The sequence below is a fragment of the Aristolochia californica genome, unplaced genomic scaffold, assembly GCF_029961685.1.
Source record: "Aristolochia californica isolate CCGP_79_NKW_82.1479 unplaced genomic scaffold, dmAriCali1.0.hap1 SCAF_10, whole genome shotgun sequence".
In the NCBI taxonomy this organism is placed as follows: Eukaryota; Viridiplantae; Streptophyta; class Magnoliopsida; order Piperales; family Aristolochiaceae; genus Aristolochia; species Aristolochia californica.
In genome coordinates, this window is record NW_027181771.1 from 16,986,033 (window position 1) to 17,130,211 (window position 144,179).

Below are 144,179 nucleotides of genomic sequence, written 5' to 3' on the forward strand. Positions count from 1 at the left end.
AACAAGTTTCTTTCATGCATATCCACCACATTTAAAACATGTTAGGATCATTTAGAAGTTTCTTTCCTATAAATTCTATTGGGGTTTTACAAGTGGAATTTCCTAAACGTGGATAACAAAACTTTGGAGTTCATTTTTAGAGCGTGAAATGATTTTCTTCAGGTACATTTATTATAGTTTTCAAAATTTTGGGCATACATGAACTCTAAAATTTTCATTTTGTTGTGATCTTATATCTTTTTTGTTTGCGAGAAAAATGGGTGAATGAAAACTCAAGTTTGCATCTGAAAAAAAAAATTTGAACATTCAAAATAGAAATCCACAAATGCTGAGAGAGATAATTCCAAAAAGTATATGTGATTTTTGAGGATAGGCAAGAAGTAGGTTGTTTGGCTCCACTAAATATCCAGTCGCATGAAGTGGGTTGTTTGGCTCAAGTAAATATCCAGTCACACGTTAACTTGAGAATTTAATTTTTTCTACTCCTTGAAATTTTTGGATCATTAGGCCACTTGCATCCTGACCACGTTTCTTGCATACATATCCACCACATTTAAAACATGTTAGAATCATTTAGAAGTCTTTTTCCTGAAAATTCTATTAGGGTTTTACAAGTGGAATTTCCCAAACGTGGATAACAAAATTTTGGAGTTCATTTCTAGTGCTTGAAATAATTGTCTTTACTTACATTTATTACAGTTTTCAAAGTTTTTTGCATACATCAACTCCAAAATTTTCGTTATGTTGTGATCTTATATCTTCTTTCTTTACGAGAAAAATGGGAGAGGGAAAACTCAAGTTTGGATCTGAAAAAAAAATTTCAACATCCAAAATGGAAATGCACAAATGCTAAGAGAGATAATTCCAAAAAGTATTTATGATTTTTAAGGATAGGGAAAAAGTGGGTTTTTTGGCTCCGTTAAATATCCAACCACACATTAACTCGAGAATTTAATTTTTTCTACTCCTTGAAAATTTTGGATCATTAGGCCACTTGCATCTTCAACAAGTTTTTGGCACGCACATTTACCACATTTAAAACATGTTAGGATCAGCTAGAAGTCTCTTTTCTATAAAATCTATTAGGCGTTGTACTAGTGGAATTTCCCAAACATGGATAACAAAACTTTGGAGTTCATTTTTAGTGCGTGAAATAATTTTCTTCACATACATTTATTATAGTTTTCAATTTTTTTTCAAAAATAAACTCTAAAATTTTTATTTTGTTGTGATCTTATATCTTTTTTGCTTACGAGAAAAATGGGAGAGTGAAAACTGAAGTTTGGATCTGAAAACAAATTTGAACATCCAAAGTGGAAATGCAAATGCTGAGAGAGATAATTCCAAAAAGTATCTGTGATTTTTAAGGATTGGAAAAAAGTGGGTTGTTTGGTTCCAGTAAATATCCATCCACACGTTAACTTGAGAATTTAATTTTTTCTACACCTTGAAATTTTTGGATTATTACGCCAGTTACATCCTCAACATGTTTCTTGCATGCATATCCACCACATTTAAAACATGTTAGGATCAGTTAGAAGTCTCTTTACTATAAAATCTATTAGGGGGTGTACTAGTGGAATTTCCTAAACGTGGATAACAAAACTTTGCAGTTCATTTTTAGAGCGTGAAATAATTTTCTTCACGTACATTTATTACAGTTTTCAAAATTTTTACATACATCAAATCTAAAATTTTCATTTTGTTGTGATCTTATATCTTTTTTGTTTGCGAGAAAAATGGGTAAGTAAAAACTCAAGTTTGGATCTAAAAAAAAAAATTTGAACATTCAAAATGGAAATCCACAAATGCTAAGAGAGATAATTCCAAAAAGTATATGTGATTTTTAAGGATAGGCAAGAAGTGGGTTGTTTGGCTCCGGTAAATATCCAGTCACACGTTAACTTGAGAATTTAATTTTTTCTACTCCTTGAAATTTTTGGATCATTAGGCCACTCGCATCCTCAGCATGTTTCTTGCATACATATCCACCACATTTAAAACATGTTAGGATCATTTAGAAGTCTCTTTCCTATAAATTCTATTAGGGTTTTACAAGTGGAATTTCCCAAACATGGATAACAAAACTTTGGAGCTCATTTTTAGTGCTTGAAATAATTTTCTTCACTTACATTTATTACAGTTTTCAAATTTTTTTGCATACATCAACTTCAAAATTTTCATTATGTTGTGATCTTATATCTTTTTTCTCTACGAGAAAAATGGGAGAGAGAAAACTCAAGTTTGGATCTGAAAAAAAAATTTCAACATCCAAAGTGGAAATGCACAAATGCTGAGAGAGATAATTCAAAAAAGTATCTGTGATTTTTAAGGATTGGAAAAAAGTGGGTTGTTTGGTTCCGATAAATATCCATCCACACGTTAACTTGAGAATTTAATTTTTTCTACACCTTGAAATTTTTGGATTATTAGGCCTCTTGCATCCTCAACATGTTTCTTGCATGCATATCCACCAAATTAAAAACATGTTAGGATTAGTTAGAAGTCTCTTTACTATTAAATCTATTAGGGGGTGTACTAATGGAATTTCCTAAACGTAGATAACAAAACTTTGGAGTTCATTTTTAGAGCGTGAAATAATGTTCTGACGTACATTTATTACAGTTTTCAAAATTCTTTGCATACATCAGCTTTAAAATTTCATTTTGTTGTGATCTTTTATCTTTTTTGTTTGGGAGAAAAATGGGTGAGTAAAAACTCAAGTTTGGATCTGAAAAAAAAAATTTGAACATTCAAAATGGAAATGCACAAATGCTGAGAGAGATAATTCCAAAAAGTATATGTGATTTTTAAGGATAGGCAAAAAGTGGGTTATTTGGCTCCGGTAAATACCCAGCCACACGTTAACCTGAGAATTTAATTTTTTCTACTTCTTGAAATTTTTGGATCATTAGGCCACTTGAATCCTCAACATGTTTGTTGCATGCATATCGATCACATTTAAAACATGTTAGGATCAGTTAGAAGTCTCTATCCTATAAAATCTATTAGGGGTTGTACATGAGGAATTTCCCAAACATGGATAACAAAACTGTGGAAGTCATTTTTAGTGTTTGAAGTAATTGTCTTCACTTACATTTATTACAGTTTTCAAATTTTTTTGCATATATCAACTCCAAAATTTTCATTTGTTGTGATCTTATATCTTTTTTCTTTACGAGAAAAATGAGAGAGAGAAAACTCAAGTTTGGATCTGAAAAAAAATTTTGAACATCCAAAATGGAAATGCACCAATGCTGAGAGAGATAATTCCAAAAAGTATCTATGATTTTTAAGGATAGGCAAAAAGTGGGTTGTTTGGCTCAGTTAAATATCCAACCACACGTTAACTTGAGAAATTAATTTTTTCTACTCCTTGAAAATTTTGGATCATTAGGCCACTTGCATTTTCAACAAGTTTCTGGCACGCATATCCTCCACATTTAAAACATGATAGGATAAGTTAGAAGTCTCTTTCCTATAACATCTATTAAGGGTTGTACTTTTGGAATTTCCCAAACATGGATAACAAAACTTTGGAGTTCATTTTTAGTGTGCGAAACAATTTCCTTCAATTACATTTTTTATAGTTTTCAATTTTTTTGCATACATAAACTCTGAAATTTTCATTTTGTTGTGATCTTATATCTTTTTTGTTTAAGAGAAAAATGGGAGAGTGAAAACTCATGTTTGGATCTGAAAAAAAAATTTGAGCATCCAAAATGAAAATGCAAAAATGCTAGGAGAGATAATTCCAAAAAGTATTAGTGATTTTTGAGAATAGGAAAAAACTTGGTTGTTTGGCTCCGGTGCATATCCAACCACACGCTAACTTGAGAAGTTAATTTTATCTATTCCTTGAAATTTTTGGATCATGAGGCCACTTGCATCCTCAACATGTTTCTGACATGCATATGCACCACATTTAAAACATGTTAAGATCATTTAGAAGTCTTTTTCTTGTAAAATCTATTAGGGGTGTTACAAGTGGAATTTCCCAAACGTAGATAACAAAACTTTGGAGTTCATTTTTGGTGTGTCAAATAATTTTCTTCACGTACATTTATTACAGTTTTCAAAATTTTTTGCATACATCAACTCTAAAATTTTCATTTTGTTGTGATCTTATATCTTTTTTGTTTGTGAGAAAAATGGTTGAGTGAAAACTCAAGTTTGGATCTGAAAAAAAAATTTGAACATTCAAAATGGAAATGCACAAATGCTGAGAGAGATAATTCCAGAAAGTATATGTGATTTTTAAGGATAGGTGGGTTGTTTGGCTCCGGTAAATATCCAGCCACACGTTAACTTGAGAATTTAATTTTTTCTACTCCTTGAAATTTTTTGATCATTAGGCCACTTGCATCCTCAACATGTTTCTTGCATACTTATCCACCGCATTTAAAACATGTTAGGTTCATTTAGAAGTCTCTTTCCTATAAAATCTATTAGGGTTTTACAAGTGGAATTTCCCAAACCTGGATAACAAAACTTGGGAGTTCATTTTTAGTGCTTGAAATTATTTTTTCACTTACTTTTATTACAGTTTTCAAATTTTTTTGCATACATCAACTCCAAAATTTTCATTATGTTGTGATCTTATATCTTTTTTCTTTACGAGAAAAATGGGAGAGTGAAAACTCAAGTTTGGATCTGAAAAAAAATTTCAACATCCAAAATGGAAATGCACAAATGCTGAGAGAGATAATTCCAAAAAGTATCTATGATTTTTATGGATAGGGAAAAATTGGGTTGTTTGGCTCCGTTAAATATCCAACCACACGTTAACTTCAGAATTTAATTTTTTCTACTCCTTGAAAATTTTGGATCATTAGGCCAGTTGCATCTTCAACAAGTTTCTTGCACGCATATCCACCACATTTAAAACATGTTAGGATCAGTTACAAGTCTCTTTTATATAAAATTTATTAGGGGTTGTACTAGTGGAATTTCCCAAACATGGACAACAAAACTTTGGAGTTCATTTTTAGTGCGTGAAATAATTTTCTTCTCTTACATTTATTATAGTTTTCAAATTTTTTTTCAAACAGAAACTCTTAAATTTTCATTTTGTTGTGATCTTATATCTTTTTTGTTTATGAGAAAAATGGGAGAGTGAAAACTCAAGTTTGGATCTTAAAAAATTTTTTGAACATCCAAAGTGGCAATGCACAAATGTTGAGAGAGATAATTCCAAAAAGTATCTGTGATTTTTAAGGATTGGAAAAAAGTGGGTTGTTTGGTTCCGGTACATATCCATCTACACGTTAACTTGAGAATTTAATTTTTTCTCCACCTTGACTTTTTTGGATTATTAGGCCACTTGCATCCTCAACATGTTTCTTGCATGCATATCCACCACATTTGAAACATGTTAGGATCAATTAGAAGTCTCTTTACTATAAAATCTATTAGGGGTTGTACTAGTGGAATTTCCTAAATGTGGATAACAAAACTTCGGAGTTCATTTTTAGAGCGTGAAATAATTTTCTTCACGTACATTTATTACAATTTTCTAAATTTTTTGCATACATAAACTCTAAAATTTTCATTTTGTTGTGATCTTATATCTTTTTTGTTTGCGAGAAAAATGGGTGAGTGAAAACTCAAGTTTGGATCTGAAAAAAAATTTTGAACATTCAAAATGGAAATCCACAAATGCTGAGTGAGATAATTCCAGAAAGTATTTGTGATTTTTAAGGATAGGCAAAAAGTGGGTTGTTTGGCTCCGGTAAATATCCAGCCACACATTAACTTGAGAATTTAATTTTTTCTATTCCTTGAAATTTTTGAATCAATAGGCCACTTGCATCCTCAACATGTTTCTTGCATACATATCCACCATATTTAAAACATGTTAGGATCACTTAGAAGTCTCTTTCCTATAAATTCTATTAGGGGTTGTACTTGTGGAATTTCCCAAAAGTTGATAACAAAACTTGGGAGTTCATTTTTAGTGCTTTAAATAATTTTCTTCACTTACTTTTATTACAGTTTTCTAATTTTTTTGCATACATCAACTCCAAAATTTTTATTATGTTGTGATCTTATATCTTTTTTCTTTACGAGAAAAATGGGAGAGAGAAAACTCAAGTTTGGATCTGAAAAAAAAATTTCAACATCCAAAATGGAAATACACAAATGCTGAGAGAGATAATTCCAAAAAGTATCTATGATTATTAAGGTTAGGCAAAAAGTGGGTTGTTTGGCTCCGTTAAATATCCAACCACACGTTGACTAGAGAATTTAATTTTTTCTACTCCTTGAAAATTTTGGATCATTAGGCCACTTGCATCTTCAACAATTTTCAGGCACGCATATCCTCCACATTGAAAACATGTTAGGATAAGTTAGAAGTCTCTTTCCTATAACATCTATTAAGGGTTGTACTTTTGGAAATTCCCAAACATGGATAACAAAACTCTGGAGTTCATTTTTCGTGTGCGAAATAATTTTCTTCATTTTCATTTATTATAGTTTTCTTATTTTTTTGCACACATGAACTCTAAAATTCTCAATTTGTTGTGATCTTATATCTTTTTTGTTTACGCAAAAAATGGGAGAGTGAAAACTCAAGTTTGGATCTGAAAAAAAAATTTGAACATTCAAAATGGAAATCCACAAATGCTGAGTGAGATAATTCCAGAAAGTATTTGTGATTTTTAAGGAGAGGCAAAAAGTGGGTTGTTTGGCTCCAGTAAATATCCAACCACACGTTAACTTGAGAATTTAATTTTTTCTACTCCTTTAAATTTTTGGATCATTAGGCCACTTGCATCCTCACAATGTTTGTTGCATGCATATCAACCACTTTTAAAATATGTTAGGATCAGTTAGAAGTCTCTTTCCTCTAAAATCTATTAGGGGTTGTCCTAGTGGAATTTCCCAAACGTGGATAACTGAACTTTGGAGTTCATTTTTAGTGAGCGAAGTAATTTTCTTCACTTACATTTATTACAATTTTCAAAATTTTTTGCAAACATCAACTGCAAAATTTTCATTTTGTTGTGATCTTATATCTTTTTTGTTTACAAAAAAAATGGGTGAGTGAAAACTCAAGTTTGGATATGAAAAAAAAAATTTGAACATCCAAAATGGAAATGCACAAATGCTTAGAGAGATAATTCCAAAAAGTATCTGTGATTTTTAAGGATAGGCAAAAACTGGGTTGTTTGGCTCCGGTAAATATCCAACCACACGTTAACTTGAGAATTTAATTTTTTCTACTCCTTGAAATTTTTGGATCATTAGGCCACTTGCATCCTCTACAAGTTTCTGGCATGCATATCCTCCACATTTAAAACATGTTAGGATCACTTAGAAGTCTCTTTCCTATAAAATCTATTAGGGGTTGTACTTGAGAAAATTCCCAAACATGGATAACAAAACTTTGGAGTTCATTTTTAGTGCACGAAATAATTTTGTTCACTTACATTTATTATTGGTTTCAATTTTTTTTGCATACATAAACTCTAAATTTTTATTAATTTGTGATCTTATATCTTTTTTGTCCACGAGAAAAATGAGAGAGAGAAAACTCAAGTTTGGATCTGAAAAAAAAAATTGACCAAGCAAAATGCAAATGCACAAATGCTGAGAGAGATAATTCCAAAAATTATCTGTGACTTTTTAGGATTGGAAAAAAGTGGGTTGTTTGGTTCCGGTAATATCCAACCACACGTTAACTTGAGAATTTAATTTTTTTCTACTCCTTGAAATTTTTGGATCATTAGGCCACTTGCAACCTCAACATGTTTCTTGCATGCATATCCACCACATTTAAAACATGTTAGGATCAGTTAGAAGTCTCTTTCCTATAAAATTTATAAGGGGTTGTACCAGTGGAATTTCCCAAACGTTGATAACAAAACTTTGGAGTTCATTTTTAGTGAGTGAAACAATTTTCTTCACTTATATTTATTACAGTTTTCAAATTTTTTTTGCTTACATCAACTCTAAAATTTTCATTTTGCTGTGATCTTATATCTTTTTTGTTTACGAGAAAAATGAAAGAGTGAAAACTCAAGTTTGGATCTGAAAAAAAAATTTGAACATCCAAAATGGAAATGCACAAATGCTGAGAGAGATAATTCCAAAAAGTATCTGTGATTTTTAATGATAGGCAAAAAGAGTGTTGTTTGGGTTCTATAAATATCCAACCACACGTTAACTTCAGAATTTAAGTTTTTCTACTCCTTGAAATTTTTGGATCATTAGGCCACTTGCATCCTCAACATGTTTCTGGTATGCATATCCTTCACATTTAAAACATGTTAGGATCATTTAGAAGTCTTTTTCCAATAAAATCTATTAGGGGTGTTACAAGTGGATTTTCCCAAACGTAGATAACAAAACTTTGGAGTTCATTTTCGGTGCGTCAAATAATTTTCTTCATTAACATTTATTAAAATTATCAATTTTTTTCGCATACGTCAACTCTTAAATTTTCATTTTGTTGTGATCTTATATCTTTTTTGTTTACGAGAAAAATGGGAGAGTGAAAACTCAAGTTTGGATTTGAAAAAAATATTTGAACAACCAAAATGGATATCCAAAAATGCAGAGAGAGATAATTCCAAAAAGTATCTGTGATTTTAATGGGTAGGAAAAAAGTGGGTTGTTTGGCTCCGGTAAATATCCAACCACACGTTAACTTGAGAGTTTAATTTTTTCTAGTCCTTCAAATTTTTGGATCATTAGGCCACTTGCATCCTCAACATGTTTCTGGGATGTATATCCTCCACATTTACAACATGTTAGGATCAGTTATAAGTCTCTTTCCTATAAAATGTATTAGGGGTTGTACTAGTGGAATTTCCCAGACATGGATAACAAAATTTTGCAGAGCATTTTTAGTGCGTGAAACAATTTCCTTGACTTACATTTATTATAGTTTTCACTTACATAAACTCTGAAATTTTCATTTTGTTGTCATCTTATATCTTTTTTGTTTACGAGAAAAATGGGAGAGTGAAAACTCAAGTTTGGATCTGAAAAAAAAAATTGAGCATCCAAAATGAAAATGCAAAAATACTAGGAGAGATAATTCCAAAAAGTATCAGTGATTTTTGAATATAGGAAAAAAGTTGGTTGTTTGGCTCCGGTGCATATCCAACCACACGCTAACTTGAGAAGTTAATTTTATCTACTCCTTGAAATTTTTTGATCATTTGGCAACTTGCATCCTCAACATGTTTCTAGCATGCAAACCCACCACATTTAAAACATTTTAGGATCAATTAGAAGTCTCTTTTCTATAAAATCTATTAGGGGTTGTACTATCGGAATTTGCTAAACGTGGATAACAAAACTTTGGACATTTTTAGAGCGTGAAATAATTTTCTTCATGTACATTTATTGCAGTTTTCAAAATTTTTTGCATACATCAACTCTAAAATTTTCATTTTGTTGTGATCTTATATCTTTTATGTTTGCGAGAAAAATGGGTGAGTGAAAACTCAAGTTTGGATCTGAAAAAAAAAATTTGAACATTCAAAATAGAAATGCACCAATGCTGAGAGAGATAATTCCAAAAAGTATATGTGATTTGTAAGGATAGGCAAAAAGTGGGTTGTTTCGCTCCAGTAAATATCCAACCACGTTAACTTGAGAATTTAATTTTTTCTACTCCTTGAAATTTTTGGATCATTAGGCCACTTGCATCCTCAACATGTTTCTAGCATACATATCTACCACATTTAAAACATGTTAGGATCATTTAGAAGTCTCTTTCCTTTAAAATCTGTTAGGGTTTTACAAGTGGAAATTCCCAAACGTGGATAACAAAACTTTGGAGTTCATTTTTAGTGCTTGAAATAATTTTCTTCACTTACATTTATTACAGTTTTCAAATATTTTTGCATTCATCAAATCCAAAATTTTCATTATGTTGTGATCTTATATCTTTTTTGTTTACGAGAAAAATGGGAGCGAGAAAACTCAAATATGGATCTGAAAAAAAAATTTGAACATCCAAAATGGAAATGCACAAATGCTGAGAGAGATAATTCCAACAAGTATCTCTGATTTTTATGGATAGGGAAAAAGTGGGTTGTTTGGCTCCGTTAAATATCCAACCACACGTTAACTAGAGAATTTAATTTTTTCTACTCCTTGAAAATTTTAGATCATTAGGCCACTTGCATCTTCAACAAGTTTTTGGCACGCATATCCACCACATTTAAAACATGTTAGGATCAGTTAGAAGTCTCTTTTATATAAAATCTTTTAGGGGTTGTACTAGTGGAATTTCCCAAACAGGGATAACAAAACTTTGGAGTTCATTTTTAGTGCGTGAAATAATTTTCTTCACTTACATTTATTATAGTTTTCAAAAAAGTTTTCAAACATAAACTCTAAAATTTTCATATTCTTGTGATCTTTTATCTTTTTTGTTTACGAGAAAAATGGGAGAGTGAAAACTCAAGTTTGGATCTGAAGAAAAATTTGAACATCCAAAGTGGAAATGCACAAATTCTGAGAGAGATAATTCCAAAAAGTATCTGTGATTTTTAAGGATTGGAAAAAAGTGGGTTGTTTGGTTCCGGTAAATATCCATCCACACGTTAACTTGAGAATTTAATTTTTTCTACACCTTGAAATTTTTGGATTATTAGGCCACTTGCATCCTCAACATGTTTCTTGCATGCATCTCCACCACATTTAAAACATGTTAGGATCATTTAGAAGTCTCTTTACTATAAAATCGATTAGGGGTTGTACTTGTGGAATTTCCTCAACGTGGATAACAAAACTTTGGAGTTCATTTTTAGAGCGTGAAATAATTTTCTTCACGTAAATTTATTACAGTTTTCAAAATTTTTTGCATACATCAACTCTAAAATTTTCATTTTGTTGTAATCTTATATCTTTTTTGTTTGCGAGAAAAATGGGTGAGCGAAAACTCAAGTTTGGATCTGAAAAAAAAATTTGAACATTCAAAATGGAAATGCACAAATGCTGAGAGACATAATTCCAAAAAGTATATGTGATTTTTAAGGATAGGCAAAAAGTGGGTTGTTTGGCTCCGGTAAATATCCAGCCACACGTGAACTTGAGAATTTAATTTTTTCTACTCCTTGAAATTTTTGGATCATTAGGCCACTTGCATCCACAACATGTTTCTTGCCTACATATCCACTACATTTAAAACATCTTTGGATCATTTAGAAGTCTCTTTCCTATAAATTCTATTAGGGTTTTACAAGTGGAATTTCCCAAACGTGGATAACAAAACTTTGGAGTTCATTTTTAGTGTTTGAAATAATTTTCTTCAGTTACATTTATTACAGTTTTCAAATTTTTTTGCATACATTAACTCCAAAATTTTTATTATGTTGTGATCTTATAACTTTTTTGTTTACGAGAAAAATGGGACAGAGAAAACACAATTTTGGATCTGGAAAAAAAAATTGAACATCCAAAAATGAAATGCACAAATGCCGAGAGAGATAATTCCAAAAAGTATCTATGATTTTTAAGGATAGGCAAAAAGTCGGTTGTTTGGCTTCGGTAAATATCCAACCACACGTTAACTTGAAAATTTAATATTTTCTACTCCTTGAAATTTTTGGACCATTAGGCCACTTGCATCCTCAACATGTTTGTTGCATGCATATCTACCACATTTAAAACATGTTAGGATCAGTTAGAAGTCTCTTTCCTATAAAATCTAATAGGGGTTGTACTAATGGAATTACCCAAACGTGGATAACAAAACTTTGGTGTTCATTTTTAGTGTGCGAAATCATTTTCTTCACTTACATTTATTACAGTTTTCAAATTTTTTGAGAACATCAACTGTAAAATTTTCATTTTGTTGTGATCTTATATCTTTTTTGTTTACGAGAAAAATGAGTGATTGAAAACTCAAGTTTGGATCTGAAAAAAAAATTGAACATCCAAAATGGAAATGCACAAATGCTGAGAGAGATAATTCCAAAAAGTATCTGTGATTTTTAAGGATAGGCAAACAGTGGGTTGTTTGGCTCCGGTAAATATCCAACCACACATTAACTTGAGAATTTAATTTTTTCTACTCCTTGAAATTTTTGGATCATTAGGCCACTTGCATCCTCAACATGTTTCTGGCATGCATATCCTCCACATTTAAAATATTTAGGATCATTTAGAAGTGTCTTTCCTATAAAATCTATAAGGTGTTGTACAAGTAAAATTTCATAAACGTGGATAAGAAAACGTTGGAGTTCATTTTTAGTGCGTCAAATAATTTTCTTCTGTTACATTTATTACTGTTTTCAAATTTTTTTGCATTCAGCAACTCAAAATTTTTATTTTGTTGTGATCTTATAACTTTTTTATTTACTAGAAAAATGGGAGAGTGAAAACTTAGGTTTGGGTCTGAAAAAAAAATTTGAACATCCAAAATGGAAATGTACAATTGCTGAGATATATAATTCCAAAAAGTATCTGTGATTTTTAAGGATAGGCAAAGAGTGGGTTGTTTGGCTTCGGTAAATATCCAACCACACGTTAACTTGAGAATTTAATTTTTTCTACTCCTTGAAATTTTTGGATCATTAGGCCACTTGCATCCTCTACAAGTTTCTGGCATGCATATCCTCCACATTTAAAACATATTAGGATCACTTAGAAGTCTCTTTCCTATAAAATCTATTAGGGGTTGTACTTGTGGAATTTCGCAAACATGGATAACAAAACTTTGGAGTTCATTTTTAGTACATGAAATAATTTTTTCACTTATATTTATTATAGTTTTCAATTTTTTTTGCATACATAAACTGTAAAATTTTTATTTTGTTGTGATCTTATATCTTTTTTTTACGAGAAAAATTGGAGAGAGAAAACTCAAGTTTGGATCTGAAAAAAAAAATTGAACATGCAAAATGCAAATGCACAAATGCTGAGAGAGATAATTCCAAAAATTATCTGTGACTTTTCAGGATTGGAAAAAAGTGGGTTGTTTGGTTCCGGTAAATATCCAACCACACGTTAACTTGAGAATTTAATTTTTTACTACTCCTTGAAATTTTTGGATCATTAGGCCACTTGCCTCCTCAACATGTTTCTTGCATGCATATCCACCACATTTAAAACATGTTAGGAACAGTTAGAAGTCTCTTTCCTATAAAATTTATAAGGGGTTGTACTAGTGGAATTTCCCAAACGTGGATAACAAAACATTGGTGTTCATTTTTTGTGCGTGAAATAACTTTCTTCACTTATATTTATTACAGTTTTCAAATTTTTTTGCATACATCAATTCTAAAATTTTTATTTTGTTGTGATCTTATATCTTTTTTTTACGAGCAAAATGAGAGAGTGAAAACACAAGTTTGGATCTGAAAAAAAAATTTGAACATCCAAAATGGAAATGCACAAATGCTGAGAGAGATAATTCCAAAAAGTATTTGTGATATTTAAGGATAGGTAAAAAGAGTGTTGTTTGGCTTCTATAAATATCCAACCACACGTTAACTTGAGAATTTAATTTTTTCTACTCGAAATTTTTGGATCATTAGGCCACTTGCATCCTCTACAAGTTTCTGGCATGCATATCCTCCACATTTAAAACATGTTAGGATCATTTAGAAGTCTCTTTCCTATAAAATCTATTAGGGGTTGTCCTCGTGGAATTTCCCAAACATGGATAGCAAAACTTTGGAGTTCATTTTTGGTGTGTCAAATAATTTTCTTCACTAAAATTTATTACAGTTTTCAAATGTTTTTGCGTACGTCAACTCAAAAATTTTCATTTTGTCATGATCTTATATCTTTTTTGTTTATGAGAAAAATGGGTGGGTCAAAACTCAAGTTTGGATCTGAAAAAAAAATTTGAACATCCCAAATGGAAATGCACAAATGCTGAGAGAGATAATTCCAAAAAGTATCTGTGATTTTTAAGGATAGGCAAAAAGTGGGATCATTTAGAAGTCTCTATCCTATAAAATCTATTAGGGGTTTTACAAGTGGAATTTCCCAAACGTGGATAACAAAACTTTGGAGTTCATTTTTAGTACTTGAAATAATTTTCTTCACTTACATTTATTACAGTTTTCAAATTTTTTTGCATACATGAACTCCAAAATTTTCATTATGTTGTGATCATATATCTTTTTTGTTAACGAGAAAAATGGGAGAGAGAAAACTCAAGTTTGGATCTGAAAAAAAATTTGAACATCCAAAATGGAAATGCACAAATGCTGAAAGAGATAATTCTGAAAAGTATCAATGATTTTTAAGGATAGGCAAAAAGTGGGTTGTTTGGCTCCGTTAAATATCTAACCACACGTTAACTTGAGAATTTAATTTTTTCTACTCCTTGAAAATTTTGGATCATTAGGCCACTTGCATTTTCAACAAGTTTCTGGCACACTTTTCCTCCACAATTAAAACATGTTAGGATAAATTAGAAGTCTCTTTCCAATAACATCTATTAGGGGTTGTACTTTTGGAATTTCCCAAACATGGATCACAAAACTTTGGAGTTCATTTTTAGTGTGTGAAACAATTTCCTTCACTTACATTTATTATAGTTTTCAAATTTTTTTGCATACATCAACTCTAAAATTTTCATTTCGTTGTGATCTTATATGTTTTTAGTTTACGAGAAAAATGAGAGATTGAAAACTCAAGTTTGGATCTGAAAAAAAAATTTGAACATCAAAAATGGAAATGCACAAATGCTGAGAGAGATAATTCCAAAAAGTATCTGTGATTTTTAAAGATTGGAAAAAAGTGAGTTGTTTGTTTCCGGTAAATATCCAACCACACGTTAACTTGAGAATTTAATTTTTTCTACTCCTTGAAATTTTTGGATCATTAGGCCACTTGCATCCTCAACATGTTTGTTGCATGCATATCCACCACATTTAAAACAAGTTAGGATCAGTTAGAAGTCTCTTTCCTATAAAATTTATTAGGGGTTGTACTAGTGGAATTTCCCAAATGTGGATAACAGAACTTTGGAGTTCATTTTTAGTGTGCGAAATAATTTTCTTCACTTACATTTATTACAGTTTTCAAATTTTTTTGCAAACATCAACTCTAAAATTTTCATTTTGCTGTGATCTTATATCTTTTTTGTTTACGAGAAAAATTGGTGAGTGAAAACTCAAGTTTGGATCTGTAAAAAAAATTTGAACATCCAAAATGGAAATGCACAAATACCGAGAGAGATAATTCCAAAAAGTATCTGTGATTTTTATGGATAGGCAAAAACTGGGTTGTTTGGCTCTGGTAAATATCCGACCACACGTTAACTTGAGAATTAAAATTTTTCTACTCCTTGAAATTTTTGGATCATTAGGCCACTTGCATCTTCAACAAGTTTCTGGCATGCACATCCATCACATTTAAAACGTGTTAGGATCATTTAGAGGTCTCTTTCCTATAAAATCTACAAGGGGTTGTTCAAGTAAAATTTCCCAAACGTGGATAAGAAAACCTTGGAGTTCATTTTTAGTGCGTGAAATAATTTTCTTCACTTACATTTATTACAGTTTTCAAATCTTTTTGCATTCATCAACTCAAAATTTTCATTTTATTGTGATCTTATAACTTTTTTATTTACTAGAAAACTGGGAGAGTGAAAACTGAAGTTTGGATCTGAAAAAAAAATTTGAATATCCAAAATGGAAATGCTCAAATGCTGATAGAGATAATTCCAAAAAGTATCTGTGATTTTTAAGGATAGGCAAAAAGTGGGTTGTTTGGCTTCGGTAAATATCCAACCACATGTTAACTTGAGAATTTAATTTTTTCTACTCCTTGAATTTTTTGGATCATTAGGCCACTTGCATCCTCTACAAGTTTCTGGCATGCATATCCTCCACATTTAAAACATGTTAGGATCACTTAGAAGTCTCTTTCCTATAAAATCTATTAGGGGTTGTCCTTGTGGAATGTCCCAAACATGGATAGCAAAACTTTGGAGTTCATTTTTAGTGCACGAAAATTTTTGGTTCACTTACATTTATTATAGTTTTCAAATTTTTTTGCGTACATAAACTCTGAAATTTTCATTTTGATCTGATCTAATATCTCTTTTGTTTACAAGAAAAATGGGAGAGTGAAAACTCAAGTTTGGATCTGAAAAAGATATTAGGACTCGCAAAATGGAAATGCACAAATGCTCAGAGAGATAATTCCAAAAAGTATCAATGATTTTTAAGGATAGGAAAAAAGTGGGTTGTTTGGCTCCCGTAAATATCCAACCTCACGTTAACTTGAGAATTTAATTCTTTCTACTTCTTGAAATTTTTGGATCGTTAGGCCACTTGCATACTCAACATGTTTCTGGCATGCATAACCACCACATTTAAAACATGTTAGGATAATTTAGAAGTCTCTTTCCTATAAAATCTATTAGGGGTTGTACAAGTGGAATTTCACAAACGTGGATTACAAAACTTTGGAGTTCATTTTAATGTGTGAAATAATTTTCTTCACTTATATTGTTTTCAAATTTTTTCGCATACATCAACTCTAAAGTTTTCATTTTGTTGTGATCTTATATATTTTTTGTATACGAGAAAAATGGGAGAGTGAAAACTAAAGTTTGCATATGAAAAAAAATATTAACATCCAAAAAGGAAATGCACAAATGCTGAGAGAGATAATTCCAAAAAGTATATGTTATTTTTCAGGATCGGAAAAAAGTGGGTTGTTTGGCACCAGTAAATATCCACCAACACGTTAACTTGATAATTTAATTTTTCCACTCCTTGAAAATTTTGGGTCATTAGGCCACTTGCATCCTCAACATGTTTCTGGCATGCATATCCACCACATTTAAAACATGTTAGGACCAGTTAGAAGTCTCTTTCCTATAAAATCCATTAGGGGTTGTACTAGTGGAATTTCCCAAATGTGGATAACAAAACTTTGGAGATCATTTTTAGTGCGTAAAATAATTTTCTTCACTTATATTTCTTATAGTTTTCTTATTTTTCTTTACATACATCTACTCTAAAATTTTCATTTTGTTGTGATCTTATATCTTTTTTGTTTACGTGAAAAATGAGATAGTGAAAACTCAAGTTTGGATCTTAAAAACAAATTTTCGCATCCAAAATGAAAATGCACAAATGTGAGAGAGATAATTCCAAAAAGTATCCGTGATTTTTAAGAATAGGAAAAATTGTTTGGCTCCGGTACATATCCAACCACACGCTAACTTGAGAACTTAATTTTTTCTACTCCTTGAAATTTTTGGATCATTAGGCCAGTTGCATCCTCAACATGTTTCTAGCATGCATATCCACCAAATTTAAAACATGTTAAGATCAGTTAGAACTCTCTTTCCTATAAAATCCATTAGGGGTTGTACTAGTGGAATTTCCCAAACATGGATAACAAAACTTTGGAGTTCATTTTTTGTGCGTAAAATAATTTACTTCACTTATATATATTATAGTTTTATTATTTTTTTGCATACATCAACTCTAAAATTTTCATTTTGTTTTGATCTTATATCTTTTTTGTTTACGAGAAAAATGGGTGAGCGAAAACTGAAGTCTGGATCTTAAAAAAAAATTTGAACATTCAAAATGGAAATGCACAAATCCTGAGAGAGATTACTCCAAAAAGTATCTATGATTTTTAAGGATAGGAAAAACGTGGGTTGTTTGGCACCGGTACATATCCCACCACACGCTAACTTGAGAACTTAATTTTTTCTACTCGTTGAAATTTTTGGATTGTTAGGCCACTTGCATCATCAACTTGTTTCTGGCATGCATATCCACCACATTTAAAACTTGTTAGGATAAGTTAGAAGTCTATTTCTTATAAAATCCATTAGGGGTTGTACTAGTGGAATTTCCCAAAAGAGGATAACAAAACTTTGGAGTTCATTTTTAGTGCGTGAAATAATTTTCTTCACTTACATTTATTACACTTTTCAAATTTTATTGCATACATAAACTCTAAAATTTTCATTTAGATGTGTTCTTATATCTTTTGTGTTTACGAGAAAAATGGGAGAGTGAAAACTCAAGTTTGGATCAGAAAAAAAAATTGAACATGCAAAATGGAAATGTAGAAATGCAGAGAGAGATAATTCCAAAATGTATCTGTGACTTTTAAGGACAGGAAAAAAGTGCGTTGTTTGGTTCTGGAAAATATCCAACCACACGTTAACTAGAGAATTTAAATTTTTCTTCTCGTTGAAATTTTTGGATCATTAGGCCACTTGCATCCTCATCATGTTTCTTGCATGCATATCCACCACATGAAATCATGTTAGGATCAGTTAGAAGTCTCTTTCCTATAAAATCTATTAGGGGTTGTACTACTGGAATTTCCCAAACGTGAATAACAAAACTTTGGAGTTCATTTTTAGTGCGTGAAAAAATTTTCTTCACTTACATTTATTACAGTTTTCAAATTTTTTTGCATGCATCAACACTAAAATTTTCATTTTGTTGTGATCTTATATCTTTTTTGTTTACGTGAAAAATGAGATAGTGAAAACTCAAGTTTGGATCTTAAAAACAAATTTTCGCATCCAAAATGAAAATGCACAAATGCTGAGAGAGATAATTCCAAAAAGTATCTGTGATTTTTAAGAATAGGAAAAAAGTGGGTTGTTTGGCTCCGGTACATATCCAACCACACGCTAACTTGAGAACTTAATTTTTTCTACTCCTTGAAATTTTTGGATCATTAGGCCAGTTGCATCCTCAACATGTTTCTAGCATGCATATCCACCACATTTAAAACATGTTAGGATCAGTTAGAAGTCTCTTTCCTATAAAATCCATTAGGGGTTGTACTAGCGGAATTCCCCAAACAAGGATAAAAGAACTTTGGAGTTCATTTTTAGTGCGTGAAATAATTTTCTTCACTTACATTTATTATAGTTTTCAAATTTTTTTGCCAACATAAAATCTAAAATTTTCATTTTTTTGTGATCTGATATCTTTCTTGTTTACTAGAAAAATGGGAGAGTGAAAACTCAAGTTTGGATCTGAAAAAAAAATTTGAACATGCAAAATAGAAATGCACAAATGCTGAGAAAGATAATTCCAAAAAGTATCTATGACTTTTAAGGATAGGAAAAAAGTGGGTTGTTTGGTTCTGGTAAATATCGAACCACACGTTAACTTGAAAATTTAATTTTTTCTACTCCTTGAAATTTTTGGATCATTAGGCCACTTGCATCCTCAACATGTTTCTGGCATGCATATCCACCACATTTAAAACATGTTAGGATCAGTTAGAAGTCTGTTTCCTATAAAACCCATTAGGGGTTGTACTAGTGGAATTTCCCAAACAAGGATAAAAAAACTTTGGAATTCATTTTTAGTGCGTGAAATAATTTTCTTCACTTACTTTTATTATAGAATTCAAATTTTTTGCATACATAAACTCTAAAAATTTTGTTTTGTTGTGATGTTATATCTTTTTTGTTGACGAGAAAAATGGGAGAGTGAAAACACAAGTTTGGATTTGAAAAAAAAATTGGAACATGCAAAATGGAAATTCACATATGCTGAGAGAGATAATTCCAAAAAGTATCTGTGACTTTTAAGGATAGGAAAAAAGTGGGTGGTTTGGTTCCGGTAAATATCCAACCACACGCTAAATTGAGAATTTAATTTTTTAACCACCTTGAAATTTTTGGATCATTAGGCCACTTGCATCCTCAACATGTTTTGTTGCATGCATATCCGCCACATTTAAATCATGTTAGGATTAGTTAGAAGTCTCTTTCCTATAGAATCCATTAGGGGTTGCACTAGTGGAATTTTCCAAACAGGGATAACAAAGCTTTGGAGTTCATTTTTAGTGCGTAAAATAATTTACTTCACTTATATTTATTATATTTTTATTATTTTTTTGCATACATCGTCTCTAAAATTTTCATTTTGTTGTGATCTTATATCTTTTTTGTTCACGAGAAAAATGGGTGAGCGAAAACTGAAGTTTGGATCTGAAAAACCAATTTGAACATTCAAAATGGAAATGCACAAATCCTGCGAGAGATTATTCCAAAAAGTATCTGTGATTTTTAAGGATAGGAAAAACGTGGGCTGTTTGGCACCGGTACATATCCAACCACACGCTAACTTGAGAACTTAATTTTTTCTACTCGAAATTTTTGAATCGTTAGGCCACTTGCATCCTCAACTTGTTTCTGGCATGCATATCCACCACATTTAAAACATGTTAGGATAAGTTAGAAGTCGCTTTCTTATAAAATCCATTAGGGATTGTACTAGTGGAATTTCCCAAAAGAGGATAACAAAACTTTGGAGTTCATTTTTAGTGCGTGAAATAATTTCTTCACTTACAATTATTATAGTTTTCAAATTTTATTGCATACATCAACTCTAAAATTTTCATTTAGATGTGTTCTTATATCTTTTGTGTTTACGAGAAAAATGGGAGAGTGAAAACTCAAGTTTGGATATGAAAAAAAAAATTAAACATGCAAAATGGAAATGTAGAAATGCAGAGAGAGATAATTCCAAAATGTATCTGTGACTTTTAAGGACAGGAAAAAAGTGGGTGGTTTGGTTCCAAAAAATATCCAACCACACGTTAACTTGAGAATTAAAATTTTTCTTCTCGTTGAAATTTTTGGATCATTAGGCCACTTGCATCCTCATCATGTTTCTTGCATGCATATCCACCACATTTAAATCATGTTAGGATTAGTTAGAAGTCTCTTTCCTATAAAATTTATTAGGGGTTGTACTACTGGAATTTCCCAAACGTGAATAACAAAACTTTGGAGTTCATTTTTAGTGCGTGAAAAAATTTTCTTCACTTACATTTATTACAGTTCTCAAATTTTTTTGCATACATCAACTCTAAAATTTTCATTTTGTTGTGATCTTATATCTTTTTTTTTACGAGAAAAATGGGTGAGTGAAAACTGAAGTTTGGATCTGAAAAAAAAATTTGAACATCCAAAATGGAAATGCACAATTGCTAAGAGAGATAATTCCAAAAAGAATCTATGATTTTTAAGGATAGAAAAAGTGGGTTGTTTGGCTTCAGTAAATATCCAACCACACGTTAACTTCAAAATTTAATTTGTTGTACTCCTTGAAATTTTTGGATCATTATGCCACATGCATCCTCAACATGTTTCTAACATGGATATCCACCACATTTAAAACATGTTACGATCAGTTAGAAGTCTCTTTCCTGTAAAATCTATTAGGGGTTGTACTAGTGAAATTTCCCAAACGTGGATAACAAAAATTTAGAGTTTATTTTTAGTGCGTGACAAAATTATCTTCACTTACATTTATTATAGTTTTCAAATTTTTTTGCATACATAAACTCTAAAATTTTCCTTTTGGTGTGATATTATATCTTTTTTGTTTATGAAAAAAATGGGAGAGAGAAAACTCAAGTTTGGATTTGAAAAAAAAATTTGAGAATCCGAAATAGAAATACACAAATGCTGAGAGAGATAATTCCAAAAAGTATCTGTGATTTTTAAGTATAGCCAAAAAGTGGGTTTTTTGGCTCCGGTTCATGTCCAACCAAAAGCTTACTTGAGAACTTAATTTTTCTACTCGAAATTTTTGGATCATTAGGCCACTTGGATCCTCAACAAGTTTCTGGCATGCATATCCACCACATTGAAAACATATTAGGATCAGTTAGAAGTCTCTTTCCAATAGAATCTATTAGGGGTGGTACTAGTGGAAATTCCCAATTGTGGATAACAAAACTTTGGAGTTCATTTCTAGTGCACGAAATAATTTTCTGCACTTACATTTATTATAGTTTTCAAATTTTTTTGCATTGATCAACTCTAAAATTTTTATTTTGTTGTGATCTTATATCTTTTTTGTTTATGAAAAAAATGGGAGAGTGAAAACTGAAGTTTGGATCTGAAAAAAAAATTTGAACATCCAAATTGGATAAGCACAAATGCTGAGAGAGATAATTCCAAAAAGTAAATGTGATTTAAAGGATAGGTAAAAAGTGTGTTGTTTGGCTCCGGTAAATATCCAACCACACGTTAACTTGAGAATTTAAGTTTTTCTACTCCTTTAAATTTTTGGATCATTAGGTCACTTGCATCCTCAACATGTTTCTGGCATGCATATCCTCCACATTTACAACATTTAAGGATCAGTTAGAAGTCTCTTTCCTATAAAATCTATTAGGGGTTGTACTAGTGGAATTTCCCAAACGTGGATAAAAACACTTTGGAGTGCATTTTTAGCATAAAACAATTTCCTTCACTTACATTTATTATAGTTTTCAAATTTTTTTCCATACATAAACTCTAAAATTTTCGTTTTGTTGTGATCTTATATCTTTTTTGTTAACGAGAAAAATGGGAGAGTGAAAACTCAAGTTTGGATCTGAAAAAAAAATTTGAACATCCAAAATGGAAATGCACAAATGCTGAGAGGGATAATTCCAAAAAGTATCTATGATTATGAAGGATTGGCAAAAAGTGGGTTGTTTGGGTCCGGTAAATATCCAACCACACTCTCACTTGAGAATTTAATTTTTTCTACTCGAAATTTTTGGATCATTAGGCCACTTGCATCCTCAAGATGTTTCTGGCATGCATCTCCACCGAATTTAAAACATGTTAGGATCATTTAGAAGTCTCTTTCCTATAAAATCTTTTAGGGGTTATACAAGTGAAATTTCCCAAACGTAGATAACAAAACTTTGGAGTTCTTTTTTAGTGCGTGAAATAATTTTCTTCACTTACATTTATTACGGTTTTCAAATTTTTTTGCATACATAAACTCTAAAAATTTCATTTTGTTGTCATCTCATATCTTTTTTTTTTACGAGAAAAATGGGAGAGTGAAAACAGAAGTTTGGATTTGAAAAAAAAAATTTGAACATCCAAAATGGAAATGCACAAATGCTGAGAAAGATAATTCACAAAAGTATCTGTGATTTTTAAGGATAGGAAAAAATTGGGTTGTTTGCCTCCGGTACATATCCAACCACACACTAACTTGAGAACTTAATTTTTTCTACTCCTTGAAATTTTTGGATCATTAGACCACATGCATCCTCAACATGTTTCTGGCATGCATATCCACCACATTTAAAACATGTTAGGATCAGTTAGAAGTCTCTTTCCTATAAAATCCATTAGGGGTTGTACGAATAGAATTTCCCAAAAAAGGATAACAAAACTTCTGATTTCATTTTTTGTACGTGAAATAATTTTCTTCACTTACATTTATTAAATGTTTCAAATTTTTTGCATACATCAACTCTAAAATTTTCATTTTGTTGTGTTCTTATAACTTTTTTTTTTTACTAGAAAAATGGGAGAGTGAAAACTCAAGTTTGGATTTGAAAAAAATATTTCGACATGCAAAATGGAAATGCACAAATGCTAAGAGAGATAATTCCAAAAAGTATCTGTGATATTTAGGGAAAGCAAAAGAGAAGGTTGTTTGGCGCCAGTAAATATCCAACCACACGTTAACTTGAGATTTAATTTTTTCTACTCAAAATTTTTGGATCATTAGGCCACTTGCATTCTCAACATGTTTCGGGCATGCATATCCACCACATTTGAAACATGTTAGCATAATATAGAAGTCTCTTTGCTATAAAATCTATTATGGGTTGTACAAGTGGAATTTCCCAAACATGGTTAACAAAACTTTGGAGTGCATTTTCAGTGCATTAAACTTTTTCATTCACTTACATTTGAGTTTTCAAATTTTTTTACATACATAAACTCTAAAATTTTCATTTTGTTGTGATCATATATCTTTTTCGTTTACGAGAAAAATGGGAGAGTGAAAACTCAAGTTTGGATCTGAAAAAAAAATTTGAGCATCTAAAATGGAAATGCACAAATGCTGAGAGCGATAATTACAAAAAGTATATGTAATTTTTAAGGATAGGAAAAAAGTGGGTTGTTTGGCTCCGGTACATATCCAACCACCCGGTAACTGGAGAACTTAATTTTTTCTACTCCTTGAAATTTTTTGATCATTAGGCCACTTGCATCCTCAACATGTTTCTGGCATGCATATCCACCACATTCAAAACATGTTAGGATCATTTAGATGTCCCTTTTATATAAAATCCATTAGGGGTTGTACTAGTGGAATTTCAAAAACAAGGATAAAAAACTTTGGAGTTCATTTTAAGTGCGTGGAATAAACTTCTTCATTTACATTTATTATAGTATTCAAATTTTTTTGAATACATAAACTCTAAAATTTTCATTTTGTTGTGATCTTACATCTTTTTTGTTTACGAGAAAAATGGGAGAGTCAAAACTCAAGTTTGGATCTGAAAAAAGAATTTGAACATCCAAAAAGGAAATGCACAAATGCAGAGAGTGATAATTCGAAAAAGTATCTATGATTTTTAAGGATAGGAAAAAAGTGGGTTGTTTGGTTCCGGTAAATATCCAACCACATGTTAACTTGAGAATTTAATTTTTTCTACGCCATCAAATTTTTGGATTATTAGGCGACTTGCATCCTTAACATGTTTCTTGCAAGAATAGCCACCACATTTAATACATGTTAGGATCAGTTAGAAGTCTCTTTACTATAAAATCTATTAGGGGTTGTACAAGTGGAATTTCCTAAACGTGGATAACAAAACTTTGGAGTTCATTTTTAGAGCGTGAAATAATTTTCTTCACTTACATTTATTACAGTTTTCAAATTTTTTTGCTTACATCAACTCTAAAATTTTCATTTTGTTGTTATCTTATATTTTTTTGTTTGCGAGAAAAAAGGGTGAGTGAAAACTGAAGTTTGGATCTGAAAAAAAAATTTGAACATCCAAAATGGAAATGCACAAATGCTGAGAGAGATAATTTCAAAAAGTATCTGTGATTTTTAAGGATAGGCAAAAAGTAGGTTGTTTGGCTTCGGTAAATATCCAACCACACGTTAACTTGAGAATTTAATTTTTTCTACTCCTAGAAATTTTTGGATGATTAGGCCACTTGCATCCTCAACAAGTTTCTGGCATGTATATCCACCACTTTTAAAACATGTTAGGATAATTTAGAAGTCTCTTTCCTATTAAATCTATTAGGTGTTGTACAAGTGGAATTTCCCAAACTTGGATGACAAAACTTTGGAGATCATTTTAACGTGTTAAATAATTTTCTTCACTTCAATTTATTATAGTTTTCAAATTTTCTTGCATACATAAACTCTAAAATTTTCTTTTTTTTGTGATCTTATATCTTTTTTGTGTACGAGAAAAATGGGTGAGTGAAAACTCAAGTTTGGATCTGAAAAAAAAAATTTGAATATCCAAAATGGAAATGCACAAATGCTGACAGAGATAATTCCAAAAAGTATCTGTGATTTTTAAGGATAGGCAAAAAGTGGGTTGTTTGGCTCCGGTAAATATCCAACCACACGTTAACTTCAGAATTTAATTTTTTCTACTCCTTGAAATTTTTGGATCATTAGGCCACTTGCATCCTCAACATGTTTCGGGCATGCATATCCACCACTTTTAAAACATGTTAGGATAATTTAGAAGTCTATTTCCTATTAAATCTATTAGGAAATGTACAAGTGGAATTTCCCAAACTTGATAACAAAACTTTGGAGTTCATTTTAATGTGTGAAATAATTTTCTTCACTTATATTTATTTTAGTTTTGAAACTTTTTTCCATACATTAACTCTAAAATTTTCGTTTTGTTGTGATCATATATCTTTTTTGTTTACGAGAAAAATGGGAGAGTGAAAACTCAAATTTGGATTTGAAAAAAAAAATTGAGCATCCAAAACAGAAATGCACAAATGCTAAGAGGGATACTTCCAAAAAGTATCAGTCATTTTTATGGATGGGAAAAAAGTGGGTGGTTTGGCTCCGGTACATATCCAACCACACGCTAACTTGAGAACTTAATTTTTTCTTCTTCTATAAATTTGTGGATCATTAGGCCACTTGCATCCTCAACATGTTTCTGGCATGCATATCCACCACATTTAAAACATGTTAGGATCAGTTAGAAGTCTCTTTCCTATAAAATCTATGAGGGGTTGTAGTAGTGGAATTTCCCAAACATGGATAACAAAACTTTGGAGTTCATTTTGAGTGCGTGAAATAATTTTCTTTACTTACATTTAATATAGTTTTAAAAGTTTTCTGCATACATCAACTCTAAAATTTTCATTTTTTTGTGATCTTATATCTTTTTTTTTATGAGAAGTATGGGAGAGTGAAAACTCAAGTTTGGATCTGAAAAAAAAAATTTGAACATCCAAAATGGATATGCACAAATGCTGAGAGAGATAATTCCAAAAAGTATCTGTGATTTTAAAGGTGAGGAAAAAAGTGTGTTGTTTGGCTCCAGTAAATATCCTACCACACGTTAACTTGAGAATTTAATTTTTTCTACACCTTGAATTTTTTGGATCATTAGGCCACTTGCATCCTCAACATGTTTTTGGCATGCATATCCACCACTTTTAAAACATGTTAGTATAATTTAGAAGTCTCTTTCCTATTAAATCTATTAGGGGTTGGACAAGTGGAATTTCCCAAACTTTCATAACAAAACTTTGGAGTTCATTTTAATGCGTTAAATAATTTTCTTCACTTCTATTTATTATAGTTTTCAAATTTTCTTGCATACATAAACTCTAAAATTTTCGTTTTGTTGTGATCTTATATCTTTTTTGTTTACGAGAAAAATGGGAGAGTTAAAACTCATGTTTGGATCTGAAAAAAAAATTTGAGCATCCAAAACGGAAATGCACAAATGCTGAGAGGGATAATTCCAAAAAATTTTAGTGATTTTTATGGAAAGGAAAAAAGTGGGTGGTTTGGCTCTGGTACATATCCAACCACACGCTAATTGAGAACTTAATTTTTTTTACTTCTTGAAATTTTTGGATCGATAGGCCACTTGCATCGTCAACATGTTTCTGGCATGCATATCCACAACATTTAAAACATGTCAGGATCAGTTAGAAGTTTATTTCCAATAAAATCTATTAGGGGTTGTACTAGTGGAATTTCCCAAACATGGACAACAAAACTTTGGAGTTCATTTTTAGTGCGTTAAATAATTTTCTTCACGCACATTTGTTATAGTTTTCAAATTTTTTTGCATACAAAAACTCTAAAATTTTCATTTTGTTGTGATCTTATATCTTTTTTGTTTACGAGAAAAAAGGGACAGTGAAAACTCAAGTTTAGATCTGAAAAAAAAATTTGAACATCCAAAATGGAAATGCACAAATGCTGACTGAGATAATTCCAAAAAGTATCTGTGATTTTTAACGATAGGAAAAAAGTGGGTTGTTTGGTTCCGGTAAATATCCAACCACACGTTAACTTGAGAATTTAATTTTTTCTACACCTTGAAATTTTTGGATTATTAGGCCACTTGTATCCTCAACATTTTTCTTGCATCCATATCCGCCACATTTAAAACTTGTTAGGATCAGTTAAAAGTCTTTATCCTATAAAATCTATTAGGGGTTGTACTAGTGGAATTTCCTAAACGTGGATAACAAAACTTTGGAGTTCATTTTTGGAGCGTGAAATAATTTTCTTCCCTTACATTTATTATAGTTTTCAAAAATTTTTGCATACATCAACTCTAAAATATTCATTTTGTTGTGATCTTATATCTTTTTTTTTTTTTGCGAGAAAAATGGGTGAGTGAAAACTCAAGTTTCGATCTGAAAAAAAATTTTGAACATCCAAAATGGAAATGCACAAATGTTGAGAGAGATAATTCCAAAAAGTATCTGTGATTTTAAAGGATAGGAAAAAAGTGGGTTGTTTGGTTCCGGTAAATATCGAACCACATGTTAACTTGAGAATTTAATTTTTTCTACACCTTGAAAATTTTAGATTATTAGGCCAATTGCATCCTCAACATGTTTCTTGGATGCATATACACCACATTTAAAACATGTTAGGATCAGTTCGAAGTCTCTTTACTATAAAATCTATTAGGGGTTGTACTAGTAGAATTTCCTAAACGTGGATAACAAAACATTGGAATTCATTTTTAGAGGATGAAATAATTTTCATCACATACATTTATTACAGTTTTCAAAAAAATTTACATACATCAACTCTAAAAGTTTCATTTTGAGGTGATCTTCTATCTTTTTTGTTTGCGAGAAAAATGGATGAGTGAAAACTCAAGTTTGACTCTGAAAAAAAAAAATTTCAACATCCAAAATGGAAATGCACAAATGCTGAGAGAGATAATTCCAAAAAGTATCTGTGATTTTTAAGGATAGGAAAAAAGTAGATTGTTTGGCTCCGGTAAATATCCAACCACACGTTCACTTGAGAATTTAATTTTTTCTTCTCCTTGAAATTTTTGGATCATTAGGCCACTTGCATCCTCAACATGTTTCTGGCATGCATATCCACCACTTGGATAACAAAACTTTGGAGTTCATTTTAATGCATGAAATAATTTTCTTCACTTATATTTATTATAGTTTTCAAATTTTCTTGCATACATAAACTCTTAAATTTTCGTTTTGTTCTGATCATATATCTTTTTTGTTTATGAGAAAAATAGGAGACTGAAAACTCAAGTTTGGATCTGCAAAAAAATTTTAACATGCAAAATGGAAATGTACAAATGCTGAGAGAGATAATTCCAAAAAGTATCTGTGACTTTTAAGGATAGGAAAAAAGTGGGTTGTTTGGTTCCGGTAAATATCCTATCACACGTTAACTTTTGAATTTAATTTTTTCTACTCGAAATTTTAGGATCATTAGACCACTTGCATCCTTGTTGTGGACTCAATAGCACACCGAGCCACACAACGAAGAAGACAACAACAACTCACTCAATAGGATATAATTCTTATATTTCTTTGAGTAGGATTTATTTCTAATATTGTTTTAACTAGGATTTATTTCTTATATTGTTTTAAGTAGGAGTTATTTCTAATTACTTTTTATGTAAGGGCATTATGGGGAATTATTGTAACCCTAACCCTAAAACTCCCTATTTAAGGGATAGGTATGAATGAAATAGGTAAGCTTTGAGATTTTAGAATAACCTAGTCTAAATAGGTTGGGATCACCTCTTGCTCCCGAGTTTAGGGTTTACTCCAAAAATCCAACCTATCATTCACCCTCCATTGCCATCCATCTTCACCCAAATTCATCCACCATCATCCCTATTAAGAAAAGGAGCTCCCTGCCCCTTTTCCGAGCCCAAAGAGGAGGTCTATCCTACTTCTTGGCAGCAGCAACAAGAGAGGCCCAATTCCTCCCTTACCAAGCAGCAAAGTGAGGATTTTTATCCTCAAATCTTGAGCAATTCCTGGTGCAACGTGGGAGCTGATCATAGCATCAAAGAAGAGGTATTAATCTATCCCAAACTCGTGTTTCAAGTTATTTAAGAAAGAAGGATTGCATTCTTAGCTAGAGCAGCAACAAAGAGGGCCAAACCCCTCTTTGCCGTGATCAAGAAAAGAGAGCACCTTGCTCTAGCAAGGTCAGCATTGTTGTGGGGTCTTCTACCTAGCACAACAACTCGGTAGGACCCTCAAAAGAGGATCTTTCCTCCTGGCCAAGCATTGGTTAAGGAGAAATACTCATACACAGACCCTTGACGTGAAGTGAGTAAATTTTGAGTGCTGGATTCACAAATCCCACGCCGTGTTACTCGATCCATGACTCGGGACCGTGGATGAGCTTCTGGATGAGTTACTCGATCCATGACTCGGGACCGTGGATGAGCTTCTGGATGAGTTACATGGGTCGTGGTTATTTACTAAACTCAACCTCCGTTCGGGATACCATCAGGTCCGGATGCACCCCTCTGATATCGAGAAGACGGCGTTCCGCACGCACCATGGCCACTTTGAGTTCGTCGTCATGCCATTCGGGTTATCCAATGCACCCTCCACTTTTCAAGCTTTGATGAACGAGGTATTTAGCCCCTATCTTCGAAAATTTGTTCTTGTATTTTTTGATGATATTTTGATATATAGCAAGTCGGTTGAGGAGCACTTGGCACACTTGAGGATTGTTTTCGACTTGTTAAGAGCACATCAGCTCTATTTGAAACACTCCAAGTGTTCTTTTGCGGCTTCACACGTGGGATATCTGGGACACATTATCTCACATGAGGGGGTTACGGTGGATCCCGAGAAGATCCGAGCTATTCATGAGTGGCCGCAACCACAGTCGTGTTCTGCATTACGGGGTTTTCTGGGTCCTGCGGGCTACTACCGTAAATTTATTCAGAACTATGGGCCAGTGGCAGCACCATTGACGAGTTTACTCAAGAAAAATTCCTTTATTTGGAATGAGGGGGCCACCACGTCATTTGTGGCACTCAAAGCTGCCCTCGCATCCGCGCCAGTATTACAACTTCCCAACTTCGACGAATTGTTCGTGGTAGAGTGCGACGCTTCGGGCGTGGGCATGGGGGCCGTTTTACAGTAGCTGGGCCATCCTATTGCTTATTTTAGCAGACAGTTGGCAGTCCGCCATCACAAACTGGCAGCCTATGAGCGCGAATTGATTGGGTTGGCCAAAGCGGTCCAACATTGGAGGCCTTATCTCTGGGGCCGGGCTTTTCTCATACGCACGGATCACTACAGCCTTAAATTCTTACTAGAACAGCGTTTGACGATGTCGCCACAACAGCACTGGATCAGTAAGTTGTTGGGGTTTGACTTCTTGGTGGAGTATCGTGCGGGGAGATTAAATAAGGCTGCAGATGCCTTGTCACGATGTTTTGAATATCAGCAGTCGGTCTATTCTATCAGCCAGGCGAGATTTCTCATTATGGACTTGGTGCGAGAAGCACATGCTACTAACCCTGCACTGCAGGAACTGCATCAGCAGATCTCAGAAGGGACAATGAATGTGAAGTGGTCCATCCAGGATTCACTTATTTATTATAAGCATCGGATTTTCCTTCCACCTGAGTCCGAGTTGATTCCAGCTATTCTCTCGGCCTACCACGACAGTACACACGAGGGGATCCAGAAGACCTTGCACAGAATTCGAGCTAATTTTTACTGGCAAGCCATGAAAGCCTCTATTGCGACTTATGTTGGCGACTGTCAGGTATGCCAGCACAACAAAGCCGAGCACTTGAGTCCAGCCGGTCTTCTCCAGCCTCTGGCCCTTCCAACGCAGGTTTGGGCCGACATTTCAATGGATTTTGTGGAAGGCCTACCCCTGTCAGCCGGCAAATCCGTACTTTTCGTAGTGGTTGATCGATTCTCCAAGTACGGGAATTTTATACCGATGGCTCATCCGTATACAGCAACACGGGTTGCTCAGACTTTCCTGGAGCAGATAGTACGCTTACATGGCATTCCAGAATCCATTGTGAGTGACAGAGATGCAGTTTTCACGAGCACCTTTTGGCGGGAACTGTTTCGCTTGAGTGGGACGAAATTGAAGTTCTCCTCCGCCTATCATCCACAGACAGACGGGCAGACTGAGGTGGTTAACCGCACCATCGAGATGTATCTACGGTGCTTGGTGGGGGATCGTCCGCGACAATGGGTTCAATGGCTTCCGTGGGCCGAATATTGTTACAACACTTCGTTCCACTCTGCATTACAATCCACTCCTTTTCGGGTTATATATGGTCGGGATCCACCTCGCCCCCTCTCGTACAACCCAGGGTCCACCCGCATGGACACGATTGATCAGGCACTCATAGACAGGGATCTACTGCTACAGAATATCACAGAACGGCTACGACGTGCCCAAGCTCGGATGAAGGATGTATACGACAGAGGCCACCGTGAGGTCTCTTTTGAGGTTGGAAAGTATGTGTGGCTACGGCTCCAGCCCTACCGTCAGCAGTCTCTAGCGGGACCTCCACGTCATAAGCTCTCACCCCGATTTTTTGGGCCGTTTCCCATTCTTCGACGCGTGGGACCAGTCGCCTATCAACTCAAATTACCGGACACCGCCAAAATTCACGATGTGTTTCATGTCTCTCTTTTGAAGCCGCATTCCGGAGCACAGCCTTCATCCACTCCATTCCTACCACCAGTTGATCATGGCGAGGTTATTCTTAACCCAGCTGCGATGTTACGTGCACGGTTGACCAATGATCATTGGGAGATTCTCGTTCAGTGGACGGACACTGACCCCGACGCTGCAACATGGGAACGTGTGGACATCTTCAAACAAGTCTACCCAGCTTTTGAGCTTGAGGACAAGCTCTTTCTCCATGGGGAGGCAGATGTTGTGGACTCAATAGCACACCGAGTCACACAACGGAGAAGACAACAACAACTCACTCAATAGGATTCAATTCTTATATTTCTTTGAGTAGGTTTTATTTCTAATATTATTTTAAGTAGGATTTATTTCTTATATTGTTGTAAGTAGGAGTTATTTCTAATTACTTTTTATGTAAGGGCATTATGGGGAATTATTGTAACCCTAACCCTAAAACTCCCTATTTAAGGGATAGGTTTGAATGAAATAGGTAAGCTTTGAGATTTTAGAATAACCTAGTCTAAATAGGTTGGGATCACCTCTTGATCCTGAGTTTAGGGTTTACTCCAAAAATCCAACCTATCATTCACCCTCCATTGCCATCCATCTTCACCCAAATTCATCCACCATCATCCCTATTAAGAAAAGGAGCTCCCTGCCCCTTTTCCGAGCCCAAAGAGGAGGTCTATCCTCCTTCTTGGCAGCAGCAACAAGAGAGGCCCAATTCCTCCCTTACCAAGTAGCAAAGTGAGGATTTTTATCCTCAAATCTTGAGCAATTCCTGGTGCAATGTGGGAGCTGATCATAGCATCAAAGAAGAGGTATTAATCTATCCCAAACTCGTGTTTCAAGTTATTTAAGAAAGAAGGATTGCATTCTTAGCTAGAGCAGCAACAAAGAGGGCCAAACCCTCTTTGCCGTGATCAAGAAAAGAGAGCACCTTGCTCTAGCAAGGTCAGCATTGTTGTGGGGTCTTCTACCTAGCACAACAACTCGGTAGGACCCTCAAAAGAGGATCTTTCCTCCTGGCCAAGCATTGGTTAAGGAGAAATACTCATACACAGACCCTTGACGTGAAGTGAGTAAATTTTGAGTGCTGGATTCACAAATCCCACGCCGTGTTACTCGATCCATGACTCGGGACCGTAACAATCCTCAACATGTTTCTTGCATGCATATCCACCACATTTAAATCATGTTAGGCTCAGTTAAAAGTCTCTTTCATATAAAATCTATAAGGGGTTGTACTAGTGGAATTTCCCAAACGTGCTTACATGTAATATAGTTTTCAAATTTTTATGCATACATAAACTCTAAAATTTTTATTTTGTTGTGATCTTATATCTTTTTTTTTTACTAGAAAAATGGGAGAGTGAAAACTTAAGTTTGGATCTGAAAAAAATATTTCGACATGCAAAATGAAAATGCACAAATGCTGAAAGAGATAATTCTAAAAAGTATCTGTGATTTTTAAGGATAGGAAAAAAGTGGGTTGTTTGGCTCCGGTAAATATCCAACCACACGTTAACTTGAGAATTTAATTTTTTCTACTCCTTGAAATTTTTGGATCATTAGGCCACTTCTATCCTCAACATGTTTGTGGCATCCATATCCTCTACATTTACAACATGTTAGGATCAATTAGATGTCACTTTCCTGTAAAATCTATTAGGGGTTGTACAAGTGGAATTTCCCAAACATGGATAACAAAACTATGGAGTGCATTTTTAGTGCGTGAGACAATTTCCTTCACTTAAATTTCTTATAGTTTTCAAAATTTTTTGCATACATAAACTCTAAAATTTCCGTTTTGTTGTGATCTTATATCTCTTTTTATTACGAGAAAAATGAGAGAGTGAAAACTCAAGTTTGGATTTGAAAAACAAATTTGAGCATCCAAAATAAAAATGCACCAATGCTGAGAGGGATAATTCCAAAAAGTATCAGTGATTTTTAAGGATAGGAAAAAAGTGTGGTTTTTGGCTCCAGTAATTATCCAACCACACGCTAACTTGAGAACTTAATTTTTTCTACTCCTTGAAATGTTTGGATCATTAGGCCACTTGCATCCTCAACCTGTTTCTGGCATGAATATCCACCACTTTTCAAACAAGTTAGGATCAGCTAGAAGTCTCTTTCCTATAAAATCCATTAGGGGTTGTACTAGTGGAATTTCCCAAACAAGGATAACAAAACTATGGAGTTCATTTTTAGTGCGAGAAATAATTTTCTTCACTTACATTTGTTATATTTTTCAAATTTTTTTGCAAACATAAACTCTAAAATTTTTATTTTGTTTTGATCTTCTATCGTTTTTGTTTACAAGAAAAATGGGTGAGTGAAAACTCAAGTTTGGATCTGAAAAAAAAAATGAACATGTAAAATGGAAATGCACAAATGCATAGAGAGATAATTCCAAAAATTATCTGTGACTTTGCAGGATTGGAAATAAGTGGGTTGTTTGGTTCCGGTAAATATCCAACCACACGTTAACTTGAGAATTTAATTTTTTCTACTCCTTGAAATTTTGGATCATTAGGCCACTTGCATCCTCAACATGTTTCTTGCATGCATATCCACCACATTTAAAACATGTTAGGATCAGTTAGAAGTCTGTTTCCTATAAAATTTATTAGGGGTTGTACTTGTGGAATTTCCCAAACGTGGATAACAAAACATTGGAGTTCATTTTTAGTGCGTGAAATAATTTTCTTCACTTATATTTATTACAGTTTTCAAATTTTTTTGCATACATTAACTCTAAAATTTTCATTTTGGTGTGATCTTATATCTTTTTTGTTTACGAGAAAAATGAGAGAGTGAAAACTCAACTTTGGATCTGAAAAAAAAATTTGAACATCCAAAATGGAAATGCACAAATGCTGAGAGAGATAATTCCAAAAAGTATCTATGATTTTTAAGGATAGGCAGAAAGAGTGTTGTTTGGCTTCTGTAAATATCCAACCACACGTTAACTGGAAAATTTAATTTTTTCTACTCCTTGAAATTGTTGGATCATTAGGCCACTTGTATCCTCAACATGTTTCTTGCATGCATATCCACCACATTTAAAACATGTTAGGATCAGTTAGAAGTCTCTTTCCTAAAAAATTTATTAGGGGTTGTACTTGTGGAATTTCCCAAACGTGGATAACAAAACCTTGGAGTTCATTTTTAGTGTCTAAAATAATTTTCTAAACATATATTTATTACAGTTTTCAAATTTTTTTGCAAACATCAACTCTAAAATTTTCATTTTGTTGTGATCTTATATCTTTTTTGTTAACGAGAAAAATGGGTGAGTGAAAACTCAAGTTTGGATCTGAAAAAAAAATTTGAACATCCAAAATGGAAATGCACAAATGCAGACAGAGATAATTCCAAAAAGTATCTGTGATTTTTAAGGATAGGCAAAAAGTGGGTAGTTTGGCTCCGGTAAATATCCAACCACACACGTAAACTTGAGAATTTAAATTTTTTTACTCCTTGAAATTTTTGGATCATTAGGCCACTTGCATCCTCAACATGTTTCTGGCATGCATATCCACCACTTTTAAAACTTGTTACGATAATTTAGAAGTCTCTTTCCTATTAAATCTATTAGGGGTTGTACAAGTGGAATTTCCCAAACTTGGATAACAAAACTTTGGAGTTCATTTGAATACGTGAAATAATTTTCTTCACTTATATTTATTATAGTTTTCAAAATTTCTTGCTTACATAAACTCTAAAATTTTTTTTTGTTGTGATCTTATATCTGTTTTGTTTACGAGAAAAATCGGAGAGTGAAAACTCAAGTTTGGATCTGAAAAAAAATTTTGAGCATCCAAAACGGAAATGCACAAATACTGAGAGGGATAATTCCAAAACGTATCAGTGATTTTTATGGATAGGAAAAATGTGGGTGGTTTGGCTCCGGTACATATCCAACCACACGCTAACTTGACAACTTAATTTTTTTTACTTCTTGAAATGTTTGGATCATTATGCCACTTGCATCCTCAACATGTTTCTGGCATGCATATCCACCACATTTAAAACATGTTAGGATCAGTTAGAAGTCTCTTTCCTATAAAATCTTTTAGGGGTTGTACTAGTGGAATTTTCCAAACATGGATAACAAAACTTTGGAGTTCATTTTTAGTGCGTGAAATAATTTTCTTCACTTACATTTATTAGAGTTTTCAAATTTTTTTGCATACATAAACTCTAAAATTTTCATTTTGTTGTGATCTTATCTCTTTTTTGTTTACGAGAAAAATGGGAGAGTGAAAACTCAAGTTTGGATCTGAAAAAAAAATTTGAGGATCCAAAATGGAAATGCACAAATGCAAACAGAGATAATTCCAAAAAGTATCAGTGATTTTAAAGGATAGGAAAAAAGCGGGTTGTTTGGCTCCGGTACATATCCAACCACACACTAACTTGAGAACCTAATTTTTTCTACTACTTGAAATTTTTGGATCATTAGGCCACTTGCATCCTCAACATGTTTCTGGCATGCATATCCACCACATTTAAAACATGTTAGGATCAGTTAGAAGTCTCTTTCCAATAAAATCTATTAGGGGTTGTACAAGTGGAATTTCCCAAACATGGATAACAAAACTTTGGAGTTCATTTTTAGTGCGTGAAATAATTTTTTCACTGACATTTATTATAGTTTTCAAATTTTTTTACATACACAAACTCTAAAATTTTCATTTTTTTGTGATCTTATTTCGTTTTTGTTTACGAGAAAAGTGGGAGAGTGAAAACTCAAGTTTGGATCTGAAACAAAAATTTGAACATCGAAAATAGAAATGCACAAATGCTGAGAGAGATAATACATAAAAGTATCTGTGATTTTTAAGGATAGGAAAAAAGTGGGTTATTTGGTTCCGGTAAATATCCAACCACACACGTAAACTTGAGAATTTAATTTTTCTTACACCTTGAAATTTTTGGATTATTAGGCCACTTGTATCCTCAACATGTTTCTTGCATGCATATCCACCACATTTAAAACATGTCAGGATCAGTTAGAAGTCTCTTTCCTATAAAATCTATTAGGGTTGTACTAGTGGAATTTCCTAAATGTGGATAACAAAACTTTGGAGTTCATTTTTGGAGCGTGAAATAATTTTCTTCACTTACATTTATTACAGTTTTCAAAAATTTTTACATACATCAACTCTAAAATATTCATTTTTTTGTGATCTTATTCTTTTTTGTTTGCAAGAAAAATGGGTAAGTGAAAACTCAAGTTTGGATCTGAAACAAAAATTTTGAACATCCAAAATGGAAATGCACAAATGTTGAGAGAGATAATTCCAAAAAGTATCTGTGATTTTTAAGGATTGGAAAAAAGTGGGTTGTTTGGTTCCGGTAAATATCCAACCAAATGATAACTTGAGAATTTAATTTTTTCTGCACCTTGAAAATTTTGGATTATTAGGCCACTTGCATCCTCAACATGTTTCTTGCATTCATATCCCCCACATTTAAAACTTGTTAGTATCAGTTAGAAGTCTCTTTACTATAAAATCTATTAGGGGTTGTACTAGTGGAATTTCCTAAACGTGGATAACAAAACTTTGGAGTTCATTTTTAGTGTGTGAAATAATTTTCTTCACTTACATTTATTACCGTTTTCAAAATTTTTTGCATCCATCAACTCTAAAATTTTCATTTTGATGTGATTATATATCTTTTTTGTTTGCGAGAAAAATGGGTGAGTGAAAACTCAAGTTTGAATTTGAAAAAAAAAAAATTGAACATCCTAAATGGAAAGGCACAAATGCTGAGAGAGATAATTCCAAAAAGTATCTGTGATTTTTAAGGATAGGCAAAAAGTGGGTTGTTTGGGTCCGGTAAATATCCAACAACACGTTCACCTGAGAATTTAACTTTTTCTACTCCTTGAAAATATTGGATCATTAGGCCACTTGCATCCTCAACATGTTTCTAGCATGCATATCCACCACTTGGATAACAAAACTTTGGAGTTCATTTTAATGCATGAAATAATTTTCTTCACTTATATTTATTATAGTTTTCAAATTTTCTTGCATATATAAACTCTTAAATATTCATTTTGTTCTGAGCTTATATCTTTTTTGTTTACGAGAAAAATGGGAGACTGAAAACTCAAGTTTGGATCTGCAAAAAAATTTTAACATGCAAAATGGAAATGCACAAATGCTAAGAGAGATAATTCCAAAAAGTATCTGTGACTTTTAAGGATAGGAAAAAAGTGGGTTGTTTGGTTCTGGTAAATATCCAACCACAAGTTAACTTGAGAATTTAATTTTTTCTACTCGAAATTTTACGATCATTAGACCACTTGCATCCTCAACATGTTTCTTGCATGCATATCCACCACATTTAAATCATGTTAGGATCAGTTAAAAATCTCTTTCATATAAAATCTATAAGGTGTTATACTAGTGGAATTTCCCAAAAGTGGATAACAAAACTATGGAGTTCATTTTTAGTGCGTGAAATAATTTTCTTCGCTTAAATTTATTATAGTTTTCAAATTTTCTTGCATACATCAACTCTTCAATTTTCGTTTTGTTCTGAGCTTATATCTTTTTTGTTTACGAGAAAAATGGGAGATTGAAAACTCAAGTTTGGATCTGTAAAAATATTTTAACAAGCAAAATGGAATTGCACAAATGCTGAGAGAGATAATTCCAAAAATTATCTGTGACTTTTAAGGATAGGACAAAAGTGGTTGTTTGGTTCCGGTAAATATCCAACCACATGTTAACTTGAGAATTTAATTTTTTCTACTCGAAATTTTAGGATCATTAGACCACTTGCATCCTCAACATGTTTCTTGCATGCATATCCACCACATTTAAATCATGTTTGGATCAGTTAAAAGTCTCTTTCATATAAAATCTATAAGGGGTTGTACTAGTAGAATTTCCCAAACGTGGATAACAAAACATTGGAGTTCATTTTTAGTGCGTGAAATAATTTTTTTTGCTTAAATTTATTATAGTTTTCAAAATTTTTTGCATACATCAACTCTAAAATTTTCATTTTTTTGTGATCTTTTATCTTTTTTGTTTACGAGGAAAATGGGTGTGAGAAAATTGAAGTTTGGATCTGAAAAAAAAATTTAAACATCCAAAATGGAAATGCACAAATGCTGAGAGAGATAATTCCAAAAAGTATCTGTGATTTTTAAGGATAGGAAAAAATTGGGTTGTTTGGCTCTGGTACATATCCAACCACACACTAACTTGAGAACTTAATTTTTTCTACTCCTTGGAATTTTTGGATCATTAGGCCACTTGCATCCTCAACATGTTTCTGGCATCCATATCCACCACATTTAACACACGTTAGGATCATTTAGAGGTCTCTCTCCTATAAAATCTATTAGGGGTTGTACAAGTGGAATGTCCCAAACATGGATAACAAAACTTTGGAGTTCATTTTTAGTGCGTGAAATAATTTTCTTCACTTACATTTATTACAGTTTTCAAAATTTTTTGCATACATCAACTGTAAATTTTTATTTTGTTGTGATCTTAAATGTTTTTTGTTTACGAGAAAAATGGGAGAGTGAAAACTCAAGTTTGCATCTGAAAAAAAAAATTGAACATCCAAAAGGGAAATGCACAAATACTGAGAGAGATAATTCCAAAGAGTATCTATGATTTTTAAGGATAGGCAAAATGTGGGTTGTTTGGCTTCGGTAAAAATCCAACCACATGTTAACTTGAGAATTTAATTTTTTCGACTCCTTGAAATTTTTGGACCATTAGGCCACTTGCATCCTCAACAAGTTTCTGGCATGCATATCCTCCACATTTAAAACATGATAGGATCAGTTAGAAGTCTCTTTCCTATAAAATCTATTAAGAGTTGTACTAGAGGAATTTCCAAAACATGGATAACAAAACTTCTGATTTTATTTTTAGTGCACGAAATAATTTTTTTCACAGACATTTATTATAGTTTTCAATTTTTTTTGCATAATTAAACTCTAAAATTTTCATTTTGTTGTGATCTTATATCTTTTTTGTTTACTAGAAAAATGGGAGAGTGAAAACTTAAGTTTGGATCTGAAAAAAATATTTAGACATGCAAAATGGAAATGCACAAATGCTGAGAGAGATAATTCCAGAAAGTATCTGTGATTTTTAAGGATAAGCAAAAAGTGGGTTGTATGGCTACGGTAAATATCCAACCACAGGCTAACTTGAGAATTTAATTTCTTCTACTCCTTGAAACTTTTGGATCATTAGGCCACTTGCATCCTCAACATGTTTCTGGCATGCATATCCACCACATTTAACACATGTTAGGATCATTTAGAAGTATTTTTCCTATAAAATCTCTTAGGGGTTGTACAAGTGAATTTCCCAAATGGGGATAACAAAACTTTGGAGTTCATTTTTAGTGCGTGAAATAATTTTTTCTTCACTTACATTTTTAACAGTTTTCAAATTTTTTTGCATACATGAACTCTAATTTTTCATTTTGTTGTGATCTTAAATGTTTTTTGTTTACGAGAAAAATGGGAGAGTGAAACTGAAGTTTGGATTTTGAAAAAAAAATTTGAACATCCGAAATGGAAATGCACAAATGCTGAGAGAGATAATTCCAAAGAGTATCTATGATTTTTAAGGATAGGCAAAAAGTGAGTTGTTTGGCTTCGGTAAATATCCAACCACATGTTAACTTGAGAATTTAATTTTTTCTACTCCTTGAAATTTTTGGACCATTAGGCCACTTGCATCCTCAACAAGTTTCTGGCATGCATATCCTCCACATTTAAAACATGTTAGGATCAGTAAGAAGTCTCTATCGTATAAAATCTATTAGGGGTTGTACTAGTGGAATTTCCAAAACACGGATAACAAAACTTCTGAGTTTATTTTTAGTGCATGAAATAATTTTCGTCACTTACATTTATTATAGCTTTCAATTTTTTTTGCATACATAAACTCTAAAATTTTCATTTTGTTGTGATCTTATATCTTTGTTGTTTACTCGAAAAATGGGAGAGTGAAAACTAAAGTTTGGATCTGAAAAAAATAGTTAGACATGCAAAATGGAAATGCACAAATGCTGAAAGAGATAATTCTAAAAAGTATCTGTGATTTTTAAGGATTGGAAAAAAATTGGTTGTTTGGCTCCGGTAAATATCCAACCACACGTTAACTTGAGTATTTAATTTTTTCTACTCGAAATTTTTGGATCCTTAGGCCACTTGCATCCTCTACATGTTTCTGTCATGAATATCCACCACATTTAAAACATTTTAGGTTCAATTAGAAGTCACTTTCCTATAAAATCCATTAGGGGTTGTACTAGTGGAATTTCCCAAACAAGGATAACAAAACTTTGGAATTCATTTTTAGTGCGTTAAATAATTTTCTTCACTTACATTTGTTATAGTTTTCAATTTTTTTTGCTAACATAAACTCTAAAAATTTTATTTTTTTGTGATCTTATATCTATTTTGTTCAGGAGAAAAATGAGAGAGTGAAAAATCAAAGTTGGATCTGAAAAAAAAATTTGAACATCGAAAATGGTAATGCACAAATGCTGAGAGAGATAATTCCAAAAAGTATCTATGATTTTTAAGGATAGGCAGAAAGAGTGTTGTTTGGCTTCTGTAAATATCCAACCACACGTTAACTTGAAAATTTAATTTTTTTTACTCTTTGAAATTTTTGGATCATTAGGCCAATTGCATCCTCAACATGTTTCTGACATGCATATCCACCACATTTAAAACATGTTAGGATCATTTAGAAGTCTTTTTCCTATAAAATCTATTAGGGGTGTTACAAGTGGAATTTCCCAAACGTGGATAACAAAACTTTGGAGTTCAATTTTGGTGCGTGAAATAATTTTCCTCACTTACATTTATTACAGTTTTCAAAAATTTTTGCATACATCAACTCTAAAATTTTCATTTTGTTGTGATCTTTTATCTTTTTTTATTACGAGAAAAATGGGAGAGTGAAAACTCATGTTTGGAACTGAAAAAAAAATTTGAACATCCAAAATGGATATGCACAAATGCTGAGAGAGATAATTCCAAAAAGTATCTGTGATTTTAAAGGGTAGGAAAAAAGTGTGTTGTTTGGCTCCGGTAAATATACAACCACATGTTAACTTGAGAATTTAATATTTTCTAGTCCTTGAAATTTTTGGATCATTAGGCCACTTGCATCCTCAACATGTTTCTGGCATGCATATCCTCCACATTTTCAACATGTTAGGATCAGTTATAAGTCTCTTTCCTATAAAATGTATTAGGGGTTGTACTAGTGGAATTTCCCAAAGATGGATAACAAAACTTTGGATTGCATTTTTAGTGCGTGAAACAATTTCCTTCACTTACATTTATTTTAGTTTTCAAAAGTTTTTGCATATGTAAACTCTAAAATTTTCATTTTGTTGTGATCTAATATCTTTTTTGTTTACGAGAAAAATGGGAGAGTGAAAACTCAAGTTTGGATCAGAAAAAAAAATTGGAGCATCCAAAATGGAAATACACAAATGCTGAGAGAGAAAATTCCAAAAAGTATCAGTGATTTTTGAGGATAGGAAAAAAGTGGGTTGTTTGGCTCCGGTACGTATCCAACCACACGCTAACTTGAGAACTTAATTATTTCTACTCCTTGAAATTTTTGGATCATTAGGCCACTTGCATCCTCAACATGTTTCTGGCATGCATATCCACCACATTTAAAACATGTTAGGATCAGTTAGAAGTCTCTTTCCTATAAAATCTATTAGGGGTTGTACTAATGGAATTTCCCAAACATGGATAACAAAACTTTGGAGTTCATTTTTAGTGCGGGAAATAATTTTCTTCACTTACATTTATTATAGTTTTCAATTTTTTTTGCTTACATAAACTCTAAAATTTTCATTTTGTTGTGATCTTATATCTTTTTAGTTTACGAGAAAAATGGGAGAGTGAAAACTTAAGTTTGGATCTGAAAAAAAATTTGAACATCCAAAATGGAAATGCACAAATGCTGAGAGCGAGAATTCCAAAAAGTATCTATGATTTTTAAGCATGGGAAAAAAGTGGGTTGTTTGGTTCCTGTATTTATCCATCGACACGTTAACTTGAGAATTTAATTTTTTCTACACCTTGAAAATTTTGGATTATTAGGCCACTTGCATCCTCAACATATTTATTCCATGCATATCCAGCACATTTAAAACATGTTAGGATTAGTTAGAAGTCTCTTTACTATAAAATCTATTAGGGGTTGTACTTGTGGAATTTCCCAAACATGGATAACAAAACCTTGGAGTCATTTTTAGTGCACAAAATAATTTTGTTCACTTTCATTTATTATAGTTATCAAAATTTTTTGCATACATAAACTTTAAAATTTCCATTTTGTTGTGATCTTATATCTCTTCTGTTTACGAGAAAAATGAGAGAGGGAAACTCAAGTTTGGATCTAAAAAAAAAAATTTGAGCATCAAAATTGAAAATGCACCAATGCTGAGAGAGATAATTCCAAGAAGTATCACTGATTTTTAAGGATAGGAAAAAAGTGTGTTGTTTGGCTCTAACGCAAACTTGAGAACTTAATTTTTTCTACTCCTTGAAATTTTTGGATCATTAGGCCACTTGCATCCTCTACATGTTGCTGGCATGAATATCCACCACATTTAAAACATTTTAGGATCAGTTAGAAGTCTCTTTCCTATAAAATCCATTTGGGGTTGTACTAGTGGAATTTCCCAAACAAGGATAACAAAACTTTGGAGTTCATTTTTAGTGCGTTAAATAATTTTCTTCACTTAAATTTGTTATAGTTTTCAATTTTTTTTGTATATATAAACTCTAAAATTTTCATTTTGTTGTGATCTTTTTATCGTTTTTGTTTACGAGAAAAATGGGACAGTGAAAACTCCAGTTTGGATCTGAAAAAAAAATGAACATGCAAAATGGAAATGCACAAATGCTGAGAGTGATAATTCCAAAAATTATCTGTGAGTTTTCAGGATTGGAAAAAAGTGAGTTGTTTGGTTCCGGTAAATATCCAACCACACGTTAACTTGAGAATTTAATTTTTTGTAGTCCTTGAATGTTTTGGATCATAGGGCCACTTGCATCCTCAACATGTTTCTTGCATGCATATCCACCACATTTAAAACATGTTAGGATCAGTTAGAAGTCTCTTTCCTATAAAATTTATTAGGGGTTGTACTAGTGGAATTTCCCAAACGTGGGTAACAAAACTTTGGAGTTCATTTTTAGTGCGTGAAATAATTTTCTTCACTTATATTTATTACTGTTTTCAAAAATTTTTGCATACATCAACTCTAAAATTTTCATTTTGGTGTGATCTTATATCTTTTTTGTTTGTGAGAAAAATGAGAGAGTGAAAAAACAAGTTTGGTTCTAAAAAAAAATTTGAACATCCAAAATGGAAATGCACAAATGCTGAGAGAGATAATTCCAAAAAGTATCTATGATTTTTAAGGACAGGGAGAAAGAGTGTTGTTTGGCTTCTGTAAATATCCAACCACACATTAACTTAAAAATTTAATTTTTTCTACTCCTTGAAATTTTTGGATCATTAGGCCACTTGCATCTTCAACATGTTTCTGACATGCATGTCCACCACATTTAACACATGTTAGGATCATTTAGAAGTCTCTTTCCTATAAAATCTATTAGGGGTTGTACATGTGGAATTTCCCAAACGTGGATAACAAAACTTTGGAGTTCATTTTTAGTGCATGAAATAATTTTCTTCACTTACATTTATGACAGTTTTCAAATTTTTTTGCATACATCAACTCTAAATTTTTATTTTGTTGTGATCTTAAATGTTTTTTGTTAACGAGAGAAATGGGAGAGTGAAAACTCAAGTTTGGATCTGAAAAAGAAATTTGAACATCCAAAATGGAAATGCACAAATGCTGAGAGATATAACTCCAAAAAGTATCTGTGATTTTTAAGGTTAGACGTGGGTTGTTTGCACCGGTAAATCTCCAACCACATGTTAACTTGAAAATTTAATTTTTTCTACTCCTTGAAATTTTTGGATCATTAGGCCACTTGCATCCTCAACATGTTTCTGGCATGCATATCCACCACATTTAACACATGTTAGGATCATTTAGAAGTCTCTTTCCTATAAAATCTATTAGGGGTTGTACATGTGGAATTTCCCAAACGTGGATAACAAAACTTTGGAGTTCATTTTTAGTGCGTGAAATAATTTTCTTCACTTACATTTATGACAGTTTTCAAATTTTTTTGCATACATCAACTCCAAATTTTTATTTTGTTGTGATCTTAAATGTTTTTTGTTAACGAGAGAAATGGGAGAGTGAAAACTCAAGTTTGGATCTGAAAAAGAAATTTGAACATCCAAAATGGAAATGCACAAATGCTTAGAGAGATAATTCCAAAGAGTATCTATGATTTTTAAGGATAGGCAAAAAGTGGGTTGTTTGGCTTCGGTGAATATCCAACCACATGTTAACTTGAGAATTTAATTTTTTCTTCTCCTTGAAATTTTTGGTCCATAGGCCACTTGCATCCTCAACAAATTTCTGGCATGCATATCCTCCACATTTAAAACATGATAGGATCAGTTAGAAGTCTCTTTCCTATAAAATCTATTAAGGGTTGTACTAGAGGAATTTGTAAAACATGGATAGCAAAAATTCTGAGATTATTTTTAGTGTGTGAAATAATTTTCTTCACAGACATTTATTATATTTTTCAAATTTTTTTGCATAATTAAACTCTAAAATTTTAATTTTGTTGTGAACTTATATCTTTTTTGTTTACTAGAAAAATAGGAGAGTGAAAACTTAAATTTGGATGTGAAAAAAATATTTAGACATGCAAAATGGAAATGCACAAATGCTGAGGGAGATAATTCCAAAAAGTATCGGTGATTTTTAAGGATAGGCAAATAGTGGGTTGTATGGTTATGGTAAATATTCAACCACAAGTTAACTTGAGAATTTAATTTTTTCTACTCCATGAAATTTTTGGATCATTAGGCCACTTGCATCCTCAACATGTTTCTGGCATGCATATCCACCACATTTAACACATGTTAGGATCATTTAGAAGTCTCTTTCCAATAAAATCTATTAGGTGTTGTACAAGTGGAATTTCCCAAACGTGGATCACAAAACTTTGGCGTTCATTTTTAGTGCATGAAATAAATTTTTTTTCACTTACATTTATTACAGTTTTCAAAATATTTTGCATACATCAACTCTAAATTTTCATTTTGTTGTGATCTTAAATATTTTTTGTTTACGAGAAAAATGGGAGAGTGAAACTCAAGTTTGGATCTGAAAAAAAAATTTGAACATCCAAAATGGAATTGCACAAATGCTGAGAGAGATAATTCCAAAGAGTATCTATGATTTTTAAGGATAGGCAAAAAGTGGGTTGTTTGGCTTCGGTAAATATCCAACCACATGTTAACTTGAGAATTTAATTTTTTCTACCCCTTGAAAATTTTGGACCATTAGGCCACTTGCATCCTCAACAAGTTTCTAGCATGCATATCCTCCACATTTAAAACATGTTCGGATCAGTTAGAAGTCTCTTTCCTATAAAATCTATTAGGGGTTGTACTAGTGGAATTTCCAAAACATGGATAACAAAAGTTCTGAGTTTATTTTTAGTGCACGAAATAATTTTCTTCACTTACATTTATTATAGTTTTCAAATTTTTTCGCATACATAAACTCTAAACTTTTCATTTTGTTGTGATCTTATATCTTTGTTGTTTACTAGAAAAATGGGAGAGTGAAAACTTAAGTTTGGATCTGAAAAAAAATATTTAGACATGCAAAATGGAAATGCACAAATGCTGAAAGAGATAATTCTAAAAAGTATCTGTGATTTTTAAGGATTGGAAAAAAATGGGTTGTTTGGCTCCGGTAAATATCCAACCACACGTTAACTTGAGAATTTAATTTTTTCTACTCTTTGAAAATTTTGGATCATTAGGCCACTTGCATCCTCTACATGTTTCTAGCATGAATATCCACCACATTTAAAATATTTTAGGATCTGTTAGAAGTCTCTTTCCTATAAAATCCATTAGGGGTTGTACTAGTGGAATTTCCCAAACAAGGATAACAAAACTTTGGAGTTCATTTTTAGTGTTTTAAATAATTTTCTTTACTTACATTTGTTATAGATTTAAAATATTTTTGCATACATAAACTCTAAAATTTTTATTTTATTGTGATCATATATCTTTTTTGTTTACGAGAAAAATGGGAGAGTGAAAACTCAAGTTTGGATCTGAAAAAAAAACGAACATGCAAAATGGAAATGCACAAATGCTGAGAGAGATAATTCCAAAAATTATCTGTGACTTTTCAGGATTGGAAAAAAGTGGGTTGTTTGGCTCCAGTAAATATCCAACCACACGTTAACTTGAAAATTTAATTTTTTCTACTTCTTGAAATTTTTGGATCATTAGGCCACTTGCATCCTCAACATGTTTCTGACATGCATATCCACCACATTTAAAACTTGTTTGGATCATTTAGAAGTCTTTTTCCTATAAAATCTATTAGGGGTGTTACAAGTGGAATTTCCCAATCGTGGATAACAAAACTTTGGAGTTCAATTTTGGTGCGTGAAATAATTTTCTTCACTAATATTTATTACAGTTTTCAAATTTTTTTGCATACATCAACTCTAAAATTTTCATTTTGTTGTGATCTTATATCTTTTTTTATTACGAGAAAAATGGGAGACTCAAAATTAATGTTTGGATCTAACAAAAAAATTGAACATCCAAAATGGATATGCACAAAAAGCTGAGAGAGATAATTCCAAAAAGTATCTGTGATTTTAAAGGGTAGGAAAAAAGTGTGTTGTTTGGCTCCGATAAATATCCAACCACACGTTAACTTGAGAATTTAATTTTTTCTAGTCCTTGAAATTTTTGGATCATTAGGCCACTTGCATCCTCAACATGTTTCTGGCATGCATATCCTCCACATTTGCAACATGTTAGGATCAGTTATAAGTCTCTTTCCGATAAAATTTATTAGGGGTTGTACAAGTGGAATTTCCCAAACATGGACAACAAAACTTTGGAAATCATTTTCAGTGTGCGAAATAATTTTCTTCACTTTCATTTATTATAGTTTTCTTATTTTTTTGCATACATGAATTCTAAAATTTCAATTTTGTTGAGATCTTATATCTTTTTTGTTTTAGAGAAAAATGGAAGAGTGAAAACTCAAGTTTGGATCTGAAAAAAAAAATTGAGCATCCAAAATTGAAATACACAAATGCTGAGAGAGATAATTCCAAAAAGTATCAGTGATTTTTGAGGATAGGAAAAAACTGGGTTGTTTGGCTCCAGTACATATCCAACCACACGCTAACTTGAGAACTTAATTATTTCTACTCGAAATTTTTGGATCATTAGGCCACTTGCATCCTCTACATGTTTCTGGCATGAATATCCACCACATTTAAAATATTTTAGGATCAGTTAGAAGTCTCTTTCCTATAAAATCCATTAGGGGTTGTACTAGTGGAATTTCCCAAACAAGGATAACAAAACTTTGGAGTTCATTTTTAGTGCGTGAAATAATTTTCTTCACTTACATTTGTTATATTTTTCAAATTTTTTTGCATAAATAAAATCTAAAATTTTTATTTTGTTGTGATCTTATATTTTTTTTGTTTACGAGAAACATGGGAGAGTGAAAACTCAAGTTTGGATCTGAAAAAAAAATGAACATGCATAATGGAAATGCACAAATGCTGAGAGAGATAATTCCAAGAATTATCTGTGACATTTCAGGATTGGAAAAAAGTGGGTTGTTTGGTTCCAGTAAATATCCAACCACACGTTAACTTGAGAATTTAATTTTTTCAACTCCTTGAAACTTTTGGATCATTCGGCCGCTTGCATCCTCAACATGTTTCTTGCATGCATATCCACCACATTTAAAACATGTTAGGATCAGTTAGAAGTCTCTTTCCTATAAAATTTATTAGGGGTTGTACTAGTGGAATTTCCCAAACGTGGATAACAAAACTTTGGAGTTCATTTTTAGTGCGTGAAATAATTTTCTTCACTTATATTTATTACAGTTTTCAAATTTTTTTGCATACATCAACTCTAAAATTTTCATTTTGGTGTGATCTTATATCTTTTTTGTTTATGAGAAAAATGAGAGAGTGAAAAATCAAGTTTGGATCCGAGAAAAAAATTTGAACATCCAAAATGGAAATGCACAAATACTGAGAGAGATAATTCCAAAAAGTATCTATGATTTTTAAGGATAGGGAGAAAGAGTGTTGGTTGGCTTCTGTAAATATCCAACCACACATTAACTTAAAAATTTAATTTTTTCTACTCCTTGAAATTTTTGGATCATTAGGCCACTTGCATCTTCAACATGTTTCTGACATGCATATCCACCACATTTAAAACATGTTTGGATCATTTAGAAGTCTTTTTCCTATAAAATCTATTGGGGGTGTTACAAGTGGAATTTCCCAAATGTGGATTACAAAACTTCGGAGTTCAATTTTGGTGCGTGAAATAATTTTCTTCACTAACATTTATTACAGTTTTCAAATTTTTTTGCATACATCAACTCTGAAATTTTCATTTTGTTGTGATCTTATATCTTTTTTGATTACGAGAAAAATGGGAGAGTGAAAACTCATGTTTGGATCTGGAAAAAAAATTTCAACATCCAAAATGGATATGCACAAATGCTGAGAGAGATAATTCCAAAAAGTATCTGTGATTCTAAAGGGTAGGAAAAAAAGTGTGTTGTTTGGCTCCGGTAAATATCCAACCACACGTTAACTTGAGAATTTAATTTTTTCTAGTCCTTCAAATTTTTGGATCATTAGGCCACTTGCATCCTCAACATGTTTCTGGCATGCATATCCTCCACATTTGTAACATGTTAGGATAAGTTATAAGTCTCTTTCCTATAAAATGTATTAGGGGTTGTACTAGTGGAATTTCCCAAACATGGATAACAAAACTTTGGAGTTCATTTTTAGTGTGTGAAATAATTTTCTTCACTTACATTTATTATAGTTTTCAAATTTTTTTGCTTACGTAAACTCTAAAATTTTCATTTTGTTGTGATCTTATATCTTTTTAGTTTACGAGAAAAATGGGAGAGTGAAAACTTAAGTTTGGATCCCAAAAAAAAATTTGAACATCCAAAATGGAAATGCACAAATGCTTAGAGAGATAATTCCAAAAAGTATCTATGATTTTTAAGGATAGAAAAAAAGTGGGTTGTTTGGTTCCTGTAAATATCCATCCACACGTTAACTTGAGAATTTAATGTTTTCTACACCTTGAAATTTTTGGATTATTAGGCCACTTGCATCCTCAACATGTTTCTTGCATGCATATCCACCACATTTAAAACATGTAAGGATTAGTTAGAAGTCTCTTTGCTATAAAATCTATTAGGGGTTGTACTAGTGGAATTTCCTAAACATGGATAACAAAACTTTGGAGTTCATTTTTAGAGCGTGAAATAATTTTCTTCACTTACATTTATTATTGTTTTCAAAATTTTTTGCAAACATCAACTCTAAAATTTCCATTTTTTTGTCATCTTATATCTCTTTTGTTTGCGAGAAAAATGGGTGAGTGGAAACTGAAGTTTGGATATGAAAAAAAAAATTTGAACATTCAAAATGGAAATGTACAAATGCTGAGAGAGATAATTCCAACAATACTTGTGTTTTTAAGGATAGGCAAAAAGTGGGTTGTTTTGCTCTGGTAAATATCCAACCACACGTAAAATTGAGAATTTAATTTTTTTTACTCCTTGAAATTTTTGGATCATTAGGCCACTTGCATCCTCAACATGTTTCTTGCATACATATCCACCACATTTAAAATTTGTTAGGATTATTTAGAAGTCTCTTTCCTATAAAATCTATTAGGTGTTGTACTATTGGAATTTCCCAAACGTGGATAAAAAAACTTTGGAGTTGATTTTTAGTGCGTCAAATAATTTTATTCACTTATAGTTATTACTATTTTCAGAATTTTTTTGCATACATATACTCTCAAATTTTCATTTTGTTGTGATCTTATATCTTTTTTCTTTTCAAGAAAAATGGGAGAGTGAAAACTCAAGTTTGGATCTGAAAAAAAAATTTGAACATCGAAAATGGAAATGCACAAATGCTGAGAGAGATAATTCCAAAAAGTATATGTGATTTTTAAGGATAGGCAAAAAGTGGGTTGTTTGGCTCTGGTAAATATCCAACCACACGTTAACTTGAGAATTTATTTTTTTCTACTCCTTGAAATTTTTGGATCATTAGGCCACTTGCATCCTCAACATATTTTTGGCATGCATATCCACCATAGTTAAAACATGTTAGGATCATTAAGAAGTCTTTTTCCTATAAAATCTATTAGGGGTTGTACAAGTGGAATTTCCCAAACGTGGATAACAAAACTTTGGAGTTCATTTTTAGTGCGTGAAATAATTTTCTTCACTTACATTTATTAGAGTTTTCAAATTTTTTTGCATACATCAACTCCAAAATTTTCATTAAGTTGTGATCTTATATCTTTTTTGTTTACGAGAAAAATGGGAGAGAAAAAAAACAAGTTTGGATCTGAAAAAAAAATTGAACATCCAAAATGAAAATGCACAAATGCTGAGAGAGAAAATTCTGAAAAGTATCTTTGAATTTTAAGGATAGGCAAAAAGTGGGTTGTTTGGCTCCGTTAAATATCCAACCACACGTTAACTTGAGAATATAATTTTTTCTACTCTTTGAAAATTTTGGATCATTAGGCCACTTCCATCTTCAACAAGTTTCTTGCATGCATATCCACCACATTTAAAACATGTTAGGATAAGTTAGAAGACTCTTTCCTATAACATCTATTAGGGGTTGTACTTTTGGAATTTCCCAAACATGGATAACAAAACTTTGGAATTCATTTTTAGTGTGCGAAATAATTTTCTTCACTTTCATTTATTATAGTTTTCTTATTTTTTTGCATACATGAACTCTAAATTTTCCATTTTGTTGAGATCTTATATCTTTTTTGTTTACAAGAAAAATGGGAGAGTGAAAACTCAAGTTTGGATCTGAAAAAAAAATTTGGACATGCAAAATGGAAATGCACATATGCTGAGAGAGATAATTCCAAAAAGTATTAGTGAATTTTAAGGATAGGAAAAAATTGCGATGTTTGGTTCCGGTAAATATCCACCCACACTTTAACTTGAGAATTTAATTTTTTCTACTCGTTGAACTTTTTGGATCATTAGGCCACTTCATCCTCAACATGTTTGTTTCATGCTTATCCACCACATTTAAAACATGTTAGGATCAGTTGGAAGTCTCTTTCCTATACAATCTATTAGGGGTTGTACTAGTGGAATTTCCAAAACTTGGATAACAGAACTTTGGAGTTCATTTTTAGTGTGAGAAATAATTTTCTTCACTTACATTTGTTATAGTTTTCAAATTTTTTTTCATACATAAACTTTAAAATTTTTATTTGTTGTGATCTTATATCTTTTTTGTTTACGAGAAAAATGGGTGAGTGAAAACTCAAGTTTGGATCTCTAAAAAAAATTGAACATGCAAAATGGAAATGCGTAAATACTGAGAGAGATAATTCCAAAAATTATCTGTGACTTTTCAGGATTGGAAAAATGTGGGTTGTTTGGTTCCGGTAAATATCCAACAACACGTTAACTTGAGAATTTAATTTTTTCTACACCTTGAAATTTTTGGATCATTAGGCCACTTGCATCCTCAACATGTTTCTTGCATGCATATCCACCACATTTAAAACATGTTAGGATCAGTTAGAAGTCTCTTTCCTATAAAATTTATTAGGGGTTGTAGTAGTGGAATTTCCCAAACGTGGATCACAAAACCTTGGAGTTCATTTTTAGTGTGTGAAATAATTTTTTCACTTATATTTATTACACTTTTCAAATTTTTTTGCAAACATCAACTCTAAAATTTTCATTTTGTTGTGATCTTATATCTTTTTTGTTAACGAGAAAAATGGGTGAGATAAAACTCAAGTTTGGATCTGAAAAAAAAATTTGAACATCCAAAATGGAAATGCACAAATGCTGAGATAGATAATTCCAAAACGTATATGTGATTTTTAATGATAGGCAGAAAGTGGGTTGTTTGGCTCCGATAAATATCCGGCCACACGTTAACTTGAGAATTTAATTTTTTCTACTCCTTGAAATTTATGGATCATTAGGCAACTTGCATCCTCAACATGTTTATGGCATGCATATCCACCACATTTAAAACATGTTAGGGTCATTTAGAAGTCTCTTTCCTATAAATTCTATAAGGGGTTGTACAAGTAAAATTTCATAAACGTGGATAAGTTAACATTGAAGTTCATTTTTAGTGCATGAAATAATTTTGTTCTCTTACATTTATTACAATTTTCAAATTTTATTGCATACATCAACTCAAAATTTTCATTTTGTTGTGATCTTATAACTTTTTTAGTTACTAGAAAAATGGTAGAGTGAAAACTCGAGTCTGGATCTGAAAAAAAAAATTGAACATCCAAAATGGAAATGCACAAATGCTGACAGAGAAAATTCCAAAAACTATCTGTGATTTTTAAGGATAGGCAAAAAGTGGGTTGTTTGGTTATGGTAAATATCCAACCACGCGTTAACTTCAGAATTTAATTTTTTCTACTCCTTGAAATTTTTGGATGATTAGGCCACTTTCGTCCTCTACAAGTTTCTGGCATGCACATCCTCCACATTTAAAACATGTTAGGATCACTTACAAGTCTCCTTCCTATAAAATCTATTAGGGGTTGTACTTGTGGAATTTTCCAAACATGGATAGCAAAACTTTGGAGTCATTTTTAGGGCACGAAATAATTTTGTTCACTTACATTTATTATAGTTTTCAAATTTTTTTGCATACATAAATTCTAAAATTTTCATTTTGTTGTGATCTTATATCTTTTTTTTTTTATGAGAAAAATGGGAGAGTGAAAACTCAAGTTTGGATCTGAAAAAGATATTTGGACTTGCAAAATGGAAATACAGAAATGCTGAGAGAGATAATTCCAAAAAGTATCAGTGATTTTTAAGGATAGGAAAAAAGTGGGTTGTCTGGCTCCGGTACATATCCAACCACACGCTATCTTGAGAACTTAATTTTCTCTACTCCTTGAAATTTTTGGATCGTTAGGCCACTTGCATCCTCAACATGTTTCTGGCATGCATATCCACCACATTTAAAACATGTTAGGATCAGTTAGATGTCTCTTTGAGATAAAATCCATTAGGGGTTGTACTAGTGGAATTTCCCAAACAAGGATAAAAAACTTTGGAGATTATTTTTAGTGCGTGTAATAATTTTCTTCACTTACATTTGTTATAGTTTTGAAACTTTTTTCCATACATTAACTCTAAAATTTTCATTTTGTTGTGATCTTATATCTTTTTTGTTTACGAGAAAAATGGGAGAGTCAAAACTCAAGTTTGGATATGAAAAAAAATTTTGAACATCCAAAATGGAAATGCACAAATGCAGAGAGAGATAATTCCAAAAAAGTGGGTTGTTTGGTTCCGGTAAATATCCAACCACATATTAACTTGAGAATTTAATTTTTTCTATACCATGAAATTTTTGGATTATTAGGCCACTTGCATCCTCAACATGTTTCTTGCATGCATATCCACCACATTTAATACATGTTAGGATCAGTTAGAAGTCTCTTTACTATAAAATCTATTAGGGGTTGTACTAGTGGAATTTCCTAAACGTGGATAACAAAACTTTGGAGTTCATTTTTAGAGTGTGAAATAATTTTCTTCACTTACATTTATTACAGTTTTCAAAATTTTTTGCATACATCAACTCTAAAATTTGCATTTTGTTGTTATCTTATATCATTTTTGTTTGCAAGAAAAATGGGTGAGTGAAAACTAAAGTTTGGATCTGAAAAAAGAAATTTGAACATCCAAAATGGAAATGCACAAATGCTGATAGAGATAAGTCCAAAAAGTATCTGTGATTTTTAAGGATAGGCAAAAAGTGGGTTGTTTGGCTCCGGTAAATTTCCAACCACACGTTAACTTGAGAATTTAATTTTCTCTACACCTTGAAATTTTTGGATCAATAGGGCACTTGCATCCTCAACATGTTTCTGGCATGCATATCCACCACTTTTAAAACAAGTTAAGATAATTTAGAAGTCTCTTTCCTTTTAAATCTATTAAGGGTTGTGCAAGTGGAATTTCCCAAACTTTGATAACAAAACTTTGGAGTTCATTTTAATGCGTTAAATAATTTTCTTCACTTCTATTTATTATAGTTTTCAAATTTTATTGCATACATAAACTCTAAAATTTTCGTTTTTTTGTGATCTTATATCTTTTTTGTTTACGAGAAAAATGGGTGAGTGAAAACTCAAGTTTGGATCTGAAAAAAAAAAATTGAACATCCAAAATGGAAATGCACAAATGTTGACAGATATAATTCCGAAAAGTATCAGTGATTTTTAAGGATAGGCAAAAAGTGGGTGTTTTGTCTCCGGTAAATATCCAACAACACGTTAACTTAAGAATTTAATTTTTTCTACTCCTTCAAATATTTGGATCATTAGGCCACTTGCATCCTCACCATGTTTCTGGCATGCATATCCACCACTTTTAAAACATGTTCGGATAATTTAGAAGTTTCTTTCGTATTAAATCTATTAGGGGTTGTACAAGTGGAATTTCCCAAACTTGGATAACAAATCTTTGGAGTTCAATTTAATGCGTGAAATAATTTTCTTCACATATATTTATTATAGTTTTCAAAATTTCTTGCATACATAAACTGTAAAATTTTTGTTTTGTTGTAATCTTATATATTTTTTGTTTACGAGAAAAATGAGAGAGTGAAAACTCACTTTTGGATCTAAAAACAAAATCTGAGCATCCAAAACGGAAATGCACAAATGCTGAGAGGGATAATTCCAAAAAGTATCAGTGATTCTTATGGATAGGAAAAAAGTGGGTGGTTTTGCTCCGGTACATATCCAACCACACGTTCACTTGAGAATTTAATTTTTTCTACTCCTTGAAATTTTTGGATCATTAGGCCACTTGCATCCTCAACATGTTTCTGGCATGCATATCCACCACTTGGATCACAAAACTTTGGAGTTCATTTTAATGCATGAAATAATTTTCTTCACTTATATTTATTATAGTTTTCAAATTTTCTTGCATACATAAACTCTTAAATTTTCGTTTTGTTCTAAGCTTATATCTTTTTTGTTTATGAGAAAAATGGGAGACTGAAAACTCAAGTTTGGATCTGCAAAACAATTTTAACATGCAAAATGGAAATGCACAAATGCTGAGAGGGATAATTCTAAAAAGTCTCTGTGACTTTTAAGGATAGGAAAAATTTGGGTTGTTTCGTTCCGGTAAATATCCAATCACACGTTAACTTGAGAATTTATTTTTTTCTATTCAAAATTTTAGGATCGTTAGACCACTTGCATCCTCAACATGTTTTTTGCATGCATATCCACCACATTTAAATCATGTTAGGATCAGTTAAAAGTCTCTTTCATACAAAATTTATAAGGGGTTGTATTGGTGGAATTTCCCAAACGTGGATAACAAAACTTTGGAGTTTATTTTTTGTGCGTGAAATAATTTTCTTCGCTTACATTTATTATAGTTTTCAAATTTTTTTGCATACATCAACTCTAAAATTTTCATTTTGTTGTGATCTTTTATCTTTTTTGTTTACGAGAAAAATGGGTGAGAGAAAATTGAAGTTCGAATCTGAAACAAAAATTTAAACATCCAAAATGGAAATACACAAATGCTGAGAGAGATAATTCCAAAAAGTAACTGTGATTTTTAAGGATAGGAAAAAATTGGGTTGTTTGGCTCCGGTACATATCCAACCACACACAAACTTGAGAATTTAATTTTTTCTACTCCTTGAAATTTTTGGATCATTAGGCCACTTGCATCCTCACATAGTTTCTCGCATGCATATCCACCACATTTAACACATGTTAGGATCATTTAGAAGTCTCTTTCCTATAAAAATCTATTAGGGGTTGTACAACTGGAATTTCCCAAAAGTGGATAACAAAACTTTGGAGTTCATTTTTAGTGCGTGAAATAATTTTCTTCAGTTACATTTATGACAGTTTTCAAATTTTTTTGCATACATAAACTCTAAATTTTTATTTTGTTGTGATGTTAAATGTTTTTTGTTTACGAGAGAAATGGGAGAGTGAAAACTCAAGTTTGGATCTGGAAAAACAAATTTGAACATCCAAAATAGAAATGCGCAAATGTTGAGAGAGATAATTCCAAAGAGTATCTATGATTTTTAAGGATAGGCAAAAAGTGGGTTCTTTGGCTTCGGTAAATATCCAACTACATGTTAACTTGAGAATTTAATTTTTTCTTCTCCTTGAAATTTTTGGACCATTAGGCCACTTGCATCCTGAACAAGTTTCTGGCATGCATATCCTCCACATTTAAAACATGCTAGGATCAGTTAGAAGTCTCTTTCCTATTAAATCTATTAAGGGTTGTACGAGAGGAATTTCCAAAACATGGATAACAAGACTTCTGAGTTTATTTTTGGTGCGTGAAATAATTTTCATGACTGACATTTATTATAGTTTTCAAATTTTTTTGCATATTTAAACTCTAAAATTTTCATTTTGTTGTGATCTTATATCTTTTTTGTTTACTAGAAAAATGGGAGAGTGAAAACTTAAGTTTGGATATGGAAAAAATATTTAGACATGCAAAATGGAAATGCACCAATGCTAAAAGAGATAATTCTAAAAAGTATCAGTGATTTTTAAGGATAGGAAAAAAGTGGGTTGCTTGGCTCTGGTAAATATAAAACCACACGTTAACTTGAGAATTTAATTTTTTCTACTCCTTTAAATTTTTGGATCATTAGGCCACTTCCATCCTCAACATATTTATAGCATGCATATCCTGCATATTTACAACATGTTAGGATCAGTTAGATGTCACTTTCCTATAAAATCTATTAGGGGTTGTAGAAGTGGAATTTCCCAAACATGGATAACAAAACTTCGGAGTGCATTTTTAGTGCGTGAAACAATTTCCTTCACTTAAATTTCTTATAGTTTTCAAACTTTTTTGCATACATAAACTCTAAAATTTCCATTTTGTTGTGATCTTATATCTCTTTTGTTTACGAGAAAAATGAGAGAGTTAAAACTCAAGTTTAGATCTGAAAAAAAAAATTTGAGCATCCAAAACGAAAATGCACCAATGCTGAGAGAGATAATTCCAAAAATTATCAGTGATTTTTAAGGATAGGAAAAAAGTGGGTTGTTTGGCTCCAGTACATATCCAACCAAACGCTAACTTGAGAACTTAACTTTTTCTACTCCTTGAAATTTTTGGATCATTAGGCCACTTGCATCCTCAACATTTTATGGCTTGCATATCCACCACATTTAAAACATGTTAGGATCAGTTAGAAGTCTCTTTCCTATAAAATCCATTAGGGGTTGTACTAGTGGAATTTCCCAAACAAGGATAACAAAACTTTGGAGTTCATTTTTAGTGCGTTAAATAATTTTCTTCACTTACCTTTGTTATAGTTTTCAAATTTTTTTGCATACATAAACTCTAAAATTTTTATTTTGTTGTGATCTTATATTTTTTTTGTTTACGAGAAAAATGGGAGAGTGAAAACTCAAGTTTGGATCTGAAAAAAAAAATTGAAAATGCAAAATGGAAATGCAAAAATGCTGAGAGAGATAATTCCAAAAAGTATCTGTGATTTTTAAGGATAGGCAAAAAGTGGGTTGTTTGGGTACGATAAATATCCAGCTACAGGTTAACTTGAGAATTTAATTTTTTGTACTCCTTGAATTTTTTGGATCATTAGGCCACTTGCATCCGCAACATGTTTCTGGCATGCATATCCACCACATTTAACACATGTTAGGATCATTTGGAAGTCTCTTTCCTATAAAATCTATTAGGGGTTGTACAAGTGGAATTTCCCAAACGTGGATAACAAAACTTTGGAGTTCATTTTTAGTGCGAGAAATAATTTTTTCTTCACTTACATTTATTACAGTTTTCAAATTTTTTTGCATAGATCAACTCAAAATTTTTATTTTGTTGTCATCTTAAATGTTTTTTGTTTACGAGAAAAATGGGAGAGTGAAACTCAAGTTTGGATCTGAAAAAAAAATTTGAACATCCAAAATGGAAATTCACAAATGCTGAGAGAGATAATTCCAAAGAGTATCTATGATTTTTAAGGATAGGCAAAAAGTGGGTTGTTTGGCTTCGGTAAATATCCAACCACATGTTAACTTGAGAATTTAATTTTTTCTACTCCTTGAAATTTTTGGACGATTAGGACACTTGCATCCTCAACAAGTTTCTGGCATGCATATCCTCCTCATTTAAAACATGTTAGGATGCGTTAGAAGTCTCTTTCCTATAAAATCTATTAGGGGTTGAACTAGTGGAATTTCCAAAACATGGATAACAAAACTTCTGAGTTTATTTTTAGTGCGCGAAATAATTTTCTTCACTTATATTTATTATAGTTTTTGACTTTTTTTGCATACATAAACTCTAAAATTTTCATTTTGTTGTGATCTTATATCTTTGTTGTTTACTAAAAAAATGGGAGAGTGAAAACTTAAGTTTGGATCTGAAAAAAAATTTAGACATGCAAAATGGAAAAGCACAAATGCTGAAAGAGATAATTCTAAAAAGTATCTGTGATTTTTAAGGATTGGAAAAAGTGGGTTGTTTGGCTCCGATAAATATCCAACCTCACGTTAACTTGAGAATTTAATTTTTTCTACTCTTTGAAATTTTTGGATTATTAGGCCACTTCCATCCTCAACATGTTTCAAGCATGTATATCCTCCACATTTACAATATGTTAGGAACGGTTAGATGTCACTTTCCTATAAAATCTATTAGGGGTTGTACTAGTGGAATTTCCCAAACATGGATAACAAAACTTTGGAGTGCATTTTTAGTTTGTGAAACAATTTCCTTCACTTACATTTATTATTGTTTTCAAAATTTTATGCATACATAAACTCTAAAATTTTCGTTTTGTTGTGATCTTATATCTCCTTTGTTTACGAGAAAAAATGAGAGTGTGAAAACTCAAGTTTGGATCTGAAAAAAAAATTTGAGCATCCAAAATGAAAATGCACCAATGCTGAGAGAGATAATTCCAAAAAGTATCAGTGATTTTTAAGGGTAGGAAAAAAGTGGGTTTTTTGGCTCCAGTACATATCCAACCACACACTAAATTGAGAACTTAATTTTTTCTACTCCTTGAAATTTTTGGATCATTAGGCCACTTGCATCCTCAACATGTTTCTGGCATGCATATCCACCACATTTAAAACATGTTAGGATCAGTTGGAAGTCTCTTTCCTATAAAATCCATTAGGGGTTGGACTAGTTGAATTTCCCAAACAAGGATAACAAAACTTTGGAGTTCATTTTCAGTGCGAGAAATAATTTTCTTCGCTTACATTTGTTGTGATCTTATATCTTTTTTGTTTACGAGAAAAATGGGAGAGTGAAAACTCAAGTTTGGATCTGAAAAAAAAATGAACATGCAAAATGGAAATGCACAAATGCTGAGAGAGATAATTCCAAAAATTATCTGTGACTTTTCAGGATTGGAAAAAAGTGGGTTGTTTGGTTCAAGTAAATATCCAACCACACGTTAACTTGAGAATTTAATTTTTTCTACTCCTTGAAACTTTTGGATCATTAGGCCACTTGCATCCTCAACATGTTTCTTGCATGCATATCCACCACAATTAAAACATGTTAGGATCAGTTAGAAGTCTCTTTCCTATAAAATTTATTAGGGGTTGCACTAGTGGAATTTCCCAAACGTGGATAACAAAACTTTGGAGTTCATTTTTAGTGCGTAAAATAATTTTCTTCACATATATTTATTACAATTTTCCAATTCTTTTGCATACATCAATTCTAAAATTTTCATTTTGGTGTGATCTGATATCTTTTTTGTTTATGAGAAAAATGAGAGAGTGAAAACTCAAATTTTGATCTGAACAAAAAATTTGAACATCCAAAATGGAAATGCACAAATGCTGAGAGAGATAATTCCAAAAAGTATCTATGATTTTTAAGGATAGGCAGAAAAGTGTTGTTTGGCTTCAGTAAATATCCAACCACACGTCAACTTGAAAATTTATTTTTTTCTACTCCTTGAAATTTTTGGATCATTAGGCCACTTGTATCCTCAACATGTTTCTGACATGCATATCCACCACATTTAAAACATGTTAGGATCATTTAGAAGTCTTTTTCCCACAAAATCTATTTGGGCTGTTACAAGTGGAATTTCCCAAACTTGGATAACAAAACTTTGGAGTTCATTTTTGGTTCGTGAAATAATTTTCTTCACTAACATTTGTTACAGTTTTCAAATTTTTTTGCATACATCAACTCTAAAATTTTCATTTTGTTGTGATCTTATATCTTTTTTTATTACGAGAAAAATGGGAGAGTGAAAACTCATGTTTGGATCTGAAAAAAAAAATTGAAAATCCAAAATGGATATGCACAAATGCTGAGAGAGATAATTCCAAAAAGTATCTGTGATTTTAAAGGGTAGGAAAAAAGTGTGAGTTTTTGGCTCTGGTAAATATCCAACCACACGTTAACTTGAGAATTTAATTTTTTCTAGTCCTTGAAATTTTTGGATCATTAGGCCACTTGCATCCTCAACATGTTTCCGGCATACATATCCTCCACATTTGCAACATGTTAGGATCAGTTATAAGTCTCTTTCCTATAAAATGTATAAGTGGTTGTACTCGTGGAATTTCCCAAACATGGATAACAAAACTATGGATTGCATTTTTAGTATGTGAAACAATATCCTTCAAATACATTTATTGTAGTTTTCAATTTTTTTTGCATACATAAACTCTAAAATTTTCATTTTGTTGTGATCTTATATCTTTTTTGTTACAAGAAAAAAGGAAGAGTGAAAACTAAAGTTTGGATCTGAAAAAAAAAATTCAGCATCCAAAATGTAAATACACAAATGCTGAGAGAGATAATTCCAAGAAGTATCAGTGATTTTTGAGGATAGGAAAAAAGTGGGTTGTTTGGCTCCGGTACATATCCAACCACACGCTAACTTGAGAAGTTAATTTTTTCTACTCCTTGAAATTTTTGGATCATTAGGCCACTTGCATCCTTAACATGTTTCTGGCATGCATATCCTCCACATTTACAACATGTTAGGATCAATTAGAAGTCTCTTTCCTATAAAATCTATTAGGGGTTGTATTAGTGGAATTTCCCAAACATGGATAACAAAACTTTGGAGTGCATTTTTAGTGCGTGAAACAATTTCCTTCACTTTCATTTCTTATAGTTTTAAATTTTTTTTGCATACATAAACTCTAAATTTTTGTTTTGTTGTGATCTTATATCTTTTTTGTTTTCGAGCAAAATGGGAGAGTGAAAACTCAAGTTTGGATCTGAAAAAAAAGTTTGAGAATCCAAAATGGAAATGCACAAATGCTGAGAGAGATAGTTCCTAAAAGTATCAGTGATTTTTAAGGATAGGAAAAAATTGGGTTGTTTGGCTCCGGTACATATCCAACCACCAGCTAACTTGAGAACTAATTTTTTCTACTCCTTGAAATTTTTGGATCATTAGGCCACTTGCATCCTCAACAAGTTTCTGGCATGCATATCCTCCACATTTAAAACATGTTAGGATCAGTTAGAAGTCTCTTTCCTATAAAATCTATGAGGGGTTGTACAAGTGGAATTTCCCAAACATGGATAACAAAACTTTGGAGTGCATTTTTAGTGCATGAAACAATTTCCTTCACTTACATTTATTATAGTTTTCAAATTTTTTTGCATACACAAACTCTAAATTTTTTGCTTTGTTGTGATATATATCTTTTTTGTTTACGAGAAAAATGGGAGAGTGAAAACTCAAGTTTGGATCTGAAAAAAAATTTGTACATCCAAAATGGAAATGCAGAAATGCTGAGAGAGATAATTCCAAAAATTATCTATGATTGTTAAGGATAGGCAGAAAGAGTGTTGTTTGGCTTCTGTAAATATCCAACCACACGTCAACTTGAAAATTTAATTTTTTCTACTAGAAATTTTTGGATCATTAGGCCACTTGTATCCTCAACATCTTTCTGACATGCATATCCACCACATTTAAAACATGTTAGGATCATTTAGAAGTCTTTTTCCCATAAAATCTATTTGGGGTGTTACAAGTGGAATTTCCCAAACTTGGATAACAAAACTTTGGAGTTCATTTTTGGTGCGTGAAATAATTTTCTTCACTAACATTTGTTACAGTATTCAAATTTTTTTGCATACATCAACTCTAAAATTTTCATTTTGTTCTGATCTTATATCTTTTTTGATTACGAGAAAAATGGGAGACTGAAAACTGAAGTTTGGATCTGAAAAAAAATTTGAACATCGAAAATGGATATGCACAAACGCTAAGAGACATAATTCCAAAAAGTATCAGTGATTTTAAAGGGAAGAAAAAAAGTATGTTGTTTGGCTCCGGTAAATATCCAACCACACGTTAACTTGAAAATTTAATTTTTTCTACTCGTTGAAATTTTTGGATCATTAGGCCACTTGCATCCTCAACATGTTTCTCGCATGCATATCCTCCACATTTACAACATGTTAGGATCAGTTAGAAGTCTCTTTCCTATAAAATCTATTAGGGGTTGTATTAGTGGAATTTCCCAAACATGGATAACGAAACTTTGGAGTGCATTTTTAGTGCATGAAACAATTTCCTTCACTTTCATTTATTATAGGTTTAAATTTTTTTTGCATACATAAACTCTAAATTTTTGTTTTGTTGTGATCTTATATCTTTTTTGTTTACGAGAAAAATGGGAGAGTGAAAACTCAAGTTTGGATCTGAAAAAAAAAAAATTTGAGAATACAAAATGGAAATGCACAAATGATGAGAGAGATAGTTCCAAAAAGTATCAGTAATTTTTAAGGATAGGAAAAAAGTGGGTTGTTTGGCTCCGGTACATATCCAACCACAAGCTAACATAAGAACTAATTTTATCTACTCCTTGAAATTTTTGGATCATTAGGCCACTTGCATCCTCAACAAGTTTCTGGCATGCATATCCTCCACATTTAAAACATGTTAGGATCAGTTAGAAGTCTCTTTCCTATAAAATCTATTTGGGGTTGTACTAGTGGAATTTCCCAAACATGGATAACAAAACATTGGAGTGCATTTTTAGTGCATGAAACAATTTCCTTCACATACATTTATTATAGCTTTCAAATTTTTTTGCATACACAAACTCTAAAATTTTCGTTTTGTTGTGATCTTTTATCTTTTTTTTATGAGAAAAATGGGAGAATGAAAACTGAAGTTTGGATCTGAAAAAAAATTTTGAACATCCAAAATGGATATGCACAAATGCTGAGAGACATAATTCCAAAAAGTATCAGTGATTTTAAAGGGTAGAAAAAAAGTGTGTTGTTTGGCTCCGGTAAATATCCAACCACACGTTAACTTGAGAATTTAATTTTTTCTACTCGTTGAAATTTTTGGATCATTAGGCCACTTGCATCCTCAACATGTTTCTGGCATGCATATCCTCCACATTTACAACATGTTAGGATCAGTTAGAAGTCTCTTTCCTACAAAATCTATTAGGGGTTGTATTAGTGGAATTTTCCAAACATGGATAACGAAACTTTGGAGTGCATTTTTAGTGCGTGAAACAATTTCCTTCACTTTCATTTATTATAGTTTTCAAATTTTTTTGCATACATAAATTCTAAATTTTTGTTTTGTTGTGATGTTATATCTTTTTTGTTTACGTGAAAAATGGGAGAGTGAAAACTCAAGTTTGGATCTGAAAAAGAAATTTGAGAATCCAAAATGGAAATGCACAAATGCTTAGAGAGATAGTTCCAAAAAGTATCAGTGATTTTTAAGGATGGGAAAAAAGTGGGTTGTTTGAGTCCGGTACATATCCAACCACAAGCTAACTTGAGAACTAATTTTTTCTACTCCTTGAAAATTTTGGATCATTAGGCCACTGGCATCCTCAACAAGTTTCTGGCATGCATATCCTCCACATTTAAAACATGTTAGGATCAGTTAGAAGTCTCTTTCCTATAAAATCTATTAGAGGTTGTACTAGTGGAATTACCCAAACATGGATAACAAAACTTTGGAGTGCATTTTTAGTGCATGAAACAATTTACTTCACTTACATTTATTATAGTTTTGATATTTTTATGAGAAAAATGGGAGAGTGAAAACTCAAGTTTTGATCTGAAAAAAAAATTGAGCATCCAAAATGCAAATGCACAAATTCTGAGAGAGATAATTCCAAAAAGTATCAGTGATTTTTAAAGATGGGAAAAAAGTGGGTTGTTTGGCACCTATACATATCCACCCACACGCTAACTTGAGAACTTAATTTTTTCTACTCCTTGAAATTATTGGATCATTAGGCCACTTGCATCCTCAACATGTTTCTGGCATCCATATCCACCACATTTAAAACATGTTAGGATCAGTTAGAAGTCTCTTTCCTATAAATCTATTAGGGGTTGTACTAGTGGAATTTCCCAAACATGGATAACAAAACTTTGGAGTTCATTTTTAGTGCGTGAAATAATATTCTTCACTTACATTTATAGTAGTTTTCAAATTTTTTTGCATACATAAACTCTAATCTTTTCATTTTGTTGTGATTTTATATCTTTTTTTTACGAGAAAAATGGGTTCATGAAAACTCAAGTTTGGATCTGAAAAAATAATTTGAACATCCAAAATGGAAATGCACAAATGCTGAGAGAGCTTATTCCAAAAAGTATCTATGATTTTTAAGGATTGGCAAAAAGTTGGTTGTTTGGGTCTGGTAAATATACAACCAGACTCTCACTTGAGAATTAAATTTTTTCTACTCCTAGAAATTTTTGGATCATTAGGCCACTTGCATCCTCAAGATGTTTCTGGTATGCATATCCACCACATTTAAAACATGTTAGGATCATTTAGAAGAGTCTTTCCTTTAAAATCTATTAGTGGTTGTACAAGTGAAATTTCCCAAACGTGGATAACAAAACTTTGGAGTTCATTTGTAGTGCGTGAAATAATTTTCTTCACTTACATTTATTACCGTTTTCAAATTTTTTTGCATACAGAAACTTTAAAATTTTCATTTTGTTGTGATCTTATATCTTTTCTGTTTACGAGAAAATTGAAGTGTGAAAACTCAAGTTTGGATTTGAAAAAAAAAAATTGAACATCCAAATTGGAAATGCACAAATGCTTGGAGACATAATTCTCAAAAGTATCAGTGATTTTTAAGGATAGGCTAAAAGTGGGTTGTTTGGCTTTAGTAAATATCCAACCACACGTTAACTTGAAAATTTAATTTTTTCTACAGCTTGAAATTTTTGGATTATTAGGCCACTTGCATCCTCAACATGTTTCTTTCATGCATATCCACCACATTTAAACATGTTAGGATCAGTTAGAAGTCTCTTTCCTATAAAATCTAGTAGGGGTTGTACTATTGGAATTTCCTAAACGTGGATAACAAAACTTTGGAGTTTATTTTTGGAGTGTGAAATAATTTTCTTCACATACATTTATTACAATTTTCAAAATTTTTTGCATACATCAACACTAAAATTTTCATTTTGTTGTGATCTTATATCTTTTTTTTTTGCGAGAAAAATGGGTGAGTGAAAACTCTAGTTTGGATCTGAAAAAAAAATTTGAACATCCAAAATGGAAATGCACAATGCTAAGAGAGATAATTCCAAAAAGTATCTGTGATTTTTAAGGATAGGAAAAAAGTGGGTTGTTTGGTTCCGGTAAATATCCTACCACTTGTTAACTTGAGAATTTAACTTTTTCTACACCATCAAATTTTTGGATTATTAGGCCACTTGCATCCTCAACATTTTTCTTGCATGCATATCCACCACATTTAAAACATGTTAGGATCAGTTAGAAGTCTCTTTACTATAGAATCTATTAGGGGTTGTACTAGTGGAATTTCCTAAACGTGGAAAACAAAACTTTGGAGTTCATTTTTAGAGCATGAAATAATTTACTTCACTTACATATTTTACATTTTTCAAACTTTTTTGCATACATCAACTCTAAAATTTTTATTTTGTTTTGATTTTTTATCTTTTTTGTTTGCGAGAAAAATGGGTGAGTGAAAACTCAATTTTAAATCTTGAAAAAAAAAATTTGAACATCCAAAATGGAAATGCACAAATGCTGAGAGAGATAATTCCAAAAAGTATCTGTGATTTTTAAGGATAGGCAAAAAGTGGGTTGTTTGGCTCCGGTACATATCGAACCACACGTTCACTTGAGAATTTAATTTTTTCTACTCCTTGAAATTTTTGGATCATTAGGCCACTTGCATCCTCAACATGTTTCTGGCATGCATATCCACCACTTGGATAACAAAACTTTGGAGTTCATTTTAATGCGTGAAATAATTTTCTTCACTTGTATTTATTATAGTTTTCAAATTTTCATGCATACATAAACTCTAAAATTTTTGTTTTGTTCTGATCTTATATGTTTCTTGTTTACGAGATAAATGGGAGACTGAAAACTCAAGTTTGGATCTGAAAAAAAAATTTAACATGAAAAATGGAAATGCACAAATGCTGAGAGAGATAATTCCAAAAAGTATCAGTGACTTTAAGGAGAGGAAAAAAGTGGGTTGTTTGGTTCCGGTAAATATCTAACCACACGTTAACTTGAGAATTAATTTTTTCTTCTCCTTGAAATTTTAGGATCATTAGACCACTTGCATCCTCAACATGTTTCTTGCATGCATATCCACCACATTTAAATCGTGTTAGGATCAATTAAAAGTCTCTTTCATATAAAATCTATAAGGGGTTGTACAAGAGGAATTTCCCAAAGGTGGATAACAAAACTTTGGTGTTCATTTTTAGTGCGTGAAATAATTTTCTTCACTTACATTTATTACAGTATTCAAATTTTTTTCCAAACATCAACTCTAAAATTTTCATTTTGTTGTGATCTTATATCTTTTTTGTTTGCGAGAAAAATGGGTGAGTGGAAACTGAGGTTTGGATCTGAAAAAAAAAATTTGAACATTCAAAATGGAAATGCACAAATGTTGAGAGAGATAATTCCAAAAAGTACCTATGATTTTTAAGGATAAAAAAAAGTGGGTTGTTTGGCTCCAGCAAATATCCAACCACACGTTAACTTGAGAATTTAATCTTTTCTTCACCTTGAAATTTTTGGATTATTAGGCCACTTGCATCCTCAACATGTTTCTTGCATGCATATCCACCACATTTAAAACATGTTAGGATTAGTTAGAAGTCTCTTTACTAGAAAATCTATTAGGGGTTGTACTAGTGGAATTTCCTAAACGTGGATAACAAGACTTTGGAGTCCATTTTTAGTGCGTGAAATAATTTTCTTCACTTACATTTATTATTGTTTTCAAATTTTTTTGCATACATAAACTCTAAAATTTTGCATTTTGTTGTGATCTTATATCTTTTTGTTTACGAGAAAAATGGGAGAGTGAAAACTCAAGTTTGGATCGGAAAAAAAAATTTGAACATCCAAAATGGAAATGCACAAATGCTGAGAGAGATAATTCCAAAAAGTATCTGTGATTTTTGAGGATAGGAAAAAAGTGGGTTGTTTGGTTCCAGTAAATATCCATCCACACGTTAAATTGAGAATTTAATTTTTTCTACACCTTGAAATTTTTGGAATATTAGGCCACTTGCATCCTCTACATGTTTCATGCATGCATATCTACCACATTTAAAACATGTTAGGATCAGTTAGAAGTCTCTTTACTATAAAATCTATTAGGCGTTGTACTAGTGGAATTTCCTAAACATGGATAACAAAACTTTGGAGTTCATTTTTAGAGCGTGAAATAATTTTCTTCACTTACATTTATTACAGTATTCAAATTTTTTTCCAAACATCAACTCTAAAATTTTCATTTTGTTGTGATCTTATATCTTTTTTGTTTGCGAGAAAAATGGGTGATTTGAAACTGAAGTTTGGAACTGAAAAAAAAAATTTGAACATTCAAAATGGAAATTCACAAATGCTGAGAGAGATAATTCCAAAAAAGTATCTATGATTTTTAAGGATAGGCAAAAAGTGGGTTGTTTGGCTCCGGCAAATATCCAATCACACGTTAACTTGAGAATTAAATTTTTTCTTCACCTTGAAATTTTTGGATTATTAGGCCACTTGCATCCTCAACATGTTTCTTGCATGCATATCCACCACATTTAAAACATGTTAGGATCAGTTAGAAGTCTCTTTACCAGAAAATCTATTTGGGGTTGTACTAGTAGAATTTCCTAAATGTGGATAACAAAAATTTGGAGTTCATTTTAACAGCGTGAAATAATTTTCATCACTTGTATTTATTACAGTTTTCAAAATTTTTTGCATACATCAACGCTAAAATTTTCATTTTGTTGTGATCTTATATCTTTTTTGTTTGCGAAAAAAATGGGTGAGTGAAAACTAAGTTTGGATTTGAAAAAAAAAATTTGAACATTCAAAATGGAAATGCACAAATGCTGACAGAGATAATTCCAAAAGTATCTGTGATTTTTAAGGATAGGCAAAAAGTGGGTTGTTTGGCTCCGATAAATATCCAACCACACATTAACTTGAGAATTTAATTTTTTCCACTCCTTGTAATGTTTGGATCATTAGGCCACTTGCATCCTCAACATGTTTCTTGCATACATATCCACCACATTTAAAACATGTTAGGATCATTTAGAAGTCTCTTTCCTATAAAATCTATTAGGGGTTGTACTAGTGGAATTTCCTAAACGTGGATAACAAAAATTTGGAGTTCATTTTAAGAGCGTGAAATAATTTTCATCACTTATATTTATTATAGTTTTCAAAATTTTTTGCATACATCAACTCTAAAATTTTCATTTTGTTGTGATCTTATATCTTTTTTGTTTGCGAAAAAAATGGGTGAGTGAAAACTCAAGTTTGGATATGAAAAAAAAAAATTTGAAAATTCAAAATTGAAATGCACAAATGCTGAGAGAGATAATTCCAAAAAGTATATGTGATTTTTAAAGTTAGGCAAAAAGAGGGTTGTCTGGCTCCGGTAAATATCCAACCACACGTTAACTTGAGAATTTATTTTTTTCTTCTCGAAATTTTTCGATCATTAGGCCACTTGCATCCTCAACTTGTTTCTGGCATGCATATCCACCACATTTAAAACATATTAGGATCATTTAGAAGTCTTTTTACTATAAAATTTATTAGGGGTTGTAGAAGTGGAATTTCCCAAACGTGGATAACAAAACTTTGGAGTTCAATTTTATTGCGTGAAATAATTTTCTTCACTTACATTTATTACAGTTTTCAAATGTTTTTGCCTACATCAACTCCAAAATTTTCATTATGTTGTGATCATATATCTTTTTTGTTTACGAAAAAAAAGGGAGAGAGAAAAGTCAAGTTCGGATCTGAAAAAAAAAATTGAACATCCAAAATGGGAATGCACAAATGCTGAGAGAGATAATTCCAAAAAGTATCTTTGATTTATAAGGATGGGCAAAAGGTTGGTTGTTTGGCTCCGTTAAATATCCAACCACACGTTAACTTGAGAATTTAATTTTTTCTACTCATTGAAAATTTTGGATCATTAGGCCACTTGCATCTTCAACAAGTTTCTGGCAGACATATCCTCCACATTTAAAACATGTTAGGATAAGTTAGAAGTCTCTTTCCTATAACATTTATTAGGGATTGTACTTTTGGAATTTCCCAAACATGGATAACAAAACTTTGGAGTTCATTTTTAGTGTGAGAAATAATTTTCTTCACTTTCATTTATTATAGTTTTCTTATTTTTTTGCATACATGAACTCTAAAATTTTCATTTTGTTGTGATCTTATATCTTTTTTGTTTACGAGAAAAATGGGAGAGTGAATACTCAAGTTTGGATCTGAAAAAAAAATTTGGACATGCAAAATGGAAATGCCCATATGCTGAGAGAGATAATTCCAAAAAGTATCTGTGATTTTTAAGGATAGGAAAAAAGTGGATTGTTTGGTTCCGGTAAATATCCAACCACACGTTAACTTGAGAATTTAATTTTTTCTTCTCCTTGAAATTTTTGGATCATTAGGCCACTTGCATCCTCAACATGTTTGTTGCATGCATATCCACCACATTTAAAACATGTTAGGATCACTTAGAAGTCTCTTTCCTATAAAATCTATTAGGGGTTGTACATGTGGAATTTCAAAAACATGGATAACAAAACTTTGGAGTTCATTTTTAGTGCATGAAATAATTTTCTTCACCTACATTTATTACAGTTTTCAAATTTTTTTGCAAACATCAACTCTAAAATTTTCATTTTGTTGTGATCTTATATCTTTTTTGTTTACGAGAAAAATGGGAGAGTGAAAACTCAAGTTTGGATCTGAAAAAAAAATTTGGACATGCAAAATGGAAATGCACATATGCTGAGAGAGATAATTCCAAAAAGTATCTGTGATTTTTAAGGATAGGAAAAAAGTGGGTTGTTTGGTTCCAGTAAATATCCAACCACACGTTAACTTGAGAATTTAATTTTTTCTTCTCCTTGAAATTTTTGGATCATTAGGCCACTTGCATCCTCAACATGTTTGTTGCATACATATCTACCACATTTAAAACATGTTAGGATCAGTTAGAAGTCTCTTTCCTATAAAATCTATTAGGGGTTGTACATGTGGAATTTCAAAAACATGGATAACAAAACTTTGGAGTTCATTTTTAGTGCGTGAAATAATTTTCTTCACCTACATTTATTATAGTTTTCAAATTTTTTTGCCAACATTAACTCTAAAATTTTCATTTTGTTGTGATCTTATATCTTTTTTGTTTACGAGAAAAATGGGCGAGAGAAAACTCAAGTTTGGATCTGAAAATAAAATTTGAATAGCCAAAATGGAAATGCGCAAATGCTGAGAGAGATAATTCCAAAAATTATCTGTGATTTTTAAGGATAGGCAACAAGTGGGTTGTTTGGCTCCGGTAAATATCCGACCACACATTAACTTGAGAATTCAATTTTTTCAACACCATGAAATTTTTGGATCATTAGGCCACTTGCATCCTCACCATGTTTCTTGCATGCATATCCATCACATTTAAATCATGTTAGGATCAGTTGGAAGTCTCTTTCCTATAAAATCCATTAGGGCTTATACTAGTGGAATTTCCCAAACAAGGATAACAAAACATTGGAGTTCATTTTTTGTGCGTGAAATAATTTTCTTCACTTACATTTATTATAGGTTTCAAATTTTTTTGCCTACATAAACTCTTGAACTTTCATTTTGTTGTGATCTGATATCTTTTTTGTTTACTAGAAAAATGGGAGAGTGAAAACTCAAATTTGGATATGAAAAAAATATTTGGACATACAAAATGGAAATGCACAAATGCTGAGAGAGATTATTCCAAAAAGTATCTGAGATTTTTAAGGATAGGAAAAAAGAGGGTTGTTTGGCTCCAGTAAATATCCAACCAAACGTTAACTTGAGAATTTAATTTTTTCTACTCCTTCAAATTTTTGGATCATCAGGCCACTTGCATCCTCAACAGGTTTCTGGCATGGATATCCACCACATTTAAAACATGTTAGGATTAGTTAGAAGGCTCTTTCCTATAAAATCTATTAGGGGTTGTACTAGTGGAAATTCCCAAACGTGGATAACAAAACTTTAGAGTTCATTTTTAGTGCGTGAAATAATTTTCTTCACTTACATTTATTACAGTTTTCAAATTTTTTTTGCATACTTCAGTTCTAAAATTTTCATTTTGTTGTGATCTTATATCTTTTTTGTTTACGAGAAAAAAGGGTCAGCGAAAACTTATGTTTCGATCTCAAAAAAAAATTTGAACATCCAAAATGGAAATGCACAAATGCTGAGAGAGTTAATTCCAAAAACTATCTATGATTTTTAAGGATAGGAAAAAAGTGGGTTGTTTGGTTCCGGTAAATATTCATCCACACGTTAATTTGAGAATTTAATTTTTTCTTCACCTTGAAATTTTCGGAATATTAGGCCACTTGCATCCTCAACATGTTTCTTGCATGCATATCCACCTCATTTAAAACAAGTTAGGATCAGTTAGAAGTCTCTTTACTATAAAATCTATTAGGGGTTGTACTAGTGGAATTTCCAAAACGTGGATAACAAAAATTTGGAGTTCATTTTTAGAGCATGGAAGAATTTTCTTCACTTATATTTATTACAGTTTTCAAATTTTTTTGCATACATCAACTCTAAAATTTTTATTTTGTTGTGATCTGATATCTTCTTTGTTTGCGAGAAAAATGGGTGAGTGAAAACTGAAGTTTGGATCTGGAAAAAAAATTTTGAACATTCAAAATGGAAATGAACAAATGCTGAGAGAGATAATTCCAAAAAGTATCTGTGATTTTTAAGGATAGGCAAAAAGTGGGTTGTTTAGCTCCAGTAAATATCCAACCACACGTTAACTTGAGAATTTAATTTTTTCTACTCCTTGAAATTTTTGGATCATTAGGCCACTTGCATCCTCAACATGTTTCTTGCATACATATCCACCACATTTAAAACGTGTTAGGATCATTTAGAAGTCTCTTTCCTATAAAATCTATAAGGGATTGTACTAGTGGAATTTCCCAAACGTGGATAACAAAACTTTGTAGTTCATTTTTAGTGCTTGAAATAATTTTCTTCACTTACAGTTATTACAGTTTTCAAATTTTTTTGCATACATATACTCTCAAATTTTCATTTTGTTGTGATCTTTTATCATTTTTGTTTTCGGGAAAAATGGGAGAGTGAAAACTCAAGTTTGGATCTGAAAAAAAAATTTGAACATCCAAAATGGAAATACACAAATGCTGAGAGAGATAATTCCAAAAAGTATATGTGATTTTTAAATATAGGCAAAAAGAGGGTTGTTTGGCTCCGGTAAAAATCCAAACACACGTTAACTTGAGAATTTATTTTTTTCTACTCGAAATTTTTATATCATTAGGCCACTTGCATCCTCAACATGTTTCTGGCACGCATATCCACCACATTTAAAACATATTAGGATCATTTAGAAGTCTTTTTCCTATAAAATCTATTAGGGGTTGTACAAGTGGAATTTTCCAAACGTGGATCACAAAACTTAGGAGTTCATTTTTAGTGCGTGAAATAATTTTCTTCACTTACATTTATTAGAGTTTTCAAATTTTTTTGCATACATCAACCCCAAAATTTTCATTATGTTGTGATCTTATATCTTTTTTGTTTACGAAAAAAATGGGAGAGAGAAAACTCAAGTTTGGATCTGAAAAAAAAAATTTGAACATCCAAAATGGAAATGGACAAACGCTGAGAGAGATAATTCCAAAAAGTATCTTTGATTTTGAAGGACAGGCAAAAGGTTGGTTGTTTGGCTCCGTTAAATATCCAACCACACGTTAACTTGAGAATTTAATTTTTTCTACTCCATGAAAATTTTGGATCATTAGGCCACTTGCATCTTCAACAAGTTTCTGGCAGACATATCCTCCACATTTAAAACATGTTAGGATAAGTTAGAAGTCTCTTTCCTAAAACATTTATTAGGGATTGTACTTTTGGAATTTCCTAAACATGGATAACAAAACTTTGGAGTTCATTTTTAGTGTGCGAAATAATTTTCTTCACTTTGATTTATTATAGTTTTCTTATTTTTTTGCATACATGAACTCTAAAATTTTCATTTTGTTGTGATCTTATATCTTTTTTTTTTTACGAGAAAAGTGGGAGAGTGAAAACTCAAGTTTGGATCTGAATATAAAATTGGGACATGCAAAATGGAAATGCACATATGCTGAGAGAGATAATTCAAAAAGTATCTGTGATTTTTAAGGATAGGAAAAAAGTGGGTTGTTTGGTTCTGGTAAATATCCAACCACACGTTAACTTGAGACTTTAATTTTTTCTTCTCCTTGAAATTTTTGGATCATTAGGCCACTTGCATCCTCAACATGTTTTTTGCATGCATATCCAAGGATCAGTTAGAAGTCTCTTTCCAATAAAATCTATTAGGGGTTGTACTTGTGGAATTTCCAAAACATGGATAACAAAACTTTGGAGTTCATTTTTTGTGCGTGAAATAATTTTCTTCACGTACATTTATTACAGTTTTCAATTTTTTTTGCAAACATCAACTCTAAAATTTTCATTTTGTTGTGATCTTATATCTTTTTTGTTTAGGAGAAAAATGGGTGAGCGAAAACTCAAGTTTGGATCTGAAAAAAAAAATTGAACACCCAAAATGGAAATGCACAAATGCTGAGAGAGATAATTCCAAAAAGTATCTGTGATTTTTTAAGGATAGGCGACAAGTGGCCTCTTTGGCTCTGGTAAATATCCGACCACACGTTAACTTGAGAATACAATTTTTTCTACACCTTGAAATTTTTGGATCATTAGGCCACTTGTGTCCTCAACATTTTTCTTGCATGCATATCCACAACATTTAAAACATGTTAGGATCAGTTAGAAGTCTCTTTACTATAAAATCTATTAAGGGTTGTACTAGTGGAATTTCCCAAACGTGGATAACAAAACTTTGGAGTTTATCTTTAGTGCGTGAAATTATTTTCTTCACTTACATTTATTAAAGTTTTCAAATTTTTTTGCATACTTCAACTCTAAAATTTTAATTTTGTTGTGATCTTATATCTTTTTTGTTTACGAGAAAAAAGGGTGAGTGAAAACTGATGTTTCGATCTGAAAAAAAATTTGAATATCCAAAATGGAAATGCACAAATTCTGAGAGAGATAATTCCAAAAAGTATCTTTGATTTTCAAGGATAGGCAAAAGGTTGGTTGTTTGGCTCCGTTAAATATCCAACTACACGTTAACTTGAGAATTTAATTTTTTCTACTCCTTGAAAATTTTGGATCATTAGGCCACTTGCATCTTCAAGAAGTTTCTGGCAGACATATCCTCCACATTTAAATCATGTTAGGATAAGTTAGAAGTCTCTTTCCTATAACAACTATTAGGGATTGTACTTTTGGAATTTACCAAACAAAGATAACAAAACTTTGGAGTTCAGTTTTAGTGTGCGAAATAATTTTCTTCACTTTCATTTATTATAGTTTTCTTATTTTTTTGCATACATGAACTCTAAAATTTTCATTTTGTTGTGATCTTTTATCTTTTTTGTTTACGAGAAAAGTGGGAGAGTGAAAACTCAAGTTTGGATCTAAAAAATAAATTTGGACATGCAAAATGGAAATGCACATATGATGAGAGAGATAATTCCAAAAAGTATCTATGATTTTTAAGGATAGGAAAAAAGTGGGTTGTTTGGTTCCGGTAAATATCCAAGAACACGTTAACATGACAATTTAATTTTTTCTTCTCCTTGAAATTTTTGGATCATTAGGCCACTTGCATCCTCAACATGTTTGTTGCATGCATATCCACCACATTTAAAACATGTTAGGATCAGTTAGAAGTCTCTATCCTATAAAATCTATTAGGGGTTGTACATGAGGAATTTCCCAAACATGAATAACAAAACTTTGGAAGTCATTTTTAGTGCGTGAAATAATTTTCTTCACATATATTTATTACAGTTTTCAAATTTTTTTGCAAACTTCTACTCTAAGATTTTCATTTTGTTGTGATCTTATATCTTTTTTGATTACGAGAAAAATGGGTGAGTGAAAACTCAAGTTTGGATCTGAAAAAAAAATTTGAACATCCAAAATGAAAATGCACAAATGCTCAGAGAGATAATTCCAAAAACTATCTGTGATTTTTAAGGATAGGCAACAAGTGGGTTGTTTGGCTCTGGTAAATATCCGACAACACGTTAACTTGAGAATTTAATTTTTTCTACTCCTTGAAATTTTTGGATGATTAGGCCACTTGCGTCCTCAACATGTTTCTTGCATGCATATCCACCACATTTAAAACATGTTAGGATCAGTTAGAAGTCTCTATACTATAAAATCTATTAGGGGTTGTACTAGTGGAAATTCCCAAACGTGGATAACAAAACTTTGGAGTTCATTTTTAGTGCGTGAAATAATTTTCTTCACTTACATTTATTACAGTTTTCAAATTTTTTTGCATACTTCAACTCTAAAATTTTCATTTTGTTGTGATCTTATATCTTTTTTTTTACGAGAAAAAAGGGTGAGCGAAAACAGATGTTTTGATCTCAAAAAAAAATTTGAACATCCAAAATGGAAATGCACAAATGCTGAGAGAGATAATTCCAAAAAGTATCTGTGATTTTTAAGGATAGGAAAAAAGTGGGTTGTTTGGCACCGGTACATATCCAACCACATGCTAACTTGAGAACTTAATTTTTTCTACTCCTTGAAATTTTTGGATCATTAGGCCACTTGCATCATCTATAAGTTTCTGGCCTGCATATCCACCACTTTTAATACATGTTAGGAGCACTTAGCAGTCTCTTTCCTATAAAATGTATTAGGGGTTGTACTTGTGGAATTTCCCAAACATGGATAACAAAACTTTGGAGTTCATTTTTAGTGCACGAAATAATTTTTTTACTTAAATTTATTATAGTTTTCAAATTTTTTTGCATACATAAACTCTAAAATTTTTATTTTCTTGTGATCTTATCTCTTTTTAGTTTTCGAGAAAAATGGGAGAGTGAAAACTCAAGTTTGGATATGAAAAGATATTTAGACTTGCAAAATGGAAATGCACAAATGCTGAAAGAGATAATTCCAAAAAGTATCTGTGTTTTAAGTATAGGAAAAAAGTGGGTTGTTTGGCTCCGATAGATATGCAACCACACGATAATTTGAGAATTTAATTTTTTCTACTTCTTGAAATTTTTGGATCATTAGGCCACTTGCATACTCAACATGTTTCTGGCATGCATATCCATCACATTTAAAACATGTTAGGATAATTTAGAAGTCTCTTTCCTATAAAATCTATTAAAGTTTTACAAGTGAAATTTCCTAAACGTGGATAACAAAACTTTGGAGTTCATTTTAATGTGTGAAATAATTTTCTCCACATATATTTATTATAGTTTTCAAATTTTTTTGCATACATCAACTATAAAATTTTCATTTTGTTGGGATCTTATATCTTTTTTATTTACAAGAAAAATGGGAGAGTGAAAACTCAAGTTGGGATTTCAAAAAAAAAATTGAACAACCAAAATGGAAATGCACAAATGCTGAGAGAGAAAATTCCAAAAAGTATCTATGATTTTTCAGGATAGGGAAAAAGTGGGTTGTTTGGCTCCAGTAAATATCCAACGACACATTAACTTGAAAATTTAATTTTTGCCACTCCTTGAAATTTATGGATCATTAGGCCACTTACATCATCAACATGTTTCTTGCATGCATATCCACCACATTTAAAACATGTTAGGACCAGTTAGAAGTCTCTTTCCTATAAAATCCAATAGGGGTTGTACTAGTGGAATTTCCCAAACTTGGGTAACAAAACTTTGGAGTTCATTTTTAGTGCGTAAAATAATTTTCTTTACTTATATTTATTATAGTTTTCTTATTTTTTTGCATACATCAACTCTAAAATTTTCATTTTGTTGTGATGTTATATCTTTTTTGTTTACGTTAAAAATGAGAGAGTGAAAACTCAAGTTTGGATCTTAAAAACAAATTTCAGTATCCAAAATGAAAATGCACAAATGCTGAGAGTGATAATTCCAAAAAGTATCTGTGATTTTCAAGGATAGGAAAAACGTGGGTTGTTTGGCTCCGGTACATTTCCAACCACACGCTAACTTGAGAACTTTATTTTTTCTACTCATTGAAATTTTAGGATCATTAGGCCACTTGCATCCTCAACATGTTTCTAGCATGCATATCCACCACATTTAAAACATGTTAGGATCAGTTAGAAGTCTCTTTCCTATAAAATCCATTAGGGGTTGTACTAGTGGAATTTCCCAAACAAGGATAGCAAAACTTTGGATTTCATTTTTAGTGCCTGAAATAATTTTCTTCACTTACATTTATTATAGTTTTCATATTTTTTTGCATACATAAACTCTAAATTTTTTATTTTATTGTGATCTTATATCTTTTTTGTTTACGAGATAAATAGTAGAGGGAAAACTCAAGCTTGGATCTGAAAAAAATATGTGGGCATGCAAAATGGAAATGCACAAATGCTGAGAGAGATAATTCCAAAAAGTATCTATGATTTTTCAGGTTAGGAAAAAAGTGGGTTGTTTGGCTCCGGTAAATATCCAACCACACATTAACTTGAGAATTTAATTTTTTCTACTCCTTGAAAATTTTGTATCATTAGGCCACTTGCATCTTCAAGAAGTTTCTGGCAGACATATCCTCCACATTTAAATCATGTTAGGATAAGTTAGAAGTCTCTTTCCTATAACAACTATTAGGGATTGTACTTTTGGAATTTACCAAACAAAGATAACAAAACTTTGGAGTTCATTTTTAGTGTGCGAAATAATTTTCTTCACTTTCATTTATTATAGTTTTCTTATTTTTTTGCATACATGAACTCTAAAATTTTCATTTTGTTGTGATCTTATATCTTTTTTGTTTACGAGAAAAGTGGGAGAGTGAAAACTCAAGTTTGGATCTAAAAACTAAATTTGGACATGCAAAATGGAAATGCACATATGATGAGAGAGATAATTCCAAAAAGTATCTATGATTTTTAAGGATAGGAAAAAAGTGGGTTGTTTGGTTCCGGTAAATATCCAAGAACACGTTAACATGAGAATTTAATTTTTTCTTCTCCTTGAAATTTTTGGATCATTAGGCCACTTGCATCCTCAACATGTTTGTTGCATGCATATCCACCACATTTAAAACATGTTAGGATCAGTTAGAAGTCCCTATCCTATAAAATCTATTAGGGGTTGTACATGAGGAATTTCCCAAACATGAATAACAAAACTTTGGAAGTCATTTTTAGTGCGTGAAATAATTTTCTTCACATATATTTATTACAGTTTTCAAATTTTTTTGCAAACTTCTACTCTAAAATTTTCATTTTGTTGTGATCTTATATCTTTTTTGATTACAAGAAAAATGGGTGAGTGAAAACTCAAGTTTGGATTTGAAAAAAAAATTTGAACATCCAAAATGAAAATGCACAAATGCTCAGAGAGATAATTCCAAAAACTATCTGTGATTTTTATGGATAGGCAACAAGTGGGTTGTTTGGCTCTGGTAAATATCCGACAACACGTTAACTTGAGAATTTAATTTTTTCTACTCGAAATTTTTGGATGATTAGGCCACTTGCGTCCTCAACATGTTTCTTGCATGCATATCCACCACATTTAAAACATGTTAGGATCAGTTAGAAGTCTCTATACTATAAAATCTATTAGGGGTTGTACTAGTGGAAATTCCCAAACGTGGATAACAAAACTTTGGAGTTCATTTTTAGTGCGTGAAATAATTTTCTTCACTTACATTTATTACAGTTTTCAAATTTTTTTGCATACTTCAACTCTAAAATTTTCATTTTGTTGTGATCTTATATCTTTTTTTTTACGAGAAAAAAGGGTGAGCGAAAACAGATGTTTTGATCTCAAAAAAAAATTTGAACATCCAAAATGGAAATGCACAAATGCTGAGAGAGATAATTCCAAAAAGTATCTGTGATTTTTAAGGATAGGAAAAAAGTGGGTTGTTTGGCACCGGTACATATCCAACCACATGCTAACTTGAGAACTTAATTTTTTCTACTCCTTGAAATTTTTGGATCATTAGGCCACTTGCATCCTCTATAAGTTTCTGGCCTGCATATCCACCACTTTTAATACATGTTAGGATCACTTAGCAGTCTCTTTCCTATAAAATGTATTAGGGGTTGTACTTGTGGAATTTCCCAAACATGGATAACAAAACTTTGGAGTTCATTTTTAGTGCACGAAATAATTTTTTCACTTAAATTTATTATAGTTTTCAAATTTTATTTGCATATATCAACTCTAAAATTTTCATTTTGGTGGGAACTTATATCTTTTTTGATTACGAAAAAAATGGGAGAGTGAAAACTCAAGTTTGGATCTGAAAAAAAAAAATTGAACATCCAAAATTGAAATGCACAAATGCTGAGAGAGATAATTCCAAAAAGTATCTGTGATTTTTAAGGATAGGAAAGAACTGGGTTGTTTGGCTCCGGTACATATCCAACTACACGCTAACTTGAGAATTTAATTTTTTCTACTCTTTGAAATTTTTGGATCATTAGGCCACTTGCATCTTCAACATGTTTCTGGCAGGCATATCCACCACATTTAAAACATGTTAGGATCTATTAGAAGTCTCTTTCCTTTAAATCCATTAGGGGTTGTACTAGTGGAATTTCCCAAAAAAGGATAACAAAACTTTGGAGTCCATTTTTAGTGCGCGAAATAATTTTCTTCACTTACATCTATTATAGTTTTCAAATTTTATTGCGTACATAAACTCTAAAATTTTCATTTAGTTGTGATCTTATATCTTTTGTGTTAACAAGAAAAATGGGAGACTGAAAACTCAAGTTTGGCTATGAAAAAAAAATTGAACATGCAAAATGGAAATGTACAAATGCAGAGAAAGATAATTCCTAAAAGTATCTGTGACTTTTAAGGATCGGAAAAAAGTAGGTTGTTTGGTTCTGGTAAATATCCAACCACACGTTAATTTGAGAATTTAATTTTTTTCTACTCCTTGAAATTTTTGTATCATTAGGCCACTTGCATCCTCAACATGTTTCTTGCAGGCATATCCACCACATTTAAAAGATGTTAGGATCAGTTAAAAGTCTCTTTCATATAAAATCTATTAGGGGTTGTACTAATGGAATTTCCGAAACGTGGACAACAAAACTTTGGAGTTCATTTTTAGTGCGTGAAATAATTTTCTTCACTTACATTTATTATAGTTTTCAAATTTTTTCGCATACATCAACTCTAAAATGTTCATTTTGTTGTGATCTTATATCTTTTTTGTTTAGGAGAAAAATGGGAGAGTGAAAACTGAAGTTTGGATCTGAAAAAAAAATTTGAACATCCAAAATGGATATGCACAAATGCTGAGAGAGATAATTCCAAAAAGTATCTATGATTTTAAAGGGTAGGAAAAAAGTGTGTTGTTTGGCTCCGGTAAATATCCAACCACACGTTAACTTGAGAATTTAATTTTTTCTACTCGAAATTTTTGGATCATTAGGCCACTTGCATCCTCAACATGTTTTTGGCATGGGTATCCTCCACATTTACAACATGTTAGGATCAGTTGGAAGTCTATTTCCTATAAAATCTATTAGGGGTTGTACTAGTGGAATTTCCCAAACATGGATAACAAAACTTTGGAGTGCATTTTAAGTGCGTGAAACAATTTCCTTCACTTACATTTATTATAGTTTTAAAATTTTTTTGCATACATAAACTCCAAAATTTTCATTTTTTTGTGATCTTATATGTTTTTTGTTTACGAGAAAAATGGGTGAGCGAAAACAGAAGTTTGGATCTGAAAAAAAAATTTGAACATCCAAAATGGAAATGTACAAATGCTGAGAGAGATAATTCCAAAAAGTATCTATGATTTTTAAGGATAGGAAAAAAGTGGGTTGTTTGGCACCGGTACATATCCAACCACACGCGAACTAGAGAACTTAATTTTTTCAACTCCTGGAAATTTTTGGATCATTAGGACACTTGCATCCTCAATATGTTTTTGGCATGCATATCCACCACATTTAAAACATGTTAGGATAAGTTAGAAGTCTCTTTCTTATAAATTCCATTAGGGGTTGTACTAGTGGAATTTCCCAAAAAAGGATAACGAAACTTTGGAGTTCATTTTTAGTACATGAAATAATTTTTTTCACTTACATCTATTATAGTTTTCAAAATTTATAACATACATAAACTCTAAAATTTTCATTTTGTTGTGATCTTATATCTTTTGTGTTAACGAGAAAAATGGGAGAGTGAAAAATCAAGTTTGGATATGAAAAAAAAAATTGAACATGCAAAATGGAAATGTACAAATGCAGAGAGAGATAATTCCTAAAAGTATCTGTGACTTTTAAGGATAGGAAAAGTGGGTTGTGTGGTTCCGGTAAATATCCAACCACACGTTAATTTTAGAATTTAATTTTTTCTACTCCTTGAAATTTTTGGATCATTAGGCCTGTTGCATCCTCAACATATTTCTTGCATGCATATCCACCACATTTAAAACATGTTAGGATCAGTTAGAAGTCTCTTTCGTATAAAATCTATTAGGGGTTGTACTAATGGAATTTCCCAAACGTGGAGAACAAAACTTTGGAATTCATTTTTAGTGCGTGAAATAATTTTCTTCATTACAATTATTATAGTTTTCAAATTTTTTCGCATACATCAACTCTAAAATTTTCATTTTGTTGTGATCTTATATCTTTTTTGTTTAGGAGAAAAATGGGAGAGTGAAAACTAAAGTTTGGATCTGAAAAAAAAATTTGAACATCCAAAATGGATATGCACAAATCCTGAGAGAGATAATTCCAAAAAGTATCTGTGATTTTAAAGGGTAGGAAAAAAGTGTGTTGTTTGGCTCCGGTAAATATCCAACCACACGTTAACTTGAGAATTTAATTTTTTCTACTCCTTGAAATTTTTGGATCATTAGGCCACTTGCATCCTCAACATGTTTTTGGCATGCATATCCTCCACATTTACAACATGTTAGGATAGTTGGAAGTCTATTTCTTATAAAATCTATTAGGGGTTGTACTAGTGGAATTTCCCAAACATGGATAACAAAACTTTGGAGTGCATTTTTAGTGCGTGAAACAATTTCCTTCACTTACATTTATTATAGTTTTAAAATTTTTTTGCATACATAAACTCTAAAATTTTCGTTTCTTTGTGATCTTTTATCTTTTTTGTTTACGAGAAAAATGGGAGAGTGAAAACTCAAGTTTGGATCTGAAAAAAAAATTAGATCATCCAAAATGAAATGCACAAATGCTAAGAGAGATAATTCAAAAAAGTATCCGTGATTTTTAAGGATAGGAAAAAAGTGGGTTGTTTGGCTCTAGTACATATCCAACCACACGCTAACTTGAGAACTTAATTTTTTCTACTCCTTGAAGTTTTTGGATCAATAGGCCACTTGCATCCTCAACATGTTTCTCGCATGCATATCCACCACATTTAAAACATGTTAGGATCAGTTAGAAGTCTCTTTCTTATAAAATCTATTAGGGGTTGTTGATAGATGCCATATTCTCACATGAGAACTAGGTTAATTATATTAGAATAACCTTTATAATTGTGTTATAGGTGGTTATTTATCGATTTTCAAATGAAATGAGCATTTATTGAATTTGGCATTAATCACAGTCGATATTGCATATTTTTCTCTCTTGAATTATATTTTATTGTTTTTAAGGTTTATTTCTTCCTGAAATGCTTTTTATAGATTTAATTATGGAATTTTAGGAGAATTTTGGTGGAGAAGGAGATATTTACCAAAATGCCCTTAGTGAAATGGAGGTGATTTTTAGGTCAAATCGTTTTAAAATAAATAAGATGGTATTGAAGGAAACGAGAGAGTGTCGGACGGGGGGGAGGAACGAGCGTGAAGAGAAAACAGAGCATCGACCAAAACAGATCACGACCGTCGACCGAAACAGAGGAAGACCCGAGAGGAGTTTCCCTCCGTCAGTCGCTGCATCACCGTCGTTCGCCCCACCACCGTAGTCAACCGCCATCCACCGCCGTCCAGCAACCAAGAACAAACCCGAGGAGAGCTCGAGAGAGTCTCCATCGAGGTGAGTTCGACAATCGTCGCTCGCCAGACCGAGAAGTGATCCGAGAAGGCTGCTCCGGTGCCACTTCCGCTTTCCGACCATCCTCCGGCGTCAGTTAAGTATTTCCGACCATTCCCGGAGCGACTCCGACCAAGACTCGAGAGAGCCGGTTAGAGAACTTCATCTCTGTTTCGTTCTTCGCCGGATGTTATCTCCGTCTGTCGGCTTCCAACCTTCGTCGCCGGCGTCGTCTCTACCTCCGGCCACTCATTCTTGCCAACCCGAAGCCATTGATTTCGGGAAATTGCAGCACACGTGAGAACGAGTTGCTGCCCGAGCGAGAGGAAGGAGATGGGGAGTAATTCGTCATTTTTTAATTTCATTTTTTATATAGTTTGAACTTAGGTTTTGAATGTTTATTGAATCTGATTTGATAATTAATGTTTATTGAATATTTGTTTTCCGGATATTTGATTAAATTAGCTAATTAGGCTAGGATTATAATTGAGGTTGGATTTTGGTATTTTAATCCGATTTCTGTCTTTCACTCTATGCACCCGAGAGGGGCTAGACGCAAGGATTGAGAAATCGGATCCGTGGTTACGTGGCGCTCGAGAGAGTCACGAATCACCGTAAAATCCAGAGTTGACGTTTCCTATTGTGCAAATAGTTAACCAGATGCTTGCTTGATAATTTAGGATATAATTAGTATTTAGTTCATATTAATTCATCATTTTGGTTAGGCTAGTTGACTGAAGAATACACAAAATTCGGTCCTCCCTGTGGATATGACCCTTGCTTCCCGCTAAATTACATGAATGATTCGTACGCTTGCGAGGTATTAAAGCCGATGTAATTAAATTTTACATCAAGTTTTTGACGCCGTTGCCGGGGAGGCACGTATTAAGTGTATTTCTTTGTTCTCCATAGTCTTAGGTTAGATTTATTTTTATTTTATTTTATTTTATTTTATTTTTATTATTTTAATTTTAATTTTAATTTTTTAATATTTTTATTCATAATTTTAGCTTGGTGATTTTGTATGGAATTATTTTTATTTCTTCTAGTTAGTTCATATTTTTAGTAGTGAGTTTGTTAGCTTAATTTGATAGTTCATTTTGTTTCTTTTTGTGTTTTTATGCACGGGCGCCGCTCCCTAGGTGGACCATTATCTCCCTTTGTTGAAAAGGTAGAACATATTTGTAGGAAAACACCCGAAGTCAAGTTAGGAGCTACCATGGCCAATCAGGGTGAACCATTATAGTTACCTGCAGCAGGTGACAGTAGAGCCCTGAGGGATTATTCTATCCCATCCTACTTCACCTCACCTTCTTGCATTGTATTGCCACCCACTACTGCCGCCAGTTATGAGTTGAAACCGGGTGTGATCCAACTCCTCCCTACATTCTATGGGTTGGAGAAGGAGGACCCATATTACCACATCAAGGAATTCTTAGATATTTGTGCAACTTTCAAATTCCAGAATTTCTCAGATGACTCTATCCGGTTAAGACTTTTTCCATTTTCACTTAAGGATAAGGCCAAGTCTTGGCTTAATTCCTTGGAGGTGGGCAGCATTACTTCATGGGACACATTAGTCACAAAATTTTTTTCCAAGTACTTTCCCATTCAGAGAACTACAGCCCTCAGGAGAGAAATCTCCAACTTTATGCAGCAGGAGGGTGAACACTTTTATGAGGCTTGGGAGAAATGGAAGGATTTGATCCGTAGGTGTCCGCATCATGGGTTTGAGAAATGGCATTTAGTGCAATACTTTTATCAAGGTCTTACACCCCAGGTTAGATCCATGGTAGATGCAACGAGTGGTGGGAGTTTGATGGGTAAGAGTGCTAGTGAGGCATGGGAGTTCTTTGAAACGTTGAGTGATCAATCTCAGCAATGGGGTTCGTCATTTATTGTTGATAGGAGATCCCACGAAGCCAAAAGAGGCTCTACGAGGTTAGTGAAACACCTATGCTCATGGCCAAGATTGAGGGGTTTACTAGAAAAATTGATGCCCTTATGGTGTCCAAGAGTTCACCTGCTCCTAACCCATCTACTGTCTGTGCCATATGCTCTGGTTCATCTCATCCCACACAAATGTGTCCATCTAGTTCATCCTACCCAGAGCTCATTGAGGACTTGAATGCAGTCTAGAATTTTCATAGACCAAACCAGAACGATCCTTTTTCATAAACATATAATCCGGGTTGGGCTAGGCACCCAAATTTCTCATGGTCCAAGGGCCCACAGGTTGGGGGTCCTCCAGGGTTTACTCAACCCCAAGCTTTGCGCCCACACTTCACTCAACAACCATTGATTCCACAAAAACCTTCACTTGAGGATACACTTCAATTATTCATGCAGAATACACAGTCCTCAATTGCTAAACTTGAAATGCAAGTGAGTCAGTTGGCGAGCCACATGAGTGAACAAGCACAAAATAGACTCCCGATTCAAGCCATTCCTACCCCAAAAGCACACATGAGAGTGGGTTGAGTTCCAAACCCCACCATGAGCAAGCCAAAGCCATAACCACCCTTAGGAGTGGTCATGAGTTGAACAATGGGGTAGGGACCACTAAGTCTAAGGAGTCAAAGGATGACAATGGGGACACATCATTGGGTGAAGAACCTCCAAGTTCTCCACCAACAGCCAAGCAGATCCCTAACCAAGTCCCACTAGCTCCTTATCCACAGAGGTTATTGGGTCCACCTAGGAAAGGAGATAGCATGCATGAAATGTTGGAACTGTTTAGTAAGGTTCACATTAACATTCCACTTCTTGATGCTATCAGGCAAGTCCCTGCCTATGCCCAATTTTTGAAAGACCTTTGTACACAAAAGAGAAAGCAACATGTTAACAAAAAGGTCTTTCTTACTGAGAATGTAAGCTCAATTCTGAAGCACAACACTCCTCCTAAAGTTAAAGATCCTGGATGTCCCACAATTTCATCTGTCATTGGTGAACTTACCATTCAGAGAGCTCTTCTTGACTTAGGGGCAAGTGTGAATTTGCTTCCTTTCTTTGTGTACCAGCAATTAGGTTTGGGGGAATTGAAGCCTACTCCCATCACACTTCAACTAGCTGACCGTTCTGTCAAGATACCATGAGGAATAGTTGAAGATGTTTTGATAAAATTGGACAAATTTTTGTTCCCGGTTGATTTCATTGTTCTTGATACAGAACCAGTAGTCAATGTGACCAACCAAATTCCTGTCATCCTAGGACGTCCCTTCTTAGCCACATCTAATGCTATCATTCATTGTAAAAGTGGTGAGTTGGAGTTTTCTTTTGGAAATTTTAAGGTCTCATTGAATGTATTTAATGTCGGGCACCACCCACTTGAGTCTGATGATCTGAGTCCTGCATTTAAGATAGAAACTGTTATGCTTGATGACGAATCCACTCTTGAATCTTTTGAGTCTTGCATAACATCTTTAGACATGGACTATTTTGATGAGGAAACATATTTCCGAGAGGTTAATTCTTTACTCAATTCTGTACCTCTGTTGGAGGAAGCTTATGAGGTTATCACAACTGATCATCCACAGGATCTTCCTCTTGACTTACAAACCTCTTGAAACTTCCAAGCTAGATCTTAAGCCACTTCCTCCCACGTTGAAGTATACGTTCTTGGGGCCCATGAACTCATTACCAGTCATTATTGCCTCTGATTTGAGTACTGAGCAGGAGGAACAATTGACTGAAGTTTTACAAGCACACAGAGAGGCATTGGGGTGGACTCTTGATGCCTTAAAAGGGATTAGCCCCTCCATATGCATGCATCGTATTCATTTGGAGGAGGGGACTAAAGCCTCACGTGAGATGCAACATAGGTTAAATCCCCATATGCTGGAGGTTGTGAGAGAAGAAGTCATCAGGTTGCTTGTGACAAGAATCATTTACCCTATTTTCGATAGCACCTGGGTGAGTCCAATTCAAGTTGTCCCTAAGAAAGGGGGGATAACGATAATGAAAAATGAGAGTGGTGAATTGATTCCCACAAGAACTACCACCAAGTGGCGTGTCTGCATCGACTATAGAAAACTTAATTCCGCCACTAGGAAGGATCACTTCCCACTACCTTTCATTGATCAGGTACTAGAGTGATTGGCCGGCCACAATTTTTATTGCTTCTTAGATGGATACTCCGGCTACAATCAAATTCCCATTGCTCCAGAAGACCAGGAAAAGACCACATTCACGTGTCCGTTTGGCACCTATGCTTACAGACGCATGCCTTTTGGTTTATGCAATGCACCTGCCACTTTCCAACGATGCATGATGAGTATTTTTTCTGACATGATTGGTGAATTTTTAGAGGTCTTTATGGATGACTTTTCTGTGTTTGGCTCTAGTTTTGATACATGTCTGCACAATCTTTCACTCGTATTGTCCCGTTGCATGAAGTCCAATTTAGTCTTGAATTGGGAGAAATGCCACTTCATGGTGAAAGAAGGAATTGTTTTAGGACATGTAGTGTCTCAACAGGGTGTAGAAGTGGACAAAGCCAAGGTTGACCTAATTGCCAATCTGCCACCACCTACTTCTGTGAAGGGGGTGCGTTCTTTCCTTGGCTGGCCATGCTGGGTTCTATAGGCTTTTCATTAAAGACTTTAGCAAAATTTCTCGTCCTTTGACGAATTTACTTACTCAAGTTGTTGTTTTTGCTTTTGATGATGCCTGTATTCATGCTTTTGAGACACTGAAGAAATGTTTATCCACTGCACCCATTGTCCAACCCCCTATTTGGTCTTTGCCTTTTGAGTTGATGTGTGATGCCTCTGACTATGCATTGGGGGCTGTTTTGGGGCAAAAGACGGATAAAATGCCCTGTGTCATTCAGTATGCTAGCCGCACTCTTCATGATGCTCAATTGAATTACACTACTACTGAGAAGGAGTTGCTAGTTGTTGTGTTTTCCTTGAACAAATTCAGATCATATCTGTTAGGGTCAAAGGTTATAGTGTTCACTAATCATTCCGCTTTGAAGTACTTATTATCCATCAAGGACACTAAACCTCGCTTGATTAGATGGATCTTGCAATTGCAAGAATGTGACCTTGAGATTCGAGATAAGAAGGGTTGTGAGAATGTTGTTGCTGATCATCTATCTAGGATCTGTGTAGTACCTCAGGAAGGATTCCTTCCTTTAAATGATTCCTTCCCTGATGAACAACTTCTCCAAGTATCCCAGTTGCCTTGGTTTGCTGACATAGTCAACTATCTTGTAACTCATAAGATTCCTGATTATTGGAGTAAACAAGATCGATTGAAATTCTTTTCCCAAGTCAAACATTTTTTTTGGGATGACCCTTATTTGTTCAAGGTGTGTTCTGACCAAATCATTAGGCGTGTTGTACATGAGCAAGATTTTGCCAACATTCTTGAATTTTGTCATTCCCACGCATGTGGTGGACATTTTGGTGCTAGAAAGACCACGGCTAAAGTCTTGCAATGTGGTTTCTATTGGCCGTCATTATTTAGAGATGCCCATGAGTTTTGTCAGGTTTGTGATAAATGCTAATGAACTGGTTGTTTGTCTAGGAAGAACATGATGCCTCTTAACCCCATTCTTATTGTTGAATTGTTTGATGTGTGGGGTATTGACTTCATGGGTCCTTTTCCTGTCTTGTTCGGCTATCAATACATCCTTGTTGTTGTTGAATATGTCTCTAAATGGATTGAAGCTATTGCATGTAAGACAAATGATCACAAAGTGGTGGTAAAGTTTTTAAAAGAAAATATATTTAATCGGTTTGGTACCCCGAGAGCGATAATCAGTGATGGGGGATCTCATTTTTGTAACAGAGCATTTGAGACCTTATTGAAGAAATATTCCATCACTCATTGCGTGTCCACTCCGTACCACCCGCAAACTTTTGGTCAAGTGGAAATCTCTAATAGGGAGATCAAATGGATTTTGGAGAAGTCAGTTCGCTTTGATAGGAAAGATTGGTCCACTCGATTGGACGATGCTTTATGGGCCTATCGAACCGCTTATAGGACTCCTATTGGGATGTCTCCATTTCACCTAGTGTTCGGCAAAGCATGTCATCTACCTATTGAGCTTGAGCATAGAGCTTATTGGGCCATTAAGGCTTTGAATTTTGATTTAACTCAAGCGGGTGAGGAGAGAAAATTGCAATTGAATGAGTTCGAGGAGATACGTCAGGATGCTTATGAGAATGCCAAACTGTATAAGGAGCGAACAAAGCTTTTACATGATAAATCTATTTTTCGCAAGTCTTTTACTGTTGGGCAGAATGTTTTACTTTGTAACTCACGATTGCATTTGTTTCCAGGGAAGCTAAGATCCAGGTGGTCTGGTCCATTTGAAGTTACACAGGTGTTTCCTCATGGCGCTATTGAGATCCGCAATCACAGAGACGGGTCGGTCTTCAAAGTTAACGGTCAGAGGCTCAAACCGTATCTTGAGAATGTCCCCACACCGGAGGAGGTGATGGTGATTTTCTTGGAGGAACCTGTCTTAGCATCTTGAATGCGTTAGAGTCTTACTTACGACTATAAACTTAGCACATTGTGGGCAATCCCCATGTTTCTATCCCTTTGTACATTACAGTTTTATTTTTTATTTTATTTTTTTTACTTTTTATTTTATTTTATTAATATTTATTTATTTATTATTTATTATTTTATTCATACTCTCTTGCCGGCTGAGAGCATAAATGGTTCCGGTAGTCGATTACCAGACTTTTGGTCCCTAGTTTGAGAGGTCTGTACTCAAACAACCATTCTGGGATTGACTAGTTCGATCTTGAAGTATTGAATGAAAACCTTATGGTGAGAAACTTAAGGACTTGTGTTCAGCGCGTGATTCCTGCTGCCTTCAGTGGCCAATCACACGGAGATTTCTTGAAAATGTGATGTGGGATAGCGGTTTCATCTACGGATGATTTCCTACGGGTATGGCTGATACGAGTAAACCTTCTTTGAGGGAGACTATGTATCATTCCTGGGGGGTCTTTATTGTTGATGACCAAACACCTATGGTCCCACCTATGGATTTAGGAGCCCTAAGGGAGCTTAACCCTCACCCTGCTGGAGTATAACTAGCTAAGATGTTATTCCTTTTTGTAGTCGTTATAGTGTTTTACCTTTTCCCCATTGAGGACAATGTCAGGTTTAGGTTTGGGGGGGGGGGGGGGGGGGGGGGGGGGGGACGACTCTTTTATGTCTTAGCAATAATTTTCTTTTGATTTCTGTTCTTGGTTTTCAAATTACTCTTAGTATGTGGTTAACATTAGTAGAGTTAAAATAAGTTGATCAAATGTGTTTCAAAATTTTTTCGTAAAACTGTGTAGAATATGCCTATTAGAAACCTGATATCATTTGTTGTGATCCATGAGAATTCAGTGGGATAACTTACTATTGCATTAGACTTGGAACTTAGTTGCAAAAGAGAACATGTAAATCTAGTGTTGATCTATGTTAGTCTGAATAGTCTTGTATGCCTGTTTGAACTCATTCCTTTTTATACCTCAGTGAAATTCCTTGTTGTAATGTATGAATGCAAATGGAAATGCTCTTGCTTGCAAAAGATAGATAACTTTAGAAACAGCCTGGGCAAACCCAGGGACATGCACCGGAATAGTCGGTTACTTAAAAATAAGTCCATGTGCAGTGAAGAAGAATACAAAATGGTGGTAATACCAAAAGTATTCAGTGAAACAAAAATTATGCTGGTAATAGCTAAAGTGCACTGGTAATAGCATAAAATGGTTTTAAATTTGGAAGCAATGAGTTTCCTTAACTTTGATGATGAATTGTAATTTGAAAGAAGTTACAAGTCAAGATTGAAATTGGTATATTTCTTTTGTGAGATTGTCAGACAACAGGCTTACTGTACTATTTTCTCTTAATTGTGATGTGACCAGGATTGTATTGTTATTTGTTACCTCTTTGTTCTGTTGAAGTAATAGCTTACGGGTTACATTGGTTCAGGTGGAGTAACAATGAGTGTATTTGGATTGATAATAGGCTATATTTTACACAGGTTTTCAAATTTTGCAAGATCTCATATGATTTTCACATATTTTACGATACTAAGTGTTAGTCATATGCTAATGAGGAGTAAATTTTCTTCAGTTTTTCTTTTTATATTATTGACTTAGATGAATTTTGTGGGTAAATTCCATGCAAACCCTCACGAGACATAACTCATCCACTACTGCAGAGTACGGGTTTAATGGCTTGTTGCATGCACTAAATGCAATTGTGCTCCCTATGAAAGTGGCATTTTGTTTTCCTAGGCTTAATTTTGGTTCGGTTGTTGTTTTACTAGGGACTAGCAAAGATTTAGGTTTGGGGGTGTGATAGATGCCATATTCTGACATGAGAACTAGGTTAATTATAATAGAATAACCTTTATAATTGTGTTATAGGTGGTTATTTATCGGTTTTCAAATGAAATGAGCATTTATTGAATTTGGCACTAATCACTGTCGATATTGCATATTTTTCTCTCTTGAATTATATTTCATTGTTTTTAAGGTTTATTTCTTCCTGAAATACTTTTTATAGATTTAATTATGGAATTTCAGGAGAATGCCCTTAGTGAAATGGAGGTGATTTTTAGGTCAAATCGTTTTAAAATAAATAAGATGGTATTAAAGGAAACGAGAGAGCGTCGAACGGGGGGGAGGAACGAGCGTGAAGAGAAAACAGAGCACGACCGTCGACCAAAACAGGGGAAGACCCGAGAGGAGTTTCCCTCAGTCGATCGCAGCGTCACCGTCATTCGCCGCACCACCGTCGTCCACCACCATCCAGCAACCGAGAACAAACCCGAGGAGAGCTCGAGAGAGTCTCCGTCGAGGTGAGTTCGACAGTCATCGCTCGCCAGACCGAGAAGTGATCCGAGAGGGCTTCTCCGGTGCCACTTCCGCTTTTCGACCATCCTCCGGCGTCGGTTACGTATTTCCGACCATTCCCGGAGTGACTCCGACCGAGACTCAAGAGAGCCAGTTAGAGAACTTCATCTCTGTTTCGTTCTTCGCCGGATGTTACCTCCATCCGTCGGCTTCCAACCTTCGTCACCGGCGTCGTCTCTACCTCCGGCCACTCAGTCTTGCCATACCGAAGCCATTGATTTCGGGAAATTGCAGCACCCGTGAGAACGAGTAGCTGCCCGAGCGAGAGGAAGGAGAAGGGGGGTAATTCGTCATTTTTGAATTTCATTTTTTATGTAGTTTGAACTTAGGTTTTGAATGTTTATTGAATCTGATTTGATAATTAATGTTTATTGAATATTTGTTTTCCGGATATTTGATTAAATTATCTAATTAGGGTAGGATTATAATTGAGGTTGGATTTTGGTATTTTAATCCAATTTCTGTCTTTCACTCTATGCGCCCGAGAGGGGCTAGACGCAAGGATTGAGAAATTGGATCCGTGGTTACGTGGCGCTCGAGAGAGGCACAAATCACCGTAAAATCCAGAGTTGAAGTTTCCTATTGTGCAAGTAGTTAACCAGATGATTGCTTGATAATTTAGGATATAATTAGTTCTTAGTTCATATTAATTCATCATATTTGGTTAGGCTAGTTGACTGAAGAATACAGAAAATTCAGTCCTCCCTGTGGATATGACCCTCGCTTCCCGCTAAATTACATGAACGATTCGTACTCTTGTGAGGTATTAAAGCCAATGTTATTAAATTCTACATCAGTTGTACTAGTGGAATTTCCTAAGCATGGATAACAAAAATTTGGAGATCATTTTTAGTGCGTGAAATAATTTTCTACACTTACATTTATTATAGTTTTCAAATTATTTTGCATACATAAACTCTAAAATTTTCATTTTGTTGTGATCTTATATCTTTTTTGTTTATGAGAAAAAAGGGAGAGTGAAAACTCAAGTTTGGATCTGAAAAAAAATATTCAACATGAAAAAAGAAAATGCACAAATGCTGAGATAGATAATTCTAAAAAGTATCTGTGATTTTTAAGGATAGGAAAAAAGTTGATTGTTTTGTTCCGGTAAATATCCAACCACACGTTAACTTGAAAATTTAATTTTTTCTACACCTTGAAATTTTTGCATCATTATGCCACTTGCATCCTCAACATGTTTCTGGCATGCATATCCACCACTTTTAAAACATGTTAGAATCATTTAGAAGTCTCTTTCCTATAAAATCTATTAGGGGTTGTACAAGTGGAATTTTCGGAACGTGGATAACATAACTTTGGAGTTCATTTTTAGTGCGTGACATAATTTTCTTCACTTACATTTATTACAATTTTCAAATTTTTTTGCATACATCAACTCTAAAATTTTCATTTTGTTGTGATCTTATATCTTTTTGTTTATGAGAAAAATGGGAGAGTGAAAACTGAAGTTTGGATCTGAAAAAAAAATTTGAACATCCAAAATGGAAATGCACAAATGCTGAGAGAGATAATTTCAAAAAGTATCTGTGATTTTTATGGGTAGGCCAAATGTATGTTGTTTGGCTCCGGTAAATATCCAACCACACTCTCACTTGAGAATTTAATTTTTTCTACTCCTTGAAATTTTTGGATCATTAGGCCACATGAATCTTCAACATGTTTCTGGCATGCATATCCACCACATTTAAAACATGTTAGGATCAATTAGAAGTCTCTTTCCTATAAAATCTATTAGGGGTTCTACTCGTGGAATTTCCCAAACATGGAAAGCAAAACTTTGGAGTTCATTTTTGGTGCATGAAATAATTTTCTTCAGTTACATTTATTATAGTTTTCAAATTTTTTTGAATGCATAAACTCTAAAATTATCATTTTGTTGTGATCTTATATCGTTTTTGTTAATGAGAAAAATGGGAGAGTTAAAACTGAAGTTTGGATCTGAAAAAAAAAAAATTTGAACTTCCAAAATGGATATGCACAAATGCTGAGAGAGACAATTCCAAAAAGTATCTATGATTTTTAGGGATAGGCAAACAGTGTGTTTTCTGGCTCTGGTAAATATCCAACCACACGTTAACTTGAGAATTTAATTTTTTCATCTCCTAGAAATTTTTGGATCATTAAGGCACTTGCATCCTCAACATGTTTTTGGCCTGCTTATCCTCCACATTTACAACATGTTAGGATCAGTTAGACGTCTCTTTCCTATAAAATCTATTAGGGGTTGTACTAGTGGAATTTCCCAAACATGGATAACAAAACTTTGGAGTGCATTTTTAGTGCGTGAAACAATTTCCTTCACTTACAATTACTAAAGTTTTCAAATTTTTTTGCATACATATACTCTAAAATTTTTGTTTTGGTGTGAACTTATATCTTTTTTGTTTACGAGAAAAATGGGAGAGTGAAAATTCAAGTTTGGATCTGAAAAAAAAAATTACGCATCCAAAATGGAAATGCACAAATGTTGAGAGAGATAATTCCAAAAAGTATCGGTGATTTTTAGTGATAGGAAAAAAGTGGGTTGTTTGGCTCCGGTACATATCCAACCACACGCTAAGTTGAGAACTTAATTTTTTCTACTCCTTGAAATTTTTCGATCATTCGGCCACTTGCATCCTCAACATGGTTCTGGCAAGCATATCCACCACATTTAAAACATGTTAGGATCAGCTAGAAGTCTCTTTCCTATAAAGTATATTAGGGGTTATACTAGTGGAATTTCCCAAACTTGGAAAAAAAAACTTTGGAGTTCTTTTTTAGTGAATGAAATAATTTTCTTTACTTACATTTATTATAGTTTGAATTTTTTTGCGTCCATAAACTCTAAAATTTTCATTTTGTTGTGATCATATATCTTTTTTGTTTATGAGAAAAATGGGAGAGAGAAAACTCTAGTTTGGATTTGAAAAACAAATTTACGCATCCAAAATAGAAATGCACAAATGCTGAGAGAGATAATTTCAAAAAGTAACTGTGATTTTTATGGGAAGGCAAAAAGTGTGTTTTTTGGCTCTGGTAAATATCCAGGTAAATATCCAACACAACTCTCACTTGAGAATTTAATTTTTTCTACTCCTTGAAATTTTTGGATAATTAGGCCACTTGAATCCTCAACATGTTTCTGGCATGCATATCCACCGCATTTAAAACATGTTAGGTTCAGTTAGAAGTCTCTTTCCTATAAAATCTATTAGGGGTTGTACTCGTGGAATTTCCCAAACATGGAAAACAAAACTTTGGAGTTTATTTTTAGTGCGTGAAATAATTTTCTTCACTTACATTTATTACAGTTTTCAATTTTTTTTGCATACATAAACACTAAAATTATCATTTTTTTGTGATCTTATATCTTTTTTTTTTTACGAGAAAAATGGGAGAGTGAAAACTCAAGTTTGGATCTGAAAAAAAAAATTGAACATCCAAAATGGAAATGCAAAAAAGCGGAGAGAGATAATTCCAAAAAGTATCTGTGATTTTTAAGGATAGGCAAAAAAGTGGGTTGTTTGGCTCCGTTAAATATCCAACCACACGTTAACTTGGGAATTTAATTTTTTCCACTCCGAGAAATTTTTGGATTATTAGGCCACTTGCATCCTCAACATGTTTATGGCATGCATATCCACCACATTTAAAACATGTTAGGATCAGTTAGAAGTCTATTTCCTATAAAATCTATTGGGGGTTTTACTAGTATAATTTCCCAAACATGGATAACAAAACTTTGGAGTTCAATTTTAGTGCGTGAAATAATTTTCTTCACATACCTTTATTACAGTTTTATAATTTTTTTGCATACATAAACTCCAAAATTTTTATTTTGTTATGATCTAGTATCTTTTTTCTTTACGAGAAAAACTGGAGAGTGAAAACTCAAGTTTGGATCTGAAAAAAAAATTTGAACATCCAAAATGGAAATGCACAAATGCTGAGAGAGATAATTCCAGAAAGTATCTATGATTTTTAATGATAGGAAAAAAGTGGGTTGTTTGGCTACTGTAAATATCCAACCACCCGTTAACTTGAGAATTTAATTTTTTTTACTCCTTGATATTTTTGGATCATTAGGCCACTTCCATCCTCAACATGTTTTTGGCATGCATATTCACTTAATCTAAAACATGTTAGGTTCAGTTAGAAGTCTATTTCCTTTAAAATCTATTAGGGGTTGTACTAGTGGAATTTCCCAAACATGGATAACAAAACTTTGGAGTTCATTTTTCGTTCGTGAAATAATTTTATTCACTTATATTTATTACATTTTTCAAATTTTTTTGCAAACATAAACTTTAAAATTTTCTTTTTTGTTGTGATCTTATATCTTTTTGCTTTACGAGAAAAATAGTAGAGTGAAAACTCAAGTTTGGATTTGAAAAAAAAATTTGAACATCCAAAATGAAAATAAACAAATGCTGAGTCAGATAATTCCAATGAGTATCTGTGATTTTTAAGGATAGGCAAAATATGGGTTGTTTGGCTCCGGTAATTATCCAACCACTCGTTACCTTGAGAATTGAAATTTTTCTACTCCTTGAAACTTTTGGATCATTAGGCCACTTGCATCCTCAACAAGTTTTTGGCATACATATCCACCACATTTAAAACATGTTAGGATCAGTTAGAAATCTCTTTCCTATAAAATCTATCACGGGTTGTACTAGTGGAATTTCCGAAACATGGATAACAAAACTTTGGAGTTAATTTTTGTTGCATGAAATAATTTTCTTCACTTTCAATGATTATAGTTTTCATTTTTTTTTTGCATACATAAACTCTAAAATTTTCATTTTGTTGCGATCTTATATCTTTTTTTTTTTACAAGAAAAATGGGAGCGTGAAAACTCAAGTTTGGATCTGAAAAAAAAATTTGACCATCCAAAATGGAAATGCACAAATGCTGAGAGAGATAATTCCAAAAAGTATATGTGATATTTAAGAATAGGCAAAAAGTGGGTGGTTTAGCTCCAGTAAATATCCAACCACACGTTAACTGGAGAATTTAATTTTTTCTTCTCAAAATTTTTGGATCATTAGGCCACTTCCATCCTCAACTTGTTTCTGGCATGCACATCCACCACATTTAAAATATGTTAGGATCATTCAGAAGTCTCTTTCCTATAAAATTTATTAGAGGTTATACTAGTGAATTTTCCCAATCATGGGAAAAAAAACTTTGGAGTTAATTTTTAGTGCGTGAAATAATTTTCTTCCATTACATTTATTATAGTTTGAATTTTTTTGCATCCATAAACTCTAAAATTTTCATTTTGTTGTGATCTTACATCTTTTTTGTTTACGAGAAAAATGGGAGGGAGAAAACTCAAGTTTGGATCTAAAAAACAAATTTGAGCATCCAAAATGGAAATGCACAAATGCTGAGAGAGATAATTTCAAAAAGTATCTGTGATTTTTATGGGTAGGCCAAATGTATGTTGTTTGGCTCCGGTAAATATCCAACCACACTTTCACTTGAGAATTTAATTTTTTCTACTCCTTGAAATTTTTGGATCATTAGGCCACATGAATCCTCAACATGTTTCTGGCATGCATATCCACCACATTTAAAATGTGTTAGGATCAATTAGAAGTCTCTTTCCTATAAAATCTATTAGGGGTTGTACTCGTGGAATTTCCCAAACATGGAAAACAAAACTTTGGAGTTCATTTTTGGTGCATGAAATAATTTTCTTCAGTTACATTTATTATAGTTTTCAAATTTTTTTGAATGCATAAACTCTAAAATTATCATTTTGTTGTGATCTTATATCTTTTTTTTTAATGAGAAAAATGGGAGAGTTAAAACTGAAGTTTGGATCTGAAAAAAAAAAATTGAACTTCCAAAATGGATATGCACAAATGCTGAGAGAGACAATTCCAAAAAGTAACTATGATTTTTAGGGATAGGCAAAAAGTGTGTTTTTTGGCTCTGGTAAATATCCAACCACACATTAACTTGAGAATTTAATTTTTTCATCTCCTAGAAATTTTTGGATCATTAAGGCACTTGCATCCTCAACATGTTTTTGGCTTGCTTATCCTCCACATTTACAACATGTTAGGATCAGTTAGACGTCTCTTTCCTATAAAATCTATTAGGGGTTGTACTGGTGGAATTTCCCAAACATGGATAACAAAACTTTGGAGTGCATTTTTAGTGCGTGAAACAATTTCCTTCACTTAAAATTACTAAACTTTTCAAATTTGTTTGCATACATATACTCTAAAATATTTGTTTTGGTGTGATCTTATATCTTTTTTGTTTACGAGAAAAATGGGAGAGTGAAAATTCAAGTTTGAATCTGAAAAAAAAATTAAACATCCAAAATGGTAATGCCCAAATGCTGAGAGTGATAATTCCAAAAAGTATCTGTGATTTTTAGTGAAAGGAAAAAAGTGGGTTGTTTGGCTCTGGTAAATATCCAACCACACGTTAACACTAGAATTTAATTTTTTCCACTCCTTGAAATTTTTGGATCATTAAACCACTTGCATCCTCAACATGTTTCTGGCATGCATATCCTCCACTTTTAAAACATGTTAGGATCAATTAGAAGTCTCTTTCCTATAAAATCTATTTAGGGTTGTACTTGTGGAATTTCTGGAACTTGGATAACAAAACTTTGGAGTTCATTTTTAGTGCGTGAAATAATTTCTTCACTAACATTTATTTTAGTTTTCAATTTTTTTACATACATAAACTCTAAAATTTTCATTTTGTTGTGATCTTATATCTTTTTTGTTTACGAGAGAAATGGGAGCGCGGAAACTAAAGTTTAGATCTGAAAAAAAAAATTGAACATCCAAAATGGAATTGCACACATGCTGAGAGAGATAATGCCAGAAAGTATTTGTGATTTTTAAGGATAGGAAAAAAGTAGGTTGTTTGGCTACGATAAATATCCAACCACCAGTTAACTTGAGAATTTGATTTTTTCTACTCCTTGAAATTTTTGGATCATTAGGCAACTTACATCCACAACATGTTCCAGGCATGCATATCCACGACATTTAAAACATGTTAGGATCAGTTAGAAGTCTCTTTCCTATAAAATCTATTTGGGGTTGTACTATTGGAATTTCCCAAACATGGATAACAAAAGTTTGGAGTTCATTTTTAGTGCGTGAAATAATTTTCTTCACTTACATTTATTTTAGTTTTCAAAAAAATTTTCATTAATAAACTCTAAAATTTTCATTTTGTTGTGATCTTATATCTTTTTTGTTTACGAGAAAATGGGAGAGTGAAAACTCAAGTTTGGATCTGAAAAAAAAATTTGAATATCCAAAATGGAAATGCCCAAATTTTGAGAGTGATAATTCCAAAAAGTATATGTGATTTTTTAGGATAGGCAAAAAGTGGGTTGTTTGTATTCAGTAAATATCCAACCACACGTTAACTTGAGAATTTAATTTTTTCTATCCCTTGAAATTTTTGGATCATTAGGCCACTTCCATCCTCAACATGTTTTTGGCATGCATATCCACCACGTTTAAACCATGTTAGGATTAGTTAGAAATCTCTTTCCTATAAAATCTATTAGGGGTTGTACCAGTGGAATTTCCTAAACATGGATAAAAAAACTTTGGAGTTCATTTTTAGTGCGTGAAATAATTTTCTTCACTTACATTTATTATAGTTTTCAAATTTTTTTGCATACATAAACTCTAAAATTTTCATTTTGTTATGATCTAGTATCTTTTTTGTTTACGAGAAAAACGGGAGAGTGAAAACTCAAGTTTGGATCTGAAAAAAAAATTTGAATATCCAAAATGGAAATGCACAAATGCTGAGTGAGATAATTCCAAAAAGTATCTGTGATTTTTAAGGACAGGCGAAAAGTTGGTTGTTTGGCTCCGGTAAATATCCAAACAAACGTTAACATGAGAATTTAATTTTTTCTACTCTGGAAATTTTTCGATCATTAGGCCACTTGAATCCTCAACATATTTCTGGCATGCATATCCACATAATTTAAATCATGTTAGGATCAGTTAGAAGTCTATTTCCTATAAAATCTATTAGGGGTTGTACTAGTGGAATCTTCCAAACATGGATAACAAAACTTTGGAGTTCATTTCTCGTGCGTGAAATAATTTTATTCACTTATATTTTTTATATTTTTCAAATATTTTTGCATTCATAAACTCTAAAATTTTCTTTTTTGTTGTGATCTAATATCTTTTTTGTTTACGAGAAAAATAGTAGAGTGAAAACTCAAGTTTGGATTTGAAAAAAAAAAATTGAACATCCAAAATAAAAATACACAAATGCTGAGAGAGATAATTCCAAGAAGTATCTGTGATTTTTAAGGATAGGCAAAAAGTGGGTGGTTTGGCTCCGGTTAATATCCAACTACTCGTTATCTTGAGAATTGAAATTTTTCTACTCCTTGAAACTTTTGGATCTTTAGGCCACTTGCATCCTCAACTTTTTTGGCATACATATCCACCACATTTAAGACATGTTAGGATTAGTTGGAAGTCACTTTCCTATAAAATCTATCACGGGGTTTACTCGTGGAATTTCCCAAACATGGATAACAAGACTTTGTAGTTAATTTTTAGTGCAAGAAATAATTTTCTTCACTTAAATTTATTATAGTTTTCAATTTTTTTTGCATACATAAACTCTAAAATTTTTATTTTGATGAGATCTTATATCTTTTTTGTTTACAAGACAAATGGGCGCATGAAAACTCATGTTTGGATCTGAAAAAAAAATTGAGCATCCAAAATGCAAATGCACAAATGCTGAGAGAGATAATTCCAAAAAGTATCTGTGATATTTATGAATAGGCAAAAAGTGGGTTGTTTGGCTCCAGTAAATTTCCAACCAAACGTTAACTTGAGAATTTAATTTTTTTTCTCGAAAGTTTTGGATCATTTGGCCACTTCCATCCTCAACTTGTTTCTGGCTTGCAGATCCACCACATTTAAAACATGTTAGGATCAGTTAGAAGACTTTTTCCTATAAAATCTATTAGAGGTCATACTAGTGCAATTTCCCAAACATGGTTAAAAAAACTTTGGAGTTCATTTTTAGTGCATGAAATAATTTTCTTCACTTACATTTAATATAGTTTGAATTTTTTTGAGTCCATAAACTCTAAAATTTTCATTTTGTTGTGATCTTATATATTTTTTGTTTATGAGAAAAATGGTAGAGAGAAAACTCAAGTTTGGATCTGAAAAACAAATTTGAGCATCCAAAATGGAAATGCACAAATGCTGAGAGAGATAATTTCAAAAAGTATCTGTGATTTTTATGGGTAGGCAAAAAGTGTGTTGTTTGGCTCCGGTAAATATCCAACCACACTCTCACTTGAGAATTTAATTTTTTCTACTCCTTGTAATTTTTGGATCATTAGGCCACTTGAATCCTCAACATGTTTCTGGCATGCACATCCACCACATTTAAAACATGTTAGGATAAGTTAGAAGTCTCTTTCCTATAAAATCTATTAGGGGTTGTACTCGTGGAATTTCCCAAACATGGAAAACAAAACTTTGGAGTTCATTTTTAGTGCATGAAATAATTTTTTTCACTTACATTTATTATAGTTTTCAATTTTTTTTGCATACATAAACTATAAAATTATCATCTTGTTGTGATCTTATATCTTTTTTGTTTACGAGAAAAATGCGAGTGTCAAAACTCAAGTTTGGATCTGAAAAAAAAATTTGAACATCCAAAATGGAAATGCAAAAATGCTGAGAGAGATAATTCCAAAAGGTATCTGTGATTTTTAAGGATAGGCAAAAAAGTGGGTTGTCTAGCTCCGGTAAATATCCAACCACACGTTAACTTGAGAATTTAATTTTTTCTACTCTTTGAATTTTTTGGATAATTAGGCCACTTGAATCCTCAACATGTTTCTGGCATGCTTATCCACCACATTTAAAACATGTTAGGATCAGTTAGAAGTTTTTTTCCTATAAAATCTATTAGGGGTGGTACTAGTGGAATTTCCCAAACAAGGATAACGAAACTTTGGAGTTCATTTTTAGTGCGTCAAATAATTTTCTTCACTTACATTTATTATAGTTTTCAAATTTTTTTGCATACATAAACTCTAAAATTTTCATTTTGTTGTTTTTGTTTATGAGAAAAATGGGAGAGAGAAAACTCATGTTTGTATCTGAAAAAAAAAAATTGAGCTGCAAAAATGGATATGCAAAAATTCTGAGAGAGATAATTCCAAAAAGTATCTGTGATTTTTAAGAATAGGCAAAAAGTGGGTTGTTTGGCTCCGGTAAATATCCAACCACACGTTAACTTGAGAATTTAATTTTTCCCACTCCTTGAAATTTTTTTATCATTAGGCCACTTGCATCCTGAAATGTTTCAGGCATGCTTATCTACCACATTTAAAACAAGTTAGAAATAGTTAGAAGTCTCTTTCCTATATAATCTATTACGGGTTGTACTAGTGGAATTTCCAAAACATGGATAAAAAAACTTTGGAGTTCATTTTTAGTGTGTGAAATAATTTTCTTCACTTACATTTATTATAGTTTTCAAATTTTTTTTATATATAAACTCTAAAATTTTCAATTTTTTGTTATCTTACATCTTTTTTTTTTACGAGAAACATGGGAGAGTGAAAACTCAAGTTTGGATCTGAAAAAAAAATTTGAACATCCATAATGGAAATGCACAAATGCTGAGAGAGATACTTCCAAAAAGTATATGTGATTTCTAAGGATAGGCAAAAAGTCGGTTGTTTGGCTCCGGTAAATATCCAACCACATGTTAACTTGAGAAATTAATTTTTTCCACTCCTTGAAATTTTTGGATCATTAGGTACTTGCATCCTCAACATGTTTATGGCATGCATATCCACCACATTTAAAACATGTTCGGATCAATTAGAATTCTCTTTCCTATAAAAGCCATTAAGGGTTGTACTAGTAGAATTTCCCAAACACTGATAACAAAACATTGGAGTTCATTTTAAGTGCGTGAAATAATTTTCTTCACTTAAATTTGTTATAGTTTTCAAATTCTTTTGCATACATAATCTAAAATTTTCATTTTGTTGTGATCTGATATCTTTTTGATTTACGAGAAAAATGGGAGAGTGAAAACTCAAGTATGGATCTGAAAAAAAACAATTTGAACATCCAAAATGGAAATGCCCAAATGCTGAGAGAGATAATTCCGAAAAGTATCTGGGATTTTTAAGGATAGGCAAAAAGTGGGTTGTTTGGCTCCGGTAAATATCCAACCACACGTTAACTTGAGAATTTAATTTTTTCTACTCCTTGAAATTTTTGGATCATTAGGCCACTTGCATCCTCAACATGTTTGTGGCATGCATATCCACCAAATTTAAAACATGTTAAGATCAGTTAGAAGTCTCTTTCCTATAAAATCTTTTAGGGGTTGTACTAGTGGAATTTCCAAAACATGGATAACAAAACTTTGTAATTCATTTTTAGTGCGTGAAATAATTTTCTTCACTTACATTAATTATAGTTTTCCAATTCTTTTTCATACATAAACTCTAAAATTTTTATTTTGTTGTGATTTTATATCTTTTTTGTTTACAAGAAAATTGGGAAAGTGAAAACTCATGTTTGGATCTGAAAAAAAAAATTTGAACAATCAAAATGGAAATGCACAAACGCTGAGAAAGATAATTTCAAAAAGTATCTGTGATTTTTAGGGATTGGTTAAAAGTGGTCGCTTGGCTTCGGTAATTATCCAACCACACGTTAACTTGAGAAGTTAATTTTTTCTACTCCTTGAAGTCTTTGGATCATTAGGCCACTTGGATCCTCAACATGTTTCTGGCATGCATATCCACTGCATTTAAAACATGTTAGGATCAGTTAGAAGTCTCTTTCCAATCAAATCTAGTAGGGTTGTACTAGTGACATTTCCCAACCATGGATAATAAAACTTGGGAGTTCATTTTTAATGCGTGAAATAATTTTCTTGACTTACATTTATTATAGTTTGCAAATTTTTTTGCATACATAAACTCTAAAATTTTCATTTTGTTGTGATATTAAATCTTTTTTTTGTTTACGAGAAAAATGGGAGAGTAAACACTCAAGTTTGGATCTGAAAAAAAAAATTTGAACATCCAAAGTGGAAATGCACAAATGCTGAGAGAGATAGTTCGAAAAAGTATTTGTGATTTTTAAGGAAAGGCAAAACGTGGGTTGTTTGGGTCCTGTAAATATCCAACCACACGCTAACTTGAGATTTAATTTTTTCTACTCGAAAATTTTGGATCATTCGGCCACTTGCATCTTCAACATGCTTCTGGCATGCATATCTACCACATTCAAAACATGCTAGGATCAGTTAGAAGTCTCTTTCCTATAAAATTTATTAGGGGTTGTAGTAGTGGAATTTCCCAAATATGTATAACAAAACTTTGAACTTCATTTTTAGTGCGTGAAATAATTTTCTTCACTTACATTTATTATAGTTTTCAAATTTTTTTGCATATATAAACTGAAAAATTTTCATTTTGTTATGATCTTATATCTTTTTTGTTTATGAGAAAAATGGGAGAGAAAAAACTCAAGTTTTGATTTGAAAAAAAAATTTGAACATCCAAAATGGAAATACACAAATGCGGAGAGAGATAATTCCAAAAAGTATTTGTGATCTTTACGGATTGGAAAAAAGTGGGTTGTTTGGCTCCAGTAAATATCCAACCACACATTAAGTTGAAAATTTATTTTTTCCACTCCTTGAAATTTTTGTATCATTAGGCCACTTGCAACCTCAACAAGTTTCTGGCATGCATATCCACCACATTTAAAACATGTTAGGATCAGTCAGAAGACTTTTTCCTATAAAATCTATTAGGGGTTGTACTTGTGAAATTTCCCAAACATGGATAAAAAAACTTTGGAGTTCATTTTTAGTGCGTGAAATTATTTTCCTTACTAACATTTATTATAGTTTTCAAATTTTTTTGCATACGTAAACTCTAAAATTTTCATTTTGTTGTGATAAAGTATCTTTTTTGTTTGCGAGAAAAATGGGAAAGTGAAAACTCTAGTTTGGATCTGAAAAAAATATTTGAATATCCAAAATGGAAATGCACAAATGCTGAGAGAGATAATTCTAAAAAGTATCTGTGATTTAGAAGGATAGGAAAAAAGTGGGTTGTTTGGCTCTGGTAATTATCCAAACACACGTTTACTTGAGAATTTAATTTTTTCTACTCCATATTTTTGGATCATTAGGCCACTTGCATCCTCAACATGTTTCTGGTATGCATATCCACCACATTTAAAACATGTTAGGTTTAGTTAGAAGTCTCTTTCCAATAAAATCTATTAGGGGTTGTACTAGTGGATTTTCCCAAACATGGATAAAAAAACTTTGGATTTCATTTTTAGTGCGTGAAATAATTTTCTTAACTTACATTTAATATAGTTTTCAAATTTTTTTGCATGCATAAACTCTAAAAGTTTCATTTGGTTATGATCTTATATCTTTTTCCTTCACGATGGGAGAGTGAAAACTAAAGTATGGATCTGAAAAAAAGATTTGAACATCCAAAATAGAAATGCACAATTGTTGAGAGAGATAATTCCAAAAAGTATCTGTGATTTTTAAGGATAGGCAAAAAGTGGGTCGTTTGGCTCCGGTAATTATCCAACCACTCGTTAACTTGAGAATTTAATTTTTTCTACCCCTTGATGTTTTTGGATCCTTAGGCCACTAGCATCCTCAACATGTTTCTGGCATGCATATCCACCACATTTAAAACATGTTAGGATCAGTTAGAAGTCTCTTTCTTATAAAATCTATTAGGGGTTGTAGTAGGGGAATTTCCCAAACATGGATAACAAAACTAGGGAGATCATTTTTAGTGTGAGAAATAATTTTCTTAACTTACATTTATTATAGTTTTCAAATTTTTTTGCATACATAAACTTAAAAATTTTCATTTTGTTGTGATCTTATATTTTTTTTGTTTACTTGAAAAATGTGAGAGTGGGAACTCAAGTTTGGATCTGAAAAAAAATTTGAACATCCAAAATGGAAATGCACAAATGCTGAGAGAGATAATTCCAAAAAGTATCCGTGATTTTTAAGGATACACAAAAAGTGGGTTATTTGGCTCTGGTAACTATCCAACAAAACGTTAACTTGAGAATTTAATTGTTTCTACTCCTTGAAATTTTTGGATCATTAGGCCACTTGAATCCTCAACATGTTTCCGGCATGCATATCCACCACATTTAAAACATGTGAGGATCAGATAGATGTCTCTTTCCTATAAAATCTATTAGGGGTTGTACTAGTGGAATTTCCAAAACATGGTTAACAAAACTTTCTAGTTCATTTTTAGTGCGTGAAATAATTTTCTTCACTTACATTAATTATAGTTTTCCAATTCTTTTTAATACATAAACTCTAAAATTTTCATTTTGTTGTGATTTAATATCTTTTTTGTTTACGAGAAAATTGGGAAAGCCAAAACTCATGTTTGGATCTGAAAAATAAAATTTGAACATCCAAAATGGAAATGCACAAATGCTGAGAGAGAGAGTTCGAAAAAGTATCTGTGATTTTTAAGGAAAGGCAAAACGTGGGTTGTTTGGGTCCGGTAAATATCCAACCACACGTTAACTTGAGAGTTTAATTTTTTCTACTCCATGAAAATTTTGGATCATTCGGCCAATTGCATCTTCTACATGCTTCTGGCATGCATATCTACCACATTTAAAACATGCTAGGAGCAGTTAAAAGTCTCTTTCCTATAAAATTTATTAGGGGTTGTAGTAGTGGAATTTCCCAAATATGTATAACAAAACTTTGAAATTCATTTTTAGTGCGTGAAATAATTTTCTTCACGTACATTTATTATAGTTTTCAAATTTTTTTGCTTACATAAACTCAAAAATTTTCATTTTGTTATGATCTTATATCTTTTTTGTTTACGAGAAAAATGGGAGAGAAAAAACTCAAGTTTGGATTTGAAAAAAAAATTTGAACATCCAAAATGGAAATACACAAATGCGGAGAGAGATAATTCCAAAATGTATCTGTGATCTTTACGGATTGGAAAAAAGTGGGTTGTTTGGCTCCGGTAAATATCCAACCACACGTTAGGTTGAGAATTTATTTTTTCCACTCCTTGAAATTTTTAGATCATTAGGCCACTTGCAACCTCAACAAGTTTTTGGCATGCATATCCACCACATTTAAAACATGTTAGGATCAGTCAGAAGACTTTTTCCGATAAAATCTATTAGGGGTTATATTTGTGAAATTTCCCAAACATGGATAAAAAAACTTTGGAGTTCATTTTTAGTGCTTTAAATTTATTTCTTTACTAACATTTATTATAGTTTTCAAATTTTTTTGCGTACGTAAACTCTAAAATTTTCATTTTTTTGAGATCTAGTATCTTTTTTGTTTGCGAGAAAAATGGGAATGTGAAAACTCTAGTTTGGATCTGAAAAAAAAATTTCAACATCCAAAATGGAAATGCACAAATGCTGAGAGAGATAATTCTAAAAAGTATCTGTGATTTATAAGGATAGGAAAAAAGTGGGTTGTTTGGCTCCGGTAATTATCCAACCACACGTTTACTTGAGAATTTAATTTTTTCTACTCCTTCGAATTTTTGGATCATTAGGCCACTTGCATCCTCAACATGTTTCTGGTATGCATATCCACCACATTTAAAACATGTTACGTTTAGTTAGAAGTCTCTTTCCAATAAAATCTATTAGGGGTTGTAGTAGTGGAATTTCCCAAACATGGATAACAAAACTTTGGATTTCATTTTTAGTGCGTGAAATAATTTTCTTCACTTACATTTAATATAGTTTTCAAATTTTATTGCATGCATAAACTCTAAAATTTTCATTTGGTTATGATCTTATATCTTTTTCCTTTACAAGAAAAATGGGAGAGTGAAAACTAAACTATGGATCTGAAATAAAAATTTGAACATCCAAAGTAGAAATGCACAATTGTTGAGAGAGATAATTCCAAAAAGTATCTGTGATTTTTAAGGATAGGAAAAGAGTGGGTTGTTATGCTCCGGTAAATATCCAACCACACGTTAACTTGAGAATTTAATTTTTTCTACTCCTTGAAATTTTTGGATCATTAGGCCACTTGCATCCTCAACATGTTTCTGGCATGCTTATCCACAACATTTAAAACATGTTAGGATCAGTAAGAAGTCTCTTTCCTATAAAATCTATTAGGGGTTGTACCCCTAGAATTTCCCAAACAAGGATAAAAAAACTTTGGAGTTCATTTTTAGTGCATGAAATAATTTTCTTCACTTATATTTATTATAGTTTTCAAATTCTTTTGCATACAACAACTCTAAAATTTTCATTTTGTTGTGATCTTATATCTTTTTTGTTAACGAGAAAAATGGGGGAGTGACAATTTTGGATCAGAAAAAAAAATTTGAACATCCAAAATGGAAATGCACAAGTGCTGAGAGAGATAATTCCAAAAAGTATCCGTGACTTTTAAGGATAGGCAAAAAATAGGTCATTTGGCTGCGGTAAATATCCAACCACACGTTAACTTGAGAATTTAATTTTTTCTACTCCTTGAAATTTTTGGATCATTAGGCCACTTGCTTCCTCAACATGTTTCTGTCATGCATATCCACCACATTGAAAACATGTTAGGATTAGTTAGAAGTCTCTTTCCTATAAAATTTGTAAGGGGTTGTACTAGTGGAATTTCCCAAACAAGGATAACAAAACTTTGGAGTTCTTTTTTAGTGCATGAAATTATTCTCTTCGCTTGCATTTATTATAGTTTTCAAATTCTTTTGAATACATCTACTCTAAAATTTTCATTTTGTTGTGATCATATATCTTTTTTGTTTACGAGGAAAACGGGAGAGTGAAAACTCAAGTTTGGATCTGAAAAAAAAAATTTTAACATCCAAAATGGAAATGCACAAATGCTGAGAGAGATAATTCCTAAAAGTATCTGTGATTTTTAAGAATAGCTAAAAAGTGGGTTGTTTGGCTCCGGAAATTAACATATCAAACGTTAACTTGAGAATTTAATTTTTTCTACTCCTTGAAATTTTTGGATCATTGGGCCACTTGCATCCTCAACATGTTTCTGGCATGCATATCCACCAAATTTAAAACATGTTGGGATCAGTTAGACGTCTCTTTCGTATAAAATCTGTTAGGGATTGTACTAGTGGAATTTCCAAAACATGGATAAAAAAACTTTGCACTTCATTTTTAGTGCGTGAAATAATTTTCTTCACTAACATTTATTATAGTTTACAAATTCTTTTGCATACATAAACACTAAACTTTTCATTTAGTTGTGATCTTAAGTCTTTTTTGTTTATGAGAAAAATGGGAGAGTGAAAACTCTTGTTATGATAAAAAAAATAATTTGAACATCGAAAGTGGAAATGCACAAATGCTGAGAGAGATAATTCCAAAAAGTATCTGCGATTTTTATGGATAGGGAAAAAGTGGGTTGTTTGGCTCCGGTAAATATCCAACCACACGTTAACTTGAGAATTTAATTTTTTCTACTCCTTGAAATATTTGGAATATTATGCCACTTGCTTCCTCAACATGTTTTTGGCATGCATATCCACCACATATAAAACTTTTTAGGATCAATTAGATGTATCTTTCCGATAAAATCCGTTAGGGGTTGTACTAGTGGAATTTCCAAAACATGGATAACAAAACTTTGGAGTTCATTTTTAGTGCGTCAAATAATTTTTTTCACTTACATTTATTATAGTTTTCAAAATATTTTGCATACATCGACTCTAAAATTTTTATTTTGTTGTGATCATATATCTTTTTTGTTTATAAGAAAAGTGGGAGAGTGAAAACTATAGTTTGGATTTGAAAAAATAAATTTTAAACATTCAATATGGAAATGCACAAATGCTGAGAGAGATAATTCCTAAAAGTATCTTTGATTTTTAAGGAGAGGTAAAAAGTGGGTCCTTTCGCTCTGGTAAATATCCAACCACATGTTAAATTGAGAATTTACTTTTTTCTACTCGAAATTTTTGGATCATTGGGCCACATGCATCCTCAACATGCTTCTGGGATGCATATCCACCACATTTAAAACATGTTAGGTTGAGTTAGAAGTTTATTTCCAATAAAATATGTTAGGGGTTGTACTTGTGGAATTTCCCAAACATGGATAACAAAACTTTGGAGTTCATTTTTAGTGCGTGAAATAATTTTCTTCACTTATATTTATTATAGTTTTCAAATTTTTTGCATACATAAACTCTAAAAATTTTATTTTGGTGTGATCTTATATCTTTTTTGTTTTACGAGAAAAAAGGGAGAGAGAAAACTCAAGTTTGGATCTGAAAAAAAAAATTGAGCTTCCAAAATGGAAATGCACTAATGCAAAAAGAGATAATTCCTAAAAGTTTATGTGATTTTTAAGGATAGGAAAAAAGTGGGTTGTTTGGGTCCGGTAAATATCAAACCACACGCTAACTTGAGAATTTAATTTTTTCTACTCCTTGAAAATTTTGGATCATTAGGCCACTTGCTTCCTCAACATGTTTCTGGGATGCATATCCACTACATTTAAAACATGTTAGGATCAGTTAAAAGTCTCTTTCCTATAAAATTAGTTAGGGGTTCTACTAGTGGAATTTCCCAAACATGGATAACAAAACTTGGAGTTCAATTTTAGTGCGTGAAATAATTTTCATAACTTACATTTATTATAGTTTTCAAATTCTTTCCCATACATAAACTCTAAAATTTTCATTTTGTTGTGATCTTATATCTTATTCGTTTACGAGAAAAATGGGGAGTAAAAATTCAAGTTTGGATCTGAAAAAAAAAATTGAACATCCAAAATGGAAATGCACAAATGCTGAGAGATATAATTCCAAAAAGTATCAATGATTTTTAGTGATAGGCAAAAAGTGGGTTGGTTGGCTCGGGTAAATATTCAACCACACGTTAACTTGAGAATTTAATTTTTTCTACACCGTGAAATTTTGGGATCATTAGGCCACTTGCATCCTCAACTTGTTTCTGGCATGCATATCCACCACATTTAAAGCATGTTAGGTTCAGTTAGAAGTCTCTTTCCTATAAAATCTATTACGTGTTGTACCCGTGGAATTTCACAAACATGGATAACAAAACTTTGGACTTCATTTTTAGTGTGTGAAATAATTTTCTTCACTTACATTTATTTTAGTTTTCAAATTTTTTTGGATACATAAACTCTTAAATTTTCATTTTGTTGTGATATTATATTTTTTTTGTTAACGAGAAAAATGGGAGAGTAAAAACTCAAGTTAGGATCTAAAAACAAAATTTGAACATCCAAAATGGAAATGCACAAATGCTGAGAGAGATAATTCCAAAAAGTATCTGTGATTTTTAAGGATGGGCAAAAAGTGGGTTTTTGGCTCCATTAAATATCCAACCACACGTTAACTTGAGAATTTAATTTTTTCTACTGCTTGAAATTTTTGGATCAATAGGCCACTTGCATCCTCAACATTATTCTGGCATGCATATCCACCTCATTAAAAACTTGTTAGGATCAGTTAGAAGTCTCTTTCCTTTAAAATCTATTAGGGGTTGTATTAGTGGAATTTCCAAAACATGGATAACAAAACTTTGCACTTCATTTTTAGTGCGTGAAATAATTTTCTTCAATAACATTTATTATAGTTTAAAAATTCTATTGCATACATAAACCCTAAAATTTTCATTTAGTTGTGATCTTATATCTTTTTTATTTACGAGAAAAATGGGAGAGTGAAAACTCTAGTGATGATTAAAAAAAAATAATTTGAACATCGAAAATGGAAATGCACAAATGCTGAGTGAGATAATTCCAAAAAGTATCTGTGATTTTTATGGGTAGGGAAAAAGTGGGTTGTTTGGCTCCGATAAATATCCAACCATACGTTAACTTGAGAATTTAATTTTTTCTACTCCTTGAAATTTTTGGAACATTAGGCCACTTGCTTCCTCAACATGTTTCTGACATGCATATCCACCACATTTAAAACATGTTAGGATCAATTAGAAGTCTCTTTTCGATAAAATCAGTAAGGGTTGTACTAGTGGAATTTCCAAAACATGGATAACAAAACTTTGGAGTTCATTTTTAGTGCGTCAAATAATTTTCTTCACTTACATTCATTATAGTTTTCAAATTCTTTTTCATACATCGACTCTAAAAATTTTATTTTTTTGTGATCTTATATCTTTTTTATTTGTGAGAAAAAAGGGAGATAGAAAACTCAAGTTTGGATCTGAAAAAAAAATTGAGCTTCCAAAATGGAAATGTACAAATGCTAAGAGAGATAATTCCAAAAAGTATCTGTGATTTTTGGGGATAGGCAAAAACTGGGTTGTTTGGGTCCGGTAAATATCAAACCACACGCTAACTTGAGAATTTAATTTTTTCTACTCCTTGAAAATTTTGGGTCATTAGGCCACTTGCTTCCTCAACATGTTTCTGGGATGCATATCCACTACCTTTAAAACATGTTTGGATCAGTTAGAAGTCTCTTTCCTATAAAATCAGTTAGGGATTCTACTAGTGGAATTTCCCAAACATGGATAAACAAACTTTGCAGTTCATTTTTAGTTCGTGAAATAATTTTCTTCAGATACATTTATTATAGTTTTCGAATTCTTTTGCATACATCGACTCTAAAATTTTCATTCTCTGGTGATCATATATCTTTTTTGTTTACGAGAAAACTGGGAGAGTGGAAACTAATGTTTGGATCAGAAAAAAAAATATTTGAACATCCAAAATAGAAATGCACAAATGCTAAGAGAGATAATTCCCAAAAGTAGTTGTGATTTTTAAGGATGGCTAAAAAGTGGGTCGTTTGGCTCCGGTAAATTTCCAACCACACGTTAATTTGAGAATTTAATTTTTTCAACTCCTTGAAATTTTGGGATCATTTAGGCCACTTGCATCCTATACATGTTTTTGGCATGCATATCTACCACATTTAAAACATGTTAGGATCAGTTAGTCCTCTCTTTCCCATAAAATCTATTACGGGTTGTATTCGTGGAATTTCCTAAACATGGATAACAAAACTTTGGACTTTATTTTTAGTGTGTGAAATAATTTTCTTCACTTACATTTGTTATAGTTTTCAAATTCTTTTGCATACATAAACTCTAGAATTTTCATTTTGTTGTGATCATATATCTTTTTTGTTTACGAGAAAACTGGGAGAGTGAAAACTAAAGTTTAGATCAGAAAAAAAAAATTTGAACTTCCAAAACGGAAATGCACAAATGCTGAGAGACATAATTCCAAAAAGTATCTGTGATTTTTAAGGATAGGTAAAAAGTGGGTCATTTGGATCCTGTAAATATCCAACCACACGTTAACTTGAGAATTTATTTTTTTCTACTCCTTGAAATTTTTAGATCATTATGCCACTTGCATCATCAACATGTTTCTGGCATGCATATCTAACTCATTTAAAACATGTTAGGATCAGTGAGAAGTCTCTTTCCAATAAAATCTGTTAGGGGTTGTACGAGTGGAATTTTTCGAACATGGATAACAAAACTTTGGAGTTCATTTTTAGTGCGTGAAATAATTTTCTTCACTTACATTTATTGTAGTTTTCAAATTCTTTTGCATACATGAACTCTAAAATTTTCATTTTGTTGCCATCTTATATATTTTTCTTTCCAAGAAAAATGGGAGAGTGAAAACTCTAGTTTGGATCCGAAGAAAAAATTTTGAACATCCGAAATGGAAACGCACAAATGCTGAGAGAGATAATTCCCACAAGTATCAGTGATTTTTAGGGATAGGCAAAAAGTGGGTGGTTTAGTTCCAGAAAATATCCAACCACATGTTAACTTGAGAATTTGTTTTTTTGCAACTCTTTGAAATTTTGGATCATTAGGCCACTTGCATCCTCAACATGTTTCTCGCATGCATATCCACCACATTTAAAACATGTTAGGATCAGTTAGAATTCTCTTTCCTATAAAGTCCATTAGGGGTTGTACTAGTGGAATTTCCTAAACATGGCTAAAAAAACTTTGAAGTTCATTTTTAGCGCGTGTAAAAATTTTCTTCACTTACATTTATTATAGTTTTCAATTTTTTTTGCATACATTGACTCAAAATTTTTTATTTTATTGTGATCATATATCTTTTTTGTTTACGAGAAAACTGAGAGAGCAAAAACTCAAGTTTAGAAATGCACAAATGCTGAGAGAGATAATTATAAAAAGTATCTCTGATTTTTAAGGATAGGTGAAAACTGGGTCATTTGGCTCTGGTAAATATCCAATCACACGTTAACTTGAGAATTTAATTTTTTCTACTCGAAATTTTTGGATCATTAGGCCACATGCATCCTCAACTTGTTTCTCGCGTGGATATCCACCACATTTAAAACATGTTAGGATCAGTTAGAAGTCTCTTTCCTATAAAATCTGTTAGGGTTTGTACTAGTGGAATTTCCCAAACATGGCTAACAAAACTTTGGAGTTCATTTTTAGTGCGTAAAATAATTTTCTTCACTTAGATTTATTATAGTTTTTTAATTCTTTTGCATACATAAACTCTGAAATTTTTATTTTGTTGTGATCTTATATCTTTTTTGTTTACAAGAAAAATGGGACAATGAAAACTCAAGTTTAGATCTGAAAAAAAAAATTTGAACATCCAAAATTGAAATGCACAAATGCTGAGAGAGATAATTCTAAAAAGTATCTGTGATTTTTCGGGATAGGCAAAAAGTGGGTTGGTTGGCTTAGGTAAATATTCAACCACATGTTAACTTGAGAATTTAATTTTTTCTTCTCCTTGAAATTTTGGGATCATTAGGCCACTTGCATCCTCAACATATTTTTGGCATTTATATCCACCACATTTAAAACATGTTAGGATCAATTAGAAGTCTCTTTCCTATAAAATCTGTTAGGGGTTTTACTCGTTGAATTTCCCAAACATGGTTAACAAAACTTTGGAGTTCATTTTTAGTGCGTGAAATAATTATCTTCACTTACATTTATTATAGGTTTACAATTCTTTTGCAAACATAAACTCTAAAATTTTCATTTTGTTGGGATCTTATATCTTTTTTGTTTACGAGAAAACTGGGAGAGTGAAAACTCAAGTTTGGATATGAAAAAAAAATTTGGACATCCGAAATGGAAACGTAAAAATGCTGAGAGAGATAATTCCAAAAAGTATCTATGATTTTGGACGATAGACAAAAAGTGTTGTTTGGTTCGACTAAATATCCAACCACACGTTTACTTGAGAATTTTATTTTTTCTACTCCTTGAAATTTTTGGGTCATTGGGCCACCGGCTTTCTCAACTTGTTTCTGGCATGCATATCACCCACATTTAAAACATCTTAAGATTAGTTAGAAGTCTCTTTCCTATAAAATCTGTTAGGAGTGGTACTAGTGGAATTTCCCAAACATGGATAACAAAACTTTGTAGTTCATTTTTAGTGCGTGAAATAATTTTCTTCAGTTACATTTATTATTTTTTCCAATTCTTTTGAAAACATCGACTCTAAAATTTTCATTTTGTTGTGATCATATATCTTTTTTGTTTACAAGAAAAGTGGGAGAGTGAAACCTCAAGTTGGGATTTGAAAAAAAAAAATTTAACATTCAAAATGAAAATGCACAAATGCTGAGAGAGATAATTGCAAAAAGTATCTGCGATTTTTAAGGATAGGTAAAAAGTGGGTCGTTTGGCTCCGGTAAGTATCCAACCACACGTTAACTTGAGAATTTAATTTTTTGATCTCCTTGAAATTTTTGGATCATTAGGCCACTTGCATCCTCAACATATTTCTGGCATGCATATCCACCACATTTAAAACATGTTAGGATCAGATAGAAGTCTCTTTCCTATAAAATCTGTTAGGGGTTATACTTGTGGAATTTCCAAAACAATGACAACAAAACTTTGGAGTTTATTTTTAGTGTGGGATATAATTTTCTTCACTTACATTTATTTTGGTTTTAGAAATATTTTGCATACATAAACTCTAAAATTTTCAATTTGTTGTGATCTTATATCTTTTTTTTTTACGAGAAAAATGGGAAAGTGAAAACTCAAGTTTGAATCTGAAAAAAAAAATTGATCATTCCAAATGGAAAGCACAAAAGCTAAGGCAGATAATTCCAAAAAGTATCAGTGATTTTTAAGCATAGGCAAAAAGTTGGTTGTTTGGCTCCGGTAAATATCTAACCACACGTTAACTTGAGAATTTAATTTTTTCTACTACTTGAAGTTTTTGGATCATTAGGTCACTTGCGTCCTCAATATGTAAGGATCAGATAGAAGTCTCTTTCCTATAAAATTTTTTAGGGGTTGTACTAGTGGAATTTCTCGAACATGGATAACAAAACTTTGGAGTTCAATTTTAGTGCGTGAAATATTTTTGTTCTCTTACATTTATTATAGTTTTCAAATTCTTTTGCGTACATAAACTCTAAAATTTTCATTTTGTTGTGATCTTATATCTTTTTTGTTTACGAGAAAAATGGGACAGTGAAAACTCAAGTTTAGATATGAAAAAAAATTTAAACTTCCAAAATGGAATTGCACAAATGCTGAGAGAGATAATTCTAAAAATTATCTGTGATTTCTAGGGATAGGCAAAAAGTGGGTTGGTTGGCTTAGGTAAATATTCAACCACACGTTAACTGGAGAATTTAATTTTTTCTACTCCTTGAAATTTTGGGATCATTAGGCCAGTTGCTTCCTCAACATGTTTCTGGCATGCATATCCACCACATTTAAAACATCTTAGGATCAGTTAGAAGTCTCTTTCCTATAAAATCTGTTAGGGGTTGTACTAGTGGAATTTCCCAAACATGGATAACAAAACTTTGTAGTTCATTTTTAGTGCGTGAAATAATTTTCATCACTTACATTTATTATTGTTTTCCAATTCTTTTGCATACATCGACTCTAAAATTTTTATTTTGTTGTGATCATATATCTTTTTTGTTTACCAGAAAAGTGGGAGAGTATAAACTCAGGTTTGGATTTGAAAAAAAAAATTTTAAAATTCAAAATGAAAATGCACAAATGCTGAGAGAGATAATTCCAAAAAGTATCTGTGATTTTTAAGGATAGGTAAAAAGTGGGTCGTTTGGCTCCGGTAAATATCCAACCACATGTTAACTTGAGAATTTAATTTTTTGATCTCCTTGAAATTTATGATCATTAGGCCACTTGCACCCTCAACATGTTTCTGGCATGCATATCCACCACATTGAAAACATGTTAGGATCAGATAGAAGTCTCTTTCCTATAAAATCTGTTAGGGGTTCTACTTGTGGAATTTCCTAAACAATGATAGCGAAACTTTGGAGTTCATTTTTAGTGTGGGATATAATTTTCTTCACTTACATTTATTCTAGTTTTAGAATTTGTTTGCATACATAAACTCTAAAATTTTCAATTTGTTGTGATCTTATATCTTTTTTGTTTACGAGAAAAATGGGAGAGTGAAAACTCAAGTTTGAATCTGAAAAAAAAAGTTGATCATTCCAAATGGAAAGCACAAAAGCTAAGACAGATAATTCCAAAAAGTATCTGTGATTTTTAAGCATAGGCAAAAAGTCGGTTGTTTGGCTCCGGTAAATATCCAACCACACGTTAACTTGCGAATTTAATTTTTTCTATTCAGAATTTTTGGAACATTAGGCCACTTGCGTCCTCAACATGTTAGGATCAGAGAGAAATCTCTTTCCTATAAAATCTGTTAGGGGTTGTACTAGTGGAATTTCTCGAACATGGATAACAAAACTTTGGAGTTCATTTTTAGTGCGTCAAATATTTTTGTTCTCTTACATTTATTATAGTTTTCAAATTCTGTTGCGTACATAAACTCTAAAATTTTCATTTTGTTGTGATCTTATATCTTTTTTGTTTACTAGAAAAATGGGAGAGTGAAAACTCAAGTTTGGATCTGAAAATAAAATTTGAACATCCTAAATGGAAATGCACAAATACTGAGAGAGGTAATTAGAAAAAGTATATGTGATTTTTATGGATAGGCAAAAAGTGGGTTGTTTGGTTCCGGTAAATATCCAACCACACGTTAACATGAGAATTTAATTTTTTCTACTCCTTGAAATTTTGGGATCATTAGGCCACTTGCATCCTCAACATGTTTCTGGCATGCATATCCACCACATTTAAAACATGTAAGGATCAGTTAGAAGTGTCTTTCCAAAAAAATCTATTAGGGGTTGTACTAGTGGAATTTCAAAAATGTGGCTAACAAAACTTTGGAATTCATTTTTAGTTAGTGAAATAATTTTCTTCACTTAGATTTATTATAGTTTTCTAATTCTTTTGCATACATAAACTCTAAAATTTTCATTTTGTTGTCATCTTTTTTTTTCTTCACGAGAAAAATGGGAGAGTGAAAACTTAAGTTTGGATAAAAAAAAAAAACATAAACATCCAAAATGGAAATGCACAAATGCTGAGAGAGATAATTCCAAATAGTATCTATGATTTTTAGGAATAGGCAAAAAGTGGGTTGGTTGGCTCCGGTAAATATTCAACCACACGTTAACTTGAGAATTTTTTTTTTTTTTTTACTCCTTGAAATTTTTTGATCATTAGGCCACTTGCATCCTCAACATGTTTCTTGCATTTATATCCACCACATTTAAAACATGTTAGGATCAGTTAGAAGTCTCTTTCCTATAAAATCTGTTAGGGGTTGTACAAGTGGAATTTCCCAAACATGGATAACAAAACTTTGGAGTTCATTTTTAGTGCGTGAAATAATTTTGTTCACTTACAATTATTATAGTTTTCAAATTCTTTTGCATACATCGACTCTAAAATTTTCATTTTGTTGTGATCATATATCTTTTTTGTTTACAAAAAAAGTGGGAGAGTGAAAATTGAAATTTGGATCTGAAAAAAAAAAATTAACATTCAAAATGAATGCACAGATGCTGAGAGAGATAATTCCTAAAAGTATCTGTGATTTTTACGTATACGTAAAAAGTTGCTCGTTTTGCTCCGGTAAATATCCAACCACACGTTAACTTGAGAATTTAATTTTTTTTACTCCTTGAAATTTTTGGATCAGTAGGCCACTTGCATCCTCAACATGTTTCTCGCATGCATATCCACCACATTTAAAACATGTTAGGATCAGTTAGAAGTCCCTTTCCTATAAAATCTGTTAGGGGTTGTACAAGTAGAATTTCCCAAACATAGATAACAAAAGTTTGGAGTTCATTTTTAGTGCATGAAATAATTTTCTTCACTTACATTTATTATTTTTTTCCAATTCTTTTGCATACATCGACTCTAAATTTTTCATTTTGTTGTGATCGTATATCTTTTTTGTTTACAAGAAAAGTGGGAGAGTAAAAACACAAGTTTGGATTTGAAAAAAAAAATTTAACATTCAAAATGAAAATGCACAAATGCTAAGAGAGATTATTCCAAAAAGTATCTGTGATTTTAAAGCATAGGTAAAAAGTGGGTCGTTTGGCTCCGGTAAATATCCAACCACACGTTAACTTGAGAATTTAATTTATTGATCTCCTTGAAATTTTTGGATCATTAGGCTACTTGCATCCTCAACATGTTTCTGGCATGCATATCCACCACATTCAAAACATGTTAAGATAAGATAGATGTCTCTTTTCTATAAAATCTATTAGCGGTTCTACTTGTGGAATTTCCAAAACAATGATAGCAAAACTTTGGAGTTCATTTTGAGTGTGGGATATAATTTTCTTCACTTACATTTATTATAGTTTTAGAATTTTTTTGCATATATAAACTCTAAAATTTTCAATTTTTTGTGATCTTATATCTTTTCTGTTTACGAGAAAAATGGTAGAGTAAAAACTCAAGTTTGAATATGAAAAAAAAAATTGATCATTCCAAATGGAAAGCACAAAAGCTAAGACAGATAATTCCAAAAAGTATCTGTGATTTTTAGGCATAGGCAAAAAGTTGGTTGTTTGTCTCCGGTAAATATCCAACCACACGTTAACTTGAGAATTTAATTTTTTCTACTCCTTGAAATTTTTGGATCATTAGGCCACTTGAGTCCTCAACATGTTAGGATCAGATAGAAGTTTCCTTCCTATAAAATCTGTTAGGGGTTGTACTAGTGGAATTTCTCGAACATCGATAACAAAACTTTGGAGTTCATTTTTAGTGTGTGAAATATTTTTCTTCTCTTACATTTATTATAGTTTTCAAATTCTTTTGCGTACATAAACTCTAAAATTTTCATTTTGTTGTGATCTTATATCTTTTTTGTTACGAGAAAAATGTGACAGTGAAAACTCAAGTTTAGATATGAAAAAAAAAATTTGAACATCCAAAATCGAAATGCACAAATGCTGAGAGAGAAAATCTAAAAAGTATCTGTGATTTTTAGGGATAGGCAAAAAGTGGGTTAGTTGGCTTAGGTAAATATTCAACCACACGTTAACTTGAGAATTTAATTTTTTCTACTCCTTGAAATTTTGGGATCATTAGGCCACTTGCATCCTCAACATATTTTTGGCATTTATATCCACCACATTTAAAACATGTTAGGATCAGTTAGAACTCTCTTTCCTATAAAATCTGTTAGGGGTTTTACTCGTGGAATTTCCAAAACATGGATAACAAAACTTTAGAGTTCATTTTTAGTGCGTGAAATAATTATCTTCACTTACATTTATTATAGGTTTACAATTCTCTTGCAAACATAAACTCTAAAATTTTCATTTTGTTTTGATCTTATATCTTTTTTGTTTACGAGAAAACTGGGACGGTGAAAATTCAAGTTTGGCTCTAAAAAATAAATTTGGACATCCGAAATGGAAACGTAAAAATGTTGAGAGAGATAATTCCAAAAAGTATCTGTGATTTTTAGGGATAGACAAAAAGTGGGTTGTTTGGTTCGAGTAAATATCCAACCACACGTTTACTTGAAAATTTTATTTTTTCTACTGCTTGAAATTTTTGGATCATTAGGCCACCAGCTTCCTCAACATGTTTCTGGCATGCATATCCACCACATTTAAAACATCTTAGGATCAGTTAGAAGTCTCTTTCCTATAAAATCTGTTAGGGGTTGTACTAGTGGAATTTCCCAAACATGGATAACAAAACTTTGTAGTTCATTTTTAGTGCGTGAAATAATTTTCTTCACTTACATTTATTATTGTTTTCCAATTCTTTTGCATACATTGACTCTAATAATTTTATTTTGTTGTGATCATATATCTTTTTTGTTTACAAGAAAAGTGGAAGAGTATAAACTCAAGTTTGGATTTGAAAAAAAAAATTTTAGCATTCAAAATGAAAATGCACAAATGCTGAAAGAGATAATTCCAAAAAGTATCTGTGATTTTTAAGGATAGGTAAAAAGTGGCTCGTTTGGCTCCGATAAATATCCAACCACACGTTAACTTGAGAATTTAATTTTTTGATCTCCTTGAAATTTTTGGATCATTAGGCCACTTGCATCCTCACACATTTATTATAGTTTTCAAATTCTTTTGCATACATAAACTCTAAAATTTTCATTTTGTTGTGACCTTATATCAATTTTGTTTACGAGAAAATTGGGAGAGTGAAAACTCAAGTTTGGATCTGAAAAAAATTTTGAACATCCGAAATGGAAATGCACATATGTTGAGAGAGATAGTTCAAAAAAGTATCTGTGATTTTTAGGGATAAGCAATAAGTGGATTGTTTCGCTCTGGTAAATATGCAAGCACACGTTCACTTGAGAATTTAATCTTTTCTTCTTCTAGAAATTTTTGGATCAATAGGCCACTTGCATCCTCACCATGCTTCTGGCATGCATATCCACCACATTTAAAACATGTTAGGATCAGTTAGAAGTCTCATCCCTATAAAATCTATTAGGGGTTGTACTAGTGGAATTTCCCAAACATGGATAACAAAACTTTGGAGTTCAGTTTTAGTGCGTTAAATATTTTCTTCACTTACATTTATTATAGTTTTTAAATTCTTTTGAATACATAAACTCTAAACTTTTAATTTTGTTGTGATCTTATATTTTTTGGTTTACGAGATAAATGGGAGAGTGAAAACTCAAGTTTGGATGTGAAAAAAAAAATTCGAACATCCAAAATGGAAATGCACAAATGCTGAGAGAGATAATTCCAAAAAGTATCAATTATTTTTAGCGATAGGCAAAAACTGGGTTGTTTGGCTCCTTCAAATTATCCAAACACACGTTAACTTGAGAATTTAATTTTTTCTACTGCTTGAAATTTTTGGACCACTAGGCCACTTGCAACCTTAACATGTTTCTGGCATGCATATCCACCACTTTTAAAACATGTTAGGATCAGTTAGAAGTCTCTTTCCAATAAAATCTATTAGGGGTTGTACTAGTGGAGTTTCCCAAACATGGATAACAAAATTTTGGAGTTCAATTTTAGTGCGTGAAATAATTTTCTTCACTTAAATTTATTATAGTTTTCAAATTCTTTTGCATACATAAATTCTCAAATTTTCAATTTGTTATGAACTTATATCTTTTTGGTTTACGAGAAAAATGGGAGAGTGAAAACTCAATTTTGGATCTGAAAAAAAATCTGAACATCCAAAATGGAAATGTACAAATGCTGAAAGAGATAATTCCAAAAAGTATCAGAGATTTTTAGGGACAGGCAAAAAGTGGGTTGCTTGGCTCCGGTAAATATCCAACGACACGTTAACTTGAAAATTTAATTTTTTGCTACTCCTTGAAATTTTTGGATCATTAGGCCACTTGCATCCTCAACATGTTTCTTGCATGCTTATCCACCACATTTTAAACATGTTAGGATCAGTTAGAAGTCTCTTTCCTATAAAATCTATTAGGGGTTGTACTAGTGGAATTTCCCACACTTGGATCACAAAACTTTGGAGTTCATTTTTAGTGCTTGAAATAATTTTCTTTACTTCCATTTATTATAGTTTTCAAATTCTTTTGCATACATAAACTCTAAAATTTACATTTTGTTGAGATCTTATATCTTTTTTGTTTACGAGAAAAATGGGAGAGCGAAAACTCAAGTTTGGATCTGAAAAGAAAATTTGAACATCCAAAATGGAAATGCACAAATGTTGGGAGAGATAATTCCAAAAAGTATCTGTGATTTTTAGGGATAGGCAAAAAGTGGGTTGTTTGTCTCCAGTAAATATCCAACCACATGTTAACTTAGGATTTAATTTTTTCTACTCCTTGAAATATTTGGATCATTGTGCCAGTTGCATGCTAAACATGTTTTTGGCATGCATATCCACCACATTTAAAACATGTTAGGATCAGTTAGAAGTCTCTTTCCTATAAAATCTATAAGGGGTTGTACTAGTGGAATTTCCCAAACAAGGATAACAAAACTTTGGAATTAATTTTTAGTGCGTGAAATAATTCTCTTCACCTACATTTGTTATAGTTTTCAAATTATTTTGCATACATCAACTCTAATCTTGTAATTTTGTTGTGAACTTTTATATTTTTTGTATACGAGAAAAATGGGAGAGTGAAAACTCATGTTTGGATGTGAAAAAAAAAATTCAAACATCCAAAATGGAAATGCACAAATGCTGAGAGAGATAATTCCAAAAAGTATCTGAGATTTTTAGGGACAGGCAATAAGTGGGTTGTTTGGCTCCGGTAAATATCCAACCACACGTTAACTTGAAAATTTTTCTACTGTTTGGCTCTGGTAAATATGCAAACACACGTTCACTTGAGAATTTAATATTTTCGTCTTCTTGAAATTTTTGGATCAATAGGCCACTTGCATCCTCACCATGTTTCTGGCATGCATATCCACCACATTTAAAATAGGTAAGGATCAGTTAGAAGTCTCTTTCCTATAAAATCTATTAGGGGTTGTACTAGTGGAATTTCCCACACTTGGATTACAAAACTTTGGAGTTCATTTTTAGTTATTGAAATAATTTTCTTTACTTCCATTTATTATATTTTTCAAATTCTTTTGCATACATAAACTCTAAAATTTATATTTTGTTGAGATCTTATATCTTTTTTGTGTACGAGAAAAATGGGAGAGCGAAAACTCAAGTTTGCATCTGAAAAAAAAAATTTATCATCCAAAATGGAAATGCACAAATGCAGGGAGAGATAATTCCAAAAAGTATATGTGATTTTTAGGGATAGGCAAAAAGTGGGTTGTTTGGCTTTAGTAAATATCCAACCACACGTTAACTTGAGAATTTAATTTTGTCTACTCCATGAAATTTTTGGATCATTAGGCCACTTGCATCCTCAACATATTTCTGGCATTTGTATCCACCACATTTTAAACATGTTAGGATCAGTTAGAAGTCTCTTTCCTATTAAATCTATTAGGGGTTGTACTAGTGGAATTTCCCAAACAATGCTAACAAAACTTTGGAGTTCATTTTTAGTGCGTGACATAATTTTATTCACTTATGTTTATTATATTTTTCTAATTATTTTGCATACATAAACTCTAAAATTTTCATTTTGTTGTGATCTTATATCTTTTTTGTTTACAAGAAAAATGGGAGAGTGAAATCTCAAGTTTGGATCTGAAAAAAGAATTCGAACATCAAAAATGGAAATGCACAAATGCTAAGAGAGATAATTCCAAGAAGTACCTATGATTTTTAGGGATAAGCAAAAAGTGGGTAGTTTGGCTCCGGTAAATATCCAACCACACGTTAACTTGAAAATTTAATTTTTTATACTCTTTTTAATTTTTGGATCATTACGCCACTTGCATCCTCAACATGTTTCTGGCATGCATATCCACCTCATTTAAAACATGTTAGGATCAGTTAGAAGTCTCTTTCCTATTAAATCTATTAGGGGTTGTACTAGTGGAATTTCTCAAACAAGGATAACAAAAATTTGGAGTTCATTTTTAGTGCGTGAAATAATTTTCTTCACTTAAATTTATTATAGTTTTCAAATTCTTTTGTGTACATTAAATCTTAAATTTTCATTTTTTTGTGATCTTATATATTTTTTGTTTACGAGAAAAATGGGAGAATGAAAACTCACGTTTGGATCAGAAAAAAAAAATTTGAGCATACAAAATGGAAATGCACATATTCTAAGAGAGACAATTCCAAAAAGTATCTGTGATTTTTGGGGATAAGCAAAAAGTGGGTTGTTTGGTTCCGGTAAATATCCAACCACATGTTTACTTGAAAATTTATTTTTTTCCACTCCTTGAAATTTTTAGGTCTTTAGGCCACTTGCATCCTCAACATGTTTCTGGCATGCATATCCACCACATTTAAAACATGTTAGGGTCAGTTAGAAGTCTCTTTCCTATAAAATCTATTAGGGGTTGTACTAGTGAAATTTCCTAAACATGGATAACAAAACTTTGGAGTTCATTTCTAGTGCGTGAAATAATTTTCTTCAGTTACATTTATTATTGTTTTCAAATTATTTTGGATACATAAACTCTAAAAATTTCATTTTGTTGTGATCTTATATGTTTTTTGTTTACGAGAAAAATGAGAGAGTGAAAACTCATGTTTGGATATGAAAAAATAATTTGAAATTCCAAAATGGAAATGCACAAATGCTGAGAGAGATAATTCCAAAAAGTATATGTGATTTTTAAGGATAGAAAAAAATTGGGTTGTTTGGTTTTGGTAAAAATCGAACTACACGTTTATTTGAGAATTTTTTTTTCTACTCCTTGAAATTTTTGGAGCATTAGGCCACTTGCATCCTCAACATGTTTCTGGCATGCATATATACCACATTTAAAACATGTGAGGATCAGTTAGAAGTCTCTTTCCTATAAAATCTATTAGGGGTTGTACTATTGGAATTTCCCAAAGATGGATAACAAAACTTTGGAGTGCATTTTTAGTGCGTGAAACAATTTACTTCACTTACATTTATTATAAATTTCAATTTTTTTTGCATACATAATCTCTAAAATTTTCATTTTGTTGTGATCTTATATCTTTTTTATTTACGAGAAAATGGGGTGAGTGAAAACTCAAGTTTGGATCTGAAAAAATAATTTGAACATCCAAAATTGAAATGCACAAATGTTGAGAGAGATAATTTCAAAAAGTATCTGTGATTTTTAACGATAGGCAAAAAGTGGGTTGTTTGGCACCGGTCTATATCTAACCACATGTTTACTTGAGAATATAATTTTTTCTACTCGTTGAAATTTTTGGATGATAAGGCCACTTGCATCCTCAACATGTTTCTAGCATGCATATCCACCACATTTAAAACATGTTAGGATCAGTTAGAAATCTCTTTCCTATAAAATCTATTAGGGGTTGTACTAGTGGAATTTCCCAACATGGATAAAAAAACTTTGGAGTTCATTTTTAGGGCGTGAAATAATTTTTCTCACTTACATTTATTATACTTTTCAAATTTTTTTGCATATAACTCTAAAATTTTCATTTTGGTGTGATCTTATATCTTTTTTGTTTTAAGAAAAATGTGAGAGTGAAAACTCACGTTCGGATCTGAAAGAAAATTTTGAACATCCAAAATGGAAATGCACAAATGTAGAGAGAGATAATTCCAAAAAGTATCTATGGTTTTTAAGGATAGGCAAAAAGTGGGATGTTTGGCTTCGGTAAATATCCCACCACACGTTAACTTGAAAATTTAATTTTTCCAACTCCTTGAAATTTTGGGATCATTATGCCACTTGCATCCTCAATATATTTTTGGCATGCATATCCACCACATTTAAATCATGTTAAGATCGGTTAGAAGTCTCTTTCCTTTAAAATCTAAAAGGGTTTTTCCCAAACATGGATAACAAAACTTAGGAGTTCATTTTTAGTGCGTGAAATATTTTTTTTCACTTCCATTTATTATAGTTTTCAAATTCTTTTGCATACATAAACTTTAAAATTTTCATTTTGTTGAGATCTTATATATTTTTTTTTACGAGAAAAATGGGAGAACGAAAACTCAAGTTTGGATCTGGAAAAAAAAAATTGAACATCCAAAATGGAAATGCACAAATGTTGAGAGAGATAATTCCAAAAAGTATCTGTGATATTAAGGGATAGGCAAAAAGTGGGTTGTTTGTCTCCGGTAAATATTCAACCACAAGTTAACTTAATGATTTAATTTTTTCTACTCCTTGAAATTTTTGGATCATTACGTGACTTGGATCCTCATCATGTTTCTGGCATGCGTATCCACCACATTTAAAACATGTTAGGATCAGTTAGAAATCACTTTCCTATAAAATCTATTAGGGTTGTACTAGTGGAATTTCTCAAACATGGATAACAAAACTTTGGAGTTCATTTCTAGTGCATGAAATAATTTTCTGCACTTACATTTATTATAGTTTTCAAATTCTTTTGCATACATAAACTCAAAAATTTTCTTTTTGTTGTGTTGTTATATCTTTTTTGTTTACAAGAAAAATGGGAGAGTGAAAACTCAAGTTTTGATCTAAAAACAAAAATCGAACATCAAAATAGGAATAGCACAAATGCTGAGAGAGATAATTCCAAAGAGTATTTGTGACTTTTAGGGATAGGAAAAAAGTGGGTTGTTTGGCTTTGGTAAAATATCCAACCATACTTTAACTTGAGAATTTATTTTTTTGCTACTCCTTGAAATTTTTGGATCATTAGGCAACTTGCATCCTCAACATGCTTCTGGCATGCATATCCACCACATTTAAAACATGTTAGAATAAGTTAGAAGTCACTTTCCAATAAAATCTATTAGGGGTTGTACTAGTGGAATTTCCTAAACATGGACAACAAAACTTTTGAGTTCAATTTTAGTGCGTGAAATAATTTTCTTCACTTCCATTTATTATAGTTTTCAAATTCTTTTGCATACATAAACTCTAAAATTTTCATTTTGTTGTGCTCTTATATCTTTTTTGTTCACAAGAAAAATGGAAGAGTGAAAACTCAAGTTTCGATCTGAAAAAAAAATTTGAACATCCGGAATGGAATGGCACAAATACTGAGAGAGATAATTCCAAAAAGTATCTGTGATTTTTAGGGACAAGAAAAAAGTGGGTTGTTTTTTTCTAGTAAATATCAAACTACACGTTAACTTGAGAATATAATTTTTGCCACTCTTTGAAATTTTTGGATCATTAAGCCACTTGGATCCTCAACAAGTTTCTGGCATGCATATCCACCACATTTAAAACATGTTAGGATCAGTTAGAAGTCCCTTTCCTTTAAAATCTATTAGGGGTTGTACTAGTGGAATATCCCAAACATGGATAACAAAACCGTGGAGTTCATTTATAGTGCGTGAAATAATTTTCTTCACTTAAATTTAATATAGTTTTCAAATTCTTTTGCATACATAAACTCTAAAATTTTCTTTTTGTTGTGATCCTATATTTTTTTTGTTTACGAGAAGAATGGGAGAGTGAAAATTCAAGTTTGGATGTGAAAAAAAAAATTCGAACAACTGAAATGGAAATGCACAAAAGCTGAGAGAGATAATTCCAGAAAGTATATGTGATTTTTAGGGATAGGCAAAAAGGGGGTAGTTTACCTCCGGTAAATAACCAACCACACATTAACTTGAGAACTTAATTTTTTCTACTCTTGAAATTTTTGGATCATTAGGCCACTTGGATCCTCAACATGTTTATGGCATGCATATCCACCACATTTAAAACATTTTAGGATCAGTTTGTAGTCCCTTTCATATAAAATCTATTAGGGGTTGTACAAGTGGAATTTCCCAAACAATTATAATAAACTTTGGATGCATAAAATTATTTTGTTCACTTACAATTATTACAGTTTTCAAACTCTTTTGCATATATAAACTCTAAAATTATCATTTTGTTGTGATCTTATATCTCTTTTGTTTACGAGAAAAATGGGAGAGTGAAAACTCAACTTTGGATCTGAAAAAAAATCGAACATCCAAATGAAAATGCACAAATGCTGAGATAGATAATTCCAAAAAGTATCTGTGATTTTTAGGGATATGCAAAAAGTGGGTGGGTTGTTTGGCTCCGGCAAAATATCCAACCACACATTAACTTGATAATTTAAGTTTTTCTACTCCTTGAAATTTTTGGATCATTAGGTCACTTGTATCCTCAACATGTTTCTAGCCTGCATATCCACCACATTTAAAACAAGTTAGGATAAGTTAGAAGTCTCTCTTCAATAAAATCTTTAAGGGGTTGTACTAGTGGAATTTCCCAAACTTGGATAACAAAACTTTGGAGTTCATTTTTAGTGCGTGAAGTAATTTTCTTCACTTAAATTTATTATAGTTTTCAAATTCTTTTGCATACATAAACTCTAAAATTTTCATTTTGTTTTGATCTTATATCTTTTTTGTTTACGAGAAAAATGGGAGAGTGAAAACTCATGTTTGGATCTGAAAAAGAATTTTGATCATCCAAAATGGAAATGCACAAATTCTAAGAGAGATAATTCCAAAAAGTATCTGTGATTTTGAGGGATAGGAAAAAAGTGGGTTGTTTGGCTCCGGCAAAATATCCAATCACACGTTTATTTGAGAATTTAATTTTTTCTACTGCTTGAAATTTTCTGTTCATTACATCACTTGCATCCGCAACATGTTTCTGGCATGCATATCCACCACATTTAAAACATGTTAGGATCAATTAGATGTCTCTTTCCTATAAAATCTACTAGGGGTTGTACTAGTGGAATTTCCCAAACTTGGATAACAAAACTTTGGAGTTCTTTTTTAGTGCGTGAAATAATTTTCTTCACTTTTTTTTATTATAATTTTCAAATTCTTTTGCATACCTAAACTTTAAAATTTTCATTTTGTTTTGATCTTATATCTTTTTTGTTTACAAGAAAAATGGGGAGAGAAAACTGAAGTTTGGATCTGAAAAAAAAATTTGAACATCCAAAATGGAAATGCACAAATGCTGACAGAGATAATTCCAAAAAGAATCTGTGATTTTTAGGGATAGGTAAAAAGTGGATTGTTTGGCTCCGGTAAATATCCAACCTCATGTTAACTTGAGAATTTAATTTTTTCTACTCGAAATTTTTGGATCATTAGGCCACTTACATCCTCAACTTGTTTCTTCCAGGCAAATCCACCACATTAAAAACATGTTAGGATCAGTTAGAAGTCTCTTTCCCGTAAACTCTATTAAGGGTTGTACAAGTGGAATTTCCCAAACATAGATAACAAAACTTTGGAGTTCATTTTTAGTGCGTGATATAATTTTTTTCACTTACATTTAATAGAGTTTTCAAATTCTTTTGCATACATAAACTCTAAAATTTTCATTTTGTTGTGATCTTATATCCTTTTTGTTTACAAGAAAAATGGGAGAGTGAAAACTCAAGTTTGGATTTGAAAAAAAAATTGGGTTGTTTCCAAAAAGTATCTGTTATTCGTAGGGTTAAGCAAAAAGTGGATTGTTTGGCTCCAGTAAATATCCAACCACACATTCACTTGAGAATTTAATTTTTTCTACTCCTTGAAATTTTTGGATCATTAGGCCACTTGCATCCTGAACATGTTTCTGGCATGCATATCCACCACATATAAAACATGTTTGGATCAATTAGATGTCTCTTTCCTATAAAATCTATTAGGGGTTGTACTTGTGGAATTTCCGAAACATGGATAACAAAACTTTGGAGTTCATTTTTAGTGTGTGAATTAATTTTTTCACATCCATTAATTATAGTTTTCAAATTCTTGGGCATACATAAACTCTAAAATTTTCATTTTGTTGAGATCTTATATGTTTTTTGTTTACGAGAAAAATGGGAGAGTGAAAACTCAAGTTTGGATCTGAAAAAAAAATTGAACATCCAAAATGGAATTATACAAATGCTGAGAGAGATAATTCCAAAAAGTATCTGTGATTTTTAGGGATAGGCAAAAAGTGGGTCGTTTGTCTCCTTTAAATATCCAACCATATGTTAACATGAGGATTTAATTTTTACTCCTTGAAAATTTTGGATCATTACGCCACTTTCATTCTCAACATGTTTCTGGCATGCATATCCACCACATTGAAATCATGTTTGGATGAGTTAGAGTCTCTTTCCTATAAAATCTATTAGGGGTGTTACTAGTGGAATTTCCCAAACATGGATAACAAAACTTTGGAGTTCATTTTTAGTGCGTGAAATAATTTTCTTCATTTCCATTTATTATAGTTTTCAAACTCTTTAGCATACATAAACTTTAAAATTTTCATTTTGTTGTGATCTTATATCCTTTTTGTTTAAAAGAAAAATGGGACAAAGAAAACTCAAGTATGGATCTGAAAAAAAAAATTGAACATCCAAAATGGAAACACACATATGCTATGAGAGATAATTCCAAAAACTATCTGTGATTTTTAGGGATAAGAAAAAAGTGGGTTGTTTGGCTCCACTAAATATCCAACCACACGTTAACTTTAGAATTTAATTTTTTCTCCTCCTTTAAAATTTTGGATCATTAGGCCACTTGCTTCCTCAACATGTTTCTGGCATGCATATCTACCACATTTAAAACATGTTCGGATCAGTTAGATGTCTGTTTCCTATAAAATCTATTAGTGGTTGTACTAGTGGAATTTCCCATGCATGATAACAAAACGTTGGAGTTCACTTTTAGTGCGGGAAATAATTTTCTTCACTTACCTTTATTATAGTTTTCAAATTCTTATGCATCTATAAACTCTAAAATTTTCACTTTGTTATGATCTTATATCTTTTTTTTTACGAGAAAAAATAAAGAGTGAAATCTCAAATTTGGATCAGAAAAAAGAATTCGAACATCCAAACTTGAAATGCACAAATGTTGAGAGAGATAATTCCAAATGGAATCTGTGATTTTTAGGGATGGACAAAAAGTGGATTGTTTGGCTCCGGTAAATATCTAACCTCAAGTTAACTTGAGAATTTAATTTTTTCTACTCCTGGAAATGTTTGGATCATTAAGCCACTTACATCCTCAACATGTTTCTTGCAGGAAAATCCACCACATTAAAAACATGTTGGGATTAGTTAGAAGTCTCTTTCCTATAAACTCTATTAAGGGTTGTACAAGTGAAATTTCACAAACATGGATAACAAAACTTTGGAGTTCATTTTTAGTGCGTGAAATAATTTTCTTCACTTACATTTAATACAGTTTTGAAATTCTTTTGCATACATAAACTCTAAAATTTTCATTTTGTTGTGATCTTATATCCTTTTTGTTTACAAGAAAAATGGGAGAGTGAAAACTCAAGTTTGGATATGAAAAAAAAAATTTATCATCCAAAATGGATTTGCACATATGCTGAGAGAGATAATTCCAAAAAGTATCTGTGATTTTTAGGGATAAGCAAAAAGTGGGTTGTTTGGCTCCAGTAAATATCCAACCACACGTTAACTTGAGAATTTAATTTTTTCTACTCGTTGAAATTTTTGGATCATTAGGCCACTTGCATCCTCAACATGTTTCTGGTATGCATATCCACCACATTTAAAACATGTTAGGATATCTGAGAAGTTTCTTTCCTATAGAATCTATTAGGGGCTGTACTAGTGGAATTTCCCAAACATGGATAACAAAACTTTGGAGTTCATTTTTACTGCGTGAAATAATTTTCTTCACTTACATTTATTATAGTTTTCAAATTCTCTTGCATACATAACCTCTAAAATTTTCATTTTGTTGTGATCTTATATCTTTTTTGTTTACGAAAAAAATAGGAAAGTGAAAACTCAAGTTTGAATGTGAAAAAAAAATTCGAACATCCAAAATGGAAATGCACAAATGCTGAGAGAGATAATTGCAAAAAGTATCTATGATTTTTAGGGATAGGTAAAAAGTAGGTTGTTTGGCTCCGGTAAATATCCAACCACACGTTAACTTGAGAGTTTAACTTTTTCTAGTCCTTGAAATTTTTGGATCATTAGGCCATTTGCATCCTCAACATGTTTCTTGCATGCATATCCACCACATTTAAAACATGTTAGGATCAGTTTGAAGTCTCTTTCCTATAAAATCTTTAACGGGAGGCACTAGTGGAATTTCCCAAGCTTGGATAACAAAACATTGGTGTTCCATTTTAGTGCATGAAATAACTTTCTTCACTTACATTTTTTATAGTTTTCAAATTCCTTTGCATAGATAAACTCTAAAATTCTCATTTTGTTATGATCTAATATCTTTTTTGTTTACGAGAAAAATGGGAGAGAGAAAACTCAAGTTTGGATCTGAAAAAACAATTTGAACATCCAAAACATAAATGCACAAATGCTGAGAGAGATAATTCCAAGAAGTATCTGTGATTTTTAGGGACAGGCAAAAAGTGGGTTGTTTGGCTCTGGTAAATATCCAACCACACGTTAACTTGAGAATTTAGTTTTTTCTACTCGTTGAGATTTTAGGATCATTAGGCCTCTTGCATCCTGAACATGTTTCTGGCATGCATATCCACCACATTTAAAACATGTTAGGATCAGTTAGAAGTCTCTTTCCTATAAAATCTATTAGGGGTTGTACTAGTGGAATTTCCAAAACATGGATAACAAAACTTTGGAGTTCATTTTTAGTGCGTGAAATAATTTTCTTCACTTACATTTATTATAGTTTTAAAATTCTTTTGCATACATAAACTCTAAAATTTTCATTTTGTTGTGATCTTATATCTTTTTTGTTTACGAGAAAAATGGGACAGTGAAAACTCAAGGTTGGATCTGAAAAAAAAATTTGAACATCCAAAATGCATATGCACAAAAGCTGAGAGAGATAATTCGAAAAAGTATTTGTGATTTTTAGTGATAGGCAAAAAGTGGGTTGTTTATCTTCGATAAATATCCAACCACACGTTAACTTGAGGATTTAGTTTTGCTACTCCTTGAAATTTTTGGATCATTACACCACTTGCATCCTCAACATGTATGTGGCATGCATATCCACCACATTTAAACCATGGTAGGATCAGTTAAAAGTCTCTTTCCAATAAAATCTATTAGGGGTTGTACTAGTGGAATTTCCCAAATATGGATAACAAAACTTTGTAGTTCATTTTTAGTGGGTGGAATAATTTTCTTCACTTACATTTATTATAGTTTTCAAATTCTTTTGCATACATAAATTCTAAAATTTTCATTTGGTTGCGCTCTTATATCTTTTTTGTTTACGAGAAAAATGGGAGAATGAAAACTCAAGTTTGGATCTGAAAAAAATAATCGAACAACCAAAATGGAATTACATAAATGCTGAGAGAGATAATTCCAAAAAATATTTGTGATTTTAAGGGATAGGCAAAAAGTGGGTAGTTTGGCTCCGGTAAATATCCTACCACACGTTAACTTGAAAATTTAATTTTTTCTACTCCTTGAAATTTTTGGATCATTATGCCACTTGCATCCTCAACTTGTGTCTGGCATGCATATCCACCACATTTAAAACATGTTGGGATAAGTTAGAATTCTCTTTCTTGTAAAATATATTAGGGGCTATACTAGTGGAATTTCCCAAACATGGATAAAAAAACTTTGGATTTCATTTTTAGTGCGTGAAATAATTTTCTTCAGTTACATTTATTATAGTCTTCAAATTCTTTTACATACATAAACTCTAAAATTTTCATTTTGTTGGGATCTTATATCTTTTTTGTTTACGAGAAAAATGGGAGAGTGAAAACTCAAGTTTTGATGTGAAAAAAAAATTCGAACATCCAAAATGGAAATGCACAAATGCTGGGAGAGATAATTCCAAAAAGTATCTGTGATTTTTAGGGACAGGGAAAAAGTAGGTTGTTTGTCTCCGGTAAATATCCAACGACACATTAACTTGAGGATTTAATTTTGCTACTCCTTAAAATTTTTGGATCATTACGCCATTTAGATCCTCAACATGTTTCTGGCATGCATATCCACCACATTTAAAACATGTTAGGATCATTTAGAAGTCCCTATCCTATAAAATCTATTAGGGGTTGTATTAGTGGAATTTCCCAAACATAGATAACAAAATTTTGGAGTTCATTTTTTGTGCGTGTAATAATTTTCTTCACTTATATTTATTATAGTTTTCAAATTCATTTTCATACATAAACTCTAAAATTTTCATTTTGTTGTGATCTTATATCTGTTTTGTTTACAAGAAAAATGGGAGAGTGAAAACTCAAGTTTGGATACGAAAAAAAAAATTGAACATCCAAAAGGAAATGCACAAATGCTAAAGAGATAATTCAAAAAAGTATCTGTGATTTTAAGGGATAGGAAAAAAGTGGGATTTGTGCTCCGGTAAATATCAAACCACACGTTAACTTGAGAGTTTAATTTTTTCTACTCAAAATTTTTGGATGATTAGGCCATTTGCATCCTCGACATGTTTCTGGCATGCATATCCACCACATTTAAAACATGTTAGGGTAAGTTAGAAGTCTCTTTCCTATAAAATCTATTAGGGGTTGTACTAGTGGAATTTCCCAAACATGGATAACAAAACATTTGAGTTCATTTTTAGTGCGTGAGATAATTTTCTTCACTTACATTTATTATAGTTTTCTAATTCTTTTGCATACATAACCTCTAAAATTTTCATTTTGTTGTGATCTTATATCTTTTTTGTTTACGTGAAAAATGGGAAAGTGAAAACTCAAGTTTAGATGTGAAAAAAAAATTCGAACATCCAAAATGGAAATGCATAAATGCTGAGAGAGATAATTCCAAAAAGTATCTGTGATTTTTAGGGATAGGCAAAAAGTGAGTTGTTTGGCTCCGGCAAAATATCCATCCACACGATAACTTGAGAATATATTTTTTTCGACTCCTTGAAATTATTTGATCATTAGGCCACTTGGATCCTCAACTTGTTTCTGGCATGCATATCCACCACATTTGAAGCATGTTAGGATCAGTTAGAAGTCCCTTTCCTATAAAATCTATAAGGGGTTGCACTAGTGGAATTTCCCAAACATGGATAACAAATATTTGGAGTTCATTTTTAGTGTGTGAAATAATTTTCTTCACTTACATTTATTATATTTTTCAAATTCTTTTGCGTACATAAACTCTAAAATTTTCATTTTGTTATGATTTTTAGGGACAGGGAAAAAGTAGGTTGTTTGTCTCCAGTAAATATCCAACGACACATTAACTTGAGGATTTAATTTTGCTACTCCTTAAAATTTTTGGATCATTACGCCATTTAGATCCTCAACATGTTTCTGGCATGCATATCCACCACATTTAAAACATGTTAGGATCATTTAGAAGTCCCTATCCTATAAAATCTATTAGGGGTTGTATTAGTGGAATTTCCCAAACATAGATAACAAAATTTTGGAGTTCATTTTTTGTGCGTGTAATAATTTTCTTCACTTATATTTATTATAGTTTTCAAATTCTTTTGCATACATAAACTCTAAAATTTTCATTTTGTTGTGATCTTATGTCTTTTTTGTTTACGAGAAAAATGGGAGTGTGAAAACTCAAGTTTGGATCTAAAAAAAAAATTTGAACATCCAAAATGGAAATGGACAAATGCTGAGAGAGATAATTCCAAAAAGTATCTGTGATTTTTAAGGATAGGGAAAAGGTGGGTTGTTTGCCACCGGTAAATATCCAACCACACGTTAACTTGAGAATTTAATTTTTTCTACTCCTTGAAAATTTTTGATCATTTGTCCACTTGCATCCTCAACATGTTTCTGGCATGCATATCCACCACATTTCAAACATGTGAGGATCAATTAGAAGTCTCTTTCCTATAAAATCTATTAGGGGTTGTACTAGTGGAATTGCCCAAATGGATAACAAAACCTATGAGTTCATTTTTAGTGCGTGAAAATATTTTCTTCACTTACATTTATTATAGTTTTAAAATTCTTTTGCATACATAAACTCTAAAATTTTCATTTTGTTGTGATATTATATCATTTTTTTATGAGAAAAATTGAAGAGTGAAAACTCATTTTTTAATCTAAAAAAAAATTTGAACATCCAAAATGGAAATGCACAAAAACTGAGAGAGATAATTCCAAAAAGTATCTGTGATTTTTAGGGATATACAAAAAGTGGGTTGTTTGCCTCCGGTAAATATCCAACCACACGTTAACTTGAGAATTCAATTTTTTACTACTCCTTGAAATTGTTGGTTCATTAGGCCACTTGCATCCTCAACATTTTTCTGGCTTGCATATCCACCAGATTTAAAACATGTTAGGATCAGTTAGAAGTCTCATTCCTATAAAATCTCTTAGGGGTTGTACTAGTGGAATTTCCCATACATGGATAACAAAACTTTGGAGTTAATTTTTAGTGCGTGAAATAATTTTCTTCACTTACATTTATTATAGTTTCCAAATTCTTTTGCATACATAAACTCTAAAATTTTCATTTTTTTGTGATCTTATATCTTTTTTTTTTTACGAAAAAAATGGGAGAGTGAAAACTCAAGTTTGGATCTAAACAAAAATTAGAACATCCAAAATGGAGAAGCTCAAATGCAGAGAGAGATAATTCCAAAAAGTATCAAATATTTTTAGGGATAGGCAAAAAGTGGGTTTGTTTGGCTTCGTTAAATATCCAACCCCATGTTAACTTGTGAATTTAATTTTTTCCACTCCTTGAAATTTTTGGATCATTAGGCCACTTGCATCCTCAACATGTTTCTGGCATGCATATCCACCACATTTGAAACATGTTAGGATCAGTTAGAACTATTTTTCCTATAAAATCTATTAGGGGTTGTACTAGTGGAATTTCCCAAACGTGGATAACAAAACTTTGGAGTTCATTTTTAGAACGTGAAATAATTTTCTTCACTTACATTTATTATAGCTTTCAAATTCTTTTGCATTAATAAACTTTAAAATTTTCATTTTGTTGTGATCTTATATCTTTTTTGTTGACGTGAAAAATAGGAGAGTGAAAACTCAAGATTGGATCTGAAAAAAAAGTTGAACATCCAAAATGGAAATGCACAAATGCTGAGAGAGATAATTCCAAAAAGTATATGTGATTTTTAAGGATAGGAAAAAAAGTGGGTTGTTTGGCTCCAGTAAATATCCAACCACATGTTAACTTGAGAATTTAATTTTTCCTACTCCTTGAAATTTTTGGATCATTATGCCACATGGATCCTATACTTGTTTCTGGCTAGCATATCCACCACATTTAAAACATGTTAGGCTCAGTTTGATGTCTCTTTCCTATAAAATCTTTAAGGGGTTGTACTTGTGGAATTTCCCAAACATGGATAACAAAAATTTGAAGTTCATTTTTAGTATGTGAAATAATTTTCTTCACTTACATTTATTATAGTTTTTAAATTCTTTTGCATACATAAACTCTAAAATTTTCATTTTGTTATGATCTTATATCTTTTTTGTTTACGAGAAAAAAGGGAGAGTGAAAATAAAATAAAATAAAATCTTTTTTGTTTATGAAAATAAAATTTCAACATCAGAAATGGAAATGCACAAATGCAAAGAGAGATAATTCCAAAAAGTATCTATGAGTTTTATGGATAGGAAAAAAGTGGGTTGTTTGGCTTCGTTAAATATCCAACCACAAGTTAACTTGAGAATTTAATTTTTTCTACTCTTTGAAATTTTTGAATCATTAGCCACTTGCATCCTCAACATGTTTCTGGCATGCATATCCATCACATTTAAAACATGTTAGGATCAGTTAGAAATCTCTTTCCTATAAAATCTATTAGGGGTTGTACTAGTGGAATTTCCCAAACAGGGATAACAAAACTTTGGAGTTCATTTTTAGAGTGTGAAATAATTTTCTTAACTTACATTTATTATAGTTTTCAATTTTTTTTGCATTAATAAACTCTAAAATTTTCATTTGGTTGTGATCTTATATCTTTTTTCTTTACAAGAAAAATGGGAGAGTGAAAACTCAAGATTGGATCCAAAAAAAAAAAAATTGAACATCAAAAATGGAAATGCACAAATGCTGAGAGAGATAATTCCAAAAAGTATATGTGATTTTTAAGGATTGGCAAAAAGTAGGTTGTTTGGCTCTGGTAAATATCCAACCTCATGTTAACTTGAGATTTTAATTTTTTCTACTCCTTTTAATTTTTGGATCATGAGGCCACTTGTATTCTCAACATGTTTATGGCATGGATATCCACTACTCTTAAAACATGTCAGGATCAGTTAGAAGTCTCTTTCCTATCAAATCTATTTGGGTTTTGTACTAGTGGAATTTCCCAAACTAGAATACAAACACTTTGGAGTTCATTTTTAGTGCGTGAAATAATTTTCTTCATTTTAATTTATTAAAGTTTTCAAATTCTTTTGCATACATAAACTCTAAAATTTTCATTTTGTTGTGATCATATATCTTTTTTGTTTACAAGAAAAATGGGGGAGTGAAAACTCAAGTTTGGATCTGAAAAAAAAATTTGAACATGCAAAATGGAAATTCAAAAACGCTGAGAGATATAATTCCAAAAAGTATCTATGAATTTTAAGGAGAGGCAAAAAGTGGGTTGTTTGGCACCGGTAAATATCCAACCACACGTTAACTTGAGATTTAATTTTTTCAACTCCATGAAATTTTTTGATCATGAGGCCACTTGCATCCTCAATATGTTTCTGGCGTGGATATCCACCACACTTAAAACATGTTAGGATTAGATAGAAGTCTTTTTCCTATCAAATCTATTAGGGTTTGTACTAGTGGAATTTCCAAAACATGGATAACAAAACTTTGGAGTACATTTTTAGTGCGTGAAATAATTTTCTTCACTTACATTTATTATAGTTTTCAAATTCTTTTGCATACATAAACTCTAAAATTTTCATTTTTTTATGATCGTATATCTTTTTTTGTTTACGATAAAAATGGGAGAGTTAAAAGTCGAGTTTGGATCAGAAAAAAAAATTGAACATCCAAAACGGAAATGCACAAATGCTAAGAGAGATAATTCCAAAAAGTATCTGTGATTTTTAAGGACAGGAAAAAAGTGGGTTGTTTGGCTCCGGTAAATATCCAACCACACGTTAACTTGAGAGTTTAATTTTTGCTACTCCTTGAAATTTTTGGATGATTAGGCCATTTGCACCCTCAACATGTTTCTAGCATGCATATCCACCACATTTAAAACATGTTAGGATAAGTTAGAAGGCTCTTTCCTATAAAATCTATTAGGGGCTGTACTAGTGGAATTTCCCAAACATGGATAACAAAACTTGGGAGTTCATTTTTAGTGCGTGAAATAATTTTATTCTCTTACATTTATTATAGTTTTTAAATTCTATTGCATACATAACCTCTAAAATTTTCATTTTGTTGTGATCTTATATCTTTTTTGTTTACGTGAAAAATGGGAAAGTGAAAACTCAAGTATGGATGTGTAAAAAAAGATTGAACATCCGAAAGGGAAATGCACAAATTCTGAGAGAGAAAAATCCAAAAAGTATCTGTGATTTTTAGGGATAGGCAAAAAGTGGGTTGTTTGGCTCTGGTAAATATCCAACCACACGTTAACTTGAGAATTTAATTTTTTCTACTCCATGAAATTTTTGGATCATGAGGCCACTTGCATCCTCAACATGTTTCTGGCATACATATCCACCACATTTAAAGCATGTTAGGATAATTTAGAAGTCCCTTTCCTATAAAATCTATTAGGGGTTGAACTAGTGGAATTTCCCAAACATTGATAACAAAACTTTGGAGTTCATTTTTAGTGCGTGAAATAATTTTTTTCACTTACATTTATTATAGTTTTCAAATTCTTTTGCATACATAAACATTAAAATTTTCATTTTAATATGATTTTATATCTTTTTTTTTAAGAGAAAAATGGGAAAGTGAAAACTTAAGTTTGAATGTGAAAAAAAAATTTGAATATCCAAAATCGAAATGTACAAAAGCTGAGCGAGATAATTCCAAAAAGTATCTGTGATTTTTAAGGATAGGCAAAAAGTGGGTTGTCTGGGTCCAATAAAATATCCAACCACACGTTAACTTGAGAATATAATTTTTTCTACTCCTTGAAATTTTTGGATCATTAGGCCTCTTGGATCCTCAACATGTTTCTGGCATGCATATCCACCACATTTAAAGCAGGTTAGGATCATTTAGAAGTCCCTTTCCTATAAAATCTATTAGGGGTTGTACTAGTGGAATTTTCCAAACATGGATAACAAAACTTTGGAGTTCATTTTTAGTGCGTGAAATAATTTTCTTTACTTACATTTATTATAGTTTTCAAATTCTTTTGCATACATAAACTCTAAAATTTTCATTTTGTTCTGATCTTATATCTTTTTTGTTTACAAAAAAAATGGGAGGGAGAAAACTCAAGTTTGGATCTGAAAAAATAATTTGAACATCCAAAATGGAAATGCACAAATGCTGAGAGTGATAATTCCAAAAATTATCTATGATTTTTTAGGATAGGCAAAAAGTGGGTGTTTCGGCACCGGTAAATATCCCACCACATGTTAACTTGAGAATTTAATTTTTTCTACTCCTTGAAATTTTTTGATCATGAGGCCACTTGCATCCTCAAAATGTTTCTAACATGGATATCCACCAAACTTAAAACAAGTTAGGATCAGTTAGAAGTCTCTTTCCTATCAAATCTATTAGGGTTTGTACTAGTGGAATTTCCCAAACATGGATAACAAAACTTTAGAGTTCATTTTTTGTGTGTGAAATAATTTTCTTCACTTACATTTATTATAGTTTTCAAATTCTTTTGCATACATAAACTCTAAACTTTCATTCTGTTGTGATCTTATATCTTTTTTGTTTACGAGAAAAATGGGAAAGTGAAAACTCAAGTTTGCATCTGAAAAAAAAATTTGAACATCCAAAATGGAAATGCACAATGCTGAGAGAGAAAATTACAAAAAGTATCCATAATTTTTAAGGATAGTCTAAAGCTGGGATGTTTGGCTCCGGTAAATATCAAACCACTCGTTAACTTGAGAATTTAATTTTTTCTATTCCTTGAAATTTTTGGATCATTAGGCCACTTGCATCCTGAACATGTTTCTGGCATGCATATCCACCACACTTCAAACATGTTAGGATCAGTTAGAAGTCTCTTTCCTATTAAATCTATTAGGGGTTGTACTAGTGGAATTTCCCAAACATGGATAACAAAACTTTGTTGTTCATTTTTAGTTCGTGAAATAATTTTCTTCACTTACATTTATTATAGTTTTCAATTTTTTATGCATAAATAAACTCTTAAATTTTTATTTTGTTGTAATCTAATATCTTTTTTCTTTTATGACAAAGATGGGATAGTGAAAACTCAAGTTTGGACCAGAAAAAATATTTGAACATTCAAAATTGAAATGCACAAATGCTGAGAGAGATAATTCCAAAAAGTATTTGTGACTTTTAAGGATAGTCTAAAAGTGGGATGTTTGGCTTCGGTAAATATCAAACCACTCGTTAACTTGAGAATTTAGTTTTTTCTACTCCTTGAAATTTTTGGATCATTAGGCCACTTGCATCCTCAACACGTTTCTGGCATGCAT

The 144,179-nt window shown here is 32.0% G+C and overlaps 1 protein-coding gene and 1 non-coding gene across 2 annotated transcripts; one reads left to right on the forward strand and one right to left on the reverse strand.

Annotated features, from left to right (window-relative positions):
* Positions 1–30,713: 30,713 nt before the first annotated feature.
* On the forward strand, positions 30,714–91,220 carry LOC137942878 (uncharacterized; the record flags this gene model as incomplete). Its single annotated transcript, XM_068788601.1, is given in 7 exon segments — positions 30,714–30,722; positions 31,917–32,064; positions 84,678–84,838; positions 86,082–86,199; positions 87,449–87,876; positions 90,066–90,174; positions 90,310–91,220. Coding segments are annotated over 7 exon segments (1,884 nt in total), but the record flags the coding sequence as incomplete, so codon positions are not given.
* LOC137943287 (small nucleolar RNA R71) lies at positions 86,460–86,566 on the reverse strand. Its single transcript, XR_011110625.1, has one exon. It is a non-coding gene; the product is annotated as a small nucleolar RNA R71 (small nucleolar RNA).
* Positions 91,221–144,179: the final 52,959 nt, after the last annotated feature.